Source organism: Aythya fuligula, chromosome 1 (assembly GCF_009819795.1).
Source record: "Aythya fuligula isolate bAytFul2 chromosome 1, bAytFul2.pri, whole genome shotgun sequence".
Classification (NCBI taxonomy): Eukaryota; Metazoa; Chordata; class Aves; order Anseriformes; family Anatidae; genus Aythya; species Aythya fuligula.
The window spans coordinates 59,140,677-59,262,572 of record NC_045559.1 but is presented as its reverse complement, the minus strand read 5'-3'; the positions used below and the strand labels follow the sequence as shown (position 1 = coordinate 59,262,572).

Here is a 121,896-nt window from a genome sequence, read left to right as displayed (position 1 = left end):
GTATTACCCCTTTATCTCCTGGTGGTTCTTCTCTTCTCTGTTTTGGCCCTGAATCCCAGTCACCATATTTTACAGTATTTACTGAATTTGGGACACACCTACTGCGTCAAGAGATTTTGCAACCACCCTTTTGTGCATGTCAAACATTCCTGACCCTTGCAGTAGAGAAAGCGACTCATGAACATATTAACTCCAGCAGACAAAGGGAATCAGCTTATTTGCAATAACAGGAAACTGCTGTGTCCAGGAAACAGTTGTGTCTGGCCAGAAAGCTTCAGCCTCTGGCCCACAATGGAATAATATAGAAAGTGACTCCACCTGATTCTGGGGAGATGCCATTGGGGTATATAATCCTCACTAGAGGTTGCATTTTATACTGTTTGCTTCATCTTTCACACAACTGTATGGTGCTCATCTTCTCTTGGCCACATTTTAAAAAAATCTACCTCCACAACAACTCAGGGATATTTATAAAACCGCTTAGGTGACCCATTCAAATAACTTTAAGTGCCACACTTTCTCACAAGGCGTAGCCGCTCTGAAGTGCCTTCTCTAAGCACATCAAGGAGGTAAAAGAAGCCGTGTACAATATGGTGTTTGGACACCCCATAACTCTGACTGCCGCTCCCCAGGCACAACACTGATTACCTCCCTGAGTCTGCAGCAAATGTGGGGAGCAGAAAATGCGATAAACACTATATTTAGCAGGAAAACCACCAGGGCGAAGGGATTAAACCCACCCTGGGGTGGGACGCAGACGCCTGGGGGGCTAGAAAATGGCGGCGGGCGGGAGGCACGCGGGGCTCCGACACCTCGACGGCTGCGGGCTCCCGACCCGGGGGTGGCGGAGCCGCAGGGCCAGGGCCACCTGCCCTGAAACGGGGCGGCCGTGAGCTGAGAGCTGTGGGTGAGCGAACCGACAGAGGGAAGACGAAGGAGGAGAAAGAGGAGGAGGGCAAAGGCACTAAGGGGCTGGCGGGGCCCCCTCAGGCAGGGCAGCCGCGGGGCGTCGGCCCCTTCCGTCTCCTGCTGCTGCCTCAGCCCCGCCCCGAGCGGCGGTGGCGGCGGCGGCCTGACCCCGGAGCCGTCCCCGGGCCGTCCCCTGGCCGGGCGGTGCGGAGCCGGAGCCGCAGCCGCAGCCGGAGCCGGAGCTGGAGCCGGAGCTGGAGGCGGCGAGATGGCCGCGCCCTGGGGTCTGCCCGCGCCCCTCAGCCCGGCGCAGCTGAAGCGGCTGGAGCAGCACCGCTACAGCGCGGCCGGCCGCTCGCTGCTGGAGCCCTGGCTGCAGCCCTACTGGGCCTGGCTGGTGGAGCAGCTGCCGCTGTGGCTGGCCCCCAACGCCATCACCCTCGGCGGCCTCCTGCTCAACTGCCTCACGGCGCTGCCGCTCGTCGCCTCCTGCCCCAGCGCCACCGAGCAGGTACCGCCCGGCACGGCAAGGCTCGGCTCGGCTCGGCTCGGTGTCCCCCCCTCAAGGAGAGTGGCCCCGGGTGTTTTTCTGGCAGTTTTAGGAGCCCCATTAGAGATACCTGCCCGCTCAGTTCCCTGGTGCAGAGATTTCATGGTAGTTGCGGTGGGAAATGCCAGGGGAAGGTTGTTTTGTGTAGGGTCTTTGTGTCTGAGAAGGGTGGCTGTTATATCGGGCTCATGGGCTTAAATGGTAGTTGGTTTGTGGTTTTGTATTTTTTAGTAACTTAGATGCACTGAGGTGAGTATTCTTGTTGGCAGGTGCATCCTTCTTAGCCCCTAATTCCTTTGTGCTAGAGGAGGTGTTTGTGGTACTCATGCTGAGAAACCGATCCAGGTCAAAACTAACTTGGCTTTGGTCTGACCCTGATGGCTTCCCTGATGCTCATCAGCAGGCAGCCGCACTCTGACCTTGCACACGGTTAGGAGAAAGGAGGATGGAGATGAGTGGATGGCTGGAAACCACAGGCTGCCGTCTTCTAATGGCACTTCCAAACTTAAAGTGCTTGTAGAACAGATACCTGCAGCTTACCTTTGTGATGTAGGTATCAATCCTGTGCCAGCCATGTACCATGATGTTCATTTCAGCTTTTTTTTTTCTTTATTATTCAAATTATTTTTTTCTTTGAGGACTCCTACTAACATAAAAAAGGTTGCCTTGCAGATATCCAGAGAATTACTTCTTCCAGGAGAGCTTTGGTTAGTTTTAGGGACTTTCATGTTTTTCTTTTTTTAATTGCAGAGGCTGCATTTTGTAAGAACCTGCAGTCTGGACCAAACTTCTGTTTAGATATCAGTATCTCAATTACAAATATGTAGCATAAAACCAGACTTCTCCTACTGTTTTATTCTTACAGTGAAGACAAATGTTCTGTTGCCTCCACGCTGTGAGCAGGCACTGACTTTTTTTTTTCTTTTTCTTTTTTTTTTTTTTTTTTTTTTATGCTCCCCTTGGTCATCATCATCTCTCTTCTGCTTGTTGAATGATTCAGCTTTTCTCCCCCCTAAGATGTCAGATCTGTGGATGGCTTTTTAAGAAAGCTAAAACTGTTGAAACACTAATAGGTGTTGTATACACTATTGTAATACCTTCTTCGTATTAATTCGAATGTGTGGGCTGCAAGGGCTAGGGGGGAGGAGGAACTGAAAATCATGTTAAAGATGAGCACATCACAGACTGAACTAATAGGATAGAGCATTTCTACATCACCTCACTGCGCTGGCAAGCCACTTGCTCCATTCATGAGCACGTCTTGATTACCTGATGCAGCGTATTTGTAAGGACATGTCATGTTCTCTTGGTGGAACTGTAAGAGCACTGGATAGAAAGAAGTAGCAAGCAGGTTTTTTGTTTGGTTGGCTTGTGTTTTTTTTTTTAAACACAAGAGTTTTAACAGTTGTTTTGTGTGGTTTTCTACCTTAACAAGTCCTACTTGAACCGTTTTTAAAAGTCCTGCTTCGAAAGCTTTGAAGTCTTGATGTCTGTGCAAGCCATCTGAAACAAGTAAGACTGGTAGTTGGTAAGCCATGAAAGTAAGTCTTAGGAATAAAAGCACCCTCAAGCCTAATCAGACCTGAGTTTCACCTAGCTCCGAGCTCCCTACAAGAGCAGCTGGTAGCAGATGCTGCAAACAGAGCTCTTTGCTGTGATGTGCCCTTCCAGCTGCCAGAGTACAGCAATTTAGGGGTTTCCCTGCAATGGATTCTACTCAGGTACTTGTTAGAACAACAACTGAGGGATCTATTTCCCCACAGGCACCTACCCCTCCATGATTTTGCCTTCTGAATTCTTTGTTTTGAGCCTGTTTATACTTTTACTAAAATAGGACGTAATGGAAACTGAATTTTCACAATTTAACAATACTTTCCCTGCCACGCACAATGCAATTAATGTCTAAAACCATACAAGGCTCCCTTGTCCTCTCACTGTGTAGCAGTTATTTCCTCCAGTCATCTCCATCAGCATCAATAGCCAATGAAAGTTACTTAAGAAGCACAACATGTTTTGGCTTTTTAAATATTCTCTGCTTTAGTAATGTCTTCCTGTCTAGGAGCAGCATGGGTTGTGGCGCTGCCTTCTATAAATGCACACTTCATCATAAGCCTTCTTATCTCTGCCTGAGTCATTAGCAAGCTACACTCCTCAAGCACTGCTGGAACTAAAATCCATGTCTGTAGATTTTTATAGTGTTTGTCCCAGTTTCCTACTCGGTCCGTGTAACTGAGGGTAGGATAACAACCTGTGGAAGTAAAACATGCTATACCAGCTGTGGTGGGGACATTTTCATGTTCTGTGCAGAGTTGATATATCTTCCTTACTGTGATTGCAGGCTCTGTCTTTTTTCTTTCTTCCTTTCTTTTTTCTTGACACTAACCATAGAATATTTAAGAATTAAAAGTTTTGCTGACTTGAAGAACAGTGTGTGTTTCCTGCATTACAGTGCAGAAGAAGCACTTCTTACACGAGGATTTCCATTTATGCCACCCTTTGTTAGTGAACAGCTTGTTTTGCCAGGAAAAATACTCTACTGCAAGCTGACTTCTCTGAAGTAGCTGCAGTTACTTCATTAGGTTTTGCATGTGGAAACCCTGGTACCCCTTCCCATTCTGAGGAAAACTGACATGTTTTTTTTCCTTGCATCAGCACTAGGAAGAAAACCGGCTTAACATAATTTTCCCTCTATCTTTTTTTTTTTTTTTTTTTTTTTTTTTTTTTTAAAAAAAAAAAAAAAGAGAAAGAAATCTCTGCTCCTGCCCCTGTCATGGTTGCTCATTGAGGGACCCAGCGTCATTAAACCTTAGAGTTCAGCCACAGGTCTCTGTAAATATATGGGGAGCTAGAATTTTAGCATAGGATTTTCATGCTAACAGTAACTAATACTTTGTATTGATTTTATATCTATTAAAAATCCTCTAGCAGTGGCTTTATAAAATGGTACAGTGACTTTATAAAAGGGTGCAGTGCCTTGCTGCAGCATGCTAGCTAGAAAACTGTAAGGCCAAAGAGACCAAAAAGCAGGGGAGGAGCCAGATGACTCCAGCTGACCCTACTGTTTGCTGCTTGGAGGGAGAATAACGTTGGTGGAGCACTGTCTCTGCTTCTCTCTCTTTTAAGACCTCCCTCAAAACAAAAACATCAACAACAAGCCCTAAAAAATAAACCCTTTAAACTGAAATCAGGGTTGTCCTGTTTGTTTATTTCCCCCTGACGGAGGGAAGGCATTGACAGGCAGGGCACTGCAGATAGAAAGGGCGCACCGGAGCTTTGCGGGAGAGACAAAAGAAGCAGGTAAGAGGGTGCAGTGGAGCAGCTGGTAGGGACTGAGATCCTGGGGGCCATGAGGGAAGAAGCTCCTGGCCAGGCAGAGGAAAGGCATGAAGCACTGATTGGGATGGGGAATCCGTATAATGCCCAAGGAGTGAAGAACAAAGTGCTTCAGGAGTGAATGGCAAGAATTGCTATTTGGCATAAAAGAAGACAGCAAGGTTCGGGAAACCCTGGCATAAAAGGACAGAAGCTCTTTCAGAGGGAGCTTATTGGGGAGAGGAGGGTGCTGGAGGAATGCAGGGAGTCATGAAATGTACTTGGGCTGTACTATGATTTATTTATTTTTCCTCCCCTTGTTGTAATGCAGATTTGAAGAGCCCCTTCCCTTCTGTTGCTGTTAGTCTGGTTGTACGGAGGGCTTCGTGCTGAGAAGTGAGAGAAACAATACACATTTTTGGGGGGAAGGAGGAGGAAGTTCCATAAAAATGGCTAAGATAGAGCAAAATTAGTTAGGTTAGGCTGTGTTGTTGGACTGAGGAAATGAGATTATGACTGAATACGATGTGTAATGAAGGGGGGGTGGAGAGGGAGGGAAATACTCAAGCGTTGCAGAAACTCGGGCTGTTGAACTCCCAGGGCTTGAATCTTGCTTGAAATAAGCATTGAAGGATCTTCTCAGCATATCTAGTTTTCTGCAGCTGTCCCCGTGCTCTTCCATGGTGTGCTGTCACACGAGCAGGAGGCTCTGCGAGGACTGCTCTCCAACCTACACCTTCTCCAGAAGGCAAGGCATCCTGCACGGTCCTGTCAAACTATGTGCATTATCCTGGCATCCTTAAACACCGGTATGATACCCTCAGGTTCAGCAGGTGACCTGACCTGTACCAGACCTGCATTTGACAAGACTTTAGAGCTGTGTAATCTTTCAGTTATCCCTTTTAATTTAAGCAGGGATGCTTTTTATTCATACTTTCTTTCCAGTAGGATCTGTGTTCTCTCCTATTAGAACAGCATCTGGCTCTGGCCAAATAGTGCATTTGCTTGGACAGGATATAACTTGGGGCAGAGATAATAAACACCTCATCAGTGGCAAGCTGATGGTTACTGGGAGCCTCCTGACCTTTCTGCCGGGTCTGTGAGCTGTGTCAGCATTCTCAAATGCTCCCACTTCTCTCATTTGTGAACTGCTTGGGCCCAACGTGGGAAGGTGGCCGGGGACATCCCCCGGTTGTCCATCCATTTAACCTGCTAAACACGTAGCTGATGAAAGGGGTCTTTGGTCCTTGCTGCCTTGGGTTCAATTTGAACTGAGAGCCCAGGGATGCAATGCTCCAGATTGTGTTTCTAAGCCCTCTGGCAGTTCAGATGCTGCTGTTCCTGCTCTTAATGGGATCCTCCCCTCCTCACAGAGGTTTGTCTTGGTTTTTGGAGCCTGGGGGCTGGTTGGTTTGGTGCGTCCCAGCAGGAGCCAAGGCAAGCAGGCTTGGGTGAGTGGCCTTGGTGCTTATGCCCATCTTATAACTTGCAAACAGACAAGAGCCCTTTTTTGCCAAAAGATCTAATAGAGAGGCCAGACTGGAAGCTGCTTTGCTTTTTTGAGGTGTAAGGTAAGGTAAACATCGGCGATGTTACCTTGAAGAAGATTTCTCACGTCACATATTGTGGAGCTGTGGAAACTGTTTCACAAACTGACGGCAGCAACCAGCGAGCAACCTTTCTGTTCTCATTAGGACTGAGGCTGTGTTTCTTGGAGCTTGCCTTTCAGAAGACTGTGATAATACCAAACACGGGGCGTGGAACCTTACAGCTAGTGATGAAAAAAATGTGATGCAACAGGTTTTTGTTCCTGATTGTTGTTTGGGTTACGGAAATGATCCGGTTCAATGGGAACCTGCCCAGACGCTGGCATTTGGCTTCAGAGGTGCTCTGAGCCTCAGGCGTCCAGGAAACCCATGGTGGCGGGGGCAGAGCTGCCAGGCATGGCCTGGTTTTCTTGCCCTGATCCCAGGATTACTGTGACGAGTGTCGATAGATCTAAAGCTAGCTTTCTGTAACTTGCCAGAGTATGTCACAGCACGGGGCACCTCGTAAAACCCTGCGAACAATCAAAGTGATATCGGTGATAAAATCGGGCAATCATTATTCCAACGTATGTCCATAATGAAACTCTCAGCCTTTCTGCTCGTAGAGCTTCAGCCATAAATCTGTGTCAGGAGCTGGCTTGTTGGAGAATATCTGTTTTTCTCCCTACAGCAAAGTTACTCTGCAGAAGCCCGTATAGCTCTTCTGCTACCTTTAGTATGTGGATTATGTCAAAAGTAAAATGATCTGAGCTTCCAGAGGGTCCTAACTGTGCCTTTACCTCTTGAAACGCTGACCTGTGGTGGACAGCCCATTCTTGTAGCTGCTGCCTCGCTGCCGGACATGTGCCCAAATGAGCTCAAACCAAAAGCAGCCCTGGGGCTCTCGGTTCCTACCCACAGCTCTGTCATTCACTGATCCACCACTCCAGTGGACTCCTCCTGCTGCTGGTAGGCTCTGTCCCCTTCGTTACAGGAGATAAACTTTTTCAGAAAACAAACTAGGAACTCAGTCCCTGGTTTAACCAAAAAAAAATATAAATAAAATAAAAATTACTTTCAGTTGAACTGGACTGACAAGGGAGAAGAAACCTAAACACCTGGACTAATTCCAGTGGTAACAACCAAGTGTATATTGCTGTCATCACCTGACCTGAATTTCTGTAGTGTGATCTCTGGTGTTTTGTTGAGTTTTGTTTGTTTCTGTCCCATACCTTATGTTAAATATCAGCATGCAAGTGTATACTCACCCTCTTTCACCTGCTCAAGGCTTCCAGCTTTACCTGTGACTTACAGTTTTTTCTTGGTTTTCTTGGGGAGAGGTGGCCTGGCCAGTTTTGAACATTGTTGTGACTTTTCTTGATTTGTATGTACATACAAATCCAAATGTCCTACCTATAACTGGAGTCCCTAATTCTCTGGCTGTTGTTTCAAAGCTGGGTGAAGCAGCCCAGCTTTTCTGACATCTAATGGAGGAATGCTTAATCAATGAAATTACCCAAATAACAGGTAGCAGGAATACCATAAATTTGCTGACAATACTGTTTCCATACTAAAATCACAAAAATATGTGACAACACGCAGCCTTTGATACATGAGGAAGTCTGAAATAAAAAGCTACGGCTGCTTTCAGGCTCAGAACTGAGCCTCTCGTAAGCGCCATTTTCGGGAAGGGCGTTTTGTGACCAGTGTAACTTGAGGCATAACTTTTTGCAACAAAAATCCTGGAGTACAATGATGAGGAGGAAGAATTGGCTGGAGAGGCAGCTCACGGCATCTGTGTTCTTATTGATACCTTCCCCTGTCCCTTGCAATAAACTGAGTGGCAATTGTCAGTTTTTGCTTTTCCCCAACTGGGAAAAGCAAAAGCACTGGGTCCATCTGAGCAGGGACAAGCCTCAGCTCGCTGAGAGGTTTGAGCAGGTGTCTCTGATAGCCGTGACTAGGCTTACGAAATCCACATAATCGTATTGGTCTCTTTGCACTGCAGGAGAGGAACTGTAGAGGTGTGAAGCTGGAGCAGCGGCCTCTTACCTGGGAGTGGAAAAGAATCAAGTTTTGTGGCCGCTCGCTTATTTAAGTTGTAAATTGCATTTCCAACGTTCATACCTAACTTCAGTGCTCTCTTCATGAACAGCACATCCATATGTTAAGGATACCGCTGGGATCCACTTGAGGCAAACATGTAACCAGGATTTTGTTCGAGACTGTTGGAAGTAATTTTTAGTAAAAACAAATTCCTGGACAAACAAAGACATATTGACTTCGTGTATGAAAATGATGCACTTGAAAGGTACTAGTGTGCAGGATGATTCCTTTGAACCTGTAATGTTAATGTAGCTGATCCACAGGTTGTTTCGAAACTCTAATAGTCAATATCAGCCAGATAGCTGCTTGTTCGTATTTAGTGAATGGTTTCATTTCTTCAATTTAATTTCCAAAATGTATCAGTTTGTGTACGTTGGAAAAAAAAACAACGTTCTGTAAGAGCTCAAGTCTTTTATTTAGTAAACTGTAAGGGGTTTTAATACCTATATGTTGTAAATGTGAGCAGATGATCCAGGTATCTATCACGTGAACTGCTGAGAAGGTTCATAAGTGTCTTGCTACTACTTTCTTTCTTAAAATTAGTTTCACTTTCATAACATTTTTCTGCACAAAGCATACAACAATAATAGAAATACTGCAGTCTTAAGGTGGAAAAATAAGAAGGGGCACTAAAGTTTGTTTTTGCATTTTAAAATAAGAATAGAAAGACCTCTGTTTCCCTGGGGTACCTGGAATAGTTCCTTGTGGTAGTTACTACACACAGTAGTTACTACAACTCACATAGAGACTAGTGCACGTAATTTGGTTTGTCCATTAATGAAGCAGCAACCAGCACCATGTGGTATAGTTCTGTGCTGCATGATATTTTACTTTTAATGAAGTAGATTATTGGCTAAGGATTTGGGAACTGCCTAGTGACCTTTTACATGAATCTCTTTCAGGCACCTTTTTGGGCATACATCCTGGGTGCGTTAGGACTTTTTATCTACCAGTCGCTGGATGCCATTGATGGGAAGCAAGCGAGAAGAACAAACAGTAGTTCTCCTCTAGGAGAACTCTTTGATCATGGTTGCGACTCTATTTCCACAGGTAGCCTTAATATACTGTTACCCATCCTAGTATTAAAAATGTTGCCTGTTTTCAAGAGGAGCTGACTAGTCGCAGACTTGTTGAAATTGGAAGGAACCTCTAGAGATTGTTTGTTCCAGATCCCTGTTAGAGCAGCATCAGCTTGTTCCCTTTTTTTGGGATAGCTTTACCGTCTCCTGGTCACCTTTGCATCCCTGACCAGTATCAGGGAGGATATTTCAGAAGTACCTTTAGCAGGTATTGGGTAATACAGAGTCTGCTCTTACTGGTTGTACATCTTCATCTGCTTTGAATGAGCTTGGTGATGAACAAAATATTCACTAAGAGGATTTTAAGTGCCTGAAAGACTGACGTTGGCACATGAAAGTAAGGGCTCTGCTTTAAGTAAGAGGTTCCAAAATATCATTTGGGTAGTAGGGCACCCAGCCTGGTGGCTAGGAGGAGGATTTACGTTCCTTGTAAGAATGAATTTTTAAAAATTTGGTTTGGAGTCCTGAAAAAGCCTTACTCAGTTTTACTTTCCATAACCTAGCTGCTGTTGGTGGCAATACCTTCTGGTAGCACTCCTACAACAGCTTAATGGCCAAAATGTTTGCCTTGGGAGCTGGTACGTTCTTTATGCCTCAGTTCCCAGCACACAGATAACTACTGGTCTCCCTGAGCTGGGCCCTGCTGTTGGAGCTGTGTTTGTGACCTAAAGATGACGAGATGACAGAGCCCACAGAGGGAACAACCGTTGTAGGCTGGAAAGTGTGGCCCTCACGTTGAAGAACAGGAGTCCTGTGGCTGGGTCTCTCCCACCAGGACTGTCCCTGATGTTAGCTACTTACTGAAGTATCAGTCATATAATTATTTTTGTTATACTGATGTAAAATGCCTTGTGATTTAATTTCTCTTAACTGCAAGCAAAGAGGGTATGTGACTAACATGTTCATTTCTGCTTTTCAGTTTTTGTTGTCCTTGGATCCTGCATAGCAATCCGACTAGGAACAAATCCTGACTGGTTGTTTTTCTGTTGTTTTGTGGGACTGTTCATGTTCTATTCTGCTCACTGGCAGACATATGTATCAGGCACATTAAGGTTTGGAAAGTAAGTAGGTATCTGCAGAACTACCTGTGACAATGTCTGGGGCTGCTAGCTACTTGATTCCTGTTTCTTGTCCTTTTTTTTTTTTTTTTTCCCTGCTCTGTATTCCTATCACCTGCTTCCTTATCTCACTTCTGCCCTAGCAGCCTTGTGTTTTACCTGGCAAGAACTATAAAACTCTGAGTTATACTGTGCACAGGACTTGTTCTGTTAGCAGCTGATTTTAGCTCTATATGCTTTGTTTGCATGCATTTGGCTCTTGCCTGTGGATTTGTTTATGGAACCCATACAAGCACCATGCAGGCCAGAGCTGTCTTGCCCACAATGTAAACAAGTGCCCTGTGTAGGAATAGGAACAGAGCAAGCATCTGTGCTACCTCTCTTCGTAATCTCCCTGACGTGGAACAGGTTCAGCCCAGGGGACTCTGAACCACATGAATTTTTAGAGGATTTTCCCTGGTCATAAATACATCTCTCTTCTACAGACATGTTCAGTTTCCTTTGAACAAGCTCTGTATCCAGCACAAGCCTAGGCAAGGGAGTTCCACAGTTATGCCAGTACTCTTAAGAATTACCCCAGGTTTATTTGAGGATTTTGCTTTTAATCTGGTTCATAATTGGCTTTGATGTCTATGAGGTTTTGTGTTAGTTCACAGTTCCAGTGACTTCTGTGATGCTGTAGAAATTGAGTCTGTTCTCACTAAATTGTAGGAGCAAGGGTCACTGACAATCATGTAAAAGACACCAATTTCAATTTAACTTTGTGTGGGGAATGCTGTCCCCTCCTGTAGCCATGGTGGTGCCTAGTATGGTCTTTTGCTGTCTTTAAACAAAGAGCTGCACTTTAGTGATTTCTTAAAAGAGGAAAAGCGACATCCTTCACGGCAGTATTTGAAACGTGACAGATGAAGGCTGTCCTTGTGGTAATTAATCCTGGTCGTGTTGAGTTGCCTGCTAGCTCTGTCCTGCAAGAAGCACCTCAGCACATCAGAGCATCGCTGGTCATGCAGGCCAGTGGTCAGCTGTCTTTGCATGCTGTTTGGCATCTATCTCCCAAGCAAGCTGCCTCTGCGGTAACGTTAAGAGATCCTTTACTTGCTGTTAATGCATTCTGCCACAGAGACTATTAACTCTTGTACCCGCTTACACATCCTGCTTTTTTAAAGGATATCTGTAGACAAAAACAGATGCTTTTTTAGAGTGATGGTTGAAGGTGGGTAACTTCTGTACGTGACAGTGGACTGCAATGGAAATGGAGTATGCTGTAAGCACAGGGATTTTGTACAAATGGTTGTTTTTCTGTGCCTTTTATTCCTGCATAAAATGTGAGAATGTTTTCCCCCTATTAAGAAGGCACTGAGGCTCTGATACTACATAAAACTTCTTTGCTAAAACCTTAGTGGCTTTTGTGTAAATACAGTGCTAATGCACGGTACAAGCAGTTTGGAGTGGTCTGGTATTCCATGCTTCTTGTGTGAAGCTGAGCAGACACAGTTTTCCTCCACGATAATTTATTTCTGTTCAGTGAAAGCAAATCAGATTTTTTTCAAGGCTCACAACTTTCTTAAGCATAGAGGTGAGTCTAAATGAAGGCGATAGTTTACAGCTCTAACTGTGATAATACGTAATATGGATGGAAGCTTTCACTGATGCTGTTCCTGAATTAGTGGAATTTGATTTTGGAAGTTAAATGCCAGGTGAGTCTTACCATTGGTGGCCAGGAAGGATCAGAGCAGCTGGATGCCATGCCACTGTCAGGCTATGTAGAATACTGTCTTGCCTGATAAAATCTTTGGACTTAAATTTGGGCTGTGTTGTAATCAACTGTTTGAGCCTCTGTAAAATTAAAGACGAAGCTTCGGCACATGCAGTGACTCAACTTGGAGTTCAAGCCTCCTTCCCCTCCAACAATAAAAACTGTACAGCTCAGAAATCCGGGTTTAATTGTTCAGAGTGCAAAGTCTGAACATTGGAATTTGCATCTGAATGTTTTTGTGTGACATAACAGACCAACTCAGTGTGCATCTGCAGCAGTAACCAAGGCAGAGGAAAAGCCCTCTCCCAGCAGCACTGTCCTACTTCCCCCTGTGTGCTCATGTCATTGACTTGGAGCCAATTCACTGAAGAGGCAGAAAACAAAAACTTGCACAAGGAAACAGTGCGGCTTGCTGGCACCTCGTGGTCTGGTTAGTACTACAGCCAGAAGTGAGGGAGCAGAATGGCACAGGAGGGAGAGAGGACGGCCCGTTCTTACAGCTTTGAGCAGTGACGAGCACCTCAGCATGGCATCTGGTTGTGACTTAATGGCTCTTCTAAGACTGATTCTGAAATTTGTGGTGGAACTTTGCATATTTTATCACTGTCTTTCATTTGAAAGCTTAACATTACTGTGAGTGTCAAGATCAGATAAATGTTTTCCATTAGCCAAAAGCTGATTGCTATCTCCTTTTTAAAATACACTGTTTTCTGTGCAGATCGTTTGCATGCTAAGCAAGAAATGAAACAACTTGACTTTGGTCACAGTACTTTAAAATAGCAAATCTGTTTAACTGCTAAAGAGAATGTCACATTTTAAAGGTCCATTTTTACTGCTTGCCAGTAACTTCAGTACAAAGATCAAGTACCTATCTAAAAACCTTCACTAGCATAAACAGTACGTTAGACATGCACTATTATTTATTTATTGAAAAGCTGTATGGAAAGTATTGACTCTGTCTTGAAAGTGTCTTCCTCTTGAGCCTCTGCTGTGCTGCTTTGTTTTGTTTTTGTAAGTTTTGTAGGGTTTTTTGGGTTTGTTTTTGTGTGTGGTTTTTGTTTTTACATATTCACGTCTTCTCAAAATAAAACACTTCAGTGATCAGAGACAGTAAGGCCGTCTTGTCTGAGAACAAAAAAGGTGGAATTCAGAGTCTAGAAGGTATACAAGGCCACCTGTTTTATAAAATGTTTTAAGGCAGAAGGCACTGTGTCAGTTATGACCTCTGAAAGATGACAGATGTTCAGCTATCCACTAACTCAGTCCTCAAAATACTGCCCTTATGTTTTGCAGGCTGTATCTGTCAAGTTGTCATGATACAATGGCTTAAAGAAATCCCTTCTGTCCCATTCTGCTCTTCATGGTCCCTACTTTTGTATGATATGCTATTAATGGAAATGTTTGACTATGAGCTTGCCTTCACGTTTAACCTTGATTTGTTACTTACCCAAGAAGTCTGTAATTTATTCAGAATTCTAAAATAGTTAACAACGTATTCATTAAGCACTCTTTTCTCCTATTAAAATTCTATTTAGCTTGCTCTAGATAGGCTTATAGGTTTAATTTTAAAGGTTAACCAAAGATGTGTGCCTCCAGATAGAGTATCTTTCTCAGTCAAGGAAAGTCATATTCCTGACACATTTCATGGCTTGAGGAGGTAATTTGAAATAACTGGGTGGAGGTATTTGAAATAACTGTTCCCCCGCCCCCATCCACTATACTTAAAGCAAACAGAACCTTTCTTTTAACTAAATTTCTATTCTTCTCTTCCTAGAGTTGATGTAACTGAAGTTCAGATAGCCATAACACTGCTGCTTTTGATATCAGCGTTTGGTGGAACGGCAATATGGGACTATAAGGTAAGTGTATTAAGTATGCAGTGTTCCTGTGGTGTATGGAGCTCCTGTTGGGAGTTGCCAGTTCCTACGGTATTTGAAGCCATCCTGTGCAACTGTGATCAACCCCTTCTAGTTCTCTAGCGTTCTGTTTTGGCTTCTCGTACAAATACAGCTTATATTTACATTGTAGTTAACTTAGGTAAAACTGTGTGACTTCCTAGACACAATTTTAGAGCTGTGTAGAGGAAAAAAGACCCCATCTGCCATATATAAACTTCTGATCTTCCACTACTGTTCTGTTTGCACTGAAGCTTTTACATTTTTTTTTTTTTTTTTTTTAGTTTTCCTTTGGGTATTTTATTATAAGACAAACATTTCTGTTCAGCTAAATGATCTATAGGATCATTTTATTGATTCTGTTATTTAGGATCAATATTTATTTTTAGAAAGCTTGATTTTAAAATTGAAAGATTAAATGCATTAATTTGTCAAAACTATGAGATGAAGTACTTCAGATTCACGTCCGTCGAGATGTACTGATTTTTAATGGGTTACGTCAGAGCTGACGTAAATGCCTGTATTTAAAGAATTGTTTTCTGTCCAAAACAAACAAACAAACAAAGTTTTCTGTCTGGCTTTTATTTTGATCTTTAATGATGCACTTCAGTATGCATCAAAAGTGTATTAGACTAACATCTTCATCTTCTGTAGTATCCTTACTTAGTAATAAATAGTTCTCTTTGGTCATAGGAAACAGAAGAGCTGAGACAATTCCATGGTGTTGATAACCCATGGATATTGATCTAAATATAAACCACCAACTAATTCAAATTAGTTCACCAGTTTGCACAGTCATTAGGAAATGTTTAGATGAACTTTGTTTCCCTCTTCCATCCTGTAAGGTTTTTTTTCTTTGTTTTCAAACAGCATATTTTTGTGTTGCTAAACAAAGTAGGTACATTAAAATTTAAACAGTAGTGAATTATAATTGTTTCTTCTTCCACAGTAAAATCTGTGGTAGTTATGCTGTATCTCAAAACAATCTATGTTCAAAAATATAATCAGTGGTTTCAATTTATTGCTACTTTTTTAATCCTCTGCTACCTTTGGAAGTTTCTTTGAAACTGCAGTTGATTCTGAAGGTAACTGTTTAACTGAATTTTTTATCTGGAGATTATCCTAAATGCAAAGATACAGCATACAAACAACATGCATCAAAACAGAAGGCAGGCAGATGGTGTTTGTGTTTCCTGTGGTTCAGTATTGTTTCAGCCACTGAAATGGAAGGATCTATCCTTCCTGCCCCTCCCATGTCCTGGGGAGGCAGTAGTCTGCGTCAAGTTTTTTGCTTGTAATGTTTTTCAAATGTTTTTACTACATAAGGATATACCGAGGAAAATCTAGCTCAACTTCACAACCAGAACTTGAATACTCAAAAGTTGAGTTTAAACATTCCCAAAAGAAATTTGACATCTTCTAAATAAGGAAACAAATTCCAAATACTGTCTTCCAGAGCTTGTTCCCAGGAAAGCAATAGTTCAAATAAAATGATTGCTTATAAGGTTTCAGTAGCTTTTTTTAATCACTTATTTTCTTAAAAAAACAAACAAACAAACAAAAAAACCAGCAACAACACTCTTACCACACTCTTACCATTGACCTTTACTATCTTTTTCTTGTTTTTCTTGCTAAGGTCCATTTAGTAGGCTTAGAGCTGAAGTTCTTTGCAGTTTTTGGCATACTGTGTGGAACAGCGCTTTCTTTTTTCAATTACTTCCGTGTCATCTTCAGTGGAGGGGTTGGAAAGAATGGATCTACAATAGCAGTAAGTTACGCCCATAATTTGTTGGTCTTCAGATAATCATAAGGGTTTTTATCAGTTTAAGCATGTAAGCAGATAAGGATATGAATTTCACACCTTAATGATACTCGTGTTGTTTGGAGTGTTTGATGGCTAAAGCAAATACTTCAGTACCTATCTGCTCTCCTCCTGTTCCTGGATTTCTTCCGTCACAGGAACCAGCAGTGACTTTTCTTACAGAATTACGTAAAGGTCATCATAAAGGATGCTAATAGTATTAGCACAATGCAAATGGACTTTCCCTGAGTTTTGACAATGTTAATTACTTTTATTTAGCGGGTGTTGTAATATTTGTAAAATGTTGATCTTACGGTGCGATTGAAGCTGACGATGAGTTTTCTGTTCCTTTTTATTTCAGGGAACAAGTGTTCTTTCACCAGGCGTCCACATTGGGCTACTTATCACACTGGCTGTTATGATCTATAAGAAATCTGCAACCCAGCTGTTTGAAAAACATCCTTGTCTGTATGTCTTGACATTTGGATTTGTGAATGCTAAAATCTCACAGAAGTTAGTGGTAAGTAATCTTGTTTCAGTCCTAAACATAAACTGCTTCCTGGCTTAACTCTTACTTTCTGAATCAGTGAACATCATGCAAGTTTTCCTGTTCTGCCCTGCCTCCCTATTACCAGTTTCATTATGACCAATACACTGAAATAGACTCAGGCTCCTCCAGAGAGATTATTATATATGATACTGATTTTAAAAAAAAATAAAAATCAATGTATTGGTTAGAAATTTTGGTTTTATTTAGCTTGCTCCTAGTAATAAATTGTAGTTTATACACTGACTTTAACATCAGAAATGCAGTCACTGCTTTAACTAGCAGTGCCATGACTTCTGACTTAATTATAAGACATGAATTTACATCCTTGTTAAAATGAGCAGATAAATGTATCTACCTTTTACCTCTTTTGTAACTAATAACCTTGTCAATGTGTTGAAAAACAACAAAACTAAAACGGGTATTCTGCAGGCTTTCTAGCTAAACAGGAATTCACCTACTTGCCTACATTACTAACTTGGTTCAAGAGAACTCTTGTTAAAAAGACTAAGCATTAAGATTGAACTTGAGGCAATTCATTGATCAAATACCTTGGCTCCTGTGCTCTTCTAGAGGGTCCTTGGGTCCTCTCAAGATGCAGCCATCACTGTATGTCAGCCAGATGCTTCTGAGCAAAGCATGTTTTGCCTTGATGCCTTATGCATAGCTTTGAGGATAGTCTGCTCCAGAGGCAAATCTGTACAAGCAGTGGGGAAAGGCTTTTGCCCTGTTTAGCTCCCCCACTTTTCTGATACTTACTGCAGGTCTTGTTCTTAACTCACTGGAGTAAGGAAACTGCAGTAAAAGCCTCTTTAGCTGTGCCAGGGTGTGAAGCTGAATGGAGACGTTCCAGTACAGCACTTAAAAAGTAAGAGCAGGGAACCCAGTCAAATAGCTAAAATGCACGGAGATAGATGTAATTAACTGTATTACAAAAGAACACTGAAGGACCTTTGTACTGATTTTTTACATAGTCAAGATATACTGATTATTGAAATAACTGATAGCACTCATTAAAGTGCTACATATTGATTGAGTAACCTGGAAAAAGGTTATTTGGCCCTTAAAATAAAGCCTGTCAGAGCAGCAGGCTCTGGAGCATTTGTGAAGCCCTTGGCCTGTCTTCTGCTTGTTTCCCAAAGGCCCCTTTGGAGCAGGCAGCTGATGGGTGAGGACATCGTGCTTTCTCGCAACTCAGGTGGAAGCTTTCTGGTAGATACAGTGATGTTGCAGTAGTGCATGCTGTGGGTTGTGTTGTTTATTTTTAAATAGGTGGCTCACATGACAAAAAGCGAGATCTGTCTTCAAGACACTGCATTTATTGGGCCAGGACTTCTGTTTTTGGACCAGTACTTCAACAGTTTCATTGATGAATATATTGTTCTATGGATAGCACTGGTAAGCATTTTGCTTTGTATTTTTCATGTGGTGCATATTTAAAGGAATGGATTGAGAACTGTTTCTGACATTCTGCTCTGCCATTTTGGACTTGCTCAATTTCACCTGCCATTGTGGGAGGAATGCCAGGATACTGTGTAAATACATATTTTGGGAGCTAGCTGGCTTTCTTTCCTTGGAACGGAGATTTGAAAGTAAAATGACAGATCTCTCTTCTAATTATGCTTTAATTCAGGTGGTTTGTTTAAAGCTACTCTGCTAACTGTAGACTAACCTTGTTTGTCAAATTTTGGTAAGCACTTAGTGCTGTTTGTTTTTCTTCTTCTAAAGTAGACTACTGTATATTGTAATGCTAACATGCTTCCTAAAATTGGGTATATTCTGATCAAAGCATAGCTGGAATAGCTTTGAAAAATACTTGTTTTTAACCTGTTCCATTTTTGTTTTTTTGAAGTTCATATCCTTGTTTGATATGCTGAGATATGCCACTGCTGTATGCCTACAGATCGCTGCTCATCTTCATATACATGTCTTCAGAATTTCATCTCATCAAGCTCCTGAACAGGTTCAAAACCATAATGACTGATTAAATAGGTCAAGGAGAAGAAAAGCAGTTAGGGGAATGTTGAATGAAGCAGCCTCTCTTTTTGAGAAGACAGCTTAAGCTTTTCAATAAACTAGTGTTGGGAGAAAGCTCATACTATCCCAGATATCACCAGATGTTAGAATTACTAAATACAAAGTCCTGCAGATTCTATTGTGATTAATACTTTTGAACCAGGATCTACGTCCCCCTATGTTCTAGATATTGCAGCTGTTACTTTACAATCGAAACTTCTGTTGTTTCCTGTTAGGTAACCTTAATAATGTTCTGGTCTGGGGAATGTAAATTGCAAACCACGGTGCTACCAACCAGAATTCTAAGAGGAGTTTCACTTTTTCTTAGACCAAGTGACTAATCTTCTAGCATTAGTTTCTAAAGTCTTCTGCTGTGAAGTGGTAGTCAGAGGCATCAATGAATACAGTTCTGCATTGTCAAAGCTGCTAAAGTGAGGCATCCATGAGGTAAAACTAGTAATGTTTTGGTATTAGGATGGAGGAAGTATGGAACAGGGAAACTACCCTCTACTCCAAAATACTGTTGTGAGTGCCTATAGGATTCATGCAGTCTCTGGTCTCTAAGTATATAACCTGCTGTTACTCAATAACAGTTGTAGCTTGGTTATTTTTTTTCCAAGTACAGTTTCTGGTTTTGTGGCCATAATAAGGTTAGCCTCCTTGTGCTCCATTATCTAGACTGTAGGTAGCTGGGTACTGTGAGGACACTGGCTTTACCTACCTTAATTTATGTCTGTGAAACTGCACAAGTTGAATGAATCAGTTCTTTGACAAACTTTAGTGACTGTTTAACTGTGACAATGCAACCGACCTATGTATAATTAATTCCCTCTGAAGTATGTTTGCTACTGCTGTATTAATTTACCTTGTAATCCATCTTGTAACTACCACTGTACTTTATCCAAACAAAACTGCAAGGAACTAAAATCCACTGCATAGTAAAACTCTCCAAAAGAGACAGTCAGGTCTAGTATCAGCCTTTCTTCTTTTCATTAGCAAAAAGCTGAATAAAAGTAGCTTATTGTCTGTGCTAGTAAATCACACTTTGCACACAAATGCAGCTTAAGCTCAAGCTCCTTCAAAGAGGTGATATGTGAATACTATTTTTGTAAAAAAGCTGTTGAACGTAAGTGTTCGTTACCACTTTTATTTGCTGCCATGTAGCTGAGCTGTAAGTTCATAAATACCTTCCTGAACTGTACAATAAAGAATGCTATAATTTGTTTTGAAAATATTACTGCTGCAGCTTCCTAGCTGCTACATGTTAATCCAAGAAGACTGCCTGAGGTGTTCAAAGAAGTTCAAAAGTGGGGAAAAAAATGTACATTTCTGTCTAAGAAGGAAATAGTGACATATCAGAGGGATATTTGTACAAGTTACTGCTAAAGGAGCAGCATGCCAATTAAATATAGATTAGGAGTTCAGTCCTTTCCAGATGAGCCCTACTGTTCCTGTTCAAGGCTGGGAAAGACACAGCATCTACATCTGAACTTAACCTAAATGCAGGTCATGGCTAAATAAAAGGGAAAATGGTGAAGGCCAGGTCAGTTTGTCTGAATGCTATAAAAAAGTTAATCACCTGGTAAAAGCACATGCATAGGCAACTTTTTAGAATGAGAAGGTTTGGTTCCCCTGAAACCTCAAAAATGTAGTGTAGTAAAAGGTATAAGTGCTTTTAAAGATATGACAGAAGTAAAGAAATTAAATGATAGGAAACTACTGCAGAAATCAGAAAAAAAAAAATAATAGTAACAAATAACCTAGTACTGAAGATTGGAAGCAAAAACTGTTAAACTGTATTTTGTGGCATCATCTAGACATCCTTAAATACTGAACCTGAGCACCACTGCTCAAATTAGCAGCAGTAGTTACCTGATTCCCACCACGCCCATACTACCTCATACATCATTCTAGCAATGTAATTTCTGTGTTTGCTCTGTCTGAGTCCTGTCAGACACAGAACAAAACAGCTCCATACAGGCTACTTGCTCAACTTCAGTTGCAAGCTAACTCACAGAAAATTTAGCTATCCCTAATCTGCCTCCCCAAACCTATGAACTGTCATCAGATAACTGGATTCTGCAGGAGAAGAAGCTGTATGGACTGCTTTTGAAATACATTGTTATAAAATCACCACATTTGCATGTATGGGTGGCTTTTGTGTTATCTACTATTATGTTCAGTCTAACAACTAAGTATTTTAGGAACTGCCTAATTTGTAAAAGTGGATATTTGGACATAATGGCTTGCTATAAAAACAAACTGCACACAGGCTAGTCTGGCTGTTTAATTTGTACTGATTGACTGTAATGAGATACATGAAAGATAAATGCTTTATCCTTAAATCAGGCCTCCCTGAACTGCTAATCATTTGAAATTGCAAAAATTACTATTCCATCTCAAGCCTTTTAATAGCTTGTACCAAATAAGTGAGCTAGATTACTTCAGCAGTGGTCTACAAGAAATTCATAGCAATGTTTAATCAAGCTTACTTTAGCAGATGTCATGTAAAGCTGTGGTATTAAGCTCATTGTGCAACTAAAGAAACCTACATTTGGACAAATAACAGTTAATCAATCTTACTGGTACAAAGATATTACAATGCCTGTACTGATAAAAGGCCTAACGATTTAATTTACTATAATACACATCACTAAACAATCTTACATGAGCTATGTCATAGTCTATGAACCTTTATAACTGCTGACAGCTCAGGAGGCTAGATGTTTAAACTACGAAAATCTTGAATCTGTAGCCTTTGAAAAAGGCTTCTATTTGTAGTGCACCAATGTCTAAAGTTATTATATAAGACTTAGGGAATACATTTTTCATCAATTCTACCTGTTTGAATTTGGCATTATAGAAAGTGATACAATGCAAACAGTCCAATGCTATTGAAAGTGCATATTAAGTAGTTAAAGATTGGACAGACAGGAAATTAGTTCTGGGTTTGCTACCTCTCCCTCCTCCCCAAAGTAATAAATTTCCCAATATGCCTTCTCAAAAGATTATCAGACATAAGGTTAGAACAATCCATTAAAGCATTTAATAGGAACTTTAAAACATTTAAATCATCTCAAGGTAACTTCTCTACGGCTAATGCCTATACTTGTATCATGTTACTTAGGTACAAGTTGTTTCTCCATTGAGCCATCAGAATAACATGGACTGAAGAGACTTGCGAACAGTTGCCATCTCCTGCTGTTGCTGTTACAAGAAAAGGAGATAATACTGAACAAATGCCAAACCAATGATTCCTTAATCTAATTAAATGAATGTCAAATGACTTCTTTACAGAATGTTCTATTTTTGTATTTAACTTAAGTTCTTCGTAAACCTGATACTTACAGTGTCCATCATAATCTTCTTCTGCAACATAGCCATTTCTTTGCGAAGTTCATTTTGTGCACCAGCTAGAAGATTTTCATTGGTTTTCTCTAGTTCTTCCATGCTCTGCAGTTAAGGATAATCTTAATTCAAAACTGCTTGATGTCTCAGGGTTAATTTAAACAAACAAACAATTTTTCAGACTAAGTTCAATTTTTATGGCAGCAGTGATAATCACAGATGAATTTTGTCATGACCTTGAAAGAGAAATTCTATAGGACTTTGTGCTCCACTCCACATTACTGTTTAAAAAATATGCACGTGGCAAAGGAAACAGTCCTTTCCACCCAGCATCTGGGAGGTCCCAGCTGATATCCTGCATTTCAATATGCATAAGGGTTCTACAAGAAGAGATTAGACACATACCTGTCAGGAATGATAGGGGTACAGTTTAATATTATGACAACCTTAGAAACTTGACATAAGGCCTATAGAAAATGTTGAATTTGCTCCTCTTTGCACACTACACTCCAAATAAGCTAAGGTAAAGCTCACTGGTTATCTTCCCTTTTGCACATACAGTTATGCCTAACTAATGTACATAGCTGCCTTTTCTTTAGCTTGTATTTAAAGTTAAGCTGATTTGAGGCTTGATTTTTTTTTACCTGTTGATATTCTCTCAGGAGAAAATTCATAGTAATACAGTTTTTCATCTTTGATGAAGACATTGTTGACATTTTGAAATGGTTATTATTAAGATTTCTGTAATATCCTGTGCAAATTTCAACCATTTTAAACTAAGCATTGAAAAATAAATTTAAAATAGAGTGGCTCTGCGTGACTTGGAAAAAAACAGATACCACAAATAAAAAATTTCAAAACGGGGCCAGTTAGGAAATGACTCAAATAGAAATTAAGGCTTGTTAGAAAGTGCCAGACTTTACCCCATGTACCAGTACATGCTGGGGGCTGCCCAACTGGGAAGCAGCTCCACAGAAAAGGACCTGGGGGTCCTGCCAGAAGCGTGCCCTTGTGGCAAAGATATCTGAGTGTCCCAGGCTGCTTTAGCATGAATATTTACGCAAAGCTGTTGTTTTCCTTAAGCGAACCTTAAGTCTGTATTTTGTAAAGGCTGAACTAATACAGCCTTCCTAAGCTATGTGGTATGGATCAGCTGCCTTGTAAGAAGAAAATTTACTGTACCTTCAAGAATTGCTCATACAGTTGTTTAATGGTTTTCAGTCTCTGGCTTTGAACTACTCTTGCCTGTTGAAAAACTTTTTGTTGCTGACGAAACATGTTCTGAAGAAAAAAAAATAAATCATGTTATTAGTTTACCAAAAGTGCTTTGACAGCAAAACTGATGCCGTTTGTCAGAATCAAAAATTCTGCCTTCACTGGCAGTCTGGGTCCTACAATGTAGATCCCTGCCTGGGGAGGTATCCTTGTTCTTGGTAATAAAAGAAAGACTGAAGACTGGATTAAGCCTTGAGTTGTCCCCTGAGGTCCTTTCCAACCTGAATTTTTCTCTGTGGGATCCTGAGGGCTGCTAGCCAACACAGTTCTTGAGTATCCCAGGGAAATGTACTGACTAGGGAAAAGCACAACTTGCAAACATTCTGGGAGTACAAATACAGCAATAGTATGTGTTTAAATTTCACTGTGTAGCTTCTATCCCCTTTAGACATCAAATTATGCATTTGTGGTACAGAGGCATACTTTTAAGCAATGCCATGCTTAAGGACAACTACTTTCCTGTGTTCCTTTGTCTCTTTACCCAAAGTCTATGGGTGCACAGATTCAACACATCTGGTTCTCCATAACCATCTTGGCTTTTCTCAAGCCATGTTCTGGCTCAGGGCATCATTTACTCCCATCTATAAACTTGAAATAAAGCACTGCACCCCTCTCCACTTTGAAATATATCCCAAAACTTAAACATTTACAGTTTAAGAACCACCAAACCTGAGTGAATTTTTTGATCAAGAGACGTGTGTAAGGTATTTATTTTTATTTTATTTTATTTTATTTTTTATTTTTTTATTTTTTTTTAAATTTCTGCACTTCCACATTTGGTGTCTGAACAACACTATTCTCTCCTTGTGATTATACTGTGAAACAATTCCTGTGCTGGAAACCCACCGCAAGTTTTTCTTCCTGTTCCTCTGCTTTCTGCACATCTACATCCCATTGCTGAAATAAAGTCACGAACTGCTGGGAGAAATCATGATTGAGCTTCTGCCTATAAACAGACACTAGCTGTAAGTATTACAAATGCTGTGAAGAAAGATAAGGTTCTGTGCACATGGAATGGAATAAAAGGAGCTGGCATAGATAAAGATGCTATTATGAATCAAGTCCTAACCTACTGTATGTTTTGAAAAAATTACCATTCAATACGTACACTTTTTTTTCCCTAACTGAATGTAAATTATATACATATGAAGAGACAGCACTCATATACAAAATTCAGGATAAAAAATAATAAAAAAACCAAACAACTTTTTAACAGAGAATATTAGCTTTTCTGAGATTTACTGTTTTTTTGTTTTGTTTTGTTTTTTATCCCATTACAGATCTTGGATTTAACACAAGGCATTTATAATGAAAAATCAATCAGCTCATTCATTAGTTCATTATGCTTTAGTTTCTCTGTGTAAATTCACGTTTTGTTAATGCAAGTTTCAAAAATATATATAAAAACAAAAAGTTGCAAGTGTTGCAGACTTTCAATTTTATCTGTCTCCTTTTTCAATTTTGCTCTGCTTCTAGTATCAGATGTAGTAACTACGTATGCCTCAAAAGGTAAGGAGGCATGATATTAGTTCAGATGAATCTCATCTCCAGTATGAAAATTACTTTCTTTCCTAACCAAAAAGTGTAAAACTTTTCCTAAGCAAATACGTTTTCAAATAGAAAGTTTGAAATTAAATGAGAGAAAAAAACAGTTTTGAAAGACAAGAATCACAGAAGTAATTTTCTGTAACAACATTAAAAAAAGAAAGAAGTGAAATCAGTTGTATAAGGTATTTACTCTCAAAATTCCAAACTTTAAACTTCATTCAAAAGAGAAAGCGTTATGCTAAAATGTTACTGACAATTTAACCCAAGAGGACAGAATTGGAGGTTACAGAAAAAGGGACCGCGGTAGGTGTTTAACTACTAGATTACTACTGCTATTTAACTGCAAGATGAATCAACTCAGTGCTGTGATGCAAAAAAGAATATGACTTCACAGGTTTAAAAAACAATAGTAAACGTTACCTTTGCTCCTGCTGTGTTTTCCAGACATGTTCAATTTTCTGGTTACTGGTTTTGAGTGAAGCTTTCGTATACATTTCTAATCTTTTCCTCTTAGCTAAGAGAGCTTTGTTAATGTCAGCTAGAATGAAAGAATATTTAGAAATGAAGCATACCAACATTTGTTGTGCGTTTTCTTAAAGATGCTGATGACCTTATATGCTTTGGAAAAGCAAATGAGGTGTGTTTTAATAGGAAGAAGCAGTATATCACATTTCGTAGATTTCAGAAATAAATTAGAGGTAGCATGGGATTACTATCACTGTCCATATATTGAATGACTGAATGACAAACTGTTTCTCATACTTCAGAAAGATTCCTTAAGTACTTCTTAAGAAATATTTGGGTTAATGTCAGTTAGTATGTCAATTTCATTTTAATTTATATTTGGAGATTTAACAAACAAGGCACAGTTAGTTTAAGGTTAATACAGGAATTGCTTTTCCTTTCCATAGTAGGTTTCAGGAAACATCTGTCAAATCTGTCTCTCTAACTTGGTGAGGCATCTGCCTCTGCTAATGCCAACCCTATTATTTTTGAGCTCTGTTTCTTTAAAATTTCCATTTATTTTATTTATTTTTTTTTAAGTCCTCAATAATAAGCAATCCCAGCTTTTTAAAATTAAACTTTGAAATTCTCCTCCTGTCTAGATTGCTAGATCTACAATAGCATACTAATGTACACCTTAACTGCGTCAAATTCTTAATTCATGAACTAATAAATTCCGTGAGCTCTTTCAACTTAAGCTTTACATGCAAACAATGACTGTGCACAGCATTTTCATACACATACAAGAATCAACCACCTATTGAGTAAGCAACACTGGCATTAAGATGTTTTCCCTTCTTTCCACTCCTTTTTGATGCTTTGGTTCCACTATCTGTGAAGTGTATTACAAATTCTTTGCAGGTGAAATGTGCTTTTTCTCTAATCTGTCAGCTAGCTAGAATTCAACTCGACACTTTGAATTTTAAGCAAAGCCATCTGAGGATTTCATTTCACTATGACTTAATTAAATCCAAGTAGGCAACGTCAATAAATCTCTCATCACTAGATGACTGGCATTACCCTCGTTGTTTGGCTCTGCTACAAACTTTGTACTCCTCTTCCTGACTGCAGAAATTCTCATTTCTACAGATTCCCTATCCTCTAGATTCCTGAAGATTCATAGTACAAGCTTCTCTCTAGTTCAGTCTTTTCACAACTACAGGCTGCAGCTGTTCCTTACCATGAATTTGATTTTTTTTTTTCCTGTTTATCTGCTTATCTTCATATTTACATGCCCCTAATTTCTCACTCCTGTCTTGCACTCCCCGGTCTCTTTTGTTTCACCGTAACACATTATTTAAGTAAGAACAACAGCTTTCTAACTCACAGTCTCTTCTCTCTGCCATATAATTACCACCTCTTAAACTGCATCTTGAAGTGGGAACTGATAATCAAAAGCACTCATGCTTCTTTCCCTATTTCCTGTATAATTAGTTTAGACCAATACTTTTCACTCTCTTTATATGCAGTTATTCCCTTCTCTCTTTCCATCTGGTCCATTTAGATGTATTAAATATTAGCTCTTTTCTGAAAACTGACTGTAACCAATGCTACAAACACTGGCTATTTTATGCAAATCTCAGAAGTTATTTTATGGTAACGGATTACTGTCAATTCTGTATGTTAAATTCTAGTTATTTTTCAACGTATTACAATGTAAACGTACTTACCTCCAAATCTCTCCAGCATATTCTGTACTTCACCCCTAAAAAATAGTTTAAAAACTTTTTTTGACCATTTCCACTTTGGAATAAGACCTAATATGTAGGCTTAAAACTAATTTTATTCATGTGCCTGATAGTTTAAGCAATGATAAAGCTGCTACTGTTTTACAAAATAAAAAAAAATAACACTTACTCCTCTTCACTTCCTGCAAGAGTTCTCTTTCTAGACTAATTTCTTGATGTTCAAAAAGTTTACTACAATCTATTAACTTACTCCCCAATAAAAAGGCAGTATTAGGCCTTTAAAGGGTCCTGAATGAAGCATACTGACTAACTGAACAAAACGTCTACTTAAGACTCACTTATTTTGAAAAAAGACATTCTTACCCGACATCATCTGGAACCACATGAGTAGTCACCAAAGGTCTTTTCTTGCCATGCTTCTCCATTACTGGTGTTTCACCTTAATGTAAATTTCAGAAAGATTAACAAAAATATATTTTTTTATATTTTACATATACAGCTCCCAAAATTTTGAATGTGAAGAGTTGATAGATGGTGATGAATTCTACAAGACTAGATTTGAGTTGGCCCTGCCTTGAGTTCCTTGAGGATGGTCTCAACCAGTTTTTCAGTCCACTACTACACAAATACCCCCAACTCACAATAAAACAACCATTAGAAAGCTAAAGATAATCTAAAAATTGAAAAGCCAATCTGCAAGAATTTAAACGTCCTCTGACCGTTAAAGTAGCAAAACCACAGACAAGTATATATGTTCTTTCAAAATAAATTAATAAATCCTTGGTTGACAGATTTCCATTACTGAAGGGGAGGGTTGGCTTGGGGGGAATCAAGCCAATTCAAGACAGAAACATAGGGTACCCAAAATATGAAACAATACAAATTTAACAAATAAAACTATGTACTGTTTGAAATCAGTATGCATTAGCGTACACAGCTATACAAGCTGTCCTGAAAACAACAGACATTTCTATAGCATAAAGTTGCTCAGATATCCTTACAGAAATTCGGTTGGCAGGTTATATAAATTAAAAGTGATTCTCCCCAGTTCCACATTTTGCAAACCCTCTCATTCAAGAAGCTGTAGGAATGTACATTTTGATCCATATAGTAAATAACATAAATCTGATAGCCATTCCTATTTAAAGTTTAGAACACACTGACTAGACTTGTCAGATGTTTCACAGAAAGCAGCATAGCAAAACTCAGTGGAAATACTCCTGATGCTGGTTTCATCATTTGCCCCCACACTGCAGTATCTCATTGAAACGAAGTAAAGGATTTAGTCTGGACAACTGAAGAAGGGGAGAAACAGAGAGAAACAAAGCCCAGACATGACTGCTGAAAGACAACATCAATCACTTGATTAATTAAAATTATTTTTTAAGCTAAGTCCACTCTCCATGACACTCCCTCAAAATTAAACGAAGTCTTTGGTTGACTTCTATTCTTTTTCCTCAGAGCTGGCTCTACCTCTTCCATTCTTCTGTGCAGTCTTCCTGAAGTATTCTTAAACCTCCCAGCGTAAGACTCCTACTAACCTATCCGACCTCACTCAACACAAGTGAGCAGAGCTTTTCTCTTCTGTCCTGATCCTATGGCATTATATGCAGCCAGGTGATAGAAGAAGATGGCATTAAAATATGGTAACAAAATAAGGTAACAAGATTCTACTCTATTGCAGGCGTTACCTCTAAGTTTAAGACCTAACTGGGTACCACACAGAGCTATTCTGATGTGTTCTCTTACCAGTCAATCAACACCATGCAATAGGAGGCTGTCACAAACATAAAGAACCATGCTTGCTCAGGCACTTGCTAACATATGATATATTCTGATCTATTCATAGTTAGAAATACCATCAACTTTAAAAAAAATAATAATAATGTAAGCACCTTCTCTAATATCTTCCTCTGATCCACTCAGCTCTTTTCCTTCCTCTGGAAAGTCATAGGGAGGTATCGCTTGATCCTCCTGTGCTGGTTTACCAGCTTTTCCTGAATGCTTTCTTCCCGATGGTGCCATAATGAGATTTTCTTCCTATTGAAACATAGCACTGAAACATAACTTTTCCCACAGGAAGATGAATGTGTTTTCATATTTACATTGATTTGTTTGTTATTTACACCCCTGTAACAATCTCCACCTGTAAGGGCAAGAAGCAGTCAAACTGTTTTATTTTTGAGGTATGTCACAGGATTAACCATCAGTGTGCTTTTAAGAACAGGGTCAAAAATAGCAGGGCTAGTGGGATCATACTTTCGTATGTTGAAAAGTAAACTATGCTCTTAAGAAAGTGCTCTTAAGGTGCCTGTCTGCTCAGTTTCCATGTTTATTTTACGTTTTATCAGATTTGATACCAGATTCCCAAAGAGCTACACTAATATCTTGTCCTACAAAATACATAAGTGATAAAAGATGAAAAACAATCTGGTTCTATAACCCATGCTATGCTAGACAGACAAATAAACACACACATGTAGTTTTTAAAAAATCCTGGTCAATTTTCACTTTCTGAATTAGCTTTATTATTAGCCATTACACCTCTTTATGTGTTTCTGATGTAGCTTGCATATTTGTGTTTCTACAAATACACTTTAAAAAAAACACACTTTAATATCACTTATTTTTATATAGTTATGTGTATTATTTTACAAGTATTTATGGAGTAGGTATTTATTTAGAAGGAAAAGAGAATAATTGTAGCCATTAAATGCGAGAATGATAAAAGCAAGCCTTTTCCTTAGCACTTCATCAAGAGATACACCAAGGTAACAGAAAATAGCAGGATACAGTATCCTTACTGCAGTATTTCTTCTCTTATCTTCCCCTGATAGGAGGTACAAAGCCTTTCAATATAAATTTAAAATGACATATAATTTTAAAAATCCTTAAATCCTTAGTTTTAAAAACACATCTGATTGTGCTGCCAAAGAAAAATACATATATATAAAATCCCTCTTCAACTTTAAACTGCATGAAAATATACTTACTAACACATATTTTATCTTGCATACCAACATGTACTTCACTGAAAAGTCAGTGTGCAAAGCACAAACTCCCCAATTCCTCTAGAAACCTTAAAACAGCCTTGCAACCCCACACAGCTTTCGCCCATCTTGTGTAGCTCCTTGCTTTAGCTGATGCAAATATTCCCAAACCACAGATGCAGATTGAACCTTCTTTTTCAGAGGAACTCACCTCCTTATTTCTCCCTGCACAAAAAGACCTGAAAAAAGTATTAGTTGAGTGAGTCTCACGTGTGGGGCATTTTACCAGGTGAACCCACCTGCTTCCACCACAGCCTTGGTGCCCTGCGAGGAAACCACAGTGGCCTCAAAGGCTGAGGGGCACGATGGTGTCCCAGCCCCGGTCGTTACTCCCCACCTCACCACCTTTCCCCATCGCCATCCCCGTGCCACTGACAGGTCCCTTTCCAGCTCACTCCACCTCACGCAGCGGGGACCCCTTCCCACTCCCATCTGCCTCACAAGGAGGGGACCCCCGGCGGCAGGGGTCACCTCACGCCCTCCCTCGCTCCCTCAGGCGAGCAGGCAGCCTGCTGAGCCTCGACCCCTCGCCCCCGGGGCCACAGCCCCCCCGTTATCCCCTCGCGGCCCCTCACGCTCCCTCCCCGGGCCGATGGCGGCGGCTGCTGAGGCGCGGCCCCACCTCAGCGCCCCCTCCCCCACCCCACTCACCAGAAAAGGGCGGGAAAAATGGGCGGGAATGGGCAGACGGCCGGGGCGCGGCCATGGCTGCTGAGGCGGCGCTGAAGGAGGTGGGAGGCGGCCCAGCTCCGGCCGCTTTTCCTTTGGTTAAAAACTGCTTCCAGCTCCCCCTCGGGCAACAAAATGCCCACTAAACATTTTGTTGTGACATTTTGTTGTGGTGTATATAGGCCAGGGTATGACGGCTTAGGAGGATTTTTCAGTAAGTCAATCCAAACGGGCAGTAGTTCTCTAGCCAACTTAATTCAACGAATTACATGCTTTGTTTCAGATTTTTTTCTACTGTTCTCACATGATCTTCTGTCCTCCTAAGTGATTTATTTTGTTCTTTACTTACCAAATATAAATAAAAAATCCTAGAAATATTTTAAGTTTGTCTCATCCTTACCCTCAGCAACTTCAGAAGTCTTACCTGTTGGCATTTCCATAACTGAGTTTAAGCTTTTTCCAATATTGTACTTACACTGTGCCTGGCTGGAGCGGAGTTAACTTTCTTCACAGCAGCCTGGATGATGTTGTACTCCATGACTGCTGACTGAAACAGCACTGGTAACACATGGTAGATTCAACTGTGCAGAACCCAGGCATCCTGTTACCCTCTGTGTCCCCACAGCAAGGAGACACAGCAGACCTGAAGAGTTATCCCGTGCCCTGTAACATCGTGCTCTGAAATAAAAGCTGGGGGTATAGTCTCTCCAACACAGATGATCCTCAGAGTGGCTGGGGCTGCCTGTGGGAGTTGGTGAGCAAACCCTTTCAGCTGGGTTTTTTGTTCCTTAAGAAACACACACCCTTCGCTTATTACTGTCTTTTTCTTGACCCACAAGTGTTTCTTTCTTTGACTCTTCCAATCCTCTCCCCCATTCCTGCTGGAGGGAGAGCAAGCATCTGGGTGAGCAATTTATTGCTAGCCCATTGGAATCCTGTTCACCTGTTATCTTGCTTTGCTTGCTTGTTTTCTTTTTACATCTAACATGCTCACAAATGTTAGCTGTGATTTTCAGTGGATACTTGTCAGAAAGTTAATCCAACATCTTTTGGACATTTTCGCTTTAGTTAAATGAAATGCTGTATCTCTACTTTCAAATTTTGCTTAAACAAAAAGGCCTTGCCTGACCTATGTATGCAAACTGTTTTATTTGTACATCACTTCATCAAGAAGACTGCCTTAAAATTTCAACCCTTTTTCTCCCAATTAATTTGATTAGAATGGCAAATATTAAAAAAAAAATAAATCCTAATAAAACTTGAAAAAGTGAAAGTATCAAAGCTTTCTTGTATTTCTTGAAAGTTCTCGTTTTTTCCTAGTCTGAAGTAGAATCACAGAATCACCTAGATTAGAAAAGTCCTTCAAGATCACTAAGTCCAACCATCAATCTGACATACATCTACATCACTAAACTACGTCCCCTTAGTGCTGTGCCCACATTTCTTAAGTACCTCCAGGGATAGCGACTCCACTTCTCTGGGCAGTCCAGTTCAATGCTTAAGCACCCTCTCAATAAAGAAGTTCTTTCTAAAGTGCAGTCTAAACCTCCCCTGACACAACTTGAGGCCATTTCCTCACATCCTATCACTTGTTACCTGAGAAAATAGACTGACACCCGCCTTGCTGCAGCCTCCTTTCAGGTAATTGTAGAGTGATGAGGTCTCCCCTCTGCCTCCTCTACCTCCAGACTAAATAACCCCTTCAAAACACTTGTTTTCCAGTCCCTTGGCCAGCTGTGAATTAAACTACATATTTATATGTTTCAGCATTATATATAATGTTATATATCTTGCTAGCAATGTACAAGCGTGATTGCATCTTTACAATGCTCAAAAATTTGATTCTACTTTGAGAATCCACTCATGCATCAAATATTATTAAAATTATTACTTACGGACATTTAAGAAAATAAGAACTTGTAACGCAGGGCTTTATAAGCATTAATGGCTAATTTATCAAAATGAGTGAATTTGTCTACTTTAAAACAGAAACAGACAAACCTTTTACCATATTTTAGTTGATTTCAAAGCAAACAAGTATCTTACAATACATATGCACATACATTTTGTACATCTGATTACAAAAAAAACACTAATGCATTCTTTGAATACTGCTAGTACAATGAAGATATGCCACTGAAAATTTGTGCTTGAAAACGTACAGTATCTTTTCCCACATAAAATCATACTAGTCTGATGTCTCAAGACAAATACAGGGCCAAATCCCATGAAATTTAAAAACACCAAAGCTTCATTTGTCAGTATAAATTTTGTTTTCTGAAGTGAAACATTTCTCCCACACATTGCTACATTAAAACAGTTAACCATTCATATAGAGAGGCACTTTTGCTTTTATATTTACAATGCTTGTAAAATATTATACCTTAATCACTTCCATTTGATTAAAACCCTCTCTTTGTAATCAAGAAACAGCATCATTGTATTCTTTGGAATATAATACACCAGATAAGATATAAAGTAACTTCAAAATAATAATTAATTGTTCTGATATTGTATATTTTAATTAGATTGCATTTATTCCAAATCCCAATTAAATACTACAAATAACGTTGTGAATTGTCACTGTGCTTTAAAGAATGCCAACATCATTAAGGGTAGACTAAAGGTAAATGACAAGTTACATAATTCCCTTCGTTTTCCCATAGGGCTAAAAAAAAAAAAAAAAAAAAGCAGCAATGACAGAAATTTGCAAAATGTTTCGGAATGTAAGATCAAGTACCTGTTGAGCTCATCCCAAACAACTTTGCCTTCTAACATTATATCTAGTTGGCAACATACACTGCAATAAATGCAGCTACATTCTTTAGGTAACCCTTTTTATAAAAAAGGATAACATGGCCATGAACTAATGTTTGTAAAGTAAGATCAGTTGAAATCTGCCTATGCAGGTTTCCTGCAATGTTTGTTTTGCTTCCTGTCACAGCTCCAGCAGCTTGTATATCACAGAGTACTGCAGAGATCATAACTGTAGATGCATGATTTTTTTTCTTCATATCACCTTCGTTAAATATCAAACCATAAAAAGACACTTATGAAAGAGATTTTGAATGCTTATCACATCTTGAGGTAGACTGATCTCCAAAATAAAGCTCTTCTACACTTTTATTCGTTCATGACCATCTTCCTTTTGGATCCTTCTCCTTGGAAAAATCTTTCGTTTAAGTGCAATTAGCTGAGAAGAGGAAAGAAAATACAATATTTAGTTCTCTGCTGGGCTAGAGGTGTGCAGCTGGTCAGCCTTTCATCCTAGAAACCATTGAAACTGTACCGTCCATGGTAATTCAGTCATTACTGTCCATTCTTTTTTTTTCCCCCACTGCACAGAAAGTTATTCAAAAGCATCTATTAGGCATAGGCACTTGCACTGTACTTCTCAATAACCAGAATACAAGCAGAAAGTGAGAGATACGGTATACCTATATTCTGATTATTTTAAAGTTAATTTGTGTATGTAATATAAAACCAGGCTACATTCTGTTTCTGAAAGGTCAATGCAAAGCTGGCAGTATTTACATACCTAGCTGTCCTACTGAGCTGAATACTCCCTTTCAAAATAAAATTACTATGCAGGGGGAGTTTTTAATGTATGCAGAAGGCTGAAAATTAAGGGAAAGTTTCATGCAAAAAGTTACAGGCGGAGGAAAAAAAATGTCAAAAGCCAACCTTTTAAGAATTACACCCTCTTCATCAGACCACGGAAAGGGTTACTTAAGGCCCCAACCTGCAAAGAATTACCCATATGATTTGTTCAATTGGCTCCCTCCATGTTTAGCAGGATTAATCATGTTTAAGAAAATGATTTTATGCTTGCAGAATGGGAGTTTTTTCTTTGTGTCTGATTCAAAGCATTTTGAATTCAATAGGAGTCCTCATTGTTACTTAGGAATTAGATTTGGATTAGGCACCTACAATACCTTACTCAGAACTAGAGTGGTGATACTACTCAAGTTTTCTTCCTATTGGCTTACTTGCACTATTGACAACGTGTGTTAATAGACCAAGATTTTCAGAAAATTACTGATTGTGAAGTTCCAAATTTAGCACATTTATGATGTTTTTGACCATCGCAAAACAGCTGACAAGGGAACACAATTCTCCTCCCCCCAGGTACGACTATTTTCCATGAATGTCGACATGACAACTTAAAAATTGAAGCAACCTAATCAGTAGTCATGTATCATCCTTATTTCTTTTATGAAGGAAAAACCCTAGCTATTCCATTAAAAATACATTTTATATTATCTTGAAGGTACAGCGGTGTATTAGATGTTAAAGATTTGATAAAATTTTTACCTGTTCAGCAAAAAATGAGATGACTGTAAATACAATAAGTGTTACTAGAACGCAGTGGGTCCAGAATTTGAGCTTGTCTCTGTATGCCCTCCTGCAGAAAGATGGAAACAGAAAGACAATTGCATATATTCTAAATCAAATATAAACTTTAAAGACTTTCCATGAAATAGACAAAGAAAATAAATATGGTTATTTCTCTCTTAACTTGTGTTATAAAAAGCAAAACATTTACTGTATACGGCTCAAGTCCTGCATATCCTTTGCTTTTAGTATTATCTTGAACCTACTGTTAGCCTTGAGCTATTATGGGTGTTGGTTATGTTGGAACCAATGCAAAAACCAAAATTGAACACCATACAAGAAAAAGGTGGAAAACTCATATGAAGCTAAAAATGGATTTCCACCAGCACTTCAGCAGGCTTTAAACCAATCTGGTAGAAATCTGCTTTGACCACAAACAAGTCAAAATACAGTGTTCTTGTGAAGCTAACAACATCCTGGTGGTTGTCCTCAAAAACAGAGACAATGATATGTCTACAGCTCTAGCCCAAGTTTCTACAGCTAACTGCTGAAGTCAGTTTGCAGGGCTTGTAGCACCACAGTCGCACCCATTCTTCTCACCTACAACCCTTCTGATTCCTTCTACAGGTCCCCTAATATTTTCTCTTCTGTCATGAACAGCTGTTTCCCATAGTTTGCTGATCAGGAACAGAATTACTGTCTTGTCTCATTTTTATCACTATACCTTCCAACCTTTTGCTTGTATTCTATAATCAACTTTCCCAATTTCTAAGTTAAAATATTATTTATAGAATGGGAAGAGGTAAACTCACATGGAAATTTCACACATTATGTAAAAATGTGAAAGAAGTACATGTATCTTCTCTGATAATTATCCAGCTGATTATTTCTGCCAACATTTCTCACTACAGTCACTTAGTGAGAAGTGGTACCACCAGAATTTATATTACCTCTTTGCAATACACTTTCCAAATATTACTTAAATAAATAAATAAAAAAGCCAGAAGCCCTGATTGCTCTTATTAAAAAAAAAAATAAATAATAATTTAAAAACCTACACCTTTTTATTTGAAATAAGTTACAGACAATCAATGAAATGTTAGACTCAGAAAAACAGGAAAACACTAATCCTGCTAACATTAATTTTTAATCCATTTAAATCTTTCCATATCATCTTCATCTGTAACTCCTTCATGACAATATTGGGAAAAAAGGGCTTGTATCACTATGTCCCATAATTACATGCCAGTACAATAGAATAACTTGAAGAGAACCTGTGTAGCATACCATTCTTGGAGCTCATGCATGTGAAGGAAACGATTTCGATATTCTCTTGGCAGTTCAAATTGGGAAGGTATAGGAAACATTGATTCATAAAAATCCCTAAGCACTGCTTTCACCGTCTGTGCATCCTTGTGATTGTGATCAATATTGTCATTTAGGCAAACGAATTTTCTAGAAAAGAAAAATGCGTTGTTAGCGTATTTCCTTTAATAAAACGAAGAACGCAAACAGAAACCTTTTAAACAAAATTTATAAGAGTACCCTTTTAAAACCAAATTGATACATTTGATACTGTTAACTACATTCTTTATTATTGCATTATTTTAAGTTAATTTGATTTCAATTCAGGGGGCACCAAGGCTGACAGTGAATCAACACCTCTGAGGAATGCAGTAACAAGCTATGGGTCTCTCTTTTCTATTCACATATAACGCTGCCATCTAACGGGCACTAATATGCATCATCCCCAAACCTACCACTAGATACAGACAGCAAATTAGAAGGCTGGGATTATGATTTCAATAAGAGCTTTGTAGTTTTAAATAAGTTATCATGAGTAAAGTACCTTAAATAATAAGATGAGTTTCACTGTAGAAGGTAGATATAATAATATTAACAATTAAGTATATGTTCTATATTCTTCAGAGAAACTTATCATAAAAAACATTAGAAGACTGTACAGAAGACAAAGTTTTGTCCCTAGGCTTTAAGTTATTGTGAACACAACATAAAACGGGCATATCACAGACCTAAAGCTGAACTCATATAATAAGCCAAAATACAGACAACAAGAACCTGGTAGTGTTTATATGGAAATCACTGTGACAAAATAAATAGGTTCCAAATAATGCTTCTTGGAGAGTTATTTCTCTCAAAAGAAACTCACAAGTATTTACATTACTGAAAATTACTGAAACTAAACCAGCAGTTAGTATGCTAAACTGCTATGTCCCCTTGACTACTCTGAGTGCTTGCTGACAAAAATTCCCTTTCCCACATATGGACAGGGTTATGTGCTTTATTTATATTGTGAGATACGAGACCTTTACATTTTCCCCAGAGGGTGAAATAATATCTGATGACATATGCCTTGTAATTGCTAACCTTTGTAAAGAAGTGGTTCTGGTCAGCTGCATTCTCTATAGCATGGTGTGCCCTTTCAAAGAGCAGAGCAAAGTTCAGGCTTCCTCCATGAAACTGGAAATGAGTAGAACTCTGCAGCACAAGAATTTGCCTACAGAGGGCATTACCGCTGTTCCTCAAACTGTAATGAATCTGGCACAATTGGTAACCCTGCTTTAGGCAATTACACGCAGGGAACAGTCATTCATTCAAATTGCCATATCTGAGAAAAACAAAATATGCCTCCCATCTTCAAAGAATAGCCGGCTGTTATCTATGCTATCAAGTAGCTATGCTATGCAGAGCATCTGGTTATGGCAACCAGATGTCTATGCTATACGTGTTTGGAGGGTTTACTCTGGACTATCCCTGCCTGGTTCCTGTGAACTGGCAGCTCATTAGCCACAGGAATGCAGTAGCTGCACTAGACCCGAGTCTGCCCTCAGAATCGGGTATCCACGTGCTTCTCCACTGCAATGTAAAGAAACAAGAGGACTAACCTCTAGCTTTGGATCATTTCTCATCAAATATAAACAAACAAACAAACAAACAAACCTCTTGTGACATTGTCACAGAGCACAAAATCATAGTGGATATGCAAAACAGATTTTGCAATAAAATCGTCCATGCTTAAGTGTTATTTTTATAATAACACTTTAAACATATTTAAACATACATATAAACACATAAATAATTTAAACATAAAGCAGATCAAAATTTTCACTCCTTCAATATAAATTTGCCTGCAGCATAAACTATATAAACTCTAGAATTACAAAAATGAAAGCCTCAGAAATAGTTGAAGTTTTTCAATACAACTTCAAAGGTTCTAGACATATAAAAATGTAATAGAAAACAATTGGATAACCCCCAGCATAAAAGAGAAAACAGCCACTTCTGTTAAATAGAAAACAACGAGAAGTATTTTGATTAGAATTGATCTTGCTCTGTAACACAGCATAGAAATACACTGCAATAAATGACTTACAATACACAAACAGTAGAAGCAGAAAATGAAAACAAATCCCAAAACGTCATACAAATCGAGAAACAGGATACCTGGGATTTTTTCGTATGTCATCCAGCTGACCAACTACATGAGACACATTTGTGCGAATCATTTTGAAGGCAATTTCCTCTTCTCCCATGATTTCAAACCTTATTGTAAAAAAAAAAATATTATCTATACATTACTAAAGCAGCCTCTAGTCAGGTTCAATAAATATTATTATTTGAAGAACTTATTTCTAATCTGACTGTCCAAAACATTAGAATTTGACTTCTATCAATGTGTTTACATTTTTCAGCTAATGCTCTTGCACAGAGTCACTTTCCAATAGATTTATTAGTAGCCTATTCTAGACTGAACAATTTTAATACACACTTAATAACCAAATTGTTTTGGCATAGTAATAAAGTTTTGGGAATAATAATGAATCTGAAGGTAGACCTTATGCTACATTTCCTTATTTTTTTTATTTTAAATTTACTACTGTAATTTAAAATTACACTACAGACAAGAAAAAATACATTATTTTCCAATCACTGGCCCCAGAAAAAACCTTCAAGTTACAAAAGCGTATATAAAACTACAATCTTAAATACAAATGCAAGCCTTCCTCACCCACCTACCTACTCATTACCCAGCTTACAGACAAAACAATGAGCTGTATATGACATGCAGAAATATTGCATCTCTGAACGATGTCCCCAGTGTGGAAAAGCACTTGCCCCCGTTTAGCAGTCTTACTAGAGGTACCATACTTATTTTTCATGTGGAGGTGTACATGCACCTACCGCATCTTAATGTTCATACAAGAAAATATACTGCCTGTTTGTGAAGTCTCATGTGAGAAAGAATTCTACCTATAAAGCTCACCACATTAATAATGCAATTATTTAATATTAAAGCTTAAGAACCACATGTACCTTAAGCTGATTTATATCATTAAGCACAGCAAATCCTTACCCCTGCCTCAACATTATTCAATCTCATTTGTTGTGTCAGCTTTGCAGTTTCATTGTAAACTCTCCTGGGAAGGGAATTATTTATAAAGCATACAGCACAGCTTGAGGTACTGTGAATGCGTGTGTAACAGTGCCCCAAAGCTGCCCTAAGCGATATCTGTAACTTTCCTTCATCCTACAGAACTGCTTGACTTTGTAATCACTCCTGGGGCAAAGCCACACGCTTCAGAGAAGCCCTACCACTCTGCCCATTCAACACAGCTGGTGAGGCAGTGGGCAGGACACAGCTGTCAGCTCCATGCCAGCAAACAGCCTCAGCATCACTTCATTGGTTTGCTGTTTTCAGAGAGCACAGATCTGCCTGAACCTACGTCTCAGGAAGATCTGCTCAAATACAATTATTCAAACAAACCTAAGTCAAGTCATGGTTTGTTCTGCTCTTTCCAAAAGGGGACGGGAACCATTTTGTTTTAACCGTCCCAACCTGTCACTTCTCTACCTTGCAAGAAAAATGCAAGGCAGTTAGAGATAAAATGCTTTCCTTTTTTTTTTTTTTTTTTTTTTTTTAATAAGAACAACAACAAAAAACACACAAAAATCTAAACCACTTCTGTAGAGGAAACAAGGACAAAGAAGATTTACAACTTAAAATTTCTAAGTATGAGAAACTTTTTCCACCCTTCTATGCTGCTCTAACTGCCCTCACTAAATGTATATACTTGATTAATATAGTTATTATTATAGGTTGTTATAGCTGTCTAAAGATAGTCCAGCTTCTTACTGTTGTACTACAGAGTTGGGATCTGGCCCAAGGTTTAGCATGGAAATCTTTAGCCTACTAAAGCTATGGAAAAAAAATCCCACAATCTTACACAATGAAAGAGACGTGAATAGTTAGCAGTGTGCTTCTTCAGTTCCGCTGTTAAACCTTAGACGGTACCTTAAAATAAAGATTCACAAATCTTCCTATTGTTCTATGAAAGTTGCTTTTCACAGGACTGTAACATACCTATATTTGTTTTTGTCCTTGTATGCCTTACGAATTCTGTCAGTCACAGGTTTGCAATTAGTTACTAGGTTTTTAGTTACTGGAGGCTGGAAAAAAACATTGTTTAGAATATAATTTAATAAAGAATAGAATCTGTTATAACAGAATACACTGTAGAAAATTTATACCACAGCTATGGAGACCTGTGTATTGCTTTCATTCCAGGAGAGTAAAACATATTGTTTCTTCATTATCTTTTGACGTAAACAATACTTACACAAACCAATAATGAAAAATATATGAAAAATACACTTTTTTGGCAAAAGTATTGCAACTTCTAGATTTCATCCTCAATACAATATTCAGAAATTGTAGCTCATTTGACAGCTGTTTTAACATTCTTCTGGTGGAAGTCACCACTAACATGGAGTATGCCAGGCATACTCCACAGAACAGATGATACACATTAGCCTTATTTATATTATTAACCTATGTTGAAACAATTCTGGGAAATAAAAATCCATGTTCTCAAGGGATATTTCTATGGTACTAGATTCAGTCCTATAAATTTGTCTGTTGCAGACAACAGGAAGAAAAATTGTGTTTGTGTTTAGCACAGAGGTCTAATTTTGTGACTATATGAACTGATTTGAACTGATAAAATTAGTATATTAGACATTAGTGCTTAAATGAATAATATTTTATTAACTCAACAAGAAGATTTAATCTGACATCGTTCCCAGAGACTTATTTTTAACCCTGTCCTAAAACAAATTCACAGCAACCATCCTTTATTAATACTCCTTAAAGTTTTCACTTCAGAGAATTTTGTAGCTGAATTCAGAGTCATAAAGAGGTAAAATGAAGTAAGGTTGTACTGGATGTAATGTCCTCAGATTTTACAAAATTTCAAAATCCACACTTTAATTTTTTTCAAATCAGACTGTCAGAATGATTTTACATAGAGTTTTGCTGAAACGTAGACTTAGGGGCAAGATAGGTGTCCAGTGTAATAAAAAACAATAAATTTAGCATATATCAATAGTCAACACTCCATATACATTTACCTACATTAACATTGTAGATCTCTGCACTCTGGTTTGCATGATGGGGATTGACAATGCTCTTACTACCCAACAGCTCATGACCTGTACTGATCAATTTTTTTATTTTTCTTCCCCTTTGGTACAGTATTGGTTTTGACCAATAAAACATCGGGTCATCGATTTAGGAAAGTTCATGCACACATTTTTTCAGAAGCATAGACTGATGCAGGAATTCAATTCTGTTTGCAAAAGAAATTTAGGAATCTAGAATATTTAGATCTGACACTAATACCTAAATTCCCACAGATTTCAGTAGAATTTAACAACCAAAATAGGAATTAAGGACGTAAATCCTTAATGAACATCTAGTCCTGAGCCTTCAATTTTTGAAAGTTAAAAGGAATTACCCAGAAGCCTTTCAATTAGGAAGACTGACTGAAGATATTCCTCCGATGATATTTATTTTAACGCACAGAATGTCATTCAAGCAGATTTATCAAGAAGTTCTAGTTAGAGAGGTATTGAGCACACTATCTTTTGGGTTTACGCTAGTGAATTTTCTTAATAAGTATGACTTTTTAAATCTTATATATAATAAAATTTTAAAGCTCAGCTTTTCTCTACAGAAAATTTTAATAACTTTAAAAGTTAGCACATAGCTTATAGAATTTTCGTATTTAATACACTTATTTCATGTATACACAAGTAGAAATTTTTGTGAATACTTTCCTTCTAGAAATCAAACCAACATTTCAAGCATAATAAATACATGTTCAGGAAAGAAATCATCCATCTTTTAGGACCAATGTTTCTTACCAGATTGGGATCATAATATGCTTCCTGAGTTGGTGGAATAACATGGATCCGAGTGATGTTGGCAGGAAGAGATTTTGAGCAATTTATTAGCATTTGTTCTAGACCCGTCAAATCCTACCAGGAAGGAAAGAAAAAGATTCTTGTTTTCTCATTACTGTAGTTCTAAAATCCAGGGTTCACATACTTAATGTTATATGCATAAGAAGTTTCTATATTACTGTAAAAAAAGAAGACATTTGTTTAGCACACCTCAATTTAATAACTGTTAAAGTCAGTAGAAATCTCAATATACTTAGAGTGAAGGAAATGCTTGGTTGAATTGAGACCACATAAAGCGTGATTTGTTATTTCCATTTGAATATTAAAAACACATCTTTACCAATGACGTAAAGAGAGTACAGAATTCCCAGACCAGAAGTGATAAACTAAATCCCAGATCAAACAAAAACAAAAACATAACTGAAAGTAGAGGAAGATTTTCTGATTAAGGTACAGGACAGGAACACCTGAAAACAGAGCTGTGTTGCAGCTATGCTAGTGATTTTTTGTGCCATTTCAAGAATATGATTTTATTGGTTTGAGCCCCGATTCTTCTGTGAAGCAGAAAGGGTACAATTCCCTCTCTACCAACTGTCTCTAAGAGCACAAGTCCTACCAAAACCACATCCTCTGCTTATCAGGTTCCTAGAAAGCCAGGAATGTAAATCTTTGTATATGGTCATAGTATTTACTGGTATCACTTCTTTGCTGACCTTTTTCTCACTTCTTTCTTTAGGGAACAAGTTCTTCAGTCAATGATAGTCTTTTACGATGTGCAAGAACAAGCGTATGCACAACAGAATCCCACTCTTCACCGTGTCTTTTACCAGTGAACATCTTTCTAACAAATTCATACCAACTACTTTCTTAAGATTAGATTCCAGTGATCCATTTTTCTGATGCTGCTAGCACTCAACTTAATTGTTGAGTCCATATAAGAACAATAAAGAAGTAGAACACAATGTTATATTCTCTAGCTAAAATTGAAGAATTGACAGATGTTACAGATGTTAAAGCAAAGATAAATACAGATTTAATTCATTTTAATGTAACAGATGCGGTCTTTAGAACCAAAGTCACTCTAGAAGTTATTGCTGAAGAAAGTACCTGCAAACTTAATGGCAGTTCATGGATTCTTGTGGCCAACGTTCGAATCTCTCTGTCAGACAAAATGCCTGACTGGTCTGTATCAACCTCATCGAAGATCTGAGAGATGTTCAGTGGCTGGACTGCACTCATAAGATAGTAGAAATACGAAAAAGCAAACTGCATATCTTCTGAGTGCCGCACTTTGTGAAATGATGTCTTGTCAAACTCCTCAGGAAACCTACATAAAAGCATACATTAAATTAGTACTCCAGCTTCTAATAAAACATTGCTTATCTGAAAACAAATTCTCATCTAAATTTTTAAAGGTCCTCCTTACTTTAGCACAACTATCATGTTGTAATAAATTCCCTATTTCCCTTTTCAAAATATAATTTTAATGAGTAGCCATCAACACATTGGAAATAGCTATAACAAAGCTTTAACAAAAATATAGAATTACCTACAGTTTTACATTATTTCAAAGACAGACATACTCACATATCCTGTAGCTCTTGCATAACAGTGCGGTCAATCATGTGAGGCATATGAGCAGGGACTTTCCGAGATGTAAATCCAAATTTACTGTTTAAAAGCTTATTTACATATCGAAGGGAATCAGCAAATGTATCTTTCAGCTGCCTTCCAAGATGTTTACCATCAGTAAAGTATGACATTTCTTTGAGTAATGACTCTTCTTCCTAAACAGCAAGACAAGCGTACATTAAGGTCATATTATCAAAAGCAGATTAAATACATAGGAAAACTGACATTTCAGGCAGGTACCAGCTCTTTTTTTAAATAGGTAAAAAATGTAAAGAGAAGTTTTGAATACTTTTCTTCATATACCTTTGATGTGTCCTTAAAAATAAGAGGAAAAAAAAAGGAAGGTAACTTCATCCTTAAAAATTATATGCTCTGAAGAATAGTGGTCTACAAAAAAAACTTCCTTAATAATTTTTCTTCTGACACCTCACACACTCAACAGTTTTCTATCAGATATTCATAATATTGCTTGTTGTTTTTTTTCTTTTTTCTGATTATTCATCCCCATTTGATAACTGAAATCTTTGATAAACAGAAAGAGGTAATAGTACCTTTGCTATTTAGAGTACTGCAAAACAGCTGTACCAACTGAAGCATAGTCTCTATCTTCTTTTCTAGAGGTTTTCAAAAAGTCCTCCAAAATGCTTTGTCTAGAAGCTTTCTACATGTTTCCTTGACATGGTCTGGATATTCAGTGTTGTTGGCAGCCTTTCAATTTAACTTTTAGATCTTGAATACTTACCATTATACGTAAGAATATTTTTACAATTTATATAAAGTGTATCCACATTTGTATAAATGCATCCAAAACAAAATTTAATCTCTTTTGCAGTACTGTATGTGTAAATAATTTCACTGCATCAACATACACTGAATAAGAAGGGAATGTGACTTCAAAAACACTCAGTAGAACGGGAATGGAAATGTCTATTCAGGTTTCACCACCTAGCTATGAGAGGCCCAAATCAAACAGATTAGATTTTATGTGAAAACTCAAAAAGAGTTTTCAAAAAATTTCAGCATTTACTTCAAAGGCAAGACATTCTAAATTTACAAATAATATTAACAGAATTCCACAACATGCAATAAGATGCAATTATTCCACTAAGCAGTGATGTTAAGATACTCACATCAAGAAGGTCTTGGAAATACTTCTTTTTCTCCCATGGCAAAAAGCCTTGGTAACTTCCAGCATAAGACTGTAACTTTCTTCCCACTAACCCCTCCCTTACATTTGTATCCAACTGTTCATGCCCTTTTCTGCCCTCCATTCCCTCTGTATCTTCTCCAGCCTCAGAATTCCTAATATTTTTTGATTTCTGTGTTTCCCTTAATATGAGGGAATTCAATACTTTTTCTTGAAGTTCATTTTCATTTCCCATGGACTGGATCCCATTTCTCTGGCCTGGTTGGGTGGATTTAGGCTTCATTTTGGAAATAGGTTTATTTGTATTCATTGCCACATCAGTCCTTTTTGTTCTGGTAAGTCTTGAAGGAACTTCCCCATTTGCTTTTATTGCTGTTTCTGTTTTGCTATTGTTTACATCTTCATGAGGCTTCTGCCAGATGGTTTCATTTTTCTTATCTTGTGAATTATAATGCACATCATTCTTTTCTAGACCTACAATCTTCTTTACTGTAGTTGAGAACTGATAAGGTCTCAAGAGAGCAGCCTTGGATAGGTTAAATCCCTTCTGAGTGATATCACCATTTGCTAGTTTTAAATCCAGGTTCTGCAGTGCTATCTTAACGTTTTCAGGAAGAAGAGACACATTTATTGATGGTATTACAATCTCTTCATGGAAACTCCCTCCTGTTTCATTTCGACGTCTCCTGACTCTTGGAAAGCGTTTTTCTTCAGGAATATCTTCAAATATCATTTCAGCTTCTGGTATTGAAGTTGGAGTTTTAAAATCAGAGTTGGATTTTTGCGTGGAACTTGCGTTCAGTTTTGGCTCCTCTCTAGTATCAACTTCAATAGCTACCTGCATTTTGAACTCTTCATCATTTTTATTTAGAAATGTAAGATTAAAATAGATTACAGTTGTATTCATGCCACTGTGCATTATGAGGTGGATAGTCTTCCATTTGTTAGCAACTGAAGCATGCCGAATAATTGGGTTATCGCTATATGAACCCTCAATTCCTTTCTTGGCTATTTCGCTGAAGCTGAAATAGGGTAGACATTCACCTTTTGGAATAACATAGTAGGTCTGATTAAGCTGAAGTGTCACCTTGTACATCTCTTCAAAGTGATCTGGGAAAAAAAATGAATTTTCAGTGTGAGATTTTTTCTGTATTTTTAAATTGTAATACATCCAGCAAGATTCACAATTTTTGCAGTGAGACTACTTTGTGAAAGAACACTTACTGTAGCTTCCAATTTCTTACTCACCTATCTTAAATAATCCATTATTAGGATATACTCAGAATTATAAATCTGATATAGATTCCAATGATAATTCTAAAAAAAAACGCTATAATTTATCACTCCTACCTACAGAGCCTAAGTTGCTTATTATCACACCTCACTTAAAATTATGTGTCATAAGTAACAAGTTCATACTACATTTTGGCCACACTTTAGTAGAATCACATTACAGGAGTTATATTTCACTACTAGATTGAATCTCGATTTGGAATTTCTAAAACCTCTCATTCGCACAGCAGAAGACAGATCTGTCAGCTCTTGTGAGAACAAAGCCTCACTGCCAGCAATGCACTATTTTGACCCGAGAAGCAGGGAAGTCTCTACTTTTTCAAGCAGGCCAAATTATCCCATTTATTTTCCTTTATCCACACCAAACAGAACTCTCAATCACTCCATTCACTCCTGCTAGCCTTTCATATCCAAATAAAATTCTGACATCTCAACCTCCAATTTCTCCTTGTTTTCCTTGTTCTACCTGCAATGCCTCTATACTTTTTGCTCTACAGTTTTCACACTTTCTTCACTAAAATTCTTGCAGTTCTGCATCTTCCCTTCTTCAAAAAAAAAAAAAAAAAAAAAGGTATTTTAGACTGCACTAGGAATCTTCTAATATTAGCACAAAAAAAAAGTTTAATGACTCTCCTTTTTAAATGCAGTGAGGTTAAAATGTCCACCTTCAACCCAGTTGCTTCACTGAGCTAGCACAATTACAGGATGAAAGTCTCTGTAGCCAGCAGCACACAAGGAAGACACGCTTAGGTAACTCAAGCTCCTCAGCAGAACCCACAGGTGACTAAAAGTAGCCTTTGGCAAGAGTACAGAGCCAGACTTGAACATACACCCTCAATGTCACAGAGGTCTTTTAATTTAATAACCACTACGAGCACCATCAAATTAGCTGTTCTCATTTGGGTCAAGTCTGTTTGCATAGCTGAAATGTAATTTCTGCATTTAAAGCGTAAGCCTCTTAGGTAATGATTTTGATGCTTGCTGCTCCATAAAACATCAAGCATTCCACCCATGCTTGGCAAATACAGATTTTACTAACTAAAGCAGCACACAAAAAATGATTTATGTTTGGATCAGTGAATAAAGGAAGTGCCCGTCTTTTTCCTTCAGCTGCTAGCAGCAATTTTTCATGGCACTGCAGGGCTCTTAGCACTACTGGAGAATAAAGATCAACCAAGAATGGTAAGGCAATTCAAGAAAAATTTAACATTATGTTTATCAACCATACATATTACATACCTTGCCCACAGTCACCAGCATCAAATCCACAGGAGAGAACGTTGCAGGCCTGATCACAGAATTTGTCTGCTAGCCAGGAATTAGCACACCCTTGGTTACAGTATGAAACACCACTTATTCCTCCACCAAATTGCCATGGTGGTCCATTTCCTATACCTCCAACTGCACCACCACCAGCAACATAGCGACTACCCCCGCTGTTACCTAAAGGGAGAGAAAAGAAAAACAAAAGTGACCAGTCATTTGAAATTTGTATTTCTGAGGAAAGGTACATTTTAAGCCACAGTGTTAAAGCTCGTCTGAGAGTCACAAGAACTTTATTTACCAACAGTAAAATTAAAACAAGGCAACTAACTAGCTCCCGAGAGCTAGTGTGAAATGTATAACATACAAAATCTCACTGTAGAGTTTTGCAAACAGACTTAAAAATGCAACAAAAACTGCAACATATTTTATCTTAACTTCAACAACGTAGGAAAAAAAAATGATTTACTTTTCCTCTTGCTTGCATTCCTGACTTTACAGTCCCCCTAGAACAGTACATCACTTTCTTAATCCAGAAGCATCATTTCATTTTCCTAACCTACAGTTCTGAAAATTCAATTGAGGAACTAATGGTGCAGCTTTGCTATGAGGTTAGACTGCTCTAACTGCTCTTGCGCTGAAGTGTTCACTCACCTTCCCTGCATGCTGCAACCATTTGCTAATATTAGCATCCATACAGCATACAGAAAATCAAATCTAGCTTAAAAGTAACCCAAACCTCTCCAAAATGCCCACATTGAAAGAATAACTATGCAAGCAAGGTGGTGGAAACATGTGATAGGGTTGGTAGGGCTGCCCATTTTGCCACTAGTGTGGTCTTTGTTGCATTCATAAATTCAGTTTTGCATCTGACACTAAGACAACATGGTTGACTCTTCCTATCTTGTGTGCCATCAATACTTGTTTCTACAGGCAAATGGAAATTGTCTTGCTTATATCTATTTCCCTTCATTTTCATTGAAATCATAACATCAGTTCCTTCTCACCGGAAGGGGCATGCAAAGGTAGCACCAATAATAAGGCAACAATTGGGCAGAGTAACTGAAATCTCTGGAAGATAAGAGAACAATGCAGGTGTTCTTCAGAAAAGTAATAGATCCTCAGTGAGCACAAGTCTTGGCAGCAATAAAAATATTTTCATATCTTCATTGCTTTGAATGCACATGAAAAATAGCCTTTTATTAGAAGTGTGTCGTGTCCCCCCCCCCCCCCCAATAGGTGGTTCTTAGACCAGAAATATGCGGAAAAAAATGACACTGAGATTTAAGAATCCTCATATAGCATACATTGTTTTAAGAATACAGTCCATCTTCTAATCTTCTTCATTCATTTCTGGATAAAACCCTAAAAAAACTCCCTTCTCAGGAAATGAAGTGTGCCCAAATGCAGGCTATTTCTGGTTTGCAGAAGCTTATTTGTTCCCACTTCACACTTCCTTTACAAGAACTATTGTTCAAGGATAAAAAGCAAGGAAGGAGACAGCCCTGAACCTTGTAACAGCCACACATTTCCCTTCCATGGCAAGGTCTGGTGAACAGGCATTTCAACCACAGCTATACATTCTCCTAAAACTAGTGCACCTACAAGGCAGACATTTGTATGTGGCCAACTGAAATTTAAAAAACGAGAGGTAGAGAGGAAACATGTAAGCAAAGTTACCGAGTATTGGCATTAAGGAGTTACAAGACATGAAAATAGATCAAAAGATGGAAAAGAAGTGGAACACAGACTAGAATTAGAAGAGACACAAAATCTATTTAAAGTATGTTTGAGCAAGTGAAATCTAGGAGCAGAGCATATACAGACAGCCTCCTCCATGAAGGGAAAGTGGGGCAGAGCTTGGAAAATTAACAAGTAGTATAAAGCCTTGCAAATAAACTTTCCAGCAACTTCTCTGGTCAGACATTTAAATGCAAATTCAGCTTAAAATCTAACTTTAATATGAAGCAAGGAGTACTTAAAAAGTGGCAAGTGAAAGGAGACATCAGACCTGTACCACTGTACAAGACACTACCATCACATCCACAGAAATTTTGCCATGCAATACTAATTACCTCAGATACCGTTATTCCAGTAATATTTCTTAGTTGTTCCACCTATATCTCTTTACTTGTTTTGTTATCTGAATGACAGATGATTTAGTTCAAGAATAAAAGGACTGGAGTTCTCCTGGAAGTGTGATATTATTTGGACTTTGAGGTTCAGAAGTTTTCCTGTCATGTAGTCAAATTTGGTACCCAAAAGAAGATTTTATTGTGCCCTACTATTTGCTGTCATTTCCCATGGAAATTTACAGCTTGAAGGAAATAATTTTTTTAATATGTAAGATGAATTCTTCCCCCCCCCCGCCATTAATGAAGGCAAATTTTGTAGTTATAGGAGAATTATAAATTACAGAATTATAATAAGAAACAAGTCAGTTCATTTTTGTCTAAATTTAACATTGTTGTCTTACCAATGCAATCACCTCCATCCCAATCACAAGCTGAGTTATTACACGCTTTATCACAGTAACCATCTTTAATCCATGAACCAGGACATCCCTCAGCACAGTTTGGCACAGGCCAAGTCAAGTAAACCTGGAACAACATTACAGTCTGAGTCAAGGACTGACAAATAGAAGTCAACTGAGCTTGTTTCTTTGAATACAGAGACTTAAAATAATGCCTTCCTATGCATAGTGCCTTCAGTGTTTTACAAACAGCATTTAAACCTTGTCACCTACAAAATAAATAATTTCCCTCTCTTTGAAAGGGATAACAAGTCTCAGAAGTTAAATGAATTCGCAAGGCTATACAGCAAGACAGCAATAGCCAGAAATAGAAAGTAGGACTTCCCAAATTCACTTCTGCAAACCCTATTCAAATGAAAATTAGTATTTTTATTTTTTTAATCTGATAAGGAGGGAGAAACTTCGAATCTAAAATACCCCGCAGCTCACTTGTTCTCCTGACTCAAAATCTTTCTTCATCACTAACCCATCATGAGATAAGCAGCACATGTTGAACATAATCCCTGAAGCATCTAATCCTCTATGACTTAAATAATACTAAGAATTGCCAATATAAAAAATGCATATGAATGTATTGTAACTGGGAAAACAATAAAAAAAACACATTTTCCTCTAGACATCTGAAAATTTTAGTAGTACTTTTGCTACCGAAGCACTGATCAGGTTTATCACAAACATTTAATCTAAGTTCGCTTCATTCTCATAACTCAGAGCAACAACTGAAGAGCAATAAAAGCGCAATAACAGGATTGTGCAATTATGTGCTTACTTTCTTAAAGACTCCCAATGTTCTCATGTACTAAAAGTTAGTAATTTTACAGTAGCTTAAGCTTATTTTGTACAGCTCTTCTGTGTGTGTGTGCAGGTGTGTACATATCTGCCTGTATGAAGCATTTAATTCAGTGGTCTCTAACATCTGGTGTCCCCTTCTAGTTATTATTTGTATTAAAGCAATATGTAAGTCTTAAGTGTTTCCCTCCATGTTACTAATATAGATCAAGCTCATTGATGAAAACTCTGCTGGTAACAAAATTCTTTATGCATGGCTATTGCTAACATTTCCTCAGCCTGCTTTCCTCATTTAACCCCAGTGATGATAATAGGTCAGTTGAAAGACTAAATCACTTTGTGTTCATGAAAAGCAGTATCTTTCAGTGAACAATTATATAAAGATTTGGCAAAGATACTGTGGGTGTCTGGAATAGAGATGGTTAATAGTAAATTTTAATATTAAACCGGTTTGAGCATCATGAGTTCTCAGTGTTCCCATGAAAGAATCAATTCTGTTTTGAACAAAACATGCCTCACAAAACAAAAAGGATTTACAAAGGAGGAAAGACTGATAGCTTCCAAACACCGAATCAGTCTTCCCAGTGCTCAAAGTGGAGGAATTCAGGAATGACATTGATAAAGTAAAGCATGAAGCCTGACAGAGGACCATTAGACCCTCCAAAACCTGGGAGAGAACACCAAGAAAGGCAATTCCAAACATCCACACAGCACAAATACAAAAAAAAGAAAGTCCTCCCCACCCTGAATCTTTGTGAACAATTGTCTAGTGAAGAATAATGATCCTTTAGAGGTAAAAAGGGGAAGGAAGGTAAATTTCTTTCACTCGCTCCCTCTTTCAAAGTAGCATTTATTCAGTTTTCATGATATTAACACAGAGAAGTTTTAAATCTACTTCTAGTTAAAAATCCTTACCTAAGAGCTTACCTTTTGACCTTTAGAGTGACTGTAAAAATCATCAGGCCAAACATCTTTCCCAAACATAACATCATCATTGAGATAGATAAACTTCTGAGAGAGGCCACTGATACGATGAATGTGGCTTTCAATAGCTGGTGAACTGAAGGTAGGCAAGTGACTCACATTCTGAAATATTTCCTAAAAAATAAGAAGAGACAGTGAAGTTCTTCTTCTTTGCTAATGTATTTTCTTTTTTTTATTTTTCCTTTCAAATATTTCCTTTTCCAACATAACACCATTTTCAATTCTGTTGCTTAAATAAAAAACTGCACCTGGCTCAATGTAAAGACACAAACTCCTATTTATTTCACTATGTACTGGATCAGGCCCAGTGTAGATATATTTATACTACTTGTGCAGTACAGGCCGCACAAAATTTCAAGAAGTTGAACCTGTTCCAACATTCAAACAGCATTCTTCCATTTCTTTCAAGTAACTAAGCAAGCAGACAGCAACAGAAGTTGAATTAGTATCTTATTACCACTTAGGCTGCTCAGGGCTCCTATGTCATGCTCAGATACCAAAATTACTCCTGAATTTATAATAAGAAGCTACTGCTTTTTTTTTTTTTTTTTTTTTTTTTTCAGGAAACTTGAGGGATTCCCTTTCTCTTTTAAATAAGCTTTTTAGAATGCATATCTACTTTTTTTTAAGCCATCTTCTTAGTTCTAGTAATTGTAGTCTATCCTGTCCTAACAGAAGCTTATTAGATTAGCACTGGTCCTGAGACAATGTTTATAGATTTGTATTGCCTCTAGGTTTTTTATAAATAGACTTTATAAGGAAATTAGACACGGGTATACATTAGCTGAAGCCTTGTTATTTGGAAAAATGACTGCGTTGAGGCTTGATCTATCTTATCTGTTTTGTTATTGGCTTAGCCAAACTGAAATACAAAAAAGACAGATTGGGGCTTAACAAAACAATGAATGAGAGAGGGGAGATGCGGTCACTTCTTCCTTCCTAATAAATGCAGCTTTTAGCTGAAAGGGGATAGCTGGGTTTCAGAACAAACAGAATCATTATTAGCAGTACTTTTGTGATTTTTTGCTGTTGTTGTTGGTTGGTGTTGTTTGGATTTGTTGCTCTTCTCCCCCCCCATCCCCCTTGGTTTTGTTTTGCTTTTTGTTGGTGGTGTCTCCTTGTTTTCATGTTTGTTTTTTTGCTTTTACCTGATGGGTTACTATAGTTATCCGGGGATTATCCAGGTTAAGCCAGGAAGGAATCTGCCCATTAGTGACAATGAAAATATGTCGCACCCAAGGAGCATGCCTCTCTATTGATCGTAACGAATATCTCAGTTCTTCATTATCTTCAAAACGGCTGGCAGAAATATCTTCATCCTGTTTGGACTATAAAAAAAATCCTTTAGATTTAAATAAACTATTCAAGTTCTGATCCAACTAGGTAACAAGAGTGTCCTTTAACATAGTGGTCATAAGTATTTTGAGACTTAGGCATTCAAATATAAAAGATGCATTGATCAAGTGCCATTATTCCTCTAAAGGATCATGTTTTATTAAATTATCAAAGTGAACAATATATTCTTCTGACACCAATGGCTCACCACAAGGTATCATTAGGTCATCTGCTGACCACAGTGCAAGACGACATCGCCTTGTACAATCCCAGTTCTTGAAGGAAGAGCTCCAGTTAAAAAAAAAATCCTGTTTTCCTAGATTATTAATCTTAATTATTTCCTGATCTTGATCAAAAGCCAAGCTGCATTTCAAATCTGTAACATCACCTTTCAGAACTGCTGCTTTAAGAGGCTGGGACCTTCCAAGTTCATCATGTCATAAACCATATATGATGTGTCACCTAATATAGACACTGGAAGGGTGACGATGTAGCTGCTCTTCAATTATACCTAGGTCTTTAATTTCAGAAAAAAAATAGGCAGGAGACAATTGAATATTAAGCTTAATTTTGTCACTATCAAATAGCTAAAGGTTTCCATACATTTTTTGTTAAAAGGCAACATTTTAAACTAGAAATTCTTCAGGCAAGTAACAAAATTAGGTTACATGACACTAACATACTTTTCTTTCCCATTTATGAGAACTTAAACCTCTTCCAAAACTAAAGAGGATTGAGGATGCTGAGAAGGAATATTTCTAAAAGAACTATGCCCAACTACAACAGGAAACTCAAGGAAAAAAACTTGAACATTTAGCAATTACTATTTTCGCTGCACATTCTATGCACTGTAATTAAGTCTCCTTTTCCAATACATAAGAGTAACATAGATTATGCATTCTCAAAAACATAACCGAAAACATTTCAGTAACAACATATATTGGCTAGGTACCCATCTACAAAACGCATAATTAAACATGAGTAAGCATACATTTAAAATGCAGGGTTTGTATCAACAAGCAGAAGTTTCCCAAAGCCAGGTTCACAGGATACAGAAACAGACTGCAAGCATTATTGGAGAGGGCATATTTATTTTATCCATTTTAGACATTTATGGTAAAATTAAATTTTAGCAGGAGAAAAAAAAAAAATTAACATTTTAGAAGATCTTGTGATTTTTTTTTTCCTTTTGATAAACTTAACATTCTTCCATTAAACATTTATTCTGTTTAAAACTTCTTTCTTTACAAATAACTGCATTTAATTTCTTTGATTTTTTTTTTTAAAGAGAAGTAATTAGTATTTGTTCAGTATATGTGACACTGCGAAGCAAAAAACCTTAAGAAACATACTGAGAAGAAGGTAATCGTGTTTGTTAAATAAAACCCTGTCTCTCTCCCACACAGAAGAAGCCTGCTTATCTGCCAGTTAGTACCAATTAAGCCTTTCAGGACTTGACTGCACATAACTTTATCAGAAACGCACAGTGGGCAAAATTTTTCATTTAGTAGACAACAAGAAAATTTCAATTAAATGCCACTCTGCATGATGCTTCCTCCTTTTAGATTCCAGAATCTGGCAACATTCTTATGACATTTTATCATAACAAAATAAATGCTGGGTTCTTAACACATCCAAACTTCTGAAAGAAATCCCCTGTTCCTTGTCATTAACTAGTTAACTGCAAGCTTCCCTCTGCATACTGCAACCTTCACATTCCGTAACAGGATTTACCTACCTGACTGACAGAGCTGAGGTCCCACAGTAAGTAAGCAGGATTAAGCATTAATTCTTTTCCATCTATAGTCATGTTCTTCTTTGCTTGTTTGCTCAGTTCATGGAAACCCTTAGGGTTATTCAGTTGCAAAAGAGCCACGCTGGCTTCTGAATAGAGCTGCAACTACACAAGCAGAGAAAATAATTTCCAGCATGCACCCACAGCAGTTCTATTCCTTGGCCAATTCAATCATTTCATTATATTTTTCTTATTGGAGATACTAATAAGAATGACTAAACACTGTTTATAAAGCAGTACAACGTTAGAGGAACACAAAAAGGGGGCAGTAAAACAGGAAATGAAAAACATTTAAAGACACAGAACACTTGTAGATGGTGAGCCTTTATGTTCCAAAAAAATATTTCCCTTTACATAGTAGCGAGGTTTACTCTTGCTGGGTTACATTAGAAATATTCCTTCAGTGATTAGTAAATCACTCCCACATCCAACAACAAAATTTGGATTTTATTTCAACTTTGTTACACAGCTGAAAGAATCTTACTCTCCTTCCTCCCTTTTTAATCAACCAATACTTTTCTGAGAAAATTAAAGTCACAAATTCATCATTGCTGTCAGAAGCGTGAAATATTCAGAATGGTTTAGAGATCAACATACAGTTCAGAAATCTGAGATACAAAGGGCTCCAGAACTAATCCTTGTGGGTCTCCAAGTCCTTAACGATGGTTGCCAATAGGCTGTTAAGGTCATTTCTTAGTTGGGGACTGTTTGATCTGTTTGCTGTTTTTATCTCCTGCCACTAGTAATTCTGGATATCAGATTTCATAATGCACAGGGCAAGAAGCAGCTTGCACTCCATGCCCTGTCTAACAGCTACTAGAACTTACAAATTGCAGGGCACTGAAACATTTCAGTAAAAATATAGCATAACCCAATAAAACACTGTTTACCATATGCAGTAGCGTGAGAAAACACTGTGCTAAAAGTACAACTGTATATCGATTCTCCAAATGCATGCATTCAACAGACTGAGAGTAAATATTGTTAATAATTAACTACATTTATTATCTGCAATGCTTAATTTTCGTCTTCATGCAACATAAGACTAAAATGCACAACTACCAGATTTTTCAGCTGAATATCCATAAAAGCAATAAATAAAATGTTAACATTTTCATGTTAGAAAACAGCAAAAAAAATATCCATCATTCTATTGATTTTTTTCCTGATTAAATCTGACCTTTTCAGCCCATTTTAAAACAGCACTTGTCCCAGAGTTAGTTCCCCTTCCCCTAGCAAGACCAGCTGTCCCACTTGTGACATTTTAAAGCTGTTGATGCTTTGACTCATATGCTATTTGAGATCTTTCAATCTGACTTATGAGGCCTGCCATTAGAAAAATCTGATAAATCTCAGACCTTCCAGGGAATCATTTGAACCTACGGGTGGAAAGGATGGCTTCAGTAGTTAAATGGCTGAGGTATAGTTACGGACTGCAACCAACAACCTCCAAAAATATCAATATCTGAATGCTACAGATTACAAAGCTGCCATTAGTGGGTATGTGCTTTATTTAGGAATACAACAGTGTCACACAGTCCCTTAGAATCTGTCATATAAAATATACGTGAAACAAACCAAAAATATTGCCACTCTAGAGCTTTGAAAATGTCTCCTAATTTTGTTTCTCTTTAACCTGTTTCCACAATGACTAGCTCAACAAAACAGGTACATGTACTACAGATCCCTAACTAGATTTATTACCAAAACTCTCCCTTTCCCCCAACTAATACAGCATACACGCTCCAGGTTTTTAAATATGTAACAGTCCAAGCACAAATAAATAAAAATATGCACCCTTGCTCAGTTTGGGAGTTAAACTGCGCAGAATAGAGAAGGTGAAGGGGGGAAAGGGGGGTATTTGTTTGTTTAGTTTGATTGATTTCACACGAATAGCTTTTTTCAGAACCAAGTATTTTCATAAGCGGATCTATCAATAAAGTTAGATTTCAATGAAGTCTCCTGGGACATAAATTATCTAGCTTCTAAAACACCAAAAGCTCTGATCAGAACTTTCTATTGCTGGTATTTTCAAAACAGCATTCTCCCCTGCAGATTTTCTGATGTCTCATAGCTATTACCCTCCTCTCAGTGGGGAGTCACACAATTACCCATTCTCTTTAAATACTATGTTCTGGAGATCAGCTTGATCTTGACAAAATTGGTCAGCAGAACCAAAGATGCTGTGAAAGCAGAACAGAAACAAACAAGCATGTAGATGCGGAGAGTCAGCATGATCAGGCAAGTCTTGGCTTCCAGCACCAGTGGGCTGACAAGACACCCTGCAGTCAGGAACATCGACCACCACCCATGCACGTACTTGAAAATATAACGTACTTGAAAATGAGACAGGAAAACTGCATTCTCCCAACATGGTAAATTTAAATGCAAGTTCTCCCCTGGAAGCTTTGGCAAAGCTTAGACTTAACAGGCTAGGAGGCAGGCCGGATGGGCTGAGCCACCCCAAGCAAAAGTAAATACTTCATTAACATGTCCTCAAGCTAAGAGGCCTCAAGAATAGATTTTTTTTTTTTTTTTTCCTGGGGTGGGACTTGGAATCCTAACCATTCCTTAAACTATTACTCTTTATCTTCCTAATGGCCAAAGTTGATCATTACAAGAAGTTGTGAATGCCCCGGCCCTAGAGGTGCTCAAGACCAGGCTGGATGGGGCCTCGGCCAACCTGATCTAGTGGGTGGCATATGCAGGTTAAAGAGGAAGCAGTATTTCACAAAGGAAGAAAATCTGCAAGCTTTTAACTTTACCTGATGCAATCAGGATATTGAATCTTGAAAGAAAGTCACCTTTCTCCAAAAATTTCACTATATATTATTTTAGTGGAGAAGCGTTAGCACAGTAACCTCAAAAAAACATAAACAAATCTTTCAAAGTAAAAAATATTTTTTCCAGCCCTTCTTCAGCGCGCATAAATTCAATGTAATGTATTTCCAGCCCCTAAAGAAATAAGGCTTAGCAGCAGACATAATCAGAGTAACACCTCCATCTAGTGGCTTACTAATGCACTATTAAGAAAGCACAGAAAATAAAAAGCAACCAAATACTATTTTCCAACCACAACTGTCAAAACACACACAGTACAAAAGAAATGTTGATCAGCAGATATACTGCTGCTTACCTTTCATATGGAAATAAGCTTCCATATTATTATACTGCAATGCAGGCCATAAATACAAAAAAAATGGAGACTGTAACATACACAATTAGAAAATTTTACGGGTGTATTATGTACTATGTAACCTCCTCTTGAGCTCAACTCATTTTAATACAGAATTACTGAGGATTTTTAGATCAAGAAACACGTGGCCCAGAGGTCAGAGCAATTTTGGTCCTTTTTGTACTCAGAAGTAATTTCAATCAAATGAAAATGATCCAATTAAAACAACATAATCAACACAAATGTATCAACAGCTACATTCCTCCCTTTCTCTTCTTAACACCTTTATTCCTTTCAAACAGTAGCACTGATGAAATTTTAAGTTATTTTTTTTCTGTATTTTCAGCACTGCACTAAGAAACAGCCACTTCAAAAGAGTACGGAGGAACTCTTTAAGAATAAGGAGGCATCTATGAAACAAATCCAGCCTAACTCAGGTGCAACTTGCCTTCTCTCCACCACATATCTCACAGTACTTCACAAACCTTAGACTGCTAGAGTGGCAACTACAGAGGAATCACTGGAAATTACAGTGGAGACTAAACAACCAACCTTTCTTCTGCTTAACAGCAGCATGAATCAAGCAGCTCTCCCCCAGGTAAGGGGAGCAGCACACTTGACATTTACCACAACTGCCTACCTATAACTTCCACTGAAAGGAGAACTGATTCTGAGCAAGGATCTCAGTAAATGTTTCTATAAAAACAAATCACATTGACACTTATTGTGTATAATCTCTGACTTCGTAAATAAGCATCTTATATTTATACGCTTACACTCTATTATAGGTTTAATATGAATAAATTGCTGCTAACAAGAGTAGAAGTCTGGCTGGGGGTGAACCTGCTACCTACCTCACTATTACCAAGCACTGAATACTAATCTCAATTTAATTGTTCTAAAGCAGCCACTACTAGAGGAGGGACACACACACACACAGAGCAATGATACAATGACAACTGGATGGTGAAACTGCAGAATGCATTAGATACCTGAGAAAAAAACGTGTTTACACAGAGAAGTGCCTAACCAAATTGCAGAGAAGCAGCTCCTAGGAACAGATAGCAAGCTGGTCGCAGTGATAACATCTACAGAAAGATAAGAATGCATGCAGGAGAACAGAACCAGCACAAAGATCAACAATCGCCTGGTTGACACATAACTGTCAACAAAGATTAAAAAACAACCTAGGCGGGGTAAACAAAAATCACACAGAAAGAAAATAGGCAAGGGATATCACTCCCATGAAAACAGACAAAGGAGATACATCCAAGGCACCAGAGATGTAGCCTCTATGTTCATCTGAACAGCAAACCAAAACCCCAAACTCTAGCATTTTGCATATTTGTTAAAGAGTTAAACTAGAAATGAGCTTGGATACAGACAAGAAATTAAACAGTTACACAGACACGAGAAGCAAAACTGAAACACAAAAATAATCCATCCAGCACGCTTTTTGATGGAGTAAATAATACTACTAAGGGATGCTGCTGGAATGAAAAAAGATGATCATCCATAGCTATGAATGGCAGTCAAAAAATTAAGGTCCAGGTAGAATCATTCTACTCTAACAAGTCTTGAAACCACAAGAGAATAAAACCCAGCAGATTGCTCATAAGTAATAAGGACGAATCTGGGTATTTCACTCTTCCAAGGCATTCACAAAAGAAAGCACCTCTTGATGGAAGGTCCATTATAACTTAAGAGATATGGGCTATGAATAAGGTCTGTGCTTTACAGATTTATGGCAGAAAACCTGGAGAGAATTAGGAACTTCTCAGTCCTGGAAGCAAAATTCCACACAGGAGTATCAAGGAGAAAAATCATCAAAACTCACTGGAATAATAGTTCAATAATGAATTAAAGAAATAAGTTAGAAAGTGTCTTTTGTAAGGGAATAAGAAAAAAAACACCACTATACCACAAATAATGACAGGTATTCCAATATTCAAAAGAAAGAGTAGGCAGGGAGAATGTTCCTCAGAACTGTGTTATTATGAGAGCTTGTATCTATGAAGTTAGACCAGAGAACAAACATTGTCTAGGATGGTGCTCCAGTATATTCCCTGATGTGGAAATGAGACAGATTTCTTTTCCACCAAGTTATCACTGCAATGAGGCAATATTATTTCAGATACCAATCTGGCAATTAACGAGGACATTACAGAAAAGCTGCTCCTAGAAAATAACCCTGGGTGAGGAAAACATGAGTCAATTGATTTCAAATTAAAACAAAGACAAGTGAAGGAACATCTTGTTACTAAATTTCTTGATTGCTGAGGGGCAATTTGAATAAATGAATAGAGCAGGTAATCGAAGTCAAAGGTATTCTGAGCAATTCAGATTCATTAAGTCAAACGTGCTACAGCTACCAGCAACCTGTAACTTACTCTGTGCTGAGGTACTAGAAAAGACTACATGCCCAAAAGGCTGAACTTGCACTCAAAGATCTTGAAATACTGTATGTCCAATCAGATTTTCAGTCTTTTACTGCAGGTGAGACGTGCCAACAGAGAGAATAGCAAAATTCCAGTCTGCAAACTGGTGTTCTTAATTTACCACTCTTATTGTCTAGAAACAGACACAGGTTATGACAACCACAGGACTATGTACAGATTCTTAGGAAATGAGAATCTGTTGGCAGCAATTCTCAAAGAACAATTGTTGTATGAGCTCGAAGATGTTTCAACTTGCTTTTAAATGCATAATAGCATTTTAGCTCAGGGATTTCCAGTTGCCATGACTGTCCTACTAATTTCATTCTTTTTTTTCAAAATGAAGGCAGCAATTAGACAAAGATGTTTTCAGCAAAGAAAATATGTAATTTTAAAATTATTTAAATGTGTTTACATATATTTCACTTTCAGGATCCTGTTTTAAGTTGTTGGCTTTTTTTGTTTGTTTGTTTATTTAAAGCAGTTTGAGCTCTCAACATTTTAGCATTTTCAGTATAGCTCTATCTACAGTAAGAATCAAACGCTATCCTTTCCCCTTCAATGTATTTACATTTGGATTCTTCCAATGTCTCTAAGCCAGGAAGCATTCAACCAACATTCCTTACTCAGGCTTGAAACAAAGAAACTAGAATCTCAGAGAGAAAAACTTAAGTATGAACTCCTCTTGGATAACTATCTATTTCCCTACATTAAACACCATTTCTTTAAAGCTATTTTAAGAAAACATAGTGATAGCATTTAAAAGAAACACAGACTGGTAGATGGACCTCATGAGTACCCACTGCAATCTTACCAATGTACCACTGAGAAAAAAGTGGAAGGATGCCACTACCACACCAGAAAACACTTCTTGCTATTTTTGTGAGTGATGGTAGACTATTTTATGAACAGCATCTGTACAAAGTAGTGGTAGGAAGCAATGGAGGTCATGTAGAAATACTGGCAATGTTGTTTACAATAAGCATAACATAGCATACAGCAAGTCTGCTGGCCTTGGGTTAGCTACGTACTATGAACTTATCACTGTATAGAAAGTTCTGGTGATGCTTCATTTAAAATACTGTACAAAAGTCTAGTTGATCATGTTGAAGACAGACAAATTCACAGTGAGAACATCAGGAAAGGGCTGTCAGAAGCATGAGAGAAATGGAGAGCCAGTGCTGTGCAAATAGCAATAACAATGTGATTAACTCACTAAACAAATTAGTGATTAACTCACTAAAAAAACTCACTAAAACAAATGCTAGGAGAAGCCGTATATGTACTCTCTACTAATACACAGGAGATGTAAACAAAACCAAAAGAGAAGAGCTATTTAAGTTTAAAAAAAAAACACTATTTAAGAGCTATTTCTAGTAAGCTACTTAAGAGTGGGTAGGGTGAGAGGTACAAATGTGTTTACTTAATGAGGTCTCTAACCATTGTTATTGAGATTCTAAAACAACTTGCTTGTCTTGCTAAGACAAGAATGAAGAAATTTAGCTTGCATTAAATGGGAGCACGACCGGCCTATGAAACCATTTTAAAAGTATCCTTTCAGCTGCAGCTGAATAAATGATTTGATAACCCAGCCTTCTATAGAAAGAAAAGGAAAGCAAGTCATACTCTTTCAAGTACCAAGAACAGGTCACAAACTGAATTATCACATTCTACAAGTGGGCATCTGACTAACAAAGATTTTTTTTATGGATTGACATCCCAAGTCTCTACATACCCTTAAGCCCTGCTAACTCCCTTCTCCTCTACAAACTCCCTGGCCTCAGCCCCTTTCACATCACCATCTTCCCAGAGCTCTCATTACAGAATATTCAGCTTGGTTAACCAGCAGCAGACCAGCATTCTTTATCCTGTTGAGCACTTCCTTCAGAAGGAACGCTCACTCACATCTCTCCGTAAGATCCATTGTCATACATAAGACAATGATTTTGACAGCTTTCTGAAATTTTTACCTGTCTGTTAAACAGGTCTGTAACTGGAAAAGTTGTCCAAATATTAGGAGAGAAAGGAAGGCACAAAATGTTAATGGACGGCACAGTCACACAAATTGTGTTCTACTGTTGTCTTGCAGATAGATAAATTAAGTACAAATCACTTTGTAGCATACAGAGTACTTGGCAGAAAGAAATACAGCATTCAGCTGTGAAACAATTCATTGCTCTTACTATTAAGACTATTCTTCCAAAAGCAAAGAAGGAATAAAAAAAGCTAAGAAACCACACAAACAAAATTCTGTCGCATTTAACAAACCAGTGATACAATACACTTCAGTGAGACAACAGCCTGTAGCAAATGGCTGAGAGAAACTGGAAAGTCTGGTATTTTTCAACTAGTTGTAAGCTAAAAACCTAAAGCCTAGTAACTTGCAGCCACAGAATGGGCAATTGGCATTTGGAAGGCAACAATTTGAGTCACTATTTACTATTCTTCACAACTCAGGAAAAGGGTCACAGATAACTATCAGAAACATCCTGTCACCTGCAACAGTTCTCTTGCTAGGTAAGTAAGGTCTGTATGTGAAGTACTTAAAAATAACAAAAAACAATACAAAGAAATCACTCTTTCCTCCATGTCCTTACCAGTTTCACTTTAGAGGCCAGACTCTCTGGTAGTTTTGTTCGTAGCTGATTTGTTTCTTTGAATGTAGCTGGAAATCCACTAAGGAAGGCCAGGTCTTGCATTAACACTAGGCCTGGAACTTCTTTGTCTGTAGTCTAAAAACAGAATGACAGGGTAAAAAACAGTCTTTTCTTTAAATTTCTAGTATTTCACATTATCTAAAAACCCTTCAGCAGATGACAGATTTAAAAGACTATAGATCTGTCATTTAACCCGAACTTCCAACACTGAAATACAGGTAATTTTAAAAGCTTTCACTTCTTACAATGTGTGAGTTATGAAGAGTATATAGCAGAGAAATACTTTCTAAAAAACATATTAGTTTAGGACAAGTTTAGGACATACAAAAGCTAAAAGCTAAGTAACAGATTTTAAAAGTACATACCAAGTAGCCTCTCCATACTATCTGTTTGCTGTTGTCTTTTAACATTCCAGAATGGGCAGCTTCAACTAGAATAAATAAAATACATTGCAAATCAAAAACTTGAAGTCACTTCTTTTGTATATTCCAGAAACTAAGATAGACTTTTGCAAATTAAGGAGTTTTGGATGTTTATTGAGTGAAGATTTGTCTTTATGCTTGTCAAATAATCTTGCTGGTAAAACAAACACCAGTGTTTGGGCAAGTAGGTGGTAGTGGGTTGGGCACTATGTATTAAGACAAGAAGCCTGTACCTGTTCTAAGATACTACTTGTAAGTGTTGAACACATAGATAATTTTGTTTTACGGTGTGCAATCCTTTAAACAAAAGCAGAACTTTTTGCACAATATTCAGCCTTCACATCACAGCAATTAAAAGATGATTTCTAAAACTAATCCTCAGTCTTAGCCTCAGTCTTCTGAGATCATCAGTGCAACACAGATTTTCAGATATCAAGTCTGTTTTGCAACAGTACTTTAGGAGTACAGAACTGTTTAATCTTTCATAATCAGATGTCTGGGAGATGAGAAACAGTATCGCTGATGCCATCATTTAAAGAAATAGACTGAGGGGAAGAGAGACAGTACAACTTGCTAAAGTCAAACAGAAAATTAGTGGCAGAGTCAGTGATGGAAGACAATACAACCTAACTCACAGCAACTTAGTAAAAATCTTTCCCTAGAAAACGATGTGGAAACCGTCAAATGTTCTTACCATCCTTAGGGCTATCAAAAACAATTACTGTCACATTGGTAGAAGGATTTTTTGGTTTTGCTACAAAGAACATATTGTTAGCAGCTTGTAGAGCAGGATGAATGGACAGGAGGTCTTTCAGCGTGACATTGGTCGGCAGTGCAGGATCCAGGACAAGCATTGGCACTTTAACGCAGTGTGTCAGCAAACATTCCAGTTGCTTCTCACTGTAGCAAAATACCAAAGGTATATTTAACGCCACTAGAAAATTTACAACAAAAATCAATGCTGAGTGCAATGAGAGATGTTTTTGTAAAATCTGATCAATTATTTCTAATATCTGTAGAAGAAAGGGTGGGAACAATTAAAAGCATACTTATTTTGCTGTAGAAAACAAATATCCTACTGTTACAGTTCAGCACATTCCTGTAACTTGTTCCCAAATTCTTGCCTCCTCTCCTCAGAAAAAAACACCTCTTTTCTCAACCATGTATTTTTATTTTTCAAAATTTCAAAGATTTGTTTCAAATATTTCAACATTTGCAGAGATTTGACTACAGAGGACACCTTAGAAAGATCTCTACGGAACAACCAGGCCAAGTTAAGAGCAGGACAGAGCAGGCCCTGCTGCTTCCTGGCAGTGCACAGACACATAAGCCTTGGCCCCTCCACAAACAGTGACGTACAGCACTGTGTACACAAATGGCAGGTAAAGGTACTGTCAGAAAAAAAATAATCTTAATGTGTTTGAATTATAAAACTCAAGGTACATATGCACTAAAAATCCACACTCCAAATATGAACTATGCCTAACTAGGGACAAGTAAATGTTTTTTGAATTTCAGAAATTGTCACACTAAGAGGCTCACAGCTGCATTACTGTTATTCAACATAAATATTATCATGTTGTCAACTTCTCTTGAAATGACACACAAGGAATGCATGCTCAGGCCATAGAAAAACAAACACAATACACCCCGTTACTTCACCTCCCCAACAGTTGCTTTCAGCTAAAAATGAGTAGGACATAGTTTATTTCAATTTATAGCCAAGACAAAACAAAAAAAAACAAAAACCCCTTACCTCTTCTTTGTTGGTTCTGTTGCATTCTTTCCAAGGATTTCCCTATTACAAAATGAAAACAACCCCATTAAGTAACTCTGAGTCGGTGGTAAAGAATTAAACCTAATTTCAGAATCCTAATTGAGTCAGGAACATGTTGTGAAATCAGCGATAACCCAGCTATAAAACTGCCAATGCCTTGCCATTAGCCTACTTAGGCAAGCACAGGCTGACATGTGCTCCCTCACTGTGCACCCTTGCACAGCAGAACCCAAAAATCCTTGCTTGTGCTGGGAGCTGCAGCAGTGGGACTCTGCCAACAAGATTTTCAGGGGTTACTATCAGATTATTTAATGAAGCTGCTGTTAATAGGAAAAGCACTGATAATAAACCAGGGAGAATGACCCGAAACTGGAGTGAGTTCATAGTTTAGTTTATGATACGTATTCTGTTAAGGTCTACCACGCATAGGCCGTGTGCATGCAGAAACTGATGAAGATTAATGCACAGGTAGAGCTATGGTGATGCAAAAAAAATTAATGATAATAATATGATCCCAAGGGCACCAACACACACCAACAAAAAGAGAAGCACCATCCATCAAGCTACCCTCTCTCCTACTGATGAAGAAATCACTTGGACAGTGACTAATTTGATTCAGGTGGATCAATAAAAAAGTAACAAATTACTAAGTTTTACTATGCAGTACAGAATACATGCTCATTAGCAGAGATTTATAGTCTTTGCCTTTGTCTTCCACAGTCATCCTGATCCTCTGAACCATTTTTTATTTTTATTTTTTAAACTGTGCTAACCAATTTCAAAATACAAAGGGGGTGGAGGCCAGGGGATGTTGTTATCTACAAGGGGGAGAACCAGCTGTCCCTGTAGTTGATGAACATGACATGGTCATGAGTCTTACTCCTGAGCTTGACATAAACTTTCCAGATCAGTGTTATGGAAGGACAAAATGTGTGGTTTTCCCTTGCTAAAACAGGAATCACAGCATCTCTTTGCCCAGAAGTATCACAGGGCTGAAACCACAAATGTTTGTTATGTAAACTACTAGGAAATGATTAATATAAACATGAAAACTCTTCAGAGCAGAGACCATGTCTATATTTAAGATGTTTACACTTAATGCATTTTGCAATTTAAGTAGCAAACCAGAGGCCTAGAACTTCAGTTGTGATCACACTGTTAACGGTACCTAATTTGCAAGTCATAACATGCCAAAAATCAGATGAATCTTTACACTCACTTGTGGATTTCTGATTATTCTGAATTAACACTTAAAATAAATTCTTGTTCTTTCATTTAGCATTTTTCTGTTCAAAACTGATCACACGATCATGGAGTTGCTAATAAGGAATTAAATCAGTGGTTACAAAACAACCTAAGGTATCTATAAGCTTCAAGTGTTTGCTGGAAAACAAAGTTGTGCACTATCTGAAGTCTTTAGATGATTAATTTTACAGACCAGTGTAGCACAATCTCTAACATTCTGAATGCAGCATTACATCGCCCTCCCTGTTGCCTTAGTTAGACGGTTGAATAATATGTCTATAATCTGAATAAATTATTTTCTTCTTCCTCAGTTTCTGTGTTTAGGAGACTACAAATCTATTTTTAAGGAGCCTTTAACAACCATGTGCTCAAGTATATGTTATTAAGCCCAGTATAAAAAGAAATATTGGGCAATGAGTAGGAGGGGGATGCAGACATATTAAACATGGAAGATATCACTTTATTATTATCCAGAAACAGTTACAGAAATCCATACAACATGACAAACAAAAAAGCACAGTTTTCTGCACAGCGTTTTTACAAATTCAAGGCAGATCAGCCTTAATTACTTTAAATTATTATGCTCTATATTTTAAACAGTTTTCTGATTAGACAGCACTTCATGGCTAAATGTAGAACTGAAAGGAGGTTTTGAGAATAATCAAACGAAGACAGAAACTCGCTTTGAATTTTCACGTTGAGCAACAAGGGAGAAAAGAAAGAGGGCTAGTACCACATTAGATTGCTATTGTTAGTGCAAGGGAAAAAAATACATGAGATTATTACCTCATTATTTTCTGTTCTTCCTCCATCTGTTCTCTGACCTGTTGCAATTCTTTGATCAGTTCAACATCTGTGCCGTTCACCCAGGTGTATACCACATCAATCGGCATGGGTAAACACAGCCTACATAATTCAAATGAAAGCTACATGAGCTGTTTAATATTACATTACAAGTGTTTGTGGCATCCTACAATAGCAGTTCCCATCAAGCAACAAAAACGCTTGGTGTCTGAGCTGAAGAGACAAAGAAAAAAGCTTCCCTTCAGCTATAAATAGATATAATTTCGTAATTATACACAAGCCTTTGACAAAACAGCACAGACATGAAACCAAAAGAAGACCTACAGAGGCCATAACAATTCACTAACTATATGAAATTTACCATTTATACTCTAAATTTCACTGACATGTTAACCTATAATCAAACACCTAGCAACCCATTAAATATTTCTCAAGACAATACTAGCATCTAGGCATATCTTTAATTCACCAGCTACCAAAATTAGACAGGACAGCACGAAGTGTAAAGACTTAAATCACACTTTGTGTTATTTAATTGCCCACAGCCAGTAAGATCTCTGCAGAACCACGTCTTTATCCTAACACCTCTTAGATCTCAGTAACAGAGCATTTCACAAACTAACAACCCAAGTAGGATACATGAATTCAGACACTAGATACAGCAGTGGAACCCAATCTTGACACAATTTAATACTGTGGAACTGTTGCTGAACACTTAGAGATGTCCTAGCGTACCTAAGGGAGATGCACCAAAGAAAAGGTTTTGAGTACTTATTTTCTATTTGTTTGTGGTTATCTCCTCCCTGAGGCCCACAGCTCTGTTTCAGCAGGTGCTGCAGGCTGCTGCCAGAGATGAACCTCTCAGTCCCAGAGAGCAGGGGGATGCCCCAACTATTATTTTCATAAGTTCCACTGTATAATACCTTCCTAAACTATAGAAGGACTTCACACACTTAGCAGAATGCAACAACCCAGCCTCCTGTCAAGCACATTAAATTGAACTTAAACTTAGACCCTTGGATATTGATTTCTCTCTCTGTCATTTGTTTTCATGAAACAGACAAGTGAAAACAAACAGGAGAAAAGCAGTGTTTGGATAGCAATCACTGAGCAAGTGTTTTAAAACTGAGATCCACTGGAACACACAATGAAAAATATCCAAGGAAAAGGTGCTCGTTCCCCACCCACTGCGTGGCATCCTTCAAACAACAGAGAGACAGGCAGTTTGTAGATATCTCCTCCATCTTCCCTTGCACGGCATGACATGCAGACAATTTCCACCCAGCTTTGTTTTGTACCGGCTGAGACTCAGTAACTGAAGTGCAGAATTTGGCAAACGGGCAGCTAGTGGCTGGTCACAACACAAGGGACGTGAACATTTTTCACTCAGTTCACTGCTGTTCCTAGAAACTGAGCTATGACACCTAAGGTCTGCTGGGGGGGGGGGGTCACTCTAAAGATGGTTTGAACACGTAACAGGAGGCACTGCCTTTCCCCAGCAGTACCATCCAGAAAGCCTACCTCACTTCTGAGGTGCAATACTCTGCAGGAGGCTACATTTTCAGCTGACAAAGTTAATTTGCACATTACAGGTACCCCCCCCAGTCAGTTATTTTACCTCTTTGTCAGCAGACACAGTAACCTCTGGCTCATTAACAAGTGCAACTCACTGTATGTTTTCAGTCTTTCACAGAATTAGAAATTCGATGGCAGGAGCTCCTCCAGCTTTTCCATGCTTGTTGTGATCAGTTAAATTATTGGGTTGGCAGTCCCCTGATTTCTACGGCTAGGAAACGTGTTTTAGGTGGAAGCACCTGACTCAAATTAGCTGATCTCAAAGGTGCACAACTCTCAGTCCTTGGGCAAAGGGCAGAGTTTATTTACACAGCCTTCATTTAAGAACATAAAATGTGGGAAAAGAAAAGCCTAAACTCCAACTCAGTCTAGGCTATGAGGCAATTTTAGTACTATTTATACTTCTGTAAAGCCACTCCCCAGTTTATAATTTGTTAATAGCTTGTTTCTATACAATAGCAAATAGAACTGTGTAATTTACTACATTTAACTTGTAGCATTAAAATGTCAGCTCTGAATTAATGCTGGTGTGGCTTGATTTTCATTAGTAATGTCTACAGAGACAATTACAAAAAGAAATAAATAATAAAAGCTATCAAAGCAAGCGGACTGTTTGTTGATCAATTAGTTTACAATTTATCTAAATAGAAGTTAACCTGAATTTTTCTTAACATATTTTTACAGCAAATTGACACACGTTGTTTGGGAAAGTAGTGGTTATCAAACATAATAATAACAGTAATAATAACAATAATAACAACAACAACAACAATAACAATAATAATCTTTTGGTCCTAATTAACACTGCTACCAATTAGGATCAGCAACAGTGTGAAGATTTCACCTTTGTGGTCTCTTTCAAAGCTTTCTGGTTAATTTCAAAACCTCTTAAAAAGCACAGAGACATATTTTGAAAAGCACCTAATGGCATTTTGCTTTAAAATTAAAAAGGAACAGGAAAGCCACTTCCACGTTATCCTTCTCTAACATTATTTTAAATACACAAAGTCTTCTGTAAGTTAAGGCCAGAAAAATTCAAAAACTTTCTTCACTTAAACTCTGTAACTATGTTTTTCCTTCATGTGGATTTATTCTTTTGGTCTTCGTCACAGATACTAGTCTGGCAAACAGATTAGGCCCAAGATGAGCTGACTAAAATGAAGTATGAAAGTACACCACAGAAATGTAAGTTGACTATTTGACTAATTTTGACTATTACATCATGACAGTAAGACTTGCAATTTCGTTTTGGACGAACTGCCATTTTGTAAAAACTCTGTACTTAATTAACACGAAGGCAGAACTTCTTACTGACAGAAACAACCATGCTTTCACTCTAGCACTGCAAAAACACATGCACATTAAGTTAATAATCTGTACGAGTTGTATCACTCTGCTTTATCTGTCTTCCTTTGGAAAACAGGGGAGGGAAGTAAGAGATGAAATAGCAAGTAGTATTCACAAATACCGTGCAATGTACTTTTAAAGAATTATCTTGCAGCAGCTAAAACATGATGAACTGATTTGATCATTTCTACTGTCTCATGATTCAACAAACCTCAAGGCAGATTACACATCTGCTTTCAGGGCTTTTTCCAGTCAAGTGCATCAACACTTAAAAGAGTCAGATGATATCTCCTTAGTAAGCTTCTTCCACCTACCAATTCACCGTCCACTGACTTCCTGAGCAACAGACCCTGTGACTATTCAGATATGAACTATGAAACCACAAGCAGCCACACAGAAGTTAGCACAACTGAAGCAAATGACCCATCTGACTTAGTTTCCAATTTGTTGTGACTTCTCCCGTGTATTCAGCTTGCTTTAAAAAGCTTTCTCTTGCTACCTTTGTGACTTTTCTGCTAAATAATGTCCCACATGAAATGCCACAGAAAACTCGAGGTAAATCAAAAATAGATTTTTCAAAACACTAGAAGTTGGAATTTTAAGTGCACAGGAACAGTACTTACGTTTTCTTACCTTAATATAGAAAATATTTCATGTACTGCCTTCGCTGTTAACATTACTGTCATTTTGATGTCTCCTTATAGACTGGATGAATTAAATGCATTTAAAAGAAACTGCTGTATATGACTAGAACTTCCAAATCCCAAACGCCTTCCAAGTTTGGATATTAATCACTAACTCACAGTTTTAGAATCTCTAAGTTAACAATTCATCACAGATTTAGAGCCCTTACAATAAAGTACTACTCAGCAGTATGTTACTTCTTCTGGAATATCTGATTTAAATATTTGAGAATTCATTGAGCAGTAAAACGTGCAATATGATAACTACAAATATAGCTCACCGATTTTGAAATGATTTGCCAGCAACGTTGTCTCTGTATGAATCAAACATAACATGATACTGGTCTCTACTCCACTCCAACACAACCTGAAAAGAAAAACACTCAATGTCACCAGCTTCTAAAATTAGACACTTACTTTTGAAACTTTTACTCATGACTGATTTCACTCAATTTGATCTACACATTAGTGCACATCTGACTTAATTAATCCAAACTAAATTATTACACCGAGTCAGCAATCAGACACAGAACTTAGAGCACACAATTAAGATAAACATTGTTGTTTTTTTTTTTTTTTCCTCTGCAAGAAAGGACTTCATGTTTTGTGGACACACTTCTTAAGTTACTATTCATTTTGATTACCTCCTCCTTGTCTCTTAACCTTTAGGGGCATGGTCTAGAAGGTAGCATTGGTAGTAGGGTGATGGTTGGACCAGATAATCGTAAAGGTTTTTTCCAACCTTAATGATTTTATGATTATATGATTCTATGATTTTTTTTTTTTAATGCAGCAGCATCCTCTCAAAACTGAGGCCCTAAAACAAATATACTTCAATACAAGCAGGACCCCCCCATCCTGCACAATCTTCATCATCTTCCTTCCTGTTCTCATATAGGACATACTGGAGTCTATCTCTGCAATCTGAGCTTTGAAAACAAACAGCCAGACCAGGGCATATCAAATTATGTAGATTAACCTGGGCACAAACTTAAAACACAATAGGTGTTTCCCAGTCCAGGTGAGTCTTACAGGGCAGCCAAACTAACCCAACAGCTCAGTATTCCTGCGGGCTGCAGACTCTTCCATCCCCCTGCATTTCTGCCCCTCCCTTTAACTTGAAGCTGGCATTCGCCAGACCCTGCAGCGAGCCAAGTCACGGAGCTAAACCAGCAGGGAAATGAACCTTCAGAAAACAGATCAGCTTAGTCTCCCCAGCTCGGATGCTGGGGCAGACGAGGAACGGTGGGAACACACAGCTGAAGGCAGGGTCGTCTCCCCCAGCTTCATCCAGCCACCAAGATCACTTAGCTAAAACGTCAATGTTTTGCCAGCAAGACCCATTCACCAACATATTCACACATTAGCTCTCTGGGAGCACAATCACAAGAAGATTGGTACTTCAGAAAGCTGCATGTTTGCATTCCAGTATTATTTTTAAATGTGTGTGTGTGTAATACACACACGTGTGTATATATACACATACTCACACATATAAATATTGAACAAAGGCACGTAGTTGCATCTCTATTACTAACAGAGTATTTGAAATCATGGTTCCAAGCAGAGAAATCAGACTTTCCAATACTAAAAATGTTTCATATGCTTTGACACAGCAAAAAAGCATGACTAATTTTAGATAAAAATCTCTCGATATAGAAGATCCTGCTCTTAGACTTTCCATATCTTTCACAGCTGAAGTTCAGTCTTAAAAACTACAGTATCATCTTGTGTTGCTTTAGAGAGATGAAAGGGCAGTGGTTTATTTTATGTGCAGTAGCACATATAAATATGTACTGGGAAAAAAAATTACAGCACTTGTTTTACACCAGTCTTCTTAGATTTAAATGTCACTGTTGCTTATGTTTTATGGCAACTATAAACGCTACCATTTCTTTAAAATAGCACTCAAAACCATAATTTTAGAGGCTACCTCCCTTCATTTTAAGTAGATACACACACATCTCTTTACCCTCATGCAGGCTGAAGTAAATTAAAGCCTTCTGAAGAGTATAGAGGAAGGGGAAGTCCCATCACACGTCAGTGACAAGCACACAAAATATATTTCCAAAGCTGCTCAGCCTCTTTGTAGTCCAAATCACATCTGTACAAGCTCATTCCTCTTACACAAAGGACACAATTTACAAGGTGAGCATAAAATCTGCTTCCTTAAATATCAAACACTATTACACTTCTTCATGCCCAAGTTATTATGTCCTTCTGCCCAATATATTGGTATAAAACAGTACATAATGAAAGCTATCTACACATTAACATCTGTAATTACTGCTAATTAAGAATTGACACACAGTGATCCGCTTCTAGAAGAAATACTGAATTATCTGAGTTAAAAAAAAAAAAAAAAAAAAAAAAAGTATTTTATTGCAGGAATACAGCTCTCTGGGAGAAAAACGTTAACCATTCAAACATTTGCTTTCTATATTTGTGCAATTATATTAAAAAAGAACCATAGTAGCTCTCTTTGGATCAATGTTTAGGAAAAGAAGTTACAGGTTTCCCACCTGATACATTCTGCTTCTGTAACTGTTTTCTCCTCTCATCGCTCATTGCAATAATGCCTGCGGGCCTCTGCTTCAACTTTACATGCAGAAACTTAAAAATACTAAAGAAAAAACACATTGAGAGCCTATCACGAGATACTGTATCAGCCATGTGACAGCAGTGTCTCTCTTCTTTCATTTATAAAACATTTTTACAAAGCTAAGTGACCTATGGAAGGTCAGCTAACAATGGTTTACAGGCAGACCGTCATAAAACTCAAAACTTATCCAAGACTAGGCTACAGCACTGGCTTACACCTGGCTATCCCAGACGTTGCAGCTGAATCACGCTCAGTACACTGTTATTTCACTGGGATACTTTTTTTTTTTTTTTTTTTTTGAAATTACTCATTTTCATCTTGAGGCTGTTAGGACGTTATTCCCAGTCTCATTTTTTTTTTTTTTTTTTGCTCTAACCACCCATTTCTATGTCAGCACTAATATAAATATTAGTGTGACTCTAAATAAGCAGATGCAATTTTGCTTACTTGGACAAAAAAAAGCTGGCTCTGGGGCTGGGGGAAAAAAGGAACCGCAAACTCTGTTCAGACAACAGAGGCTGATAGGCATTGCTGCTTTTATGGCTTAAGAAATCCCCACGGAACATTAAAATGGTCCACCTGATGATTACTAGAAATATTTTTTGGTTTCGAGTTCAAAAGTCTTATAAATTTTATTTGCTGCTGCCTTGCAGACTGTATACTGCAGAACAGAAATCTTTTCCATTCTTACTACTGTTGCCAGAAGAGGCCTGACAGTGTTTATTTTCACATGCCCAGTCTCTCCTAAATCCTTAAACTACTACTGTTTACCAGGACAGGAACACTTTAAATCATAAAATTCATAGGCAAAATACACGCAAACATCTCTTACTGATCTTATTCGTCATCATCTATTTATTTATTTTAAAGAGCTTGTTTGTTTATTTTTGTATTTGTGCAGACATTTGGTTTAGTTTGTTGCTTTTTTGGGTGGGGTGGGGGGTAGGAGTGTTTTTACCAAGCATGATTAGAAGATTTCTGGTCACTTTTCTTTTATTCTTAACATAAGAGTTTTGAAAATTCACTCCCACATCAATCTGCCACTTACTTGCTCGCTGTCTAAATAGTATCTAAGCTTTCCAAATAGTTCTGGTATTAAAGAGACTGGAAATAGGAAACTCAGATTTGGTATTTCTGAGAAGTGACTTGGACTCATTCTCAGCAAAATCAGTTGTAACTTGGACAAGTACTGAAGTGGTTTATAAAAGCTCTCAGAAATACTGAGGTTTGCCTTAGGTCCCGATTCTGGGGAAAAGCAAAAGTTTACTTGAAGTTTTATGGCACCAAGAGATATCTATCAATCAGCTTTAAAACAAAAGCTGACAATCACATCTAAACAGATGGCTCAATAATCTCACTCATGGTTTCGAAGTGTTTCAGCAACTTGTGACCACTGCAAGGCAGCAGACAGGAAGCACCTTATGGAAGACAGTGAGCATCCAGGCAGAATAAACTTCTGATTGTGCTCAAATATAGCTTCAGATAATGCTCTTCATGTCTCTTTTTAAGTCTGAAGGAGCCCATCAAAATAAAACAGGGGAATGGGGAAAATACCACCACAACAGCACCAAAACTTGTCTTGAGAATATTGAGAAATTTAGGAATTGGGAAATACCCGTCTGCTTGCATTTAGCACGGCCATCATACTTCTACACTGACCAAGTCTTTAATTATGTGAATGCTTCTTGAGCGCTGCAGTGAAGCAAGATCTTTCTTCCTCTCCTGATATTCTCATTGGTGACTTCCAAAATAGACAGGGTAATGTGAAGCGAAACTTCAATATATACCAACCATACACGCATATAAAATGCTTTATCGGAAAAAGAAGGAGTCGTATCGCATCCCTTGCACTGCAGTACTGACTGCTCAGCAGCAAGTGGAGTAAGATGGACTGTAGGAGGCCAGGTTTAACTCCTTAAACTCTAGAGGGGAGCAAGCTCCTGTCACTCCCGATCGCTGTCTGGAGGCTGTGCTAAGCAAGAGCCCCGTCAGGCTGCTCAGAACAAGAACAACACAGCACCAACAAATCACCTGGTGCTGGAAGGGGGTTAAGCTGCACAGGTGAAGGGAGCAGGCGCTCCTGCAGCATTTTCCCCTGGAAACGAGCTAACAGCAGCCCCGGGCGTGCTCGGAGCCGGGTTTACGGCTGGAGCCCCGCCGTGCCGTGCAGGGCCAGGGGCAGCACCGCAGCCGTGCCCCTTCCCCTCCAGCCCCCAGCCCCTAGGGCACGGGTCGAAGCGCAGGGCGGAACCGCGCTGCCCGCCGTACTGACCTCCCCGAACTGCAGGGCGGAGACGATCATGAGGACGAGGCCGCCGAGGCAGAGGCAGGGCCCATAGCGGTGCGACAGGCACGTGTAGGTCTGGCGCTGCAGCAGCTTCAGCAGCATGGCCCGCCGGCCGCCGCCACCACCGCCACCCGGGCCGGCTCGGCCCTGCACGGCGCGGCCCGCCTCAGCGCGCTGCCATGCGCCGGGCCGGGCGGGCGGGTCCCGCCGCCGCCGCCACCACCACCACCGCCCGCGTCCCTTCCGGCAGCGCCGCGGCGACACCTGGCGGCGGCTGTCGGAGTTGATGGAGTTCGTCAAGAATGGTTCCTGAGGCGAAAACGTGCTAAGAACCTCATTAAAAGTCCTGAATCTGCACGTCTGGTTTCTGCCGTGAAGTTCAGATGTCTACACCTGGTGTCACCGTGGTCCAAAGTTTCACCAGGCGGAGGCACTTCTGGTTACCACAGCGAAATAAAGTCATGCCGTAGGCCCTCATGAGGCCAAGGGCAACAGCACCAACCTCTGTAGTCCTTTATTCCTGCATAGAAAAGTGTTTCTGACAATTCAGTGCCGTGACTTTTCCGAGTAACAAACAAAACCCACACATCCTTCTTTTTCCCTGCGTAAAGTAACAATGCCTGACCATTTCCAGAAGTTTGTCCTAGCACATTTGCATGGCTCTGTTTTATGAGAGGACTGCACCCTTTGTAGTTCTCAAGGATGCAGCTGAGGGTACAAGGCTCTTTGGCACAGATTTATCAATTCACCGAGACCCACTCCCATGTACCTTTTTGGTGTCACTGTATTTTCCCTTTCTTCATAGGCCACTGGAAAGCAAATTTGTTAGGCATTACCTTCAGAGTTCACAGCCCACAACACAGTGCTATGTTCCACTTCCTTTCCATGTGTTAAAAGTGTGATTATATTTATTTGGCCTTTCATGACAACTCACCCTTACAGTGTCAACATGTAGAAGCCTCTAGCTGAGCTTTTAACACCTTTTGCACACTTCTAGCCCCTTCTCTTCATACACACAGTCTTCATCCTTCACATTTTTTCACCTATGTGCCAAAGTACTGCCCTGGAGGAAGATAATCTTTAGCTTTTTAGAATCATAGAATCATTAAGGTTGGAAAAGACCTCCAAGATCATCCAGTTCCACCACCATCTTTCTGCCAATGCCACCCAATAAACAATGTTCCTAACTAAGCACCACATCCAACCTTTCCTTAAACGTCCACGGGGACAGTGATGCCACCACTTCCCTGGGCAACCTGTTCAATGTCTGACCACTCTTTCTGAGAAGAAATGTCTCCTCATTTCCAACGTAAACCTCCCCTGGTGCAACTTGAGTCCATTCCCTCTAGTCCTATCACTAGTTATCTGTGAGAAGCAGCTGACCCCCAGCTCCCCACACCTTCTTTTCAGGTAGTTGTAGAGAGCAATAAGGTCTCCCCTGAGCCTCCTCTTCTCTGGACTAAACTACCCCAGCTCCCTCAGCCGCTCCTCACAGGACTTGTGTTCCAGCTGCTTCACCAGCTTCGTAGCCCTTCTCTGGACACACTCCAGGGCCTCAATGTCCTTCTTGTACTGAGGGGCCCAAAGCTGAACACAGTACTCAAGGTGAGGCCTCACCTGAGTAGAATACAAGGGGATGATCGCTTCCCTGGTCCTACTGGCTACACTATTCCTGATACAAGCCAGGATGCCATTGGCCTTCTTGGCCACCTGGGCACACTGCTGGCTCATGTTCAGGTGAGCATCAACCATCATATTCCCATTTTGTCTAAGGTTCATACACTGTTGCCATCTCCAGTGCAAGAAAATCTCAATTGTTCCATGCTGCGTGATGGAAAATTGATGAAAACACAGCCACCCTCAACTTGCTAATTATTTGCAACGTATTTCAATAGAAGATGCAGGTTCAAATCCCCTTAGAGAATGAATTTGAATCCAAATTGCTTGGATATTTCTATCAAGAACAAATCTTTCCAGGCTCAAAACCAGAAACCAGATTAGTGACCTTGCAGCTTTGCAACCAGCTTTACAAGCATGTCTCTAAAAGGGGCAGAGCTCAAGCTGAATTAGTTTTCATATTTTATCTAATTCATTGCTTACACAAGTGTTCATATGAGAATCTTGCTATTTTGTCTGAGAATGGGATATTCAACTTCCTTATTTTTCCCCAATCATTCTACAGGCAAATGAACCCAGACATTCTGCTTCAAGCAATACATTCCACTAGGTGTCAGGATAGCTAAGAATTAGATGCTGCAATTATAATTAAACATATACTTAAGGGCATTGCCAAATCACTTTCTATGTAAACTGTTGGGCTCTTGGAATAATCTAGTTAACTGTACTTGTAACTTGTATTAACTTTAGGATGCACATAGCAGCACGTAAAGCAAAGACTGAATATGAACTAATCACTGAATATGAAGTAATCCAACGAAAAGTCAAATAATTATAAAACAAATATATTTAATCTTGACCAAGTTTTTCTGCAAGTTGCCCTCACCAACATTTTCTATCTCTTAGATCTCAGAAAGCTCTCTAAATTTGAGATGTTTTTCTTTCTACAGTTAGGGCTGATTTTAAGAGAAGAGTGGAAGATACTTTCAAAAGGCAAGTAATTACTCATTCTTTTATATGGGACTGGAGATCCTGTAATGTTCAAAGACTTGAGAAAGGCAGGAAGAGAAGAAGCCTTGAGTTGCTACTACTATTATTCACTTCTGCCCTGGGACAACAGCAATCCACTGCTTACACTTTTCCTTCCTTAGAAAAGCTGAAGTATCATGGAATATTCCTTCCCAATCTTATGCATCAAAAGGAGAGGAGCAAGAGCTAAACATGCAAGGCAATAATGTAATTATCTTTTGTGGAGACAGAAGACAAGAAGCAATCAACCTAGAATCTAAAGCATCTCTGTTACCCAAAAATAATATTAACTGCACACTTCTCAAATATTGCTTTAAAGCAAAGAGAACTAACGTCCTCAAGGGCGTTCACAAACATGAATTCATCTTGTATCACCTCTGTGAAGCAAATGTTACCAAGCACAAAGGCAAGGACAAAATTCTGCAAGCTTCATGCCTGCTTCTACTTTAGGACTGATTTTTCACAGTACAGGATCTCACCAGTAGTACTGTGAAGGTTTAACAGTTAGCTTAGTGACTTCAGTTACGTTTGTGAATGCTCAGAACTTCCAAACATTAAAGGCATCTTAAGTCAGACAACCAAAAATAAAGGACACAGAGATAATGATTTACCTGTGGCAGGTGTGTTTGAAGTGACTTGGCTGTCATTATAGAAGTTTTGCAACATAGGCCAATTTGTATTTGCTAATGGCAATTATGCAGACATCATTTCTATGCCTGCCCTACTCACAACAGATCTTTTGTAAAAGAATTTTAAAGAAGTTCTACACAGCTGTGAACAAGTCCACCCAGCACACTGAAGGACAGAGAGGAAAAAAGTAGCCGGTCATTTCACCACTCACTGTATTGTAATGCACGTGCTCATGATTACAGAAGCCTTAAACTGGCATTTTCTAACTTCTGACTTGTTGCATTCTTAACAGTGTGTTTTAATAGATGTACTCTGTACAAAGATTTTCTTCCCTACATAAAAATTATGTAGTTAAAGTACAGAATAACAGTTGAGTACAGAAAACAAACAGAAGATGTCATTACCCCACGCCCTGTAGTCTTGGTGGCAATAACCTTGTCACGTGTACACTTTGATTTACAGAAGTAATTGAGAATCAGTTAAAACACAATGGGCAAAGTCCTGAGAAGTTACTGTGAAAGTGTCTAAATTCCTGTTGATTTCAAGGGCAATCTAGACACCAGCCTAGAACTGCTATGTTATTGCCTTTGTGCTTCTTTTCAGCAACATTTAAGAACAAAGATGTAATGAAAGCAATTTCATCAGCACAGTATAATAGAAAGATCCTCTGAATTTTTACTTGGTTGTCAGTACTCATTATTGAAACTGCATCTGTGTATCAAGCAGAGACATTATATATAAGTATTCAGGGCAACTTTGCCTGCATGGATTTCAGAGCAGGTTATACAAGTTCCTGGTAAGAAGTATGTGAGTTCTTAGTCCACAGTGAAAGCTGCATTGTCAGGTCTTCACATCATCTATGGCAGCTGGGTTAAAGCCAGTTGACATTTTGGCACCTGGACACAGCTGTTGATCCACTAACACGGATCTACAGCCCTGCTCTGCAGCTCTGGCTCATTTCTCCCCCACCAAAGTCTATCAGGGGTTGGGTTTCTCTGCTACACTTGCATGTTCATTTATTATATTAACATACTCTTAATGACCTGCTCTTCTATAAAGTCACTTTTTTTTTTTTTCTTTTTTTTCAGAGCCCCTGCAATCTAACAGAGAACTTTGTAGAGGGCTAGGCCCCAAACATCAGTCAAAACAGGCTGGTGTACTTGTCAGTAGTTTTAAGAGCTGCATTAGTATTTTCTGTGGAAAGAAGTTGGGACACAGAAGGGCATTCTAGGACTTCCCTCTTTCCCTCCCCCAGATTATATCTAAATGGTAATATCTATGCTTCTGAAACACTATTTAAAGCAGTAGCCTTAGGCATATTGGAATGAGTAGCTCAGTGAATTTTGCAGTGCTGATATCTATCAAATACAATAATTAAATAGACATTAGTCATTTGGTACATGACAGACTAAAATAATAGTCAACAGGTATTTTATCATTCAAATATATATATATGTTTTAACTTACCATTTACAGAGATTTTAGCCTTCGATAAAGACTTAATCCCATTGACATCACCTCTAAATAGAAAGTATAAGTGACCAGGATGTCAATTTCTGAGAGATAATGTTAGACCCTGATGCTGTATCTTGTAGTGGATTATCTCTAAATCAGTCCATAGTCCCATGAGTGTATGCACTCTAATTAGAGGCAGCTAGTGAGGGTTTTCACTTTAACACAAATTTGAAAATCCTGCTTTAGCGTGTCACTGGTTTTGAAAATCCTCCGATGTTCAACTCCTAACTCTCAGAATAGTATGCAAGGAAAATTTATGGCTCCTTGCTTTTGAAAATATTGTTGATAGAATATAAAGTCCTTTTTTTTTTTTTTTTTTTTTTTTATTTGTTTGTTTGTTTTCTTCAAACCTCATTTCTCTACTGACCCCATTTTTCCACTGGTTAGGAAAAAAAAAAAAAAACAAACAACACACATTTTGTTCTTTCTTAAACAGCAACCAGTCATCCTGCCCTTTCTACTTCTGAGGTTTTTCTATTTGTGCAGATGCTATGAAGGGTATTGACAATAATCTGTAGAGCATGGCTGCTCCATACTAGGTATAATTAAAGATAAAAGGAAAACAGTAGATTCTTAGAAACAGAAGCAAAGCACTCACTGGAGAACAAAGGATTACAGCAACAATATTTTTAAAATCTCTTAAGATGAAAATCTTGATGAGGCTGAGGCAGAGTGTGCACCCAGCACTGAAATCAAAATTTCAAAGCATAACACTCATAAATATTTTATTCCAAAAGACCCCAGTATTTTCTGAGCACTTCAAACGAAAATAACAAATGTCTGCAGGGAGGGAGACAGAAGAAATCTTTTGAAACTTTGCAGATAGGCATTATTATCTGTAGGTAGTGCAGATAATCTATGGCTAAATTGGTAGGCCATGTGGTCTGATGCAGTTCTTCTGCAGAATGTCAACTGCCCTTCTGCGGATGAGGGGATGAATATCCATCAGGCACTGAAATGAGTTAAACTGCTCAGGGAGTTAGGCTACAGGGTATTTCTCAGAGTAATATCTAGTTCTCTGAAGTGTTGGATTATTCTAAAGAGTAAAAATGTATTGTTTTGTATTTTAACACTAAAAACACAGAGCCTTTAGTACATTGATGTCATTGTTGCAAAGCAGCACTGGGACCTATGATTCTTTTGCCAATTCCAGCAAGGCTTAATAGCACTGAGAATGGACTGTATGAATTTAATGGTTAGAATGAGCAAGGTAATCTTTTAAATTCACTCAGCAGCACACTAAGGAGGACAAAAAAAAAAAAGGTGGGGGAAGGGAGCAGAACTAGGGGCCTTAAAGGATGAGGAGCTGTCAAGAAGATATTTTGACAGTAAATTGGCACTTTTTTTTTTTTTTTTTTTTTTTTTTTTTTCATAATTGTGCTAGCATAGAGGTTCAGAACACGAGAAGAACTGCCATTGAAATAGAATTAATTTTGGTTTGTTAGTTATCTGATATGGACCACAGAATCAGACAGAAAGATGAAGTAGATAAAGGGCCTGTTTAGGATTCATAATTTCCTTTGTTGCTTAGAAATAAACTTTTTATGCCCAAAAATGCTTAAGAGACAACAAAGAGAGTAGAGTGGACATGCTTACTGTAAGACCTTTCCAGAAAGCCCTATTGACTGTTGTTCTTCACGTCTGTTTCATGTCCGTTTTATTTCAAAACAACACAAGAACGCATCCTGACACTTTATTTTCATATACTCTACAACTACAGTGAATTACTCTGTTATCCCCAGAAAAACTATGCTTCAACTTCTTGTGCCTCCAAGGAACAATCTGAATCCTCTAAAGCCCACCCAGGCAAAAGGACCAAGTGGGGTTTCTCCAGCAGGGCAGTGGCAGGTGGCCCTGTGAGAGGGAGCAACTCATTCAGGTAGGCTCTAATGGGCAGCCTCAGGGCACGCCTGCCTTTGGTGCCACTTCCTACCTCCCGTTAACTCTTGGCAATGGTCTGCAACAGTGCACAGATCTCATACCCATGGAAAAACTGATGCTTCTTTCTGCCACGGCCATTCATGAGTGTGGAAAATCTGGTATAGACAACTCCCAGGTATAGCTCATGAGCTTGTGCTCACTTTGGGGCCCCTCAGTACAAGAAGGGCATTGCGTTGCTCAAACATGTGCAGAGAAGAGCAATAAAGCTGGTGAAAGGACTAGAAAACGGGAGTTATAAGGAGTGGCTGAGGGAGCTGGGGCTGTTTATTCTGGAGAAGAGGAGGCTGACAGGAGATCTCATCACTCTTTAGCTACCTGAAAGGAGGCTTCAGCAAGGACGGTGTCAGTCTCTTTTCTCAGGCGACAGGACATTAGGAAACAGCCTCAAGTTGCACCAGGGGAGGTTTAGATTAGACTTTAGGAAGAATTTATTCATGGAGAAGGTGGTTAGGCATTGGGATGGACTGCCTAGGGAAGTTACAGAGACCACCCCATCCCTGGAAGTATTTAGGAAACATATGGAAGTGGCACTAAGGGACATGTTTTAGTGATGGGACTCAGTAGGTCAGGTTGGTAGTTGGACTTGATGATTCTGAAGGTTTTTTCCCAACCTAGATAATTCTATGATTCTGTGATTCTATGATCTTTTCCTTTGGGATTCAAAGAATTGCACCAACTTTTCCTTAATCCAAATTTCCTCACTCAAATAAGAAACAGTGTCACCCTATTCCCTCAAGTTACCATAGTGCCCATGGCCCTGGTACAAAACCGAGCATTTGCTGATGACTCATGATACTGATGTCACTTCACTTTTACTGAACAGCAACAATCCTCCTATCTTTACTTAATATTTTTTGTGGTCTCATCAGAGTTGTTAAGAAGCAGAAATCTTTGCTATCAAGTGGAGGACATTGGCAAAGGCCAAATATGGATGGAAAACAGAGTTTGTTAAAACTGAAAAGACATTCTCAAAGAGATAGGGCAATATATTTAGGTTTTGTGAAGTTACATTTTACTAAATAAGTTTGTATGTTATCAGCTTGGAACAAACAGTCCCAACATAAACAGTTTTCACAATGTTACCCTGAAGCTTTTGTGGCTGCTCTCTGTGGCTATTTTAGACCTTGTAACCAGACACAAAACAACTAAGTTTATGAAAGCAGCAAACACTAAGGCCAACAATGTGCTATGCACAGTATAAACAGGAAGGAATAATTGAAAATTCAAGATTTAGCAAAATTCTGTGGAGAAGACAGACCAATCAACACTCTTGAAACTGAACAGAGATTCCAGTTCTGGCAATTCTAGTTTAATATACAAAAAAAAAAATCTGATTTTTCAGCAGTCGGCACAGCTTATTTCCTGGAAGTTTTATGTTGGACATAGCACATCACTTCTAACAGTGGAGGCTATGGCCTGGAGAAAAAGTTATTTTTTATAGCTCTTTCTCGTACTTATCAAATCCTCTCAATTTAGACTCTGATTTCTTTCAACCATTCACATCCTAATTGAACTCAAGGTCACAAGGTTCACCATTTCCTCTCCCTCTTCACCAAACAACTCAATGTCAGTTACCATGTTCCACGAAGCAAACTGCAAGGGTAATTCTCTCAGATGGCAAAGCTCCATAAAAAGCTATAATTTTTGCTTTGAATGATTGTTTTTTCCCTGAAAATGTTATTTTCTAAAAATGTAGAGCCAAATTAAAATACTAGGTACAAATTCACCCACTGCATGCTTCAGGATGTTGACTACCTCATTCAGAGCAAGGGAGCACAAAGCCACTGCAGAATGCCTTATCTTTCTTTTGCCTCTGATAGCCCATATTGGTCTACAGCTTGTGCATTCTGGAAGCAGATCTATCCCATTAAACCCTTTCTGTTGAAAACAATCACTTTAAAAGCTATACAGTGTAAATGGGAGTAAATGAGTTTAGAATATACATTTTGAGAACTAATATTTTCTAGAAATTCTGGAATAAAAGTTCCTTGATCTCAGTATTATTCAGAGATATCAATCCAAATCTGTTCTGTTACTATTATATATATATATAAAACTACACAATTGCAACTCAACTCAGTAGTAGTTACCTCTCGTAGTTCTTTATGAACTTGGCAATATTCTTTATTTGACTGCTTCTTCTGACAGCTGAGAGATCTTTATCTATGTTGTGGTTAGACATTTGGTTAGATATTATAGTCTAGCAAACTACAGAGGGAACCAAAACAAACTGAGCAAAATAAAGAATCTTTTCTCTTCAATGATAACACCTGACAACTATTTTAAAATTAAAGCACATTACTTGCCAGGAATGTAATGGCATGAATGCATCACAGACTTCACAGATTTTGTAAGATGTTAATTACTGCCATTCCCGAACTTTACATCAGAAATGAGAATAGCTTACACATGTTTTTTTTTTACTGAGAGATGGTTACAGAACTTTGGCATGTGACCATGGAGGAAAGGAAGAGATACCACAAGCCAGACTGAAACCTTCATACACTCCTCTGCAGAAGTTACAGGTGCTGTGTTTGATTTCTCCTGTAAATATCCGGTTCTGGCACAACCTGTTGCTGGCAACTGCTTTCCTCTTTCCAGTCTATATTATCTTTTCTGCAGTGGTGCCAACTGCTGCACAGCTGTCAGACCCTCCTTTCCCTATTTAACAATCCACTGCTTCTGTCTATACAAGCAACAAGTTCTTCCTCTTCCCTCTCACAGTTCCCTGCGAAAATCTAGTTCTGCTTATGAGCAGTCATAAGTTTGTGAATTCCAAAGTGTTGTTACAGAGGAGCTCCCTAGATATCCAGGTCTAGTTACATATAAATAAATCCAACAATTTATCTCTGAATACAAAACCTGCAGACCTTGTAAGCCTATTGCAGATTTTTTAAGAGCTTTTTGTTTTTGTTTTGCACTGGAAACACTTTCAAATTTAAGGAAAGCGTGAAAGCGTTAGAACAGAGAAGAAGCAGGCCAAAATAAAGTCGTGTTTTCACTTTTATTAGAGGTTTTTGAGTGCCCGTGTACGACAGCCAGAGGGTACTTAGGAGCTACCCTTTACTCAGATTGAAAAGATACATATAATGTCAGATAAAAATCTCCTGCTTTTGCTGTAGGGTTTGCTAAAGGATTGGTAGGTGTTATTAACAATTTTTAAGCATTCCATTCAAGGGTCAAGGCTGCTGAGCTACAAACAAGTAGCTTTTTTCCTAGTGCTTGTGTGTAGCAAAACACAAGATTTTGAACTGTAACTAAAATACTTAACCTCTCCCTTGTTCAACTTCCAGACTTTCATCACTGTCATGTTCCGATCTCGGTTGTTCTTCCCTCTTCCAGTAAGTTCTTTATTAAATCAGGGAAGTAAAAGCTGCCATAGCAATTCTGCACAGGATCTAGCTGAACGCTTTGCAAGATACTGAGAAACCAAAATATTTGGGGAGGGGGTGCCCTCTAAGTAGGTCTTCCATGTTCCATATCACTTTACAAGAAATAAGCTCAGAAGTATACATCACAAACTTCACTTTCTTGTTTTATTTATATCTCTTTCAAAATCTGCCTAAATTAAGCTATGGTGCTTTTCCATACCCTTATTTTTAAATAGTTTTCTTGTAAGTGCAACTTACGCAATTTATTTATGTTTCTGTTTATAAACAATGTGAAAAGAGGTGAATAGCACATATACTGAACTTCTGTCTACATTCTTTGACTTATCTAACTACCACAGCCTAAATCTTTCTAGCTAGAGATCACTCTGATGTCTGCTACTTGCCCAAACACTTTGCTTTCTCAAGAATTGGCTGCAAGAGCACAGCAGCTGTGCTTGCAGACTTCTCAAACAATGAAGGGTTTAAGCGCATGAAGTATAACAGGGGAAGGAACAAAGCAAATCAGTATCAGGACCATGCTGTTACAACTACCACTGCAGCGCCTGTCTTAGCTTCACTCAGAGGAAATCAGGACTACTTACAAGCCAGTCCAAAACACTCCCCAGTTCCACTGTTTAAGTGCCAAAATGGATTCAGAAGACAAAATGGTCTGGATCTGACAGATGCAAATACCAGAGAAGTGAAATCCTCAACTAATCTGTCTAGATTTAAAAGGTACTCTTCCATATTCTTTTTATCAATGGTCAAAGTGGGATGCTTATGCAACTAGAGAATGTGTGTGCCCAGCTTCAGCCCCTTGCTTCAGTCCCTTCAATTCCCCACAGATTGTTTTAGCTATACATGTCTTCTCCCAGAAAAAGAATGTCTTCTCATGAAAACTAAACAAAAATTTCATCAACAGGTCAAAAAGTCCACCCACAAGGCAGCAGGAGTTCATTCAAGTAACAAGTACATTTGGGGGATCAAAATGCAGTTACGGACAGTAGGAGAAGCAGAATGGTAAAGAGACAGGACAGCTGGTTTGAAAATCAGTCTCAAATTGGAGATGCCAAGACAACAATGATTCTACTAGGAAACAGTATCTAAAAACCCTAGGTATCTAAGAGTGCTATTTAAGTGACATAACAAAGCCATGAGCTTCTTACATGACACTTTGCATAGAAGAACCTCCCCTTAATTGCACCTCCCCTAATTGACATTACCTGACTTGCCTTAGAAGGTAAAGTGATGAAGGAAACAGTTGTATACAACAAATATAAAAACAATGGAGATTGGACTGCAAATGAAATAGAATAGAAGTGGGGATACAAATACCATTGGTGTAATCTATTTTAGATTTCTTCCATGACTATTTCCTTTATCTTAATATGTTTTCAACTCACGGACATGTATGTTACTATTTGCACACATTAACTTTATTTTTCTAATAATTCTAATATGATATTACACTGACAAGCAAAAAATTATACCAAAGTTTTAAACATCTAAGAAGTAGTCCAATCACTTTGTTAAATCCAGTGCAGTAACATTGAAGACCACAGTTATTTTATATTTTTGTGCTCATGGTGTTTCAATACAATTAGTCCAAAGCACAATAAATCAGAATACAATCCCTGAAATACCACACTGATTTTCTTTAACCCAGTAAATAAAATGACACCCCCATGTTTGTGAGTAACCTGTATCAATTACTCCTTGCAGCTCCTAATCTTCTGAAGAACAGTGTAAAAATACTGCTTGCAAAATAAATAAATAAATAAATAAAGATCATAATTCACAGGTTATGTGCTGATACTTCCTACAATAAATGTATAAAGAAACATCACATGAGCTGTAATAAATGTTTACATAGCAGCAAAGTGCCTTTGCTAGTGATCGTCATACAGCAAACTACCACCTGCTTGAGCCAAAGACGTGTCTTTTTCTTTCAGTCCAAATAATGTCCAGGTACTGCAAAAAGTCATGTGAAAAATTTAAATACTCAACTCTCACTCAAGAGTGAGTTATTTACTACTTACAAAACTATAGTTAGTATAACACGATTTTGCAAAACGTGATATTTTTCCAGTGCTAGCACCTAAATGTTGTTGAGGTAAAAGAAAATGAATCTTATCCTTCTTCTACAAGGAAACAAAATGGAATAGTATGCTATTGATGAAAAAAAAAAATCTTTCTATATGTACAGTGAACGTCAACACATTTCTGCAGTCCGTTTATTTACTGAAGAGGCTGGATACAGAGCCTGAATGGAATATTTTGTTCCAAGGAACAAAACAAAGATACCTGTCATTCTGTCATTGAGGGTTTCTTTCTTTTTTTTTTTTTTTTTAATTTATTTTTCTAAGTCCTTGCTTTAAAGAGACGGGCTTTTTTTTTTTTTTTTTTTTTTTTTTGAAAGTGCTCCAATGTAATCATGAAGTATCAGTAAATTATTAGACTCGAGTTACACATTAAGAATGTGAGCAACATGCTGCTGCCAAAAGGCGTTGGATATAGCACACCTCCACTATCAGCCTTAGAACAGTTTGTGATTACTTTCCTGTCTTTACACACCATCCTAAGTGCCTTTACTATATTTCTGGCGGTTCCTAGCATCTTCAAAGGCTTGGAGAGTACTCGGCTTCTAACTCGCGATGTTTTCAGCACAGGGAATGTCTGCTGAAGGCAGAACTCACAGGAAATTTTCAAGAAGAAACAGATTATGTGCACTTTGTTTTGGGACAGTGACCGTGCGTTCGGATGTTAGTCTGAAACGCAGACACATACGAAACGTCAAAGCAAACAGAAGGAAACTTGACAGGCTAAACCAAAGCGAAAGTGCAGAGCGGTGTGAGTTTGACTTAAAACTATTTCCCCAATGCGTGTGAAGACACAACCCCCAGGAACTTCGCAAGCCGAGGGGTGCTCGAAAGCCCAGGGCGGGCGGGTTTTGTACAGGGGGTCGGGGGAGCCCCCAACCGAGGCCGTTAAAACCCGGCACCCCCTGGCAGCCGAGGGGCCTCGTGGGGCCCCTCGCTCCTCGCCGCCACCGCCGCTGGCCACCGTTGGCCGCCGTTGGTCGCCATTATCCGCCGTTAGCCGCCGTCAGGGCGGAGCTCCCGGCGCCCCCAAGGGCGCTGCCTCAGCGGGGCCGCGCTGAGGAGAAGCGAAAGCGAAGGGAAGGCGGCGGGAAACGGGGCGGGGGATCCCCGGCGCCGCAGGGGAAAGGCGGCAGCGCCGCGCCGCTGCCCGGCGGGGGAAAAACACGCGTGGGGCAGGACGCTGGGAACCGGGCGGAGGTGTGTGAGGGTGCCCCGTGAGCCCTGGGGGTGCCCCCGTGTGTGTGTGCGTGTGTGTGAGGCTCCGGGGTGCTCTCGCCCCGATGCCCCCCCGGGCAGGGCAGCCGCGGGCGATGCTGTGCTTCATGCCCGGCGTGGCTTTCGTCCCCGCTTTGCTCGTCACCTGGTCCTCGGCCGCCTTCATCATCTCCTACGTGATCGCCGTGCTGGAGGGGCACGTCGAGCCCCTCGTCCCCTACATCAGGTGAGGAGGGACGGGGACAGGGGACCAGGAAGGGGCGGTGGGCTGTGGGCGGGTGCCGGGGGGCTCCCTCGGTGTTGGGGAGCAGCCAAGGGAAGGTGGGGAGGGAGAGCCGGGTGCCTCCGTGTGCTGCTGCCCACCAGCCCCCAGCACGCCTCAACACCCCCAGAGAACCCAGGGTCTCAACACATCTGGCACACGGGGCCTGAAGTTCGTGGCTGGAGCCAAGGTATGCTATGGGCGCACGGACATAAGCTGACCGCTCAGTTTTAAGGAGTGTACATGTAGGGTTTTGTTTGCGTAACTCCAGAATTGGGCCAAAGAGCAGCAGATGGTGGTGGGACTTGAAGAGCTCCAACAGGCTTTGTAGGAGACGCGCAGGCATGCATTTTTACAATTTCGGCATAGCAACAATGGGTGTAAAAGGCTACCCAAGAGATGACTGGCATACTTTTTTCTAACATCAGTTTTCCTGATACCGAGTCATACTAGATATTAGGAAAACTTTATTTTCCATGAGTGTGGTCAAACACTGGAGCAGGCTTCCTAGCAAGGTGGTTGATGCCCCAAGCCTGTCAGTGTCCAAGAGGCATTTGGAGAATGCCCTTGGTAATACGCTTTGACTTTTAGTTAGCCCTAAAGTCAGTTGGACTTTATGATCTTTGTAGGATGCTTCCAACAGGACTGCAGTGTTCTGTTCCGTTCTATTTTATTCTATAACTTTAGTCATTTAAGCACAGATTTGAATAAATCATTGTTTATATAGCTTTAGTTAACATTTAAATCTGAATAGTGAAATTGCTAGCATTTAGCTCTTAACAGATCAAAGATGAGACAAAAATCCAAGAATGGTTTCAGATATATAAAGGATCTAAAGAAGCTTTTCAAATACATGTTTCAGATAATTCTAGACCTAATTCCTTGACAGAACCTATGAACATGCATAAACATTTAAGACTGCTAACCTGAATTGTACGTACTGTTAAATTTGTTTGAAAGTTCAGGTCTGTGATCATAAGCAAGTAAGATGGTGCAAATAACATTGCAACCCACAAGATAGTTGAGCTTCATTCAAACTGAGCCAAAGAAAGCTGTACTTCATGCTTATGTCAGCAAAACTTGTTAAGATTATCTGCCCGTATCTGGACTGTGCTCTTAGAAAGCCTTGTTCTTGTATGTGCAAAAATATTCTACTGCCTTAGCAATAGTGGTTACAGTTCTGCTCTTCCATGATTACATACAGTTCTACTGACACAAAAGTGTTTGTAACCAGTGCAATTTATCCCCTGTTATCCAAGAAAAATAAACTGTTTGATGCAACTGTTCACGTTCAGTACATGGTTTGTGCTCTGAAGGACTTTGAGGTTTTGTAGTAAGAATTTTGATAAATGGTGTTTCTTATTGTTGCAGCTTATGCCAACTTGAATAAAACATGAATGAATATGACTTACTTTATGAATTACTGTACTTACAGTCAAGTTTTTGACAGCACACATATGTTACTTGTAAGGGTGACTTGAAAGTTGTAGACCAAACAGAGAAGTCACAGATGTAAAGCTCTGATGAAGGTGTCACCATTGCCACAGTTAAATCAATAAGAAGCTCTGTGCAGGTAATATCTAATTGGAAAAAAAAAAAAAAAAGGATGAAACTGTGTCAGCAATAAAATAACAAACAAAACAAACAACAACAAAAAACAGCATTTGCTAGTAAATTTTTTTTTTTTTTTTTTTTTTTAGAAGAAGAAATCTTGTTTATTTTAAATTCTTTTACTAGTACATTTTTACTAGGGATATACATTGACTTCTGGTGAACAATTATTAATAGTCCTAAAGACATATGATCTAGGCATATGTTCTTCACAGAAGGTGCACTTGTACATAATATGATGATTTCTCTGGTGTACTCAGGCCAATATTCATAGTTTGTATTCTTATGTGGTAGTTTATTGCTTTAGCATAAGAAGATGAATCATGGGATTAAGAATGTGATTTAGTGAAACTTAGAGTGATAAAAAGAAAGAGGAAGAATGTTGCAAGATTTCAGTTGTGCAATGTCTTAAATGAAATGAAATAGAATTTGTGTGGGGAAATTCCTGTTGGACAAAGAAGAACAATATAGACAAATTTTAGTTCAGCATTTGTCTAATTCTTATTCAGATTATTCAAGTGACCTATGTATGCCTTGAGGCAACTTGTTAATTATATTCGTTTACCATGTGACAGTTTTTACAGTGAGAGAAAGACCACATCAACATTTGCCATTGAAACTGTGCTGATATCAGAATATAATCTTCCTACCTTCAGTTTGGTGTTAAATAGTTTATGATGTCTATGCAGAAAATTTGATGATGATGAGTCTTTTGGCCCCAAAATGAGTCTTTTGGCCCCAAATATTTGTTCCCCATCTGCTTTACTTTCTCCTCTTTCAACTCTTCAGAAGACTACTGGACCTAGAAGAATTCTGCCACATGATAGTGACACAAATGATGTAATTTTCATACTGGGTTCCTCATCTTGTCCATGATGTGCTCACCTATGCATCATTGCAGATAAATGAGCATAAGTATTTGTTTCATATCGTAGAATCATAGAATTAAAGAAAGCACGCACTGTTTGCTCATGACAAACTTTTCATCCATCAGAACCCCCAGGTTCTTCCCTGCTGGGCTGCTCTCAGTGAGTTCTTCTCCCAGTCTGTACTCACATCTGGGATTGCCCTGACCCAGGTGCAGCACCTTGCGCTTGGACTTGTTGAACCTCATTAGGTTCACATGGGCCCACTCCTCAAGCTTGTCCAGGTCCCTCTGGATGGCATCCCTTCCTTCCTGAGTATTGACTGCACCACTCAACTTGGTGTCATCTGCAAACTTGCTGAGGGTGCACTTGATCCAACAGTCTATGTCATTGATAAAGATATTAAACAGCACTAGTCCCAAGATGAATGCCTGAGGAACACCACTTGTTACCAGCCTCCACCTAGGCACAGAGCCATTGACCACCGCTCTCTGAGTGCGGCCTTCAAGCCAATTCCTTATCCACTGAATGGTCCACCCTTCAAATCCGTATCTGTCCAATCTGGAGACCAGGATGTCATGTGGGACCATGTCAAAGGCCTTGCAGAAGTCCATGGGTTGGTCTTCCCTTGTCAACTGATGCAGTCACTCCATCGTAGAAGGCCACAAGATTGGTCAGGCACAATTTGCCCTTTGTGAAGCCCTGCTGGCTGTTTCAGATCACCTTCGTGTCTTGCATGTGCCTTAACATTGCTTCCAGGAGGATCCATTCCAAGATCTTCCCAGGCACACATGTAAGGTTCACTGGTCTGTAGTTCACTGGGTCCTCCTTTCTACTCTTTTTAAAAATGGGAGTGATGTTTCCCTTTTTCCAGTCACCAAGGACTTCACCTGACTGCCAGGACTTTTCAAATAAGATGGAGAGAGGTTTGGCAACTCCATCAGCCAGTTGGAGCACTGTCACTCTACCATCCCAGGTCTGCTGTGTCTGGTGTTGTGCAGTTAGTGACCCTGAGCCAAAACAGGATACACAAAGACATCAATCATGCAAGAAAAATAATATTGGAAACATGAAAACAATTTCTGCCTGAACACACTTCTACTGAAAACCAGCAATTTAACAGAACATAAATCTTTTTATGAACACACCAATCCCATTGAAACAGTATATCAAAATGGCTTTCTACCATCCAAGGCTCCTGAAAACTCAGAAAACTATTTCCTGTACTATGAGTTGCCTGCCAGGTTTCAAGCTGAAGGATGGTAGAGTAAATATTTGCACTGTATACAGGGAGATGACACCAGTTTCACCCACGAGCAAGTTCAGGGTAATAGTTCAGTTCAGTTCACTAATAGTTCAGTTCATAGCACTATGTTTTTCTCATACCAGCTTTTTTCTCATACCACTTTTCAAATCAGGATGCTTTCTTATGCTAAACAGTTATCAGGCGTGCTAGTTAAGCAAGAACTACCAAGCTATCCCTAGCAAATAGAATGTAGATTCACTCAAAGAAAAGCTAACACATCCAAAAGCTTGTCTACTTTTTACAGTAATACTAGATATTAAGATATATTAGCTCTACCTAAAGTCTTACATTGTCAAGTCCTGAAGGCGCATGCTGAATATAAATTAAACCAAACCAAACCAAACCAAACCAAAACAAAAAAAACAACAACAACAAAAAACCAACAACAATCTTGTAAACAATAGCTGCAGCCCAATACTGGGGACCAGTAACAGTAGGCAGAGTGTCAGTGGGAACAGAAATAACATCCTTTGGCTGGTGGGTCAGGCCAAGAGGGTTCTGGTAAGCAGGGTTACTTCAGGATGGCAACCTGTCCCTAGTGGGGTTCCCCAGGGCTCCATTTTAGAACCAGTTTTCTTCAATGTTTGCATAAATGCTTTGGATGAAGGACTTGAAGGTTTTCTGAGCAAGTTTGCAGACAATACCAAATTGGATGGAGCTGTTGACTTCGTTGAGGGTGAGGAGGCCTTGCAGAGAGATCTAGACAAATAAGAGAGCTGGGCAATCACCAACAATATGAAGCTTAATAAGAGCAAGTGCTGGATTCTGCACATAGGAAGAAATCCTAGCTATACATACAGGCTGGAGGGGGGGGGGCAAGATGCTGGAGATCTGCCACACAGAAAGGGATCTGAGGGCTTTGGTTGATAGCAAGCCGTACATGAGCCAGCAGGGTGCCATGGTGACCAGGAGCACCAACCATACTGTGGGGTGCATCAAGCACAGCATGGCTAGCTTGTTGAGGGGAGGGACTGTCCCGCTCTGCTCTGCGCTGGTGCAGCCTCACCTCAAGTACTGTGTGCAGTTCTGGGCACCACTGTATAAGAAACATGTAAAACTGTTATTGTCCAAAGGAGGGCAACAAATGTGGTAAAGGGTCTAGAGGGGAAGACATATGAGGAGCAGCTGAAGTCACTTGTATTGTTCAGACTGGAGAAGAGGAGACTAAGGGGAGGCCTCATGGCGGCCTGCAGCTCCCTGACAAGGGGAGCAGAGAGGCAGGCGCTGAGCGCTGCTCTCTGGGGACAGCGACAGGACCTGAGGGAACTGTTTGAAGCTGCAGCAACAGGGGTGCTTCAGGCTGGATATCAGGAAAAGGTTCTTCACCAGAAGGGTGGTCAGGCACTGGGACAGGCTCCCCAGGGCAGTGGTCACGGCACCGAGCCTGCCGGAGTTCAAGAAGTGTTTGGACAATGCTCTCCGACACATGATCTGATTTATTTATTTATTTATTTTAGTTTTTGGGTGGTCCTTTGGGGACCCAGGAGTTGGACTTGATGATCCTTGTGGGTGCCTTCCAACTTGGGATATTCTATATTTCCATGATTCCCTCGGGACCCTGGGATGCATGGCATAAGGCCCCACAGACTTGTAACTGTTCAGTTTCATCAGGTGGTCTCAAACCTGCTCTTCACTTATGGTGGGAGAGACTTTGCTCCCTCAGCCCCTGCACAGAGGTTCAGGGACAGCAGAGACCTGGGAAGACTGAATGTCTGTGAAGACTGTGGCAAAGAACTTGTTGAGTACCTCAGCCTTCTCCATGTCTGTCATTACCAGTTCTCCCTTCTCATTTATCAGAGGGGGCACACACTTCTTGGCCTTTCTTTTCTGGCCAATGTACTTGTAGAATCCCTGTCTGTTATTCTTTGCATCCCTTGCCAAGCTCAGTTCCATCTGTGCCTTGGCTTTCCTGATTGCATCCCTGCATATCTGGATGCCATCCCTGTACTCTTCCCAGGCCACATGTCCCTGCTTCCACTGCCAGCGCATTTCTTTCTTGCATCTCAGTTCGACCATCAGACCCTTGCTCAGCCTTCCTGGTTTTCTGCCCTCCTTGCTCGCTTTCTTACGCAGGGAGATGAAGAGTTCTTGTGTTCTAACAAAAACGTCTTTAAAGAGTTGCCAGTTCTGTCAGCAACTTTGTGCCTAAGGACAGTATTTCAGGGGATCTTGTCTACTAGGTCTTTGAACAGCTGGAAGTTCACTCTTCAGAAGTCCAAGGCCCTGACTTTGCCCTTTGCCTGGCCCATGTTCCTTGAGATCACAAACTGAACCAGAGCATGGCCACTGCAGCCTAAAGACTGCCTCCAGTTTTAATCTCTATAATGAGTTTGTCTGCACTAGGGAGCACCAGGTCCAGTATGCGCCTTTTTTTAATTAAAAAACAGTAATTGCTACATGATACCTTCCTTCCTTCCCTCCTTCCTTCCTTCCTTCCTTCCTTCCTTCCTTCCTTCCTTCCTTCCTTCCTTCCTTCCTTCCTTCCTTCCTTCCTTCCTTCCGTTTCTTCTTTTTTCTCCAAAGCAGTACGCCAGAAGTGAACTAAAAATGTATCTAAGTTTTCCTTTATCCTTAGGGATATTTTTAGTAGAAAATATGGCATTAGAAAGATTGTGTCCTTCAAAATCCTGTACAGTACTTTGTAAATACATCACAGATATGACATAATATTCTTGGTATGAAATTACTTGGAAGTAAATGTCAAAGGTTATTGAGTTTAAAAATCAACAATAGCAAAATTCACCTGTAAAACTTTAGCTTGAGAAAAGCTTTAATTAAAAAAATGACTGGAGTTCAGTGCAATTTCAGGCTATTTGGATTGCTCTTATGATGTGAAGTGTTCCAAGAACTTCAAATGGCTGCTTTCTTTGCATGTGCTGATTCCATTCTCTTCTCACCTAAAGCCCTTCAAAAACTTTGAAGTGATCACAATCCTGTACTTAGCATAGAGTAGTCTCTTGATTTGCAAAAGTCCTTCAAGATTGTCACAAGTAGCCCACTGTTTAAATGAAGCCCTTACTGGTATTTGTGAAAACACTCCAGAAAGATGAGGAAAAGATGTGAAGTTCAAGGTTAAAAAATCAGCTAAATTAAGTGAGGATTAAGACGATTTTCAGAAATGTCAAACAAAAAAAAAAAAAAAAAAAAGAGAGTCACTCTATTGTTTTCATCAGTTCTACAATCAAAGAAAAATGACTAACACTAAGTACAAGCTATAACAAGACTTCAGAAAGCATTACAACAGGAAAATAGATGTCAGTAGGGATTCTTAATGTTTGAGAAGTTGTAAAAACTTGTACAAAAGCCTAGGCATCCCAAGTTTTTGTTGTCTGAGGATTTGGAACCAGTCACATCAAAAGGAAATACAAGATTTCATTTTTTTCATTTTACTTCTGTTTGTCATAGAAAATGATTCTCCTTGCACTCTAAGCTTCCTCCCATTCTTGATAAATCACCTTAGTAACTGATTACACAAATGTTTCTGTGACAGATTAGGGGATTGAGAGAGAACATGAGTTTGTAAAAAAATAATAATAAAAAAATGATATGGTTATAGTTTTCTGGCTTGAAGTTAACAAAATTGTCATAATCTTTAAAAACATTTGTTTATGTAGAGAGAACTTTCTCTTTCGGGTACTAAAGCTCCAGCATTCAGGATGAGTACCTGTCATGTTGACTGCACACTGTCATGTTGACTGCACACAGTGGTATGTTCAGTTTGGCACTAAAATCTAATCCAGCCTCACTGTTGGGATGAAGAGGATTTATCTTCTTGAATCATGTGAAAAATCTCTGGCTAGTACCTACTTGTTTCATCATATAGCTAAGATAAAGTTTCATTCTCAGAGTCTTTGTTCAGTTTCCACTGAACTTTGGCAAGGGCTAAAATCCTTACCTGTTTGCGTTTCTGAGAGTAAAGTTCCTTGGGTGCCTCTGTTTACATGGACAACCATCTTAGTTCTGGTGAGTGTGTTACCCCACAGCCTCTTAGTTCTGGTGAGTAACTAAAAACTCAGCTCACAGCCAAGTTGTATAAGACTTTGAGCTACATGCTTTCCATCGGCTTGACAAACAGCCTGATGTTCTCAGATATTCTCATCTGGCTGTGCTGTAGAAAAGAAAAGGTAACACAAAGAGGTGATGGTATTGCAGCGTTCTTTCCACAGTTCTCTCTCTTGGCATAAAGGGATCCTGCTTGAGGAGACTTGAACTCACATCCTCTCAGGAGTACACCCTTCCTGCTAGGCAAGGACATTCTCTGCTATGGCTGTTTGTGCAGGTGTTTGCAAATAGGTAGGGAAAAAAGAGGGAAAAGGATTCTGTGATGAAGGTATTCCATTTTGTAAATAACATACATCTTTTATATGTGACATTTTTCACCTATATGTATTTATGTAAGCTCCATTTGTCTAGCCCAGTGAACTCCTAATTATCCCCTATGAGGGCAATTTGCTTCAGCGAAAGACGACACCTTGGGCTGAAAGTCCTCTTATGCTGGAAATTAGAAAATTAGAAAATTAAACACTGCCTAGGTATGTTCCCAGGCATTGGAACACAATTGTTCTCCTGGCGTAAAGTCTTTTCAGTGAAATCAGGAAAGTAAGTGTAAATTCTCTAACATTTTAGGATACTGAATGCCATTAGATATATATTTCACAGTGTTAGTTTAGTGGATAAAACAAATGTCATTTCTAAAATACCATTTATATAATCATTTATGTAATTCACAACCACAGTATTGTAATCTATCACATCTTTGCATACTGCATAGAGAAAATGAAGGAATACAATTCAAATACTGTGCTCTAAAATTGTGTTTACTTTCTAAAACAAAGATTCAGTACTACAAATAGAGCTTAAGCACACAGCGGGTGACATTCTAATTTATACATTTAAATGTAACAGCAGTTCACACAAGTTACATTACTCTTGAGGTTTCATGTATATGTCTCATTTATGTTTCACAGATCACAATTAACTTTTAATTTCTTCTTTCCCTTCTTGTTTTAGTGACACTGGAACTAAACCTCCTGAGAGTGGTATCTTTGGTTTTATGATTAATATTTCAGCACTTTTAGGTAGGTATACATTACTTGGCCTAACACAGAAAAGAAATGTAAACTAACAATTATTGTCTTCTGTATTGGAGTCCACACAATGCTCTGCAGAAAAAGTACTCCACACTTAAGTGGTAATACAAGCTAGATGGAATTCATATCCAGAGGACCAGGTGCTTGGGGAAGCATAATCTTAGAGGCTCTTCTGTCTCTCAAGAGCATCTCATCAGTGCAAAGTAGTCAACGTAACTGGAAATAAAAAGAGGAAGAAAGATAGCATAATTAGTGTGCGCCAACTTTATCTTTGATATAGAGAGACATTTGGTTAAATAATGCTGCAGCAAGGTAAAACAGTATTGAAGCAAAACTTGGCTTCCTCTGTGAAGATGCCTACTCCACTAAATTTTTGCTGACCTTGAATGAGAAGGTTTGGGACTTCCTGTTCGCTTCTAGGGGATGGAAGATGAAAAACTGTGTAATGGTATACATGTATATAGAGGCTGTGAAGGCCTTCATGCAATTTAAAATTCCATATTTTTTTCAAAGAATCTATTTAATTCACACTGTGTGGTTGCATTGCATGTAACATCTCAGTACCTGAACAAAGTTACATGATTTATTTTTCCAGCTGTAGATAGAATGAAACCATGTTTTTTGTTATCAGTCTGAATTACAGTATTGTTTTTTTTTTCATGGAATCCAGTTTACTACTTGTTCTATCCCAATGAACTATGATCTTCTAATTCACTAGAGGTTTTTGTCAGGAGTGAGCTGCATATTGGGGTCATGTGGGCTGCAATAAAATCTATGAGTAGTGGTTTGGGGCCTCTGTTATACTAAAGAATAGCCAGAATGCCAAAAGCTTTCTGAATATTTTCTGAATACACAGCTAGTTACATTTTTTTCTGTTTACACACTGCAGAAATATATTAATTCTTCAGGATGTCCATTATTAAAGAGATGTAGTTCTGGTACAAGAGTGTATATCAGAGCAGATTGAATTCTCCCACTTCTGCCTGTAACAGCTGTTCCTGATGTGGAATGCCAGTGCCTGGTATTTAATATGGTATTTAAATTAGTTTTTTCTTGAACTGATTTGCAGCAATGTGGAGTTTAAGATGTGAAGATCCAAAATTAAGGCAGTATTATTTATTGCATGATGCTTATAATTTCATTCTGTATGTAAATGTGTTATAATGCAAGGTATTGAAATGTAAGTGATATGTGAACATTGAAAAAATACTTTTTTTTTTTCAGGTGTAATTACAATGTATATCAGATATTTAATAATAAAGAAGCAAAATGAGTCATCGCACTTCATTAGGTCTTCGTGCAACATGTTCTCATTATGCATTGGATTGATGGGTTGTACTGGAATGGGCATAGTTGCAACTTTCCAGGTATGATTATAAATCTCATATCATAAATAAAACTAAAATTGTTTTATCAGTTAAAAAATCAAATAGATCAGAATGGTTAACGTTATCTCAGTGTGAATACTTGGCAAATGTCTTTCTTAGTTCTTACATTTTCAATAGCTTTAAAATGACAGATTTGATTTATCCCTGTAAATTAGATTGTTAATTAATTTTTATTTTTTTTTTGCTTGTATAGCTATGTCAGTAAGGGATTTTGCTTATTTTGTAACATGTCTGTACTAGAAAACAGCTTAATATCATAAATTCTTCATCTGAGAATCAAATGGTAGCAGGTAGTTTGAGATACTATCTTGAAATCTGCGGAAAGAGATGAATTATTTCTTTTGAAGAATAGCCTACTTCGGGGAACATTTTGGTAAAGACTGTTCTGTCATATAGTGACTTGACAATATACAGAGAAATTGAAAATAAAGATTGTCAGGGCTTCAGCAGTCAATACAATTTTGAAGGTCATTTGCATAGTATTTTCAGAAAAAAACCTCTCTATCTTAGACTGGTATCTTGCTGTTTCTAGTTTTACCTCCAAGCACTGTGTGTGGATAGCAAACTCTACAGGCATTGCATACTATTCTACTTTTAAATATCTGTACTCTTACTGGTTAGATTTATATGTGGCACAAAAGAAGTCAGATGACAATGGACAGTGCTGCTTGACTAAAATACACTCAGTTTCAATTAGTAAAAGACAAATACAGCACACAAAATAATTTGAGAGGGTCAAGAAAGTAGAGATCTCAATGCTAAAGTTTCAAATGAGGTTCACTGAGAGTAATAGCATTACTTATCTAATCTTTATTGTCTCTCATTGCCTGTTTGTAGGTTCCTTCCTCTCTTAATTTCTCCTTCTCTTGCTTTGACCTTACTTTGAGTGTTAGGTATAGTTTGTAGGATAGGTTCAGAACACAGTAAGGATCCTATCTAGGTAAGGATTTCATCTAGCAAATATCTGAGCATGATTAATTGCCCATGAAGATAGAAATGGTGGCTTGCAAGTCTTAGGTCTTCTAACTGTATAGTGAACAGTACACTCAACTCCACTTACCAGCACAAGAACTGAGACATGAATAGGCTGTGAGACTTGCTCAAGGTCAGATGGTTGATTCAGGTCAAGAGATAAAAGAAAAGTTGGAATTTGAAGTTTTCTTTACCATTCAGCCTAGTCTCTCTAGCAGTGCATCATGCAGGAAATTCATATCCCTGTTTACAATTTGGTGGTTTCTTAATGCTTATTTTTCCCCAGCAGGTGAACTAGCTTCATACCTGAGTGTTTTAGTAAAGCTGACTGACTGACTGGGCATCACTTTATTTTCTCTCGCACCTAGCAAAATATCTAGGTTGTTGAAAAGACTCCAGTGTGAAATATTACTGGAAATATTTAAGGTTTGCATTTACTAACACTAATATAACGCTACTTGTGATTAATCTTTTAAGTAACATCATTAATTGTAAGGGAAATTTTTTCAAGCTTTTGCTTCAACGTGTAGTATGATAGGCAGTATGGGGTTTTGGTGGTATTGCTCTCTGAACGCTTTACAAAAATGAGAATATGGGTGGTAGAAAACTCTAGGAGTGGGTTCTTTAAAAGCAAAAGAGTTTCTAAGAAATTAAATAATGATCATGAATGAGGTGTTTGTTCTCTGGTTTCAATAATACAATGCCTGAAATGTAGGAATAAAAGACAGTGGAGGGACAGCTTTGAGAAGATAATTGGATATAGAAGGAAAAGCCCTGTGGGCCTTCATGAATAAGGCAAAGCATAAACCCAGGTCTCAGCAGGTTTGCTTTTGCCAGTTAGACATTACACATGATTAAGGAGATTTCCCCATCTTTGACTAGGAAGCTTTGGAGGCTTACCACACCAGAGGTAGCAAGATTTCCCATGGTTCTGTAGGTGTTACATGTAATTTTTTTTTTTTATTTTGTTTTGTTTTGTTTTGTTTTGGCTTTGGCAGTTTGATAGGAGCAAGAGTGAGAGCTCTCTTAGAAAAATTCTCTATATTGTATACAGGGCTGAATGCAAAAGCCAGCAGCTAAGCTTACTTAATGCTTTCTGTACCAAATGCTGTCAGTTCTGCATAAAAGACAAAAAATGGAACAGAAGAAAAGAAAATGCAAGTGTAGATGAGAGGCCACTGAAATACCTTTGTGAGAAACATGCTTTAAAATCTGTCAGAACTTAATACATCACAGAGAGATAGAGGGGAATAATGAGAAAGAAAAGCATAGGAAAAAATAAAATAGAGCATGTGAATATGATCACCATTAAAAGAAAAAGAAATCAGTGGCTTCCTGACAGAAAAAAAAAAATATTAAAATACATAATGAGAGAATATAGACATGTTTTCATGAATCATTAAAATAGAACTGCAGTAGGTCAGATCATAGCACGTATTTTGCTATGTTCTGGTGACAGAGTAGAGCTTAAAAGCTAATTTATCTGTCTGGTACTGGATTCCAAGGTGCCATAACTTAGAATTCATATTTTTTTGAAACATTTAGAATACAATTTCTTGGGAATCTTAATCTATTCTTTTGCCAGATATTTTAGCTGTGTGTGTTTTAAAGGAGAGAATCTTCCATAGTTAGGGTTTTAAAAAAATATAGGCCACATGTAGTGATACTGGAATTTTAAACACTCTTTCACATGTTGTGGAAGTTAAATAAAAGTGACTGGTGATGTGGGAAAGAGTTGGAGGGCTGAATAATTCAAGTGACTGACAGTGGAAGACCTTCATATCAAGAATTTATTTTAGGTAACACTTTTTTTCCCCCTTAAATATATAACTAATTTTCTGCTGACTCATTTCCTTGAGTCTTGTGGCTGACCAGTGGAGGGTGGGGACAGAGCTACAGTGGTCACACTTTACATCAGCTGCTATGAAAAGTCACCACTAGTTACTTATTGTATGGCCACACAAATGCAGATTCAACTTTCAACACAGAAGGATTAAAATCTTTGGCAGAGCAAAGGGAGAAAGGAAGTATAGGAACCTCTTAAGAAAAACACAAGCCTGGTCCTGCTTGTGAAAACAGTAGTTGATAATGACTGACTGTTGAAGAGCATTAAAATTGATCTGTGCTTTCCTGTGTTTTAGTTTTTACCTGGTGGCTTTGGCCAAGGTTAATTTACCTCTCTGACCTACTCTTTCTCCTTTTTCTTTCATCTTCCCTGTGTAGACTGTTAGAAGGGACAGTTTCCTGCTGCTTCTACATGCTGAGCATCTTCTCAGGGCTCACTGACTCCTACCACTGTACGAATAGTAACAGCTAACCATTGTGTTGAATCTCTTTCCAGGAGCTGTCTGTTCCCAGCGTCCATGACATAGGAGCTTTGGTGGCATTTGGCTCTGGTGTTGTATACATAACACTTCAATCTATAATCTCTTACAAGTCCTGTCCACAATGGAACACTTACTTTGTGTGTCACATAAGGATGGCCATATCTGTAATATCATGCATTGCTTTCATTCCCAGTATCCTTTAGAGTGCATCTCACAGTTTTCCCTTTATGGCTTCTTGATCTTCCTTTTAAGTTAAACCATTGCTAATAAAGGATGAAATGAGGTTTCAGTCTTTGCTTAGGACCCTCTAATATTTCTGCCATTATAATGCACATAGCGTGTCAAAACAGTATTAATAGCATAAAGATGAGCTTCAGAGTCATTCTAAAAAGCTGTAGCTCTTCTTTCAGCAGTATATTTAAATCTGATGCCCTGGTGTTCTTTGTATTATTATATGATAATTCAGAAAGGAAGGAACATCAGAAAGTCAGCCAGACCAACTTCCCAACTTCCTTCATTTTAGGGAGGGTATGGAGAAGGCCTGCAAAAAGGGGGCACCACTTCTGAAGTGAACCTAATTCACAGAAATACAAAATACAGTTGACATATACAAGATTTCCTTTTAAGCCTAAGTAGACACTTTGGATCATGGTTGTTGGTGCTTGGCTTGATTAGATGCCTCCCCTTGATGAACACTCAATGCACTGGCTTTTGCCACATCTTGCTGAAATTAGGGTCATCCCACTGATTTTATTGGACTCCAGGTGATCAGCCAGTGTCAAAAAATGGTTGCAACAGATCATCATATAAGCCATTCAGCTACAGTCTGCTTTTGATTTCAGCAGCTGTGAAGAGGCTTTTAAAGAGGACTGCAGTTCTGAGAGAAAATTATACAAATATATCAAAGGACCTATTGTGGACAAATGGAAACCAACCTCATTCCCCTTCCAACAATGCAGGGCTCTGCTGCCATAGTCCTCGGTCATGAAAGTGATCTGATCTTTGGAATGTCTACCCTTACCCTCTGTACTTGGAAGAGCCCCCAGAAACCTTTATTCAGAAATATGTTTGGATTGCTATCACTTCCCTTTAAGTAATATATTTCATTTACTTGTCTTCTTAATACTTTGATGTGATATTCTGGTTGTTCTGGATCTTTTGTGTTAGAGAAGGGGGAAACTGAGACGTCTTTTAAAAGCAGACATTTTCATTATTACTCATTAAACTTTTGTAGTTTCCTTTACGCTGTTTTTTTTTCACCAGTGATTGTATTTGCTTCAAAAATTTCAATGACAAAAATTGATTGGACTCCAGGTGAAAAGGTAAAATCCCATTAGGTAGCCAATTTACCCGGTATTGTATTGTTTGGGGTATGCTGTTATGCTTATCTAAATTGTATAGCATTACTAACACATCAGAGACTTTAAATAGTACATTATTGAGAACAGAAGGTCACTGATTTGCAGAAAACTAGTTTACAGTTATTTCTTCATTAGAAAACTGTCTGTGGCTTGTTAAATTCATGGATGGGTACATCTTAAGAGAGTTAGACTTTCATTTTAACGAGGCACGTGAAACTTACCAGTAGAACAAAGTGTAAAAAAACAAACTTTCTGGAAATGAGTTGTTCTACTTCCTTTTGTGGTCACAATTCTTGAAGATGAACTTCACGCATGGAACAAAGGTGGAACAATTTAATTCTGAAGTTTCTGAGTTATTTTTGCTACACTGTTTTTCTCAGCTTTTTCCACCGTTCCTTATTAATTAATTTTTACTACTGCAGTAAACACTGGGGGTTTGCGCTAAAGCATACTAAAGGGAGCATCAAATATTTTAATTAATTTCATTCTTCTCAGAATGATGGTTTTTAAAAGGCAAATTTTATTTTGGTACAAACTTTGCCACATGGAGGTTTCCAAAAATCAAGTTAAGTAACACAGAGCATTTAGTCTGCTTGAAGAATTTAATAAAAGCAAACTGGTAAATGAACTTCAACCAGAGTGGTAAGGCACCTGTGAGATAACTCTTCTCTCTCAAGTTAGATGATATTAGTAATATATACCTTGTGATTTTTTTTTTTCCTTGAGACACAAGGATTAAAAATTATTTTTACTGAAAAATTTGTCATATTTGTTGATGGCACATAAAGAAACACTTGTCATTCTGTTTTTGTCATGTTACATAGGTCTTTCTATGACGGTCTACTTAAAAACAAAAGTCTTGTCAGGAACTGTCATATCAGGTGGCCATCCATTTAAAAACATTGTGAGAATTTATTGTAAGGGATGGTATTACTGAACTCAGTGACTCTGAGTAAAAGTTTAAGAATATCGGCACTTTGATATCCTTCACATAAGAACGTAATATTTTTCAGATGAAGATTATATTCAAGTTATGCTTTGATCTAGTGCTAATTGTAGTTTCCTTGTAATGTTTTTCATAGTGGTGCACAAGACATTGCTTCATGGGATGTATACAGACTTGATAAATATATTTACCATTCTGTTAAAACTGAATCTGTATTAACTTTAATACAACATGGTATTGTGATGATGAGTCATAAGTCTCAGTATGTTTGCTGAATTTATAGAAGGAAACTGTTCTCTGTTTACTCATTCCAAAAATAAATTAAAATAAATCCTTATAAAGACTTGACCTAACTACGAGTGATTTTACCTAAGAAATCATATTTAATTTCCCTTTGAAATACAACAGCATAGCATTTTGTGACAATGTTAGTTATTCATTTTGTAAAACAAATGCAATGAATTCTCTCAGGAAAAAACATACTTAATTTTACTGAGTATATGTTGCTTATAAGATTGTTAGTTTTGTTACTGCTTTTATTTTTTCCTTGACGTTCTAGTAATATAGGCTGTATATATTTTAATGTCTTTACATGTTTGAATTTTACTGTTAAATTATTGTGGAATTGGAACTTCTAAACAAGAGACCAGAATCCTATTATATAAGCTTGGCACACGTCTCCCCAAAACATTCATGATCTGAAGCATATGGATTCCTTTCTCAAATCATATGTTGTCTTTTAAGGATCAACTTTTTAAGAGCCTCAGAGCTCTTATGCCTATTTTTGTAGCATTACACAGTTACTTTGTTTAGCTGTTTTGTTTGTTTGTTTGTTTTCCTGAAAATTTATTTTATGTCTCATTCCATCAGGATTATACTTATCATTTCATGAGCGCAATCTGTGAATGGACAGTGGCCTTTGGTTTTATCTTCTTTTTTTTAACGTTCATTAGAGATTTTCAGGTTGGTATCTGCATATTTTAGCAGACTGAAAACTATGAATTCTGTAACAATAAATGCAATATAAAATTATTATTCTTTATCTGAGCTAAAAATGCCAAAGGTATACAAAAAAAAAAAATCAGTCAAAGAACTGACTTCTGTCTACCTAATGAATATTTTTTCCTCTAAGTTTTAAAACGTAAAAATCTGTGTTACAAATCAGTTTAATAGATGTTTGGTCTGGAAAATGACTCAATAAATGAGTATCTTTTATTTATTTAACACCATTTCTCTAGAAAGAGGCCCTTTAAGAATGTTATAATAACAAAATAAATGCTGCAGCTAAAACTACGTTTCTTTCTACCCAAGAGATTTTATATGGTAATGCACTGTATTTCAACTACAGCTGTATCCTTTCTTTCAAAAAATTAACACATTTCGGTATGTGTTCCCTCACAATGTGAAGAATATCAAATTCTTTTTGAAAAGTATTAACATGAAAACCTTCTGGTTTGGGTAGCTGGAACAGTGTTACAAATAGTTTGATTTCTGGTGATGCATCAAATCTGACTTTAAGGAAGAGAAAATGTTAGATTAGTTAAAAAGAAAATACTTCTATACGACTTAAACTTAGTTCCTTAAGCTGTCCCTCTTCACATTTTTGTTTACCTACTACGTTCTAGCTGCAGATTTTCATGTTTTTTGGGGGTCAGTTCAGGGATACAAAATGCTAAAAATATAAATGTGTGAGACTTAACTTTGGCAAAAGAACTTGTAAAAAATAATAATAATAAAAAAAAAACGTTGCTCATAAGTGGCTTATGAGGATTTGAGGACAAAACCTCCTGGGTGTGTTAGGAAGATAAAGGCCTCTATACCCTTCTCAGACTTACGGATATTTGTTTTCTCCAAAACCTTGTTGCATCTTTGGAAGACTCAAGGAGAAGGCTTAAGGTAGCAAAGACTGAGAAATGCTGCTGAGTACCATAACTACAAAGATGAATTAACTCATTTGTAATCAGAGTGGGTATCATACCAATATGTAGGTCTTCCACAAATACCATTGCCTCACACAAGTCGCTGAAAGACAAAAACTATTGATCCAAGAATTTGCATAACTGTAGAACTAATTTGGATCACATATGTGAGCCAACTGGTACTGTGATAAATTGCAGGAAACCATAGCCAGAATTGATGGAGGTTGGGAGAGCCCCTTAAGTCCTCTGTCATAAAACTGAAACTTGACATGAGATCACATAAAACTTTGTAATTAGCATACTTGCTTCTTCTCAGAAGCAAGCACTCATATGCTTGCTCAGCATGGGAGTAGTTAATACACGTATGACCTGTATATAACTTTCATGAGCATATACAGGAATCAGTTTTCAACTCAGGACTTAGAGTTCACATATTTTGGAAGCTGATATCTAACATCTTTGCATGCATTTACTTTTGACTAATAATACTGAGTACACAGACCATGACTGAAGGTGTGACCAATATTAAAATGAAAGGTAGATTTTGCAGGAAAAAATAAAAAATGAATTCAAAATAGTACAGTGAATTACCTTAAAAGCCTATAATTGCCTTCCAAAACTAACACAAATATTCAACTACCCTTCAGACTTGCATGCATCATTGAATTTACTATTTGTCTTTTGATGTATTTATTGCCAGTCCTTCACACTTCGATGACTACATATCTGATGGTATCTGTTTTATCACAAAACTCTTACCTTGGAGATACATATTGGCAGACAATACTATAGTACTTAGAATAACTAAATTAGTTCATAGGTTTGCACACAACTCAAACTGTTCAACATTAAAAGTCAAGCTGTATATAAATACTATGAATGTAATAAATAAGAGAAAACAATAGAACTAAACTAAATAGGAAATGCATACATTTTAATTTACATGATATGAAATAACATGAAATCTTATCTCAGTTTTTCACTATGACAAAGATTTTTTAGATTCTATCATCTTTTTCATTTAATCAGTGCTAACAGAAAACCAAACACCTAATTTTAAAAGAAAAATAATCCTTTCTCATTTTTCAAAGTTTCTCACAGTATGTATTTCACTTAGTTTTTTTTTGTTGTTGTTGTTTTTGTTTCATCTCTTTGTACTCCTTGTATATCTCAGAACTTAATTTATCTTAAGCTGATCTTGTTTTATTTTTGTTCTAGAGAGTTTCATTAAGGATATCAACAGAAATACATGAAGACTCCTGATAGAGAAGAAAATTATATTTTATATTGCAGAATGTTCTAGGTTTCTTTTTACTTATAGAAAATGTTGCAGAGGGACAGAGATTTTAAATTTTATAAAGAAACCACGCCATTAATTCTGCAACACCTGTAACAGCATCTACCAAAATGTTTTAAGTACTAGCAGCAATATTCCTGCTCTTTTTTTTTTTTTTTTTTCAAAATTTTGTAATTTTTATACTGTTTCATATATTAAAAATACTGCAATAGAGGTAATCTATAGCAGCACTTCAAGGTCATTAAAAAATGTGGACCTCCTCAGCTCTTCCCTTTTGGACGTAGCCATATATAGATGTATATATTCATCTGTTATAGTCTGCTAAGTAACATTAGTTTTAAACTTGAGAAAGTATAATCTGCAAACAGTTTGGAATGTCTAAAGCATTAGACAACACTAAAACTGAATTTCGGTTCTTAAGTTGCAAGAACTGTGGAGGAAGATGTGAGCAGAAGCAAGCATCTTTGTTTCAAGACTTGAGATCTGCAGTTAGTGGGTTGGAATACTATGCTACAAGTTTGTGATTGTGGACACTATACAAATACAAATCCTAGAAGATTAAACTACTGCTTGAAAACATGTTTTCAAATCATCACTGCAATATATGTTGTAAAAGTCTACTCCCTTTTTTCCCTTTTATGCATTGCTGACCATGGGAAGCTTAATACTGTTGTGGAATAGAAAGGAAATTCATATTTATGCAGGATCTACTAAAGAGAAGTCTTGCTGCCATCTGGTTAATACAGAGCAGAAGTTTTCAAGTCTGTGTTTTAACCCACAATGATGGAATGAAGAGGTCTCCGAAAAGTCACTGAGAGTGAATGGAAAACAAGAAGAGACACCAGTAGTTTTCAGGTATTCAGTTATACATGTATGAGTATTGTATATAGAAAAAAATAATAAATAATAATAATAATCCTGGACAGCTTCTGTGGTTAAGGTATAACATAGTTCTGTAATGAAACTGTAACTGAGAAGTCGTATATTACAAGTACCTGGAGGCAAAATGGTCTTTTATGGACTGATTCACTACCTCCATTTAATGCATTAATGACTTGCCTATCAATCAAGTTCTGTGAAAATCAAATTTGCCATGGTGTATTACAGTTTATACAGAAACATTCATGATTGTGAGTTGCTAATTTTCCATGAGATAAAATAAATGTTTCTTTTGGAAAGTGTTGTCTTAAGACTAGTCTGCTGTTGCTATTTCCTTTAATGTGTATTTTAAACTGTACTAAATTCAGCTGTTGCACAACTTATAAAGTCCATGTTTTCTTTACGTGTTCTCCAAATAAAAACAGTAAAAATGTTTTCTACTGGCAGATTTGCTTTCTGCATTATTCACATAATCCTGCTGAAATTTATGGTTATAATCATGTTGAAAATAAAATCTATTGTAGACTAGATGTAAGACTTATGTCTTGCTGATTGTGTTCTGCAAGGAACACACATTCCTTACAGAAGTGCTCACAAGAAAATGTATACCAGCCATAAAAACTGAGATTGTGTTATTTTTGAAGACCATGTTAAGAAATACTTTAGTTTGAGAAAGCTAGGAATAAAGAGATGAAGAGCAATACAATACAATACAATAAAAATAAAGTATAAGAAGATTGAAATTGTTATTTCATATTATATCAGTTTTCAGCTCATCAACGTACAAAACTCTTTACGTGCTAAATGAAATCATGTTAACCTGAAGTTCAGCCTTAACTAATATTTAGTGTGTTTTTACAGTGAATTGATGTACACTCACACAAGAAAACAATTATTTGTACTGTTCTGATTCAAGCAAGAATCACTACAATGTTTCACAAGTTTTTTACGGCACTGAGGGAGCAAACGCTGAAGAAAATATTAAATCATTCCCAAATCATGGCTTCTGAAATGAGTTCACACTTAATCTCTTAGTACCCTGTCCTCCTCAAAACAGTCTTACCCAGCCTGTCAACTTCACAGTGCTTACAGTATCCTAAAGATAAAACAAACAAACAAACCATTTTTTTCAGAGTAAGTGGATAAATAAAAATAATTTTGTTTGCTAAAATCAATCTGTTAATTAATAATCTGTTAATAAAGAACTAATGTAGCTTAAAGAAATCTTTCCCATTTTCCTGAGCTTTGTCATGCTACATCATTATGTGAGTTATAGTCATGACCAAAAGAATGCATCACCAAGAATTTGCTCATTTAATTCATTAGGCCAAAAAACGTCAACATACATCAACATGCAGTTGCAGACTATGGACAGTCACCTTTTCATTTGTGCAGTGAACAGCTATTGAACATTCTTTGATTATCCTCCGGCTCCAGGCACCTTTTCATTCGAGATCTTAATATTTTTTCAGTTCCGGTGTAAGCAGACAGGTTGCAAGCAATTCAAAAAATTTTCTTCTACCAAGTTGTATCATTTTAGCTGTGGATGACTCTTGTTAAATAATGCTATTTAAATTGTTACAATCAAATGCTAATTATAGAAAGGTATGGGTTGAAAGAGACCTTAAAGACCACCGAGTTCCACCCCCCCTTCCACAGGCAGGGACACCTCCTACCAGACCAGGTTGCCCAAAGCCCCATCCATTTTGGCCTTGAACACCTCCAGGGATGGGGCATCCACAGCTTCACTGGGCATCCTGTTGCAGTGCCTCACCATCCTCTGAGTGAAGAATTTCTTCCTAATGTCTAATCTAAATCTTTAACCTCAGTTCTCTTCCAGAACTCTTCCCTGCTTAACACTCTGAATTAAAAGTGAGTCTTTTTCTCTTTCCACTTTTACCTTGCAGCTCTGAAAAGATATTTTTCACACAGTTCATATTATTTCCAGCTGGACAGCTTCCAAGGCTCTTCAAGGAGATTTGTGATCTCCTGTCAAAAAGTTTTCAGAGACTTTTTCTAAGGCTTCCACCAGCTTCCCTCAGATGGAACTGGTTTGTCACAGCAGTTCCCAGACATACACCTTACACAGTGTATTGAACCTCTGCAACAAAATAAGCTGGTACTCCTGTACGCCAAGTATGTGTTAATAAAAATTGCTCCACGCAAGCCCTTTCCTACCCTGGGTTACAATGAGAAAAAAAAATGGAAGTAATACCATCTTGCACCAGGCAGAGTCTCAAGCATGAAATTTCAAGTGTGCATATTAGTACAGTTCAGAACAATTTAAAAGAACTTGAAAGGAAAGGAAAGGAAAGGGAAGGAAAGGGAAGGAAAGGGAAGGAAAGGGAAGGAAAGGGAAGGAAAGGGAAGGAAAGGAAAGGAAAGGAAAGGAAAGGAAAGGAAAGGAAAGGAAAGGAAAGGAAAGGAAAGGAAAGGAAAGGAAAGGAAAGGAAAGGAAAGGAAAGGAAAGGAAAGGAAAGGAAAGGAAAGGAAAGGAAAGGAAAGGAAAGGAAAGGAAAGGAAAGGAAAGGAAAGGAAAATAAACTTTTTTTTTTTTTTGTTAACTCCTCCTAAGTCTCTTCTAGCCAAATTATAGAGTAAAAGAAGTTTAATCAACAGCAGCATTGTTCCACATTGCCTGTAAAAATGTGGTTGCTTCTTCCATGTGTGCTTTACATGTGGCATATTAATAAAATAGGGAAAGTTCCTTAAGGATTGTGACCACCTAAAAGAGATAAACCAGAGAAATAGAGGATAGTCTGTTTTGCACAGCACTCACATTCAACTTGTGTCTTATGTTCTCCACTGCTACATCACAGCCTGGCACAACAATCTTTGCCTTGGCCAGATCCAGCTGCTCAGCCTGTTTTCCCAAAGGAAGAGGACCTTTCCTTCCCAGGGAAAGCTGAACAACCTGAGGCATGTCCCCCCACCGGGCAGATGAGCAACCCTTCCTCCACTCTCCTGTGCCCCCACAGCCCAGCAGTGGCTGTGGATCAGGAGGAGGTTGGCTCATACACCCTTTTCCTCAGGTCGAAGAGGTCTGCTTTTGCACTTAGAGAGAAGCAGAGGTGTCTGCCTTAATCTATCTCTTAACCTTAATCCATTGAATACTCTGGTCAGAGTTGTGGTGAAGAAATCTGCACATTAAAACAAAAAATACCTCACTTAGAGGAGGGTCTCAGCCGTATGAGAAGACCTCTTTTGATTCACAGGCAGGAAGAAAGGAGCCAAAGAATGCAGGAATGACAGGACCAAAGAAAAGCAACTGGACTCCAAGGCAGCTTTTGGGGAGCTGCTCTCAGTTGAAAACTGTAAGAAACAATCCAGCACACAAGATCTTAGCAGGAAATAATATGATATTCACTTGGAAGACTGATCCCTGTGCGGGAAACAGGCCAACAGGGAATCTGTGAGGCAAGCTCCAGAGTCCTGTGGCAGGCACGAAGAGGGATTTTGGATGTGAGAAGACATATGGAGCGAGAAGAACTAACATTAAACTAGCCTGAAAGTGCTGAAGAGGAAAAAATATGCCAATATGTGAAAATTTTGATTGCAGCATGGATTACCTGAGCTCTCCAGAAAACACAGAAAATTAGAGAGTGAACAGAGTGAGAGTCTCACACTCAGAGCTCAGATAGTGAAACTTCAGCAGCAGAGGCAGATAAAAAGGCTGGTGGAAAGAAAAAAAGCTTTGCTTTTTGTGCAATATGTTCAGAAAGATTAAGCCTTCACTCTCTGGAGTGCTTTATATTATACAGGGGTTACCTAGGTGCAATATAAGTCTAAATCCGTAAGAAAGGCAAATATGCAAGCAGCAGAAGGGCGGGCTGGATGAGCTTGGCGATGAGCTGAATGCAATCTAGCTAAGAAGTTTAGCTGTCCAAAATATATGTATGTGAGATCTTGGTCTGAGCATTGGAAAAGGAAGCTGGGAACTTTCCCTGAGTAATGTTTTCTCACCTGGCTTAGGGAAGCAAATTACAGTGCTCAATATCACTTTGTGTCGTTGGGATCTACTAACCTCTTGCCTTGTAGACATACCATGTTGGCAAGTGATAGGACATGAGGAAACGGTCTCAAGTTGCACTAGAGGAGGTTTAGAGTGGACTTTAGGAAGAAGTTACTTGTGGAGAGCGTGGTTAGGAATTGAAATGGGCTGCCCATGGGAGTGGTGGGGTCCCCACCCCTGAAGGTGTATAAGAGGTGTGTGGACATGGCACTCAGGAACATGGTTTAGTGGTGGGACTCAGTAGGTGAAGCTGATGGTTGGACTTGGTGATTCTGACGGTCTTTTCCAACGTAGACGATTCTGTGATTCTACAGTCATGCTGGAGAGAAGAAACACTCAGCAGGGCAGGGTTGCTTCTGGGACACAACATAAGCCAGCTGTAGTGTGTTTTCGTTTATAAGGTTTCCACAGTTTTGGCTACAACTATCACAGCCGGGTCTGCCTTTCACTGCATTTGTGTGTGTGTGTGTGCACGCACCCATGTGGTCCGCATACACACATGCACAGCCAGCATTAGCACAATGAAGCCTGACAGTGCTGAGAGTGCTGCATGTTGCTGCAAAGTACATAAATGACAACCATTTCTGTACTTTATAAAAAGAGAAAAAGCAATTGAGGATATTTTAAATGAGATTTGGCTGTGTTTTCTTATTGGAAAGGTGATGAAGAAAGGGCTTGTCTTGCATTAAAAAAAGGAAAATAGGCAACTTCCACCTCTGGTATGTGCATATTTCCATGTACACAACAGATGGCAGTAGAAGACCACATGATCAGGGTTTGTTTTTTCCACGTTCACTGAGAAATTATCACTGTTGCTAGCAAGTACAATAGTTTTATAGGTAGCTCTAGTTGGTTTTAATAGTCATTGGAGAGCCAGTTAAATGATTTTTTATTACTCCTCTGTGGAAACAAAGTCAGATGCAAGTTCTCTTGTCATCCCTTTCTGCCTCAAAGTAAATGTATTTTTCACTGCAACATTTAGTTTCATAGCAACTTCAATATTCAGATTAATTTAGCTAAGCCAAAGGAGCCTCTTGATGTAGTTAACAGTGGCACGAGTTGCAATTTGGCTTTTGTTATGAAGCCACTTGCTTTGGGAAGTTTCTCTTATCCCATTACAAAAAGGTACATTTTACTCAACAGTTTTAACAGGTACCTATCATTTCTACTAGAGCATCAGAAAAAGAGATAGATTTTATTTTCATGACACAACAATATAGAAAGGACAAACTTTCAACATTTCAAAATTACAGCTATTCTGCACCTAGAAACAGTGACATACCAGCTTGGTTGTAAAACAAATAAACAAACAAACAGAAACAAAAAACAAAACACCAACAACACCAACAATAAAATAAAATAAAAATAAATACAGATAATAAAATAAAATAAAATTAAAATAATAAAATAAAATAAATTGAAGGCAGCTGCTGTGTTTTTCCAAAATCCACTTTTGTTTACACATAAAGTCTGTTTTCAGTTATTTCATTGAGTGAGTAAACAGTTGGGTAGCATTTTTTGCATGTCTTCTGTGAAGTGTAGCAATAATCCAGGCCTCTGAACATCTATCAATTTACTTGGAATTATACAAGTTCAGCATTCTTGGTCTTAAATAAGCTATATTGAGTGTAGGTATTCCTCTAAAAACCCTCATCAACAGTGTTGCATGGATTTTTAAAAATAAATATTAAAAGTACTTTAACAGAATGTGAGTACTTTATTATCGCTACATGTTTTTAACAAATGGAATCTTTTACTCAACAACATGATTACTCTCCCCATACATGCTCATAAAATTAATTATTATGTGGAAGTTGTATTTGAAAGAAGGCTTCTCTGATGAACATCTGGACTTCCATCATGAGCTCTAATCTGGGGAACAATATCTCTGTAGTTCTACATTTATTAGAAAGATTAGCAGCTGACAGCTCCATGCAAAAAGGTCTCTTTCCTTCACTCGTACACTGCATTAAATAGTTGAAAAAAATTAGGTGATTTTCATGGACTTTTTTTTTTTTTTCCTTTCAGTTTGAATTATTCAATAGTGTTTTGTCATGGCTATAGGGAGGGGGAGACAGCAGCATGGATTGACTTCAGCTGGTGAGAGGGTCAGAGCAGGTTGCTCAAATGTTCAGTGTCACATACATGGGCATCTCTCTGCAACAGGGGGTTGTTTTGTGTTGTTTCATTTGGCAAAGGCAGAAACCACACAAAAGTCAATAGAAACAAGCTAATTTCAAAGATCTTGTATAAGGCTAAGGAAATTCTAACCAGGAAAAAAGGAAATCACACTGGTAATGAGATACGTATCTTAGCTTCTGTCTTTGTGCATAAAGGTTCTGTTAGATATCTCTTCATGTTAGCTAGAATATGGAACTATTTATTTCCTATCTGTCTGTGGGTGACTGTGTGATACAATTCTAGAGCAGTACTACAATTCAGAGGAATTATTTTTGTTCAATTCAACCAGATTTCCCCGCAAACATCCAATGTATAGCTATTTCAAAAACCTTGACTACACTCCAATCATATGATCATAGAATCACAGAGTCTTTTGGGTTGGAAGGGACCTTACAGATCTCCTAGTTCCAGCCCCCCTGCCATGGGCAGGGACACCTCCCACTAGGTCAGGTTGCTCAAAGCCCCATCCAACCTGATTTTAAACACTTCCAGCGATGGGGCATCAAAACAAGGGTTTATGCTGCTAGGCATTGTCGTCCCAGCATTTCCAGGCTGGTTGTGTTTCTTTCTAGTAATCTGTGCTAGGTTTAATTTATATAGGTTACCTGGAAAAGTCAAAAATTGTTACTTCGGGAATACCATAAATATTGCTTTGTACAATTGCTCTTCTCTTCCCCAGGATAGTCCTTCATATTACAATAATTTCTTTTCTTTTTTCCTTAAAAAGTTGTAAGTTGAATTTAATATAGAGTTGAAGTTGGACTACGTTTATGTGTAAAGTCTTTACTGCTTAGAACTGATTTTCACCATTGCTCTTGATTGCAATGTGGAAATTTAATGTTCAGAAACTCCTCCCGATGAAATATCACTCTGGTCTTGTAGAGAGCTAGGTAATCTTTGAAGATTAAAATTCAGTAGGAGATATGAACCTTTGCCTAAAGGAAAAGCAATTTTCTTGCTTCTAATCAACCAAAATCACATTACAAGCCTTTTACTGGCTTTAATGGTTGGTATTTCTACTGCTCTGCAAGTGCATACATTTTGCAAGTGCAAAACACCCCCATGGGGCCTGGAGATGTTTTCTGGATAGCTTCTGGAGTCAGTAGGATAACCTCGGCGTGGGTCTGGAAAAGAAATTATTTCTCTGTTAGGAGTTTGAAGGAGATGTCAAGTGCTAAAACTATTTGCTTGTTCCACTCTAGATTCTTAAGCCCAACACATTTTCATGTTGAAAAACTGGAAATGGACTGTTCAAAATGAAGTGTTCAAACCTGAGGTATACCAATACCACAGATTGCAAAAGGATGTTGTTTTGACTAAGTCTCTAATAAAATTTAATTCAAAATTCAGTGCAAAAGCTATTGTGTGTAGAGCTCATCACAGTGTGGCAAGATGTGAGAAGTCCCCAAGTAGCTGTAACAGCCTTTGAAGCAACTGAGGAAATGGGAGCCAGGGTTCAGAAAGCACTCATTTTCTCAGGAGTGTGGAAGCTTTCCATTGGCACGAGTTTGTGTTGGTTTTGGGGGCACAGAGATGGCGCCATTTCTTATTTCTCCCTTTGTCCTCTGTCATTCTGTGTTACATAATACTCAATTCACACAAATTGTATTGGCAAACAGCTCTCCGAGTATGTTAGTATTAGGATGTGGTTTCTATGATTCTGTTCCAGAAATCATCCTTCTTCATGACAGTCAACAAATTAGCCTTACTTTCCTCCATTTTGTGGTCTCCATGCAATGCCTGGGGAATTTAAACCTATGCAGGTAGTAAGTCATGGGGGCTCTCTGACCTGACTGCCTACCAAAATCAACTCTGAACCAAGATCCTGCCTACAGCTGGCATGGCTGCTTAGTTTAAAAGTGTTTACACCAAATATTCGGGGCAATAATAGTATTATAGCAGAGTTTAGAGGGTGATTGCCAGTGCTGTCAAAGGGCGAAACTGACATTTTTTCAGTACCTTTCCTTGCCAAACAGCTTTAAAATTTGAACGTTTTTATTGTATTAGTGTAGCTTCTTAGTCGTGAACTGAATTTTAAACATGCTTACTGTTTAGGGTAGACAATACAAAATCCCTATTGCTACTTTCCTGGAATTTCAACCAAAAGGAATGGTATAACATTATATAATCAGATTTTTTTTTAAATCAACTTGCAGTTTTACATGGCATCTTATGTCTGCTCATGGCAGCCAGAACTGAGCATTGCCATTGAAAACAGAGAGTCATGGCAGTATATTCACTCCAAAAATACCTTCTGGTTGCAAAAATATTTAACAATGTTAGGCCAAAAGAGGAGTGAAAGGAAACTAAACAAAGACAGGCTTGGAAACTCTTCATTGCAATGTCAGATAAAATTCAACATGGACAAATGCACAAACAGATAAATAAAAGAATATATAAGAATGTGGAATAAAAATGCAGCCCTGCAGACTGCTGAGTCTTGCTGGATATGGGGATGGGATGAAAAGGCAATGACTCTCAAACCACCTGGTTAAATTCAGCAAACAGAAAGCGCTGTGCAGGCAGCAAGCATTCAACTCAGGTCTGGTGATGGACTCATCCCTCCCGCCTTTCTAGAAAGAATAGACAGGCTGCCTCTGTGCGTGTGTCTGGGTTCTGGAAAAACAGAGATCTCAGAAACCAAAATCCTAGCAGTACCATGGATGGGTTATTGAAAGCACCCCATAAATCATGGGAGCAGTTAAATGGTGCGGCAAGATGAGAATTAGTATTCTTATTTTCTTGAAAGTCAGCTGGAGATGAATGATTTTCTCTTACAATAAGTTATGTAACTTTAAGAATCGGCAGTTCTTCTGCATTTTTGTCACTTGCTCTAAGAACAGGAAAATTCAGACACAGAATTAATGTTCAGAAGTTGAGAGAACAGGTAAGAAAGAGGAGAGTCCCCACATAAGGAAATGGGGGAAGGAAAAGGTAGGACTAAGACAGTTTGACTCAAAGCTGATGGAAATGAACACCTCACTTCCCCTGGCCTCAGTAGAAAAAAATAAAGAACTCTGTATTATCACATAATGAATACACTATCAGGGATACTAAATGACAGCAAATTACTTAAAGGAAGCAGAAAGCACTTGTTCTCCAGTTATCTGTTTCCTGATACTAAAGATCAAGAGCTTGGTAGGTTTCACAGGAATGAAGTTATCCTGTAACTGCAGTCAAAGGACCTGGAGAGGAGATACCTGCTGTTGACATGCAGCAGATAGGTCAGAGCCAGGAAGATTTTGCCCATCTGTGGGTTTTCAGTAAAGATTTTGGGATATCAGATCATGCTTGCATGTAAAGGTCCCCATGTAGCTTCTGGAGGGGTGACACCAACTTGTTTGGCAGTTTCAAAAGTGTTTTTTTTTTTTTTTTTTTTTTTTTTTTTTTTTTTTTTTTTTTTTTTTTTTTTTGTTTTTTGTTTTCCTTCCAACAAAATGGAGGAACTGGAAGAGAAAGAGAGCTCTGAAATGAAACACTGAGGAGTCAGTTACACACAGTAAGATGTCTGGGGAGCTCTGCTCCTCTCCCCAGTGTCACATGGAAGCATCTGAAAAGGGTGTCACTGCAGCTGCAAGGAGGGTTTCTGGCCTGTGAGGTCTCCTCCACACCCAGCAGCTAAGTGGTAGCTGAAATACATCTCAAGGAGTGCACAGGAGCCCCTCGCATGACAAGGTGGGAAAACAGAAACCTCAGTGGGATCATAACAACAACAATAAATTAAATGGGGATGGTGTGGAGGGATGGGTTAAACTGGACATAAAGCAGATGCAAAGTTACAAACCTCAGCTGAGGACCAGTACTGATCTGGGGAGGAAAGGGGTAAGGACTATGCTGATGCAACTGGAAGAGCCACAAGGTAAATGACCACTGATCATAGCGTGTGTAATTAAGTCTTAAAACATCTGTCAACAGTCAGAAGGAGGATGGCAGCTCCAGCAGAAAAGGCAGGAGATGGCTCTTCTTATCTCAGTTTATCCTGGGCTGCATTAAGATCCAGCAAATGTGCTGTTGTACTTCATCCAACCAAACCTATGGAATTAATTCTCATCTCCTGGATATGCTGCACAGGCAGTAGCTCTGTCAGTCTGCAGCTAAACCACTGTTCGACGTAAAATACTGCTAATCTGAGCTCACCCCTTAGCATGTATTTGTTGGTGTCCCAACCGTTTATTTTTGGGTTATTGTGAATTGTCAGTGTTGTTTTCTTTATACAAGGGAACACATTATTCATAAGGTGCCAGACAACATCTTTATAATTATCATGAAGTCTCCTATAGAGAGTTTCCTGTTAACTTTCATACTGTTTTGAAGAAAATTCTTTTGAAGGCTTTTGTAGGCTCTTGTCCAACATATCTGGGGAGTCTGTATTTCAACATCTAGTTTTACTCTCCTTTAGAGTTTATTTATGGCCACTTTAGTGCCTTTAACTTCCTAGGATTTTAAAATATTTTTTTTAACCAGTTTACTCATTTGAGATTTGCACAAATTTGAACAGAGACTAGCTGAATCGCTGGTAATTAAAGCATAATCACAAAACCTGTTCTTAAAACAACCTCATTTGCAGCTTGTGTTCCTTCCAGTGCTGTGTATAACACACGCACAGAGCTTGCTTTGTTTCAGTTGCATACGGCTACACCAGAACTGTGCAGAATGTAAACAGGAAGCTATAGAGGCTGAAGTTTACAGCAGATTCTCTAAACAGGACATGAATTCCAGTGAAAGTTCCTTTCAGGAAACCTAGCCATTTTTGTCACTTTTTTTTTTTTTTTTTTAATTTTTATTTTATGTTTTTCTTTTTTATTTTTTTAAGGATACAGATTGCTGTCATCTTTCCCCCACCAACTTTCCTTCCACTCCTTATCAGAACTGCAATTTTAAAACAAACTGAAATGAATTAAGCTTATGCTATTTCCTGGCTGCTTATAAAGGTCAGAAGAGCTGACTACTTCTTGCATCTAAAGTTACAGTGAGGAGAGCAAATGTTTCTGTAATGAATCCTCTTTAACATGAAATACAGATTCCAGTCATGTTCTGAAATATCCATTCCCTTGCTATCATTTAGTGTTCAGTGCTTTTTTGGATTTTCCTTATTGTTCACGGTAACTCTTGGGCAGATGCAGTGCAAACTGCAGTTTTCCTCTGCCACTCAACTCTGTGCATAACAAGCTGCTTAGCATACAGCTCATTATTTCCTAACATTTAAATAGGGATAGTGCTGTTTCAAGTAAGGCAGAAATGACTAATCCCATCATACTACTGCCCAGGTAGCCGTAAGACAGCTTGTCTTTCTGCGGATCATGCTGCAGCTGACATCTGGCATCCCACACAGAAAGAGGATTCTTTGCCTAATGGTTGAAATGTTCTCAATCAATAAATACTTAAACATAGCTGGAAATTGGCAGAATATGAGGGGTCTCCTGTTAAGTAGGACATCTGCCTGCATAATATTCCAAAATAAGGCCCTAGGAAGGAAAATTATGAAGTGAGAAATTGTTTGTGTTAAGGCTAAAATGTTCAAAAAACAACTATTGTTATTAGATCTGAATTAGCTCCTCTGATGTTACATCAAACCTTATTAGCCCTCTTTTAGCAAAGAGCTGAGGCTGTTGCTTAACTTTCTGGAACAAGCCTTGAATTCCATTGTTTTTCAGAGGCTGTGGTTTGGTTCCCAGAACCAAAATGAATCTGATTCTTGAGCTGGCATATACCCGTAAAGCATTCCTAGATCAGGGCTCTGAAAAGGGAGACTTTGGTTTCAAAACCTCTTCCACTTTAATGGGTTCCTTATGGGTGATAATGGTGCAATTAGGAGTGATGGAGAATTAGTCTGAGCTTAGCAGCCACCCTTTTCAGATTCGTTAGAGAGAAGGAGCAGAGACTGGGAGTCCTTCCTTTTGGCATCAGGAGGACATCGAGATCCAACCATGCTAACTGGTAATGACTGTGTTAAGAACGATGTTTACTCGAGGGCTTATTCAAAAACATCGACATCCTGTGGAATCTTTCCACTCCACTTGGATTTAAATCACATTCTGTTCCTG

The 121,896-nt window shown here is 38.4% G+C and overlaps 4 protein-coding genes across 5 annotated transcripts; 2 read left to right on the top strand and 2 right to left on the bottom strand.

Annotated features, from left to right (window-relative positions):
* Positions 1-1,137: 1,137 nt before the first annotated feature.
* On the top strand, positions 1,138-21,838 carry CHPT1 (choline phosphotransferase 1). Its single transcript, XM_032185361.1, has 9 exons — positions 1,138-1,420; positions 9,306-9,453; positions 10,402-10,543; positions 14,071-14,155; positions 15,828-15,959; positions 16,354-16,512; positions 17,812-17,937; positions 18,392-18,502; positions 21,683-21,838. Exons 1-9 carry the CDS (start codon positions 1,178-1,180, stop codon positions 21,725-21,727), a joined length of 1,191 nt encoding a protein of 396 aa, XP_032041252.1. The 5' UTR covers positions 1,138-1,177; the 3' UTR covers positions 21,728-21,838.
* SYCP3 (synaptonemal complex protein 3) lies at positions 21,572-30,213 on the bottom strand. The gene is made up of 9 exons (XM_032185375.1): positions 30,120-30,213; positions 28,814-28,958; positions 27,282-27,357; positions 26,901-26,935; positions 25,147-25,264; positions 24,025-24,124; positions 23,086-23,184; positions 21,904-22,008; positions 21,572-21,762 (listed from the first exon to the last, which is right to left on the bottom strand). Exons 2-9 carry the CDS (start codon positions 28,941-28,943, stop codon positions 21,709-21,711), a joined length of 717 nt encoding a protein of 238 aa, XP_032041266.1. The 5' UTR covers positions 28,944-28,958; positions 30,120-30,213; the 3' UTR covers positions 21,572-21,708.
* A 3,119-nt stretch (positions 30,214-33,332) lies between these two features.
* GNPTAB (N-acetylglucosamine-1-phosphate transferase subunits alpha and beta) lies at positions 33,333-76,117 on the bottom strand. Of its 2 annotated transcripts, XM_032201807.1 has the most exons (22): positions 76,001-76,117; positions 71,408-71,493; positions 67,504-67,623; positions 65,452-65,493; positions 64,390-64,595; positions 63,639-63,703; positions 63,214-63,348; positions 54,950-55,111; positions 53,025-53,204; positions 51,820-51,990; positions 50,047-50,170; positions 47,547-47,750; positions 44,998-46,124; positions 43,823-44,022; positions 43,343-43,562; positions 42,197-42,310; positions 40,356-40,441; positions 38,438-38,536; positions 36,260-36,427; positions 34,952-35,042; positions 34,322-34,379; positions 33,768-33,830 (listed from the first exon to the last, which is right to left on the bottom strand). In XM_032201807.1, the coding sequence occupies exons 1-21, from the start codon at positions 76,115-76,117 to the stop codon at positions 34,332-34,334; spliced, it is 3,765 nt and encodes a 1,254-aa protein (XP_032057698.1). In that variant the 3' UTR covers positions 33,768-33,830; positions 34,322-34,331. The 2 variants fall into 2 exon arrangements, with proteins under 2 accessions (XP_032057690.1, XP_032057698.1); XM_032201799.1 differs by lacking the exon at positions 34,322-34,379 and having other exon boundaries at positions 33,333-33,830.
* A 13,383-nt stretch (positions 76,118-89,500) lies between these two features.
* On the top strand, positions 89,501-108,882 carry DRAM1 (DNA damage regulated autophagy modulator 1). The gene is made up of 8 exons (XM_032198243.1): positions 89,501-89,661; positions 98,491-98,558; positions 99,795-99,937; positions 103,154-103,207; positions 103,272-103,449; positions 104,521-104,579; positions 106,435-106,527; positions 108,702-108,882. Exons 1-8 carry the CDS (start codon positions 89,501-89,503, stop codon positions 108,744-108,746), a joined length of 801 nt encoding a protein of 266 aa, XP_032054134.1. The 3' UTR covers positions 108,747-108,882.
* Positions 108,883-121,896: the final 13,014 nt, after the last annotated feature.

Bases quoted from the DNA above. Each gene is read 5' to 3' on its own strand.
- CHPT1 (XM_032185361.1), top strand. From the start codon at position 1,178: ATGGCCGCGCCCTGGGGTCTGCCCGCGCCCCTCAGCCCGGCGCAGCTG. The intron at 9,454-10,401 runs GTAGCCTTAATA...TCTGCTTTTCAG, and splicing joins TTGCGACTCTATTTCCACAG to TTTTTGTTGTCCTTGGATCC. The intron at 10,544-14,070 runs GTAAGTAGGTAT...TTCTCTTCCTAG, and splicing joins GGCACATTAAGGTTTGGAAA to AGTTGATGTAACTGAAGTTC.
- SYCP3 (XM_032185375.1), bottom strand. From the start codon at position 28,943: ATGGCACCATCGGGAAGAAAGCATTCAGGAAAAGCTGGTAAACCAGCA. The intron at 23,185-24,024 runs GTGGGTTTCCAG...TTTTTTCTTCAG, and splicing joins AACAGGAAGAAAAACTTGCG to AACATGTTTCGTCAGCAACA. The intron at 21,763-21,903 runs GTAAGTATCAGG...TTCTTGTAACAG, and splicing joins AGAAGATTATGATGGACACT to CAACAGCAGGAGATGGCAAC.
- GNPTAB (XM_032201799.1), bottom strand. From the start codon at position 76,117: ATGCTGCTGAAGCTGCTGCAGCGCCAGACCTACACGTGCCTGTCGCAC. The intron at 50,171-51,819 runs GTAAGCTCTTAG...ATGTTGTTCCAG, and splicing joins GTCACTCTAAAGGTCAAAAG to GTTTACTTGACTTGGCCTGT. The intron at 40,442-42,196 runs GTAAGAAACATT...GTTTTTTTCCAG, and splicing joins CATATTATGATCCCAATCTG to CCTCCAGTAACTAAAAACCT.
- DRAM1 (XM_032198243.1), top strand. From the start codon at position 89,501: ATGCCCCCCCGGGCAGGGCAGCCGCGGGCGATGCTGTGCTTCATGCCC. The intron at 103,208-103,271 runs GCTCACTGACTC...ATCTCTTTCCAG, and splicing joins ATGCTGAGCATCTTCTCAGG to GAGCTGTCTGTTCCCAGCGT. The intron at 106,528-108,701 runs GTTGGTATCTGC...TTTTTGTTCTAG, and splicing joins CGTTCATTAGAGATTTTCAG to AGAGTTTCATTAAGGATATC.